General features: G+C 46.2%; 1 protein-coding gene across 7 annotated transcripts; it reads left to right on the forward strand.

The window, feature by feature from the left end:
• The first annotated feature begins 13035 nt into the window (after window positions 1-13035).
• SUSD6 (sushi domain containing 6) lies at window positions 13036-106887 on the forward strand. 7 transcript variants are annotated; one of them, XM_089907876.1, is made up of 7 exons: window positions 13036-13322; window positions 56035-56239; window positions 96123-96320; window positions 97283-97421; window positions 100577-100995; window positions 102243-102401; window positions 102967-106887. In XM_089907876.1, the coding sequence occupies exons 2-7, from the start codon at window positions 56119-56121 to the stop codon at window positions 102990-102992; spliced, it is 1062 nt and encodes a 353-aa protein (XP_089764002.1). In that variant the 5' UTR covers window positions 13036-13322; window positions 56035-56118; the 3' UTR covers window positions 102993-106887. The 7 variants fall into 7 exon arrangements, with proteins under 7 accessions (XP_089764002.1, XP_022425972.1, XP_089764006.1 ...); XM_089907880.1 differs by lacking the exon at window positions 13036-13322 and adding an exon at window positions 13552-13947; XM_089907877.1 differs by lacking the exon at window positions 13036-13322 and adding an exon at window positions 49960-52106.
• Window positions 106888-137615: the final 30728 nt, after the last annotated feature.

The following is a 137615-nucleotide window of genomic DNA, read 5'->3' on the forward strand; positions in this document are numbered from 1 at the left end:
AGCCCTCCACAGCTTCTTGTATGCCCTGCTGGATGTTTATGCAGGAAAAAAAAGCTCCTTTGTATAACAATCAGAAATACAGCAATCACAACAATTGCAGGAAGAGTGTGCTTTATTTTTCAGCACTTTACCAAGAGCTCACCATTTCAGAAAAATCATGCAACGGGCAGCAACAACGCTCAAGGCATTTGAGTCACTAAAACTACATACCTACATCCATCTGTGTTTATAGTTACCAAAGTCAGGGTAATTCTAGGTGCAAGCATTGGATTGATTGATGTTTTTGGGTTTTTTAAGTAAATTTTTTATTAACTAACTACATACTTCAAAGAAGTGAACAAATCATAAGAATATACCTTATGAACTTTTGCAAAACGAGCACTTGTGTAACCAGGACTCAGGTCAGAAACAGAACGTTCTCAGCACCCCGGAAGTCCCCTCATACTCCCTTCTACTCACAATGCCCCCCTAAAGGTAACATCCTGACTTCTAACACCTTACATTCATTTTGCCTATTTATCTTTGAACTTTATGTAAATGGAATCATGTAGTGTATACTTCTTTTGTGTCTGGCTTCTTTCAGTCAAGATCATGTTCGTGAGATTCAGCCACATGTTGTGTGACTTGGAAGTTTCTTCATTCTTGTCACTGCATAGTATTTCATTGTATGAACATACCAAACGTGTTTATGCCTTCTGCTGTAATTGGACTTTCGGGTTGTTCCAGTTTTCGGCTATTGCAAATAACAGTTCTGTTAATATTCTTTTTTTTTTAACATCTTTATTGGAGTATAATTGCTTTACAATGGTGTGTTAGTTTCTGCTTTATAACAAAGTGAATCAGCTATACATATATCCCCATATCTCTTCCCTCTTGCATCTCCCTCCCTCCCACCCTCCCTATCCCACCCCTCTAGCTGGTCACAAAGCACGGAGCTGATCTCCCTGTGCTATGCGGCTGCTTCCCACTAGCTATCTATTTTACATTTGGTAGTGTATATATGCATATGCCACTCTCTCACTTCATCCCAGCTTACCCTTCCCTCCCGTGTCCTCAAGTCCATTCTCTACTAGGTCTGCATCTTTATTCCCATCCTGCCCCAGGTTCTTCATGACCATTGTTTCTTTGTTTTTAGATTCCATATATATGTGTTAGCATACAGTATTTGTTTTTCTCTTTCTGACTTACTTCACTCTGTATGACAGACTCTAGGTCCATCCACCTCACTACAAATAACTCAATTTCGTTTCTTTTTATGGCTGAGTAATATTCCATTTTATATATGTGCCACACCTTCTTTATCCATTCATCTGTCAATGGGCATTTAGGTTGCTTCCATGTCCTGTCTATTGTAAATAGAGCTGCAATGAACATTGTGGTGCATAACTCTCTTTGAATTGTGGTTTTCTCAGGGTATATGCCCAGTAGTGGGACTGCTGGGTCGTATGGTAGTTCTATTATTAGTTTTTTAAGGAACCTCCGTACTGTTCTCCATAGTAGCTGTATCAATTTACATTGCCACCAACAGTGGAAGAGGGTTCCCTTTTCTCCACACCCTCTCCAGCATTTATTGTTTGTAGATTTTTTGACGATGGCCATTCTGACTGGTGTGAGATGATACCTCATTGTAGTTTTGACTTGCATTTCTCTAATGATTAGTGATGTTGAGCATTCTTTCATGTGTTTGTTGGCAATCTGTATATCTTCATTGGAGAGATGTCTATTTAGGTCTTTTGCCCATTCTTGGATTGGGTTGTTTGTTTTTTTGACACTGAGCTGCCTGAGCTGCTTGTATATTTTGGAGATTAATCCTTTGCCAGTTGCTTCGTCGCAAATATTTTCTCCCATTCTGAGGGTTGTCTTTTCGTCTTGTTTATGGTTTCCTTTGCTGTATAAAAGCTTTTAAGTTTCATTAGGTCCCATTTTTAAATTATTATTATTATTATTTTTCTGCGGTACGCGGGCCTCTCACTGTTGTGGCCTCTCCCATTGCGGAGCACAGGCTCCAGATGCGCAGGCTCAGCGGCCATGGCTCACGGGCCCAGCCGCTCCGCAGCATGTGGGATCTTCCCAGACCGGGGCACGAACCCGCGTCCCCTGCATCGGCAGGCGGACTCTCAACCACTGCGCCACCAGGGAAGCCCCTCATTTGTTTATTTTTGTTTTTATTTCCATTACTCTAGGAGGTGGGTCAAAAAGGATCTTGCTGTGATTTATGTCATAGAGTGTTCTTCCTATGTTTTCTTCTGAGAGTTTTATAGTGTCCAGTCTTACATTTAGGTCTTTAATCTATTTTGAGTTTATTTTTGTGCATGGTGTTAGGGAGTGTTCTTATTTCATTCTTTTACATGTAGCTGTCCAGTTTTCCCAGCACCACTTATTGAAGAGGCGATCTTTTCTCCACTGTATATTATTGCTTCCTTTTTCAAAGATATGGTGACCATATGTGCGTCGGTTTATCTCTGGGCTTTCTATCCTGTTCCATTGATCTATCTTTCTGTTTTTGTGCCAGTACCATACTGTCTTGATTACTGTAGCTTTGTAGTATAGTCTGAAGTCAGGCAGCCTGATTCCTCCAGATCTGTTTTTCTTTCTCAGTATTGCTTTGACTATTCAGGGTCTTTTTTGTTTCCATACAAATTGTGAAATTTTTTGTTCTAGTTCGTGAAAAATGCTGTTGATAGTTTGATAGGGATTGCATTGAATCTGTAGATTGCTTTGGGTAGTATAGTCATTTTCACAGTGTTGATTCTTCCAATCCACGAACATGGTATATCTCTCCATCTGTTTGTATCATCTTTAATTTCTTTCATCAGTGTCTTATAATTTTGTGCATACATGTCTTTTGTCTCCTTAGGTAGGTTTATTCCTAGGTATTTTATTCTTTTTGTTGCAATGGTAAATGGGAGTGTTTCCTTAATTTCTCTTTCAGATTTTTCATCATTAGTGTATAAGAATGCAAGAGATTTCTGTGCATTAATTTTGTATCCTGCAACTTTACTGAATTCACGGATTAGCTCTAGTAGTTTTCTAGTAGCATCTTTAGGATTCTCTATGTATAGCATCATGTCATCTGCAAACAGTGACAGTTTTACTTCTTCTTTTCCAATTTGGATTCCTTTTATTTCCTTTTCTTCTCTGATTGCCGTGGCTAAAACTTCCAAAACTATGTTGAATAATAGTGGTGAGAGTGGGCAATCTTGTCTTGTTCCTGATCTTAGTGGAAATGGTTTTAGTTTTTCACCATTGAGAATGATGTTTGCTGTGGGTTTGTCATATATGGCCTTTATTATGTTGAGGTAAGTTCCCTCTATGCCTACTTTCTGGAGAGTTTTTATCATAAATGGGTGTTGAATTTTGTCGAAAGCTTTCTCTGCATCTATTGAGATGATCATATGGTTTTTGTCCTTCAATTTGTTAATATGGTTTATCACATTGATTGATTTGCGTATATTGAAGAATCCTTGCATTCCTGGGATAAACCCCACTTGATCATGGTGTATGATCTTTTTAATGTACTATTGGATTCTGTTTGCTAGTACTTTGTTGAGGATTTTTGCATCTATGTTCATCAGTGATATTGGCCTGTAGTTTTCTTTTTTTGTGACATTTTTGTCTGCTTTTTGGTATCAGGGTGATGGTGGCCTTGTAGAATGAGTTTGGGAGTGTTTCTCCCTCTACTACATTTTGGAAGAGTTTAAGAAGGTTAAGTGTTAGCTCTTCTCTAAATGTTTGATAGAATTTGCCTGTGAAGCTATCTGGTCTTGGGCTTTTGTTTGTTGGGAGATTTTTTTTTAAATTAATTAATTAATTAATTTTTGGCTGCATTGGGTCTTTGTTGCTGCGTGCGGGCTTTCTTTATTTGCAGCAAGCGGGGGCTACTCTTCATTGCGGTGGCTTCTCTTGTTGTAGAGCATGGGCTCTAGACACGCGGGCTTCAGTAGTTGTGGCACGTGGGCTCAGTAGTTGTGGTTTGCGGGCTCTAGAGCACAGGCTCAGTAGTTGTGGCACACGGGCTTAGTTGCTCCGCGGCATGTGGGATATTCCCGGACCAGGGCTCGAACCTGTGTCTCCTGCATTGGCAGGTGGATTCTTAACCACTGCGCCACCAGGGAAGTCCCTGTTGGAAGATTTTTAATCACAGTTTCAATTTCAGTGCTTTTGATTGGTCTGTTTATATTTTCTATTTTTTCCTGGTTCAGTCTCAGAAGGTTTTGCTTTTCTAAGAATTTGTCCATTTCTTCCAGGTTGTCCATTTTACTGGCATAGTTTTGCTTGTAGTAATCTCTCATGACTCTTTGTGTTTCTTCAGTATCAGTTGTTACTTCTCCTTTTTCGTTTCTAATTCTACTGATTTGGGTCTTCTCCCTTTTTTTCCTGATAAGTCTGGCTAATTGTTTATCAATTTCGTTTATCTCCTCAAAGAACCAGCTATTAGTTTTATTGATCTTTGCTATCATTTACTTCATTTCTTTTTCATTTATTTTTGATCTGATCTTTATGATTTCTTTCCTTCTGCTAACTTTGGGATTTTTTTGTTCTTCTTTCTCTTACTGCTTTAGGTGTAGGGCTGGGTTGTTTATTTGAGATGTTTCTTGTTTCTTGAGGTAGGATTGTATTGCTATTAACTTCCCTCTTAGAACTGCTTTTGCTGCATCCCATGAGTTTTGGGTCATTGTGTTTTCATTGTTATTTGTTTCTAGGTATTTTTTGATTTCCTCTTTGATTTCTTCAGTGATCTCTTCGTTATTTAGTAGTGTATTGTTTAGCCTCCATGTGTTTGTATTTTTTATAGATTTTTTCCTGTAATTGATATCTTGTCTCATAGCATTGTGGTAGGAAAAATACTTGATATGATTTCAATTTTCTTAAATTTACCAAGGCTTGATTTGTGACCCAAGATATGATCTACCCTGGAGAATGTTCCATGAGCACTTGAGAAGAAAGTGTATTCTGTTTTTTTGGATGGAATGTGGTATAAATATCAATTAAGCCCATCTTGTTTAATGTATCATTTAAAGCTTGTGTCTCCTTATTTATTTTCATTTTGGATGATCTGTCCATTGGTGAAAGTGGGGTGTTAAAGTCCCCTACTATTATTGTGTTAGTTTCTATTACCAGGGGAAATTAAAAGAAATATTCATAGTACACCTCAGGGGAGGTGATGGAACTGACATACTTTGGGGGCATCAAATCTTTTTCACACACATTCCCTGGTAAATGGAGAATCTCTAGGGTCTGGCTGTCTCTTAGGGGTGCCCCACATATTCTCTGCCCTCATTCACCTACTGGCTTTACTGTTGAGTGTATCTAACCCTAGGCCACCTATGCTGGGTTCACTGTTCCTACATGGCAGCTTCTGCAGGCACACGTGCTGGTAAATGTTTAACAACTTGTTCTGGGAGTGAGGGTTGATTTGTAGGGTTTGCTAATTTCTGTGGTGTAAGTACTTCCACCATGTCTAATTTCAAGGTTTTAATGAGATGTTGTTGAACCTGGAATTGGGAAGAGATTCTAAGTAATATAATATTATACAGTATTTCCACCATACGTACATAATGGATGTAAATAGACTTGAAAGCATAGGTAAAAGCACAATGTAGTACAACTAGGAACTGATAAGTTTGGGTATTTATTACTTTAAAACATAATTTTTTTAGTGTAATGTTAATGCCATTATTTATTTATTTATTTTTATTGAAGCATAGTTGATGTATTACAATAGTATATAAATTTCAGGTGTACAACAAAATGATTCACAATTTTTAAAGATTATACTCTATTTATAGTTATTTAAAATATTGGCTATAATCCCTGTGCTCTACAATATATCCTTGTAGCCTATTTATTTTATACATAGTAGTTTGTATCTCTTAATCCCCTACACCTATATTGCCTCTCTCTCCTTCCCTCTCCCCACTGGTAATCTCTAATTTGTTCTCTATATCTGTGAGTCTGTTTCTTTTTTTGTTATAGTCACTAGTTAGCTTTATTTTTTAGATTCCATATATAAGTGATATCATACAGTATTTGTCTGACTTTTTTCACTAAGCATAATACCCTCCAAGTCTATCCACATTGTTGCAAATGGAAAAATTTCATCCTTTTCTATGGCTGAGAAGGAATCCATTGTATTTATTTATTTATTTATTATTATTATTATTTTTTAACATCTTTATTGGGGTATAATTGCTTTACAATGTATTTAATTGTATTTAAATACCACATCTTCTTAGAGGGTCAAGAGGAACAAACTTCTAGTTATAAAATAAGTATGTCATGGGAATATAATGTATAGCATGGTGACTGTAGTTAATGGTATTGTATTGCATATTTTAAAGTTCTAAGAGAGTAAATCTTAAAAGTTCTCGTCATGAGAAAAAAATTTTTGTAACTTTGTATTTTAGTAAATTTAGTAACTTTGTATGGTGACAAATGGTAATTAGACTTTTTGTGATGATAATTGTGCAGTGTATACAAATATCAAATCATTATGTTGTACACTTGAAACTAATATAAAGTTATATGTCAATTATACCTCAATAAAAAATAAATCCACCTCTAAAAAAAAAGTGCCATATCTTCTTTATACATTCAACTGTTGAGGAATACTTAGGTTGCTTCCATATCTTGGCTGTTGTAAATAATGCTGCTCTGAACATTGGGGTGCATGTATCTTTTTGAATTAGTATTTTCTTTTGTTTTTTTTTTCAGATAAATACCTAAGAGTGGGATTGCTGGGTCATATGGTAATTCTATTTTCAGTTTTTTGAGAAACCTCCATACTGTTTTCCATAATGGCTGCACCAATTTACATTCTCCCAAAGCTAAAATTTATTTCATTTTACATATATAATTTAATTTTTAATAAAGGCCATGTTTAACAACTGGGGCACAAAAATCTTGGGAATTTTACAGTTGGTTCTTGAGAGACAGCATGAGCAGGCTCCAGCACAACACTGCAGGTAACTGGCTCTGGTTTCCCTTTAAAAAAATCACATTTGGGGGACTTCCCTGGCAGTCCAGTGGTTAAGACTCTGTGCTCCCAATGCAGGGAGCACGTGTTCGATCCCTGGTCAGGGAACCAAGATCCCGCACGACCAGGCCAAAAAAACTACCCCCACCAAAAAAAAAAAAAATCACATTTGTTTTTTGCAGTGCAAGTTGCAGTTGCATTCCGTACGAGGTAAGCAGGCCTGGCCCTGCTACTTAACTGTAGCCTTGGCCTTATCTTTAACCTCTCAGTACCTCAGTTTCCTTCCACAAAATGCGGATAACAGTATTAATACTAACTTCACAGGTTACTGCAGGGATTAAATGAGATCATGTAGGTAAAACCATTAGCACGGTGCCTGGCAGACAGTATGGGGTACTTAGTAAATCGGCAGTGGCACCAGAGCTTCACAGCCCTGCCTCTGCCTCCCAGGCCCATCTGAAGGGAGGGGGCCACTCCATCCTCATCCACTTGCTGTCAGCGGTAGCAGAGCCAATCACACCATCTGCCTTCCCACCATTAAATCACTTGAAAATGAATGGTCAGGACAGACTTGAGAAAGAAAGGGAATGGGTGTCAAGTGACCAGGAGCAGCAAGGGCGGAGGGCCACTTGTGTCTGGAAGGACCTCAGGACACCACTGCCTCCAGGGCCTTCCTCCTTCCCTGCTGGCAGCCCCCCAGAGCCACTGCCCAGCCCTCGGGCCAAGGCCAGGGAGAAGAAGCAGGAAATGAGGCTGGCTAGCACCTGTGCAGGCGGCATCTGGGCAGTTCCCGTCTGAAGACACAGCAGGTAGATGCTCTCTTTGCTGCCTTGGCTTATCTTGAGTGTAAAACGGGGCTGATACTTTTACCCTGCTTACCTGGTCTGTGTCAGAGATACAGATATCATCAAAGACTTGTCAGTGCTTCAGAACAACAGGAGGGGTTGGCTCATCCCCTTACACACACCTGCTGACTGGGCAGCCTCAGGTATACTTTTTCCAGGGCTGGGCTCAGGGCTGGGGTGAGCAGGGAATCACAGTTGCCGCTCTGGGAAGCCCCGCTCTGACCTCTGACCTCTGCAAAGCCCCTGGAGATCGGTGGCCAACAGGGACTGGGCCACCAAGCCTGACTCTCACAGGTTCCTGACAGGCTTGGGGAGAGGTGCCACGGTTGACGGACAGCCACTTGAGCTCAGGGTCTTCCTCCCCCGCAGTGGGAACTGCTCTTCAACTCTGCGTGCCCAGCCTTGCCTAGCCCACCCACCTTGGATTCTGACTTGCTGTGGGGAAGGTGGCTTGAATACCTCCACCTCCCCTGGGGTCAGATGGGTTTACTTGTTTACTTTGAAGGCTGCCCAAGGAATCTTTACTCAAAACCAGAAACCCCATGCTAATTCCCGCCTCAGGTTAGGCAAGCCAGAAGTCTGCTGGATGCCTCAACTTCCTTACAGGTAAAACTGGAGGATAATAATGTCTCACTTTATGGGGAGGATGTGTGGATAAAATGAGCTGGTGTGCAAGAAAGTCCTTTCAAAAAGATCAAGAAATACGTAAAGACCATTTGGGTCATTATTTGCTCTTTTTAAAAATTGGGGACAGGAGAAGGCATATGATTTATTTGAAAAAGTGTGACTTTTTTTTTTTTTTAAACTCGGGACATAGTAGTATCTGCCCAACAAATTAACAAATTAGGTCTTCACATTTCTTTTTTCTTATGAGTTCTGGTTATTTTTTTTTTTCTTTTACTATTTATTTATTTATTTAGGCTGCGCCGGGTCTTAGTTGCGGCACGCAGGATCTTCGTTGCAGCACACAGGATCTTTAGTTGCGGCATGCGGACTCCTTAATTGCGGCATGCGGACTCCTCAAACTCTTAGTTGCGACATGCGAGATCTAGTTCCTTGACCAGGTATCAAACCTGGGCCCCCTGCATTGGGAGCGCAAAGTCTTACCCACTGGACCACCAGGGAAGTCCTGAAAAAGTGTAACTTTTGGAACAGACAAGAGTGGATTCTGGTTTTGCAATGCTATGTAGTTTCTGATGTCACAGAAATCTCTCAGAGACTGTTTCCTCACGTGTAAAGTGGTGTTGACAATATTTAACTTGGGGGTGTTGTCAAAATTAGTGGTTACATGTATAAAGTCCCTACCAAGTATCTGGTACACAGTAAGTGCACAATAAATAGTAGCTGTCATTCCTGCTGTTATATGTAATAGTGATAACAACAGAGATACCAAGTACAGCTGACCCTTGAACAACATGGGTTTGCACTGCTTGGGTCCACTTACATGCGGATTTTTTCCAGTAAATATTACAGTACTATATGATCCCCATTGGTTGAACACAGGGATGTCAAACCGTGGATACAGAGGAACTGCATAAAGGTGGATTGACTGTAAATTACAAGTGGATTTCTGACTGCAGAGAGGTTGGTTCCCCTAACCCCACCCTGTTCAAGGGTCAAGGTACAAATTCTGAACCTTTTTTCGCTTTTGCTTTCAGGGAGCCAAGCTCCTCTTTCCTGCCCTCTAACTGGTAGAGGCACAAGCTCCTAGATTCCTGGGAGAGGGAGAAGGAATACTGTGCCCTCTGACTCATTCCATGGGAGTGACCGATTCTTCCTGGTTTGCCCAGGACTGTACTAGTTTTAGCATTGGAAGTCCATGTCCCTGGAACGCCCTTTGCCCCAGGCAAACTGGCATGATTGATCACTCTACTCACCATCAACCTGGGTCTAGCCACCAAGCCATTTTCCAGTACCTAGATTTAGAGTATAAAGATTTGTACTGGAAATCTGGATGGACCTAGGAATATTAGCTTGAAGAGCCATCTTAAGCCCTTTTAGTACAAGGCAGGGGCTATATAAATAAGTGAAAATTAAAAAATTAGCTCTGGCCTTAAAATTTATTATGCTAGGTGTAAGATACAAAAAAATCAATTATGAAGACCACATCTTGTAGGATTCCATATACAAAATGTCCAGTATAAGCCAACCTATGGAAACAGAAAGTAGATTATTGGTTGCCTAGGGCAGGGGTTGGAGTGGGAGGAAGTGGGGAGTGATTGCTAATGAGTATACAGTTTCTTTTGGGGATCATGAAAATGTGCTAAAATTGATTGTGGTAATGGTTGTACAGCTCTGTAAATATACTGAAAACCATTGAGTTGTACATTTCAAATATACAATTATATATTTAAACTGTGAGTAGTATGGTATGTGAATTGTATCTCAGTAAAGCTGTTAAATTTTCAAAAATATTTACAAATTTTAAAACAATTTTTTAAATTAAAAAAATAATCAACTGTTCTCTCTTTAATGGCCTAAAAATATTTAACCTCTGCCAGGGAGTACCATCCCTATTTTGCAGGTGAGATGAGCAAGGCCCACAGGCAGAATGTAACAGGGGCTTTTGCTCAGCTCTATAGAGGAGGCCAGCGGAACCTGGCAGGAGGGGAAGTGGTGGGAGAGGAGAGGCTGGGGAGCCAGCATTTACAAAGGGAGAAAAGAGATTCACCCCTGATCCTGGCAATATAAAGCAGAAGGAAATATGTGCTAAACTGAGGATCATCCAAAATGCCACAGAAGAGCAGAAGGGAAGCTCTAGAAAGGTTGCAAAGGGTGACTGGGGAGGGCATTCCAGGCAGAGGAAACAGTGTGGGCATGGGCTCTGAAGTGTGAAAGTAGGTGGCTTGTTAGAGGCGTGCAGGTGGTGTGGGGAGGCTGGAGCGTGGGATGTGTGGAGGGGTGGAGAGGATCTGGGCCAGACTGTAGGGTGCACAGTCCAAGACATGTTCCAAGTTTGATTTTGTTCTGTGGACACTGGGATGTCCAGGATAAGATTTTTAGATAGTAACAGATTTGCATAGGGTCTCAGAAGCCATTTTACAATGTGAGGTAGAGGGTCTTGCATGAAGTCACCGATCAGTTAGTGGCCAAACTGACTGCAGTGCAAAACTAGGGGCTCCAATGCCTGGCCTAACCCATCTTCCATCATGCCAAGCTGCCTTCTAGGATGATTTGCCCGCTTTTCTTTTCTTCTTCTCTCATCTGTCTTCTCTGACTCCTCCCTAGCCCTTCCTTTGCTTCCAACCCCCTTGTTGCTTTCCTGGCCCTTGGGTCCGCCTGGGGTGTTCCTGCAGCTGACAGCAGGTTGCTGAACTCTGTTGCAGATCCAGGCAGATCTAATGTTTGCTTTCAACCCCCTTAGTGGTCTGGGCAGTGAGGCCCCAGTAGAGGAGGAAATGAGTAGGAAGGGAAGGTGTCCATCAACTGCAGTGAGTCTGGACCTAGGAGATGTTAGAAAACAAAATTCAACCAAGTAAATTTGAAGATCTAATTGTCTTTATTCAATGATTCAGGAATCAGGGAGCATCCCATCTAGCAACTAGAAGGGTGCTCAGAGGAGTTGTACAAAATGGAAGGATTTTATAGGAAGAAGGCTGGGGCAAGGGAGCTATTATTAAAAGAAAAGAAAGGATAATTTTTAGGCCTGAAGGTCTTCTTTTTTTTTGGTGGGGGGGAAGAGAACTGCCAAGGGTTCTATTATGCAGATTGCCTCTTCTTCCTCTGGGGAATGGAGAGGGTCCATGTGACAGATTACTATGTGATAGCACCTCATTGGTGCTGACCAGAAGATTCCAAACTGGTTGATTACATTTATGGTGAAGGTCAAAACTGCAATTAGGTTAGGTATTAAATCTAGGTTTGGTATCACGGGCTTTAGCACAAGTGATGCCATTTTGGGCCTGTGGGTTTTCTCTTTAACAGAACTCAAGGAGGAAAGAAGGCAGAACAAAGACAGGCTTATGGAAGAGGAAGCAGCAGCCATATGTTCTGTGGGGCCCAGAATGGGATGGGTGTGTGTGCATGGTGGTGTCGTCGGGCGGGACTGGGGTCGGCGTGACACCCTGCTTGCTTGCTTTGAGCTACCTCAAAAATTCAACCAAAAATTCAATTCAATTCACAGCACTCTTCCAGAGAACCTGCTAGAACTAGGCTAGGTGAGAGGCCCTGAGAGGGTGTCCAAAGGGCATCAGAAAGGAGAGCCTGCCTTACCCAATCTGCAGCAGAGGCTTAAGTCTCTGGGTCCGAGCGCAGACTCTGGCACTGATTCTCAAGTAGGAACGCCTCAACATTAATTGAGCTCCTCTGAGACAGGCACTGTTCAAGGCCCTGGGCCACAAAGTCAAAACTGTTGTCATTAAGGGGTCACAAGCCCTGTAAACACAGAGGATGTATCTCCTAGGGCCGCAGTGGGATCACTTATAGATGCTGTAGCTATAAAGTCCACAAACTAGCATATGTTGGAAAATAGCCCCAGGAGGCAAGGCTCAGGATGGGAAATAAAGTTAGGCGGTGGCGGGGTTCTAGCCCGGACTCTGCCAGTCCGCACTCTGAACTTCAGCTTTCTGAACCTTGAGATCCGTCGCGTGCTTTTAGTGTGATGAGGAATCCCTTAGGAATGCTTTTTAAGATAGATTCCAGAGTCCAATCGTAGCTTTTTCGAATCAGAATGATGGGACGTGGGACCCTAAATCTGCATTTTTACACCTGCACCCCCGGGACAATTTTGAGGTTGGTAGGCTTTGCAACATAGTTTGAGGAGTACCGCTTAATAGGGAGAAGTACCGCTTAGCGACAGGCCTGGCGACGGATTCCTGAGCTAAGAAGGCAACAGGAATGAAAGCGCCTTGTCGACCGGAGAGCAAACCAATTCTTTGCAAATAATAGTTATCCAAATAATATCCGAATAATCCAAAAAATAATACAATAATAATAGTAAAAGAACTGGAGAGTGCAGCGCAAAGGCATCTCAGTCTGAATCTGTACCACCGCCCGGTCCACTCTAGCAGCGCTGGCGTGACGGTGCCTTTAAGAACACCCCCCGCCCACCCAGTCTCGCCTCCCGCGGGGCGTGCGGGCCGACCGGCGGCGCTTGCGTGCTGCCAGCCGTCGACTGGCGGGGCTTCCCAGCGGGGCGGTCGCGGCAGCGCGACGCCGGCGCTGGTTGTGTGCGCGCCTGGCCCCGCCCCTCGCCCGCCCCTTCCCCTCCCCCTCCGCGGGCCTCCCCCGCCCGCACGGTACAGCTGGGCCGGTGACGCGCGTACTGCTGCCGTTTCCTCTGCTACGGCCGCCGCGTTCCATTCTCCTAAGCCGGCGACATCCTCGTCCCCTGCCTCCCGCCTCCTCCTCCCGCAGCGCCGGCCAGCGCCAGCCAGACAAGGGCACACGGGGTCTCGCCTAGACCCAAGAGAGCTGCGGGCGCGCGCAGGCGGCGGAGCGGATCCCGGCGCTGCGGAAGCTGCGAGCGTCCGCCTCCCGGAGGTCGCCGCGCCGTTCCCCGGGTGAGTTGGCACCGCGACCGGGGGGCGGCGGGGCCGGGCATTGTGTCACTGGCGCCCTCGGCCGGCTGTCAGGGGCGCAGGACCGGCGCACCGCCCGGGAGGGACGTTGGGGAGCCCGGACGGCCGCCCCGCGTCGGCTGCTCTCCGCGCTTCCTGCGCCGGCCCGGCTGTCACCCCGACGTCCGGCGGCGAGCCCGGTGCCGGCTTGGGCGGAAGGGCGGCGGGGGGGAGCTGTGCCGAGGCCGGGAGGAAAACCGGCCGGCCGGCTTGCGGCCGGGAGCTTGGTGGCCGGGATCGGGGCGCTCCGCCCGGGCCTCGCCGGGCGTGCGGGGTCGCGCTCCGGCTCGGAATTCACGGTGGAGACCACATTTTGCAGGTCGCTGGGAGGTAGTCACAGGCTGGCTGTCTTAATTACTGTTAATGTTTTTTTGTCAAGCCAGCTAAAGCTGCGCGTCCTGCGCTGGGGCAGGGTTGGCTTAGCGATGGTGGACTTCCGAGGGCACCTTGGAGCCCGGGTGTGCGAGCACCGGAGCTTTCTGGAGCCCCCGCACCTCGTCTGGTCTTTAATCTCAAAAACTTTTCTTAGTATCCGGGCTGAGACGCACCGAAACCACTTCCTGTTTATGTATGTAGACTTTCTTTTTTCACTTCTGGTTTTTAGAGACAAATACTGGTTGTCGGTCTGACCCTCCCACAGGGTTGTGACTGTGGGGCTGCTAAAGTGGGAAAAGTTACCTGTAAGGAGGTCAGGAGGGGGAGGTGGTTTTGGGGACCGAAAGACCCAGGAGAAAAGAGGCGTCGAGAACAAATCTCCAGCTGGTTCGAGGGAAGTTCAGCAGTGAGGCCTGATGCTGCTGTTCCCATAGAATGTCCCCTCGTGTCAGGCAGCTCGCTGGGCTTTACTGCTCTTGCTAACTGGGCTTGTGTGTGCTCTGTACAGAGGTGCAGTGAAACTACCCAGTTCAATTAAACCGTAGGTATTTTACACCCTTTATAGGTCTGCAGAGGTGACAAGAGTGTCTTTCCATCCTTTACACTGGTTAATTCACTTCTGTTCTTTTCATTGCTCCGATTTAAAAAATATGTATGAATGGGGTGAATGCATACATATTCCTTTTCTGTTTTGGGAATTCCACACCCAAATTGTCACCATGTAGTGAGGCTAGTAGAGGCATGTGCTTGGCATTGAGTTTTGAATTTTCTGGGCTTTCCATTTTTAGCTAGATGCATATTCAACCAGAAATGAAAATTTTCAGAGTTTGGGGCATGGGGAGTACATCTACCTTCCCCTCAGTAGAGGAGATATTTAATAATGAAAAAATAATAGCAATAACAGGGGAAAGTTCTTGAGGACTTACTGTGAACTGAGTTTTGTGCCAAGAGCTTTACTTTCTTGATCTCATTTAATAAACAGCAAACTTTTGTGGTGGATTTTGTCATTATTCTCATTCTTTCAGATGAGAGCAAAGCCAAACAAATAACTTGCCCAAGGTCACAAAGGTATCTCATAGTAGAGCCCTCACCCTGAACTACTAGATTATACTGTTAATTTCTAGTTTGCTTACCATTTGGTAAAATTGAAACTGGAGTCTTTCTAGACTCTGTCCAAAGCACTACTTCCTCAGGCTTTCTCAGATCATGTGTGCATCCTTATTTCTTTCTCCAAGGTACACATTTATGGTATGTTTGCACAACATTCGTGGGTTCATTCATTCTTTTTTTTAATTTAGTACTGACAAGTATTTGTGATACAGAATATATGCTGGGCACTGTGCTAGGTATTGGGGTTACTGCAGTGAATAGGACAGAACCCTGCCATTTCTTACAGAGTTCATGGTTTTTAAGTCAATTTATTTTGGCTTATGTTGTTAATTTTCAGTGGTGTCCATTTGCTGCTTAAGGAAGTCCTGAGCAGTGCGTTAAATAGAGAACAATACTGATACCAGTCATGATAAATAGAACTCCCTGTCCACAGGGTGGTCTTTTGGGTACTGTAGTAGAAATGGCATATGAAACCAAACCATACCTACAGCTAGACGGGGACAGGTCCCTGAGTGCTCAGAGTAGGACCTGCCTCTCCGCCCTGCAGTGTTAAACCCGGAGAGCAAACCCACTGTCAAATGGCAGTTCAACTTATTTACTGAGGCTTGCCTTCTTAAAGTCCAGAATGTGGGCAGATAGAAAGAAGAGGAAGAAAGGTAGAATGAGGTGTTACAGATGCAGGCTGGCAGGTGAAGAGACCTCAGCACTTTGTCTGGTTTCCTGGCAGGTCTCCATTATGTGGTGACTGAACTTGTGCTCTTACATAATGGTGCATCTCCTGGCAGGGGGTTTCCTCCTTGCCGTTCCCAGGACAGCAATTCCTCTAGCTACCCTCCCCCTCGATACACACACATATGCACCGTCCAAAGGGAGAAATGAGAAATTTATCTGGCTTCTTAAAAGTAAGAACTTATTTCAACTTTATTGCTACTCAGCGTTGTTTCACTTCCTCTATGCTTTTACATCCTCCAGAAAAAAACTTGCCTTATGTTTTAAATCTTTCCTAGTACTCTCTTTCCGCATTCTTAGCTCTTCTGATAGCCAGGCAACTACTGGTATCTGTCTGTGGGCTCAGAGAATTACAGTATTTTTTTAAAAGTTAGTGAACCACGTAATCTTCCTTGTTTCTGTACCAAAACAAGTGAACTGGGGAGAATGTCTTTAGCAGAGCCTCTCGCAGGCAGAGAAGGAAGGCCAGAGAGCACATGTGCTTGTCTTCTCCTCTAGTTCCCCATTACTCAGGGACGATTCACCGAGAGGCAGCAGCAGGGATGTGATTTCTGCTTACGGGCCTGAAATGCCTACTTGGAGGCCTGAATGTCTGCAGACCCACTAGGCCCAGTTGTGTAATTGCCATGCATGAAGCGTTTTACTGAGCTCCTAAATTTGACATGCGATCTCCTAGTGAAAGCTGCCGAGCAGGATTCATTTTCCCTCTTTCATCCCCCTAGACAGTAGGGAAGTCTTGTGCAGAGTGCATTCCCTCAAGCAGTAGGAGAAAGATGGGAAGGAACAAGGAGAGGAGGAAGCCCAGTGCCTTTTTTTTTTTTAACTTTGAAAGCAAATATTGCTGTGGTGCAGACTTGAGTGTTGAGGATTAGGACATCTGCTTGTATGATAATAGAGCCTCTTTCCCCTGGTTTCTCCTCAAGATGGCTTCAGTCTAGGGGCCACCCACATATCCCACCGTGGTGAGGCTTCACTTAATGGGAATGGTTTTTTAAAAATTAGTATTTTTAAGTTATGTTGCCGCATTGCAGGAAACTAGAGCGGTGAGAAATGATACCTGTAACGTGGTAGGGCTGTTTCCCCATTGGCGGGAATGAAGGATGCAGCTCAGGGTTGGGGCTGGGGTGTGTGTGTGTGATGAGTATTTGAAGGTGCCAACAGCTGTGGATCTGAGACTAATGACAGTTTCAGGACAGCATGGGGGGTGACCGTCCTTGAGCATCAAGATGTGTTCACTCCTGCCCCGGCTAGGATTCAAGGCAGCAGCTGTTGTTCCCTTAGATGGCTGTAAGTTCCAGTGTATCCGTGTGAAACCTTTATCTGAAACAGTAGAGGTACTGGGGAAAGAGGCACCTCTTACAAGGGTTAGGTTTTAGTGGCGGAGCCTGTCGGGCACCTGTGGATGTTTCCTTTTTCTTGTGCTCACCTGTGTCTGTGATGCTGTCCTTTTTCTTTCCCTTTTAGTTCTTTGGCCTAGAAACCAGCAGGATTCCTCTATTTGCTCTCTCATCCTCTGGTTCTTACCTGAGTGTGGAAGTCTCCACTCTGTTGGTAGGCCTCTCGGTGGTGTCAAGTTGGGTCACTTCAGCTGTGAAAGGCCACCTGTGCTGCTGTCAGGGCTAGGGGACAGTTGAGTCTCCGTGAGAGACTCAGGGAGCAGAAAATGCAGCGACTGTGGTGAGAACTGAACGGGTTTCACAGACTCGTGTTGCCTGTGATGTATTCTCCCTCCCTGGCTCTTATATCTCAAAAAAGGAAAATAGCCACGCTTGAAGCATCTGAAGCCGCGTGCCAAGAATTCATGCAGTACTCCAGAGACAGGATATTATTGAAGCATTTTTCTCAAGCAGAAACAGATGTAGCTCCCTGTTACTGTCGCCAGTGTTGGTGGATCCTTAAAATTACCTGATAGCAGTGTGCCCTTAAATGTATTCTCTCCTCCCACACACACGTACCATTATTATTATTATTATTTTTGGCAGAGCCCCATTGCTTGATTTGGGGACAGGTAGCCTGGGATTCCTGATGATAGTAATAGGTTCTCAGTGGGTTTGCAGATGGCAGAGGTGGTGACTGACAATTATTTACTACTCAGAAGAGGATCTTCTGTGGTGAAAGATTAAATGACTCAGGATTCTTTCCTCCTGTAGTTGGAGATTGGACACAAAACCTCAGAGGACAGACACAAATAGGGGCTTTTCCCCAGCTTCCCCTTTCTTTCTATCCTTTTTTAAGGAGGGGGAAAGTCTGATCTTTCCAAATCCAGCCTCCTGCCAGCAGTGACTTGCCTTCACCCCAGAAGTTTAAGAACAGAACATGAGTTGCCCTGTGTGTAGACTCTCCTTGCTGAAATTTTGGCTAGACTTGGCTTTGGTTTCTGACAAAGCCAGGAAAATGAAACTAACTTCTGGGAATAGGAGAGGAGGAGTGTTTATCCCGTTCTTCCTTCTTTGAGTTCTCAGTTGATCTCAATAAACTAAGTGGATGGAAGTTTAAAAAAGGGAACTTGAAAAAGAGAACAAAGTGGTTTTGCTTATTTTGCATTTTAAGTTGTAGTCAAGGCAAACTGAGGGAAGACTGAGGGGTTTTTTTTGTTTTGTTTTTAATCGTCAGTACGCTGGGACAAGATTACGGAAAGCTTGGAAAATAGAGGGGGGGAACCACTATGATTCTACCAACCTAACAGAAACATCATTTCCATGTATTCTACTTTTTCTTTTAGTTGGTAGTCCTTGTAACATTCAATTTTGTATTTCTTTTTTTTTTTTTCATTTAATGTTATAGCATAAACATTTTCCTATAATAACACATAGCCTTTATAATTATTTTTAGCGGCTTTATAAAATTCCATCAAATAGATCAGCTGTGATTTAAATACCCTCTCTCATACATCTAGATTATTTCTAAGTTTTCTCAAGGAGATATTTTTTTTTGGAGGGGTGATTTTATTTTGTCATATGACATTTTTTAGAAACAGCTTTAAGACGTAATTTATATATCATAAAGGTCATCCATTTAAAGTGTACAAGCAGTGGATTTTAGTATATTTACAGAGTTGTCCAGCGATCACCATAATCCTACCTAATCTAATCTTAGAACATTTTCATCACCCCCAAAAGAAACTCCATTAGTAGTCAGTCCCTATTCCTCTATAATCCTCCTAGCCCAGGGGCACCACTCATCCGCTCTATAGTTTACCTGTTTGGACCTTTCGTTTGAATAGAATCATACAATATGCGGTCTTTAATGATTGGCTTCTTTAACTTAGCATGATGTTGCTGAGGTTTATCCATGTTGCAGCTTACATCGCTACTTCATTCTGCTTTGTTGCTGAATAGCCTGTTGTTTAGATATACTTCTGTGTTTTGTTTATCCATTCATCAGCCGATGATCGTTTGGGTTGTTTGTGCTTTTTGGTTATTATGGATAATGCTGCCACGAACCCATGGGTTTCCTGTAGACATATGTTCTCATTTCTCAGGGAGATATTTTAAAAGCTGCATCCATATTTCTACTTTGGAGTTAACGTTCTACTTGGTTACGTAGTTTGTTTGGGCAAGAACAGTATAGCGAAATCTCTTGATCCTGTGGTGTGGTGTTGAGGGTATTGCCCTGAATTAAGAAAAGGTGCTACATACACATATACATATATATACCTATATATATGTGTGTATATATATATAGGTATATATATGTATATATATACACGTGCGTGTGCATGTATATATGTGTGTGTATATATATATACACACACATATATATGTTGATATATATGTGTGTGTGTATATATATATAGCGTTTAAGAGGGTTGAACTCTCCAGTAGCATTGTTTCCAAATCTTTGGTGCGGAACTTGAAACAGTAGTGAGTTGACAGATGCGTTAGTGCCTAGATTCAGTGCACATGTACTGCTGCTTTAAAAAAGGGGGGGGGCGTGGTTTCAGCATGAAGCCTCAGTTGTAAATTGCATCATTGTGTCTTTTGGAGAGAGTGTTACCATGAACCCCACAGAGCCTTCCTTATCAATGTAATTTATAGTTCTCAGAAGTTTTCCCTTTCCTTATGAAAAATTCCATGCGAGGGTTCTGTGCACCTGCTTGGAGGCTGCTGCTAGACTGGGGAGTGGCATGCTTGCTGAATAGAGAGCCAGCCCGTGAGCGGGGGAGGGAGAGGGGCTGTGAGTGTGGTTTAAACGCAGGCCTGAGAAAGAATGTTCTTTAGAAATGGGTTCTTACTGGTGGACCTTAGTTGCACCCGAGGTTTAAAATATAGATCAGGCCAGACACAAAGAGGAACAGATGGTGCTGCTGGGAGTGTCATTTCCTCTACAGATTAATCTACCCCTGGGTGGTTTTACATCATAGCAGCCTCAGTACTGAAATAGTGCAGTGCCTCCTTTCACTCTTGTTCTAATTGGAATTCCTAGCATTCGTGACCAATAGCTGGTCTTGCTTTTCCTGCTCCTAGATCCCTCCCAGAAGTTCTTGAAATTGTGCATGTGTAGGCCACCTAAGGGTCAGAGAGTCAAGATGGTTCTACCTCAGAAACACATGGGACACAGGGCACATGCCCTTTGTCCAACAAGCCAGACAAAAACTAGGAAGTTGAATCATCTTCCCCTGTACCTGTTTCAGGTTCCTTCACCTGGAGCCAAGTCCAAGGACCAGTTTTTCCAGAAAGTTCCCTCATGTGTGTGTGTAAATGTGTATGAATACAGCCATAACTTCCCTGCCACTGTTCACTGCCAGAAGCTTTAGATTTGGAGTGGCTCTACCTGGTAATACAAATTCTGTTCCCAAGTACTAGGAGTCTCAAAAGGCTGAGTAAGGAGACAGGACTCTTATCTGAAGATTTGAATGCTTGACTGTAGTATCCAGATGTTACCAAAACTTCTTGCACAACAAGCCAAGCATGTGACCAGAGAGAGCTCATGAAATGCTAGAGTTGGGAGGATGGGACTCCGAGGATGGTCTCATTTTACAGCCTCACTTAATAGAATAGAAAAATGGGAAATGGTTGCTCAGAGCTCATTTTCCTGAGTGGTGACAGGGCCAGGGGAGAAGCCAGGGCTGCACATTCCTAGTCTGGTACTTTTTCTATCCCAGTGTGATCAACTTTTCTTCTCTGGGCCTGTTCCAGGAAAGGGGATTGGAGCCCAGAAGGGTATGTGGTTGATATCGTTAGGAACAAACTCCTATCCCTTCTGTGATTGTGGTTTTGAGTCTAATAGTGAAATTACAAAAGGGAATGAGTCTTTAAATTCAGTTCTTAAGAAGGACTGTTCTTAAAATGGGAGTTGGGCTTAGGCTGGGCCTGCTTAACTCTTTTATCTCTGTACTGTGCTTCCTTAAAATTTAGAAAACACCCCTGACTCCAGGCCAATGGGATGTGCTTCCTGAGTCATTTTCCCCTTTGGGTCTTGCTCACCCAGGTGGGACAGTGGCAGGTAGGTGCTGGTGGCAGCCTAGATGTAGTAGGACTGCCCAGTATTTGAGAACGTGCTGTCTAGGACGGCTGATGGCCCCTCCCTCCTAGCAGACTGAAACCCTTCACAACTGTGGTTCTGATATCCTCAGGTTTATTTCATGTGGGTCAGCCTCCCGTCCAAATGCAGTGTGAACACACGTCTCTAACTGTGTCTCTAACCAGCCAGGAAGGAAATAGACTTCTTGGGTTGAGGTGTCATATATGCTAGCTTTCTCCATCCCAGAAAACCAGTGAGCAGTTTGGTGTTCAGTGGGTGTTGTTCTTTCAGTTGGCATGCTCAGAACATTTTTAGAGAATTAACAAATGGTATGTTGGCTGGTGCGCACTTTTATCAATCCTTGATTCTCATCCACTCCCAGGTAGACACTCTGCCATGGGAAGGCCATCTACCGCCTCGTTTCAGTCCTGTGGGAATTTTGCTTGTTACACAGCAGGATGGCAAGAAAAACAGGCTCTGGGTTGCACAAGGTTTCATTGGTCCATCTTATTTTCCCCTTTACATGCACCTTCAAGTTCTCATAATTTGTGAGCTGAAAATCTGGTTGGGCTGTGATGTCAGGCTGGTGGGAGGTGGGTAGAGGGTTGCTGCAGAAACCAAGAGGAAGGAAGGAAGTCAAGTCATTTGTGTGGCCGGTATTCAGTGAATGCCCGTGGTGGTTAAGTGCTAGGTATGCAGTTGTGAACAAGAACAAAATGCACACAGCACTTGCCCTCATGAAGTTAAAAGTCTGGGGGAATACCCACGGCTTATTTAGTTCGACAGTAGCGCTGGAGGAATCTGTTGTGTAAAGCAGGCTTTCAGCTTGGCTGCTCTGAAGGAGTGGCTCTGGCTTTTTCAGGGACATTTGTGCTCCAAACCAGCAACCACCCTGGAAGGGAGGAGGACTTGAAAAATACCCTTGGAGAATTCCTCCTCACCTCTCTAGCAAGAGAGCAAATTGCCTTTCTCTGTAGAGCAAGCTCGGTCTAGGAGTTTGGTGTGAGGATTCCGTTTTTCCAGCTTTACTTAACTAACCAGTTTTTAATGTGGGAATGTTTTCTGACCCTGACGTGTTTTTTTTTGGTTTTTTTTTAGTTTAGAGAGAAAAGCGGGTGTGAATTCAACAGTGAGAAATTGGGAGAAGGGAAATAGGTAGGATCAGTGGTGTGAATTCCTTAGGGAATCTTTCTTTTTCTCCATTTCCTTCAAGCCTCAATTTTAGATATGTTAATTTGTGTCTCTTCCTGATATATCTGGCTTTATAACTTGCTGGAGGCAGTAAAGGACCTAGTACACTACTGGCACAAATAAGGGTCCCAATAAAAGCACATCCCCGTATGTTTTACCTCTGTGGGTAAGCCATCTCCGTGTAGGCTCAGGTTCTAGGCTGAGACTGGAAGTTCCCTGAGGTCAGTGACTGTCTTGTCCACTTCTTTATACTCAGCTGGTTGAGAAGGATTGACCAGGTATAGAGGATAAAAGTAAAAAGGGTGAGAGGGCAAGGTGACCTTGAGTCCATAAGCCTTGATGACAAGGAATGTAAGAGTGGTATTATCGATGAAATTCCAAAAAAGAAACATTTGGAGGGAGGCTTGGTTTGAGTGAAAAACAAATATAAACAAGGTGATAAAAAGCTGTTAACATTTACCAAGTTTACTCTGACTGGTGGCAGGAAAAGAAGACAGCTCGGGAACCATGGAGGTGGGAGGAGGAGAAGCAAAGAGAGGGTATTGGCTGTTGTCCAAAATGTTTTAGCAAGGCCAGTCAAAAACAATCTATAGGAACCCTTAGGAATTTTGATCCGAGACCAGAGAGTCACCCCTTCTAATTTTCAAGTGCAGGTCTTTGTTTCTGGAAAACTCTGTCATTCTTTTAAAAGCCTCAGGAGGCATCAGTCATACCCTAAAGCAAATTTACATGTGTGCATCTACTGGTTTGGCCTTTTTTACATATATATATGTTATCCACTGTGAATCTGGTTGCAGGCAAGGAAGTAGTTAACACAGGATGACTTGTTTCTGTTTGTTCTCCAGAACTGAGCTCTTCTGGGGGCGGTTCTTTTGCTCCTGGAATTACAGAATATAATTGTGTGGGTCATCTCATTTGAAGGTCTGTGAATGCTTTTGAAGGATCACATCTTTGAAAGAAGGGCTGCTCTCTGCAAACGCTGATGGTTTTTCTTGGGATGTGTGTGAGTGACAGTGAATGAACAGATTCCAGAGCCTTTGGTGTTGGTACAACTTTCTGTGGATGGTAACAAGTAGATGTTTGTTAAGCAGTGCATCTGAACTCCTTTATTAATTGAACAAGTATTGGATGCTCTTTCCCATATAATCATCTCCCCACAGGGATTCTTTGCAGCACAGTATAACCAAGGTTTTGAATTGTTCTCCAGTGTTTTGGTTAATCTTTTCCCCTCATAGATGTCAAACCCCTTGAGGAGGGAAGGGGCGGTTTAAGTTTCCTCTTCATTTACTCATGTAGGTTGGGCATTCATATTACTAGCAATAAAGATTTATTTATTTTACAAAGTGCTTTCACATAAGAAATCAGATAATTACTGTGAGGAAGGTTTCAGTCCCTTTTTACAAATGGGAAAGCCAAGGCCTTTGGTAACCAGTGGACATTTAGCATCCACTGTGCTTGTAAATAGGGATGCTGAGTCAGCCAGGGCTGAGGCTGAATCAAACATTGGTATGCTGCTGGGGAATAGGAAAGCTCTTGGAAGTGCAGACTTGATAAATTTTAACTTCTGTGTGGAAAGCAATGTAACAACCCCTTTCCTCCTCCCTACCCCCATCTCAGCATAGGTACTCTAAAGGTCGGTATGTTTTTGTGTACTGATGGGACAGAGATGTGAAAGCGTGTGTAATTAGAAAGGGCAAAATTTCATCTCCTAACTAAGGAAAAAGCATTGCCATATAGTCTGAGAAGGTTTTTGCTTTTATTTTTTGGAGGAGCAGGGAGGCCACAGGGGCAAAACCCTGGTATCTAGAAACCTGTGCAGTTTTCAGGTTATTAGAGGTCCATTTGGGGGTGAGCCAGAGCAGAAATTCTAAGTTCCTTGGGTTCTCAGGGCCCTGTGATGGGGATTTTGAGGGCTCTGCAGTCTGTATCAGCATGGTTGCAGTCTTGTTCTGTCTTTCTGCAGGTGTGTTCTGACTCTAGGCACCAACTGTGGGTCCGGGCCTTCCTGAGATGCCCCCCGCAGCTGTTTCCAGAGGTGGACTGTCTTCGCTTCAGTACTCCTAAGAGCTCCCTGAAGAGTGTCCTTTTTTGCCGACAGGGGGGTCCAGGGTCTCCTGTAGGCCTGGCTTGACCTCCTCTTCCCCATTGTCCTGCCCTTACTTTCAGAGGCAGAAGATGAGCCTGTCTGGGCAGCGAGGAGGTTGGAGGTGAAGGTCCTGCCTCATCCAGGACAGCTTAGATTTGAAAAACATAAAGCAGTGCCAATGTTCCTGGGGCAGGGTGTGCTCGGACAGCCTGTCTGCTTTTTCCATCTGGTTGGGAAAGTGGAGAAGTGAGACTGGCTGTGGGCCAGGCAGAGCTTCCCCCTTTCCTATGGTGAATGAAAATGGACGATTGTTTCGAGGAGTGGGTACTGAGTGGGAGGCAGTGGAGGAGAGCGGGCCTTGGGATCAGCCTCGCCCTGCTTCCCGTCTCAGCTCAGCCACTTCCCAGCTGTATGGCCTTGAGCAGATTTAACCTCTCAGATGCTCAGTTTTATCACTTGTAAAATGGAGATGATAATATTACCACTACCTATCTCTAGAGGGGTAGCTACCAGAATATTAATGATTACCTGGGGTGGGAATTCTGGGGTGATAAAGGGTAACAGGAAACTATAGCTTCTTAAACTTTCTTTTTGTTTCATTTGAATTTTCACTATTGGCATGTATAACTTAAATAATTAAAATTATGTTGAAAAGTAGCCCCTCATGGGATTGTTATGAAAACCAAATAAAGTGGGGTAGTTAAAACACTAGGTTCAGTGTCTGTCAAGTAGAAGATACTCACGGCAGTTTATCTGGGGAAGAAGTGGTATTAATTAGTATTTGACCCTTGCTTTTTGTAGTGTTAGATTTTCTGTCTGGCTTGTGTACTTCGGATAAGTTTCTTTGTTAAGCCCCGGTTCTTGAACTGAAAATGGGGGTTAACATCAGTATCTACTACATAGGGGGGTTTGGAGGAGACGTGGAAAGCAGCTAGCCTGGTACCTGGCCCATAGTAAGTGCTCAGTAAATATTATCTGTTACTGGCTATTATCGTCTCAGTTACCCTGGAAGTGAGGTGGGAGTGACGCCCACTTTAAAGTTACAGAATGTGAGGCCCAGAGTAGTTTAGGACAAGTGTCCTGTCTTAAGGCCAAGGGCTGAGTTAGCAGCAGAAATGGTGATGCTGGTGTGGCCTGTCGGCCCAAGTAGCAAACCAGGGAGGTCTCACCGATGGGCAGACACGAAGCACCGGCCAGGTGCCGGATGTGAAACATGCTGCTGGTCTGGACAGCGGAGATTATTGAGGGTCAGTTTGTCCGAGAAGGGGAGAGGCCAGTTTAGGGCCACATCCTTCCTCTACTTTCTAAGGCAGATGGACCGCATCCGGATTGACAAAAGGGAGGGGCTTGTTTCCTCTTGCTTTTCTTTCACATCCTCCTGGCTTGTCAGGTGGTGGACTCCTGACCACTGCCTTTGTTGTGGGTTCAGTTTTCTCAGCTCCTCCAGTCTGGCCTTCTCTGTTAAACTGCCCTGCTGCTGGAGTCCACGCCGACAGCCTCCCAGCCCTCCTCCTTCTGTCCTGGAAGGCCAGCACAAGGACGCTCAGCTTCTCTGGGGTAGGCCTGTTTCCACACCACTTTGGTACTGCTGGTGGCTTCCTACCTGCTCCTCAGCTAGCTGCCTGTCTGTGCGGCTGAATGGGTGAGTTGAAGCCACACTTGGTGGGAAATCAGTTTTGAGCTTCGCTGTGGGCTCCTGTTCTGTGTATTCACATTTTGAGAGGAAAAAACGTTGAGTGATTTCTGCCCAGCATTGTTTTCAGAGAGTGAGAGATTCTCATCCCCAAGCCCAGTTGTGAGGCCACAGCTGATTATGCCCCAGTTTCTCACCTTCGGTTTGTACTGCATGCTTCTCACCCTTGCCTTCTCAGTTCTCTCTTTACCACCTTTGCCTTGCTCCATCTTCACAAGGGTCATGAAACACCAAAAATTGGTGAACAATACGGGCAATACAGTGTTTAAAGCTTTACCAACCCAGGTTTGCTTAGTGGACTAGAAGAAGGAGTGTGCCTATTTGAATATTTATGTATTTATTTGGCTGCATCGGGCCTTAGTTGTGGCACGCAGGATCTTTGTTGTGGCATGTGAGATCTTTTGTTGCGGCGTGTGGGCTTCTCTCTAGTTGTGCACAGACTCCAGAGTGCGCAGGCTCAGTAGTTGCAGCACGCGGGCTCTCTAGTTGTGGCGTGTGGGCTCCAGAGTGCATGGGCTCAGTAGTTGCAGCAGGCGGGCTTAGTTGCCCCACGGCATGTGGGATCTTAGTTCCCTGACCAGGGATCGAGTCCGGCGTCCCCTGCGTTGGAAGACGGATTGTTAACCACTGGACCACCAGGGAAGCCCCAGGGGTGTGCGTGTTTGTACAGGCTCTTGCACATGATAGTTTCTACCCTGTTGTCATGTGTTTCAAATACACCTTTTTCCATTTGTGTTCAGTGCTGGCTGGTGAACCTTGTAGTCCATTTTTCTTTGGGGTGTATCCTTGCTGTAGGTGTTGGGTTCACATTTTATGCTTAATTCCCCGTCAGGATCTGAAGAATAGGCCTGCTGTTGAGGCACCACAAACCGAGTCATTGCACCTCGAGACAAGTCTGCTCTGACTCCCAGGCTGCTTTCTTTTCCTTATTTATGGTGGCCTGAAGACCTCCATGAAGTGCATCAAAGTGTTTCCTGTTGGCTTGGCAAAAGGAAGGTACTTGGAGGAGCTTAAAGACCTCGTGGAGGGGACCCTCTTACTCTTAGCTAATTGAAAAATAAGACTCTTCAGTGGAGAAGCTGCCCTCCCACCTGGTTTATGAAAGCCCCTCTGAAACACAAGTTGTTCCTGCTGTTTGTCATGTTTCTGTAGTATTTATCGGGTTTTTGAAGACAGACTTGCTTAAATTAATTCTGGTTATAAGGGTGATGCCTGGAAGTTTTGGAGGAGGTACTTACAACAGAGTCAAGCTCCGGGCTTATTTCAAGTCTAATCATGAACTAGCAGTAGCAGCCTTCGGGCCCCAGGGAGGGAGGGGTGGCACACTGCCTTGGAGCTGTCATGGAGGATGCCACCTTTTGGGAACCAAACTGTAGGCAGTTCCTGGCCTGTGCGAAGTTGTGCCTGGGGCTTATCAGAAATGAACCAGATGGTGTTTCTAGCAAAACTGGCAGATGTTCTTGCTGTCAGAAGTGATTTAAAAATTTTACATGTAAATGTGGAATTATGGGAGTTTTCCTTTTGGGGTTTTTAGTTGCATGTGGAAATGCTACCCTTACCTTACAGAGGCCTTTATTTATCTCCTGCTTCTGCCACAAGTGACTCTCAACTCCGTGTCCTCCCATCCCCTCTGGTTACTTTTCTCATTAAATGGGTCATTTGTGGTGGGGAGATAGAATGTGACCGGTCCTCTCTTTAGTGTAATTTGAAGGTTGCTGATGGGACCATGTGCCCAGAATGTGCCTGCTACACAGATAACATGGGGGATTAAAATGTTCCTCATTTGAGTCACTCCTTTGAGTTGAGACCTTTGGATGTAGCAGGTGTGATACCTAGAAAGAGTGACTGTATCAGGGTCACAGAGCCCAGGGAAGAAGGAAGAAGAAAAATCCCGTGGGGAGTGGGACAAGGCAGGAAGTATTGAGTGCACGCTCTGTGCCAGGCCCTGTGCTAGGTGTTGTACCTAGGAGGGCCTGTCTCCACTTCATGGATCGGAAAACCAAGCTCTGAAAAGTTAAGTACTGTAAGTAACTGTGTGCAGCCCGAACCAAGGTTGGGAGGATTCCGAAGCCTGTGTTGTTTTCATGGCAGATAAAATACCTGTGCATTAGGAAGTTGTTGGCGTGGAGGATGAGGTGGTGAGGGAGGCAGAAAACAAATGCCTGGAGAGCAGAGGACAGGGTCAGGTGGGGAGCTGCTGGGGGGCCGCTGGGGAGTGAGTGGTGCTGGGTGCAGGATGCGGAAAGGGGAGGTTGCTTAGCAAAGTGATCTGAAGTGGAAAAAAAGAGGAAAAAAAAAGGCTTACGGTATCACTTTGAGGGGGTGTACCATTGGATGATGGCAGCTCTTCCCTGAAGGAAGTGCCGTGGAGTTTGTTTGGGGTCTGGAGGGCCAGATAGACTCTGTCTTTAGGCCGGTGGCAGTCGGGCCCCACAGTAAGCCTTTTAATCCCTGGTGTTTATAGACTGGCCTGTACTCTACTCAAAAGCAACTCCCATTTCAGTTAGTGAAGGCAGCATTATTCGCCTTTGAAACACCGCATTTATGGATCCCCGTTTGGCCCGGCAGGAGGGGCTGGGTAGCGCCGTGTTATATTTTCCTGATTCCCTGCTGCCTCCGAGGTTGTGCAGGGACAGTTCTGCTCTTTCCCTCTAAGTGACCTCTGGCTGCTCCCTCTCCTGCAGCTGCTCCTTTTCCTCTCGGGGATGAGGTGGGAGTCAGGACTAGGAAATTAGCCCTCTTGTCTCTGTGTTCAGGGTAGCCAGGAATTCCCTAGAACAGGGACTCTGATTTGTTCCCCCGCTCCCTGCCTTAAGGCTGGGGTTGCTCTGTTTATAGCACGGCTAGCCCTTGCTGTAAACCTTCAGTGCAGTTCAGCCTTGATTTACTGACGCCTGCTGGCATGTGTGTGGGGAGTGGTATCCAGAGATGACGGAGATGGGTCTCTGACCCAGTGACTGGGACTAATGAGCAAACAGCTCATGAGGAGCAGGCCAGGTCAGTTCCTTTTCCTTATAGCAGGAAGCATCCATACACTTTAAGGCCTGTCTCACTTAAACGGTTATTGTGAGGGCTGATTGTAGTAATAATGAATTGAGACTGCTTCAGAAATATAAAACTCTAGATTCATGCAAAACTTTCTTAGTACTGCAAGGTGGAGCCATAATAAAAGATAACACGTATTGAGTGCTTTCTGTGTGCCAGGCATTGTTCCAAGTGATTTATATATATTAGTTGGTTTAATCTTCGCAGCGACTTCAGAGGAGGTTGCTTATATTATACCCATTTTACAGTTGTGAGAATTGATGCCAAAAGAGGATAAAAAACACTTTCTGGGATGGCACAGCTGGTATGTAGCAGTAGAAGCAGACAATCTGAAGTCTTGGCTGGACTGTGTGGCCTCTGTGAAGACCCTGAGGAAATCAGAGAATAGAGGGGGTCCCACCTCAAGGGGAGGCAGCAGCCAGGACTTACCCTCAGAGACCAGAAAGGATCAGGGAAAGGTCACTGGTGCCCAAGAAAGCACTAGCATTTCTGTACAACTTAATCAAATTACCAAAACCGTTTCCGAACTTGGAGCCATCTTTCTTGGACAGTAATGCAATTGACATAGATAATTTAAGCCAAAGAGGAAGGACAGAATTGGTGAGCTCCCATATGTGGATGGACACTTACTAACTCTGACTAAAACACGGAGAGGCAAAACCTTAAAGCGAGAGTGCATCTTTATTCAATTTACAAATGAGTGCAAAGACCTAGGCAACAAGCTTTTTTGTGTTGGGACTTCGAAAAATCACACGTTTAAAAAAAAATAACTCTTCCCCGCTCAGCCTTTTGGTGTTGAAGTTTCTATTAAGGATATCTGAATTTGGTCATTAATATGCAATGTTAACTGCATCTTTGGCAGTTACTTTTCAGAGGAATCAATCTCATTTTGGGGGGCAGCTTCTAGCCAGGTTATTTCAGATGTGGAAGATTAGGGGCACATGGCTTCCTCAGATGATGCAGGTCTGTAAAGAGAGCTTTGGGAATTGAAGTCACTGAACTCCTGCTTCCCTCCACTCCATTCTATCAACAGCTTTCTTCACATGCGGTGCCTATGACTGAAAGTGATTATCTGTGTCGTTAGCGGTTCGGGGGAATTAGTCATCAACATCTAATGACCTAGTTCTCAAATCCTGCAGTGGCTTCAGAAGCTTGCTAGAGGGGCTTCCCTGGTGGTGCAGCGGTTTAAGAATCCGCCTGCTAATGCAGGGGACACGGGTTCAAGCCCTGGTCCGGAGAGATTCCCACGTGCCGCAGAGCAACTAAGCCCATGTGCCACAGCTACTGAGCCTGTGCTCTAGAGCCCGTGAGCCACAACTGCTGAAGCCCATGTGCCACAACTACTGAAGCCTGTGCGCCTAGAGCCCGTGCTCTGCAACAAGGGAAGCCATCACAATGAGAAGCCTGCGCACCACAACGAAGAGTAGCCCCCGCTCACCACAAGTAGCGAAAGCCCACGCGTAGCAACGAAGACCCAACGCAGCCAAAAAAATAAATCAATTAAAAAAAAGTTTCCTAGGATACCCCAAAGCAGTGTTTCTCAATGTGCGCTTTAGAATCACCTGATCCACCGTATACCTGAGGAATCCTTCCCTTGTTGGGGCCCTGGAGTTGGTCTGCATGTTAAAAGACTTCCCCCTCTGCTTAGGTTCTGAAGTAGAGCTGGGACGCCAAGTCCAAGCCCACTCGAGAGGGTGTAGAGCTGCAAGCAGCAGTATGAACAATCTTCAAAGCTTCCTGTTTTCTTGTTATAGTGAATGGAAGTTTTGCCTCTTATTCCATAATATATCCAGGATAATTCTAATACTTAAAATGAATTACATTATGTAACATGGAATTGATTTGAACCTCTAGCAAGATTATATGCTTTGGGGTCAGCCTGCTTAGTTTGTAACCTTGCTATCTCTGTGACTTTGGACAAGTTATTTAACCACTGTCCAGAAATGGAGATAGTAGTAGTACCTACCTTTTAAGGTTCTTGTGAAGATTAAATCAGATATTAGATGGAAAATGCTTAGATTCCTGTGCAGTGATTAGACAGTCAGGCTCCAGGTAATAATAACAATGTTGTTATTATTGTTGTTATTTTCATTATCCTGAGGTTTCATGTTACTGGGAGTATGACCAGCCCAGTTACAGAGTAGAGTCCTGCAGGGTAACAAAACATCCCTCTCCCACTGACACAGCCAAGCCACCGGCTTATGAAAGGCCTTTTGCCAACCATAGGAAGCCTAAACCAAGCACTGGGAAAAAGCTTTGTGATAACATATTCTCAGCATCCCAGTTTTAGTCCTCCGAGCCCCTGTGTGAAGGGTGTGGGTGACTGTTCTCAGGCAGTCAGGATATGTCACAGGTGGGAGGGAAGCACTTGTTTAGAAAATGTCGGAGAATCCACCAAGTTGTTTGAACCAATAACTGTTCTTCATTCAGTCTGCACTCTTTTTTTCCTCTTATTCTTGTTTAATGGTTAGGGAAGAGGGCTAAGTTGCACTTTCCCTTTGTAATGATACACATGTCAAATTCATTTCCGCCATCAACTTACTTGTTTTCAAAAAATTTAAGAAACCACAAGTTCTACTTGTTTCTTGAAGAAAGAATAGGAAAAACAGGTCACTTGCAATCATGGAGGGAGAAACTCAGCCGTGACTTTTCCTTCCACAGGTCACCGCCGTTCTCCTGTTTCTGTGCTGCTTTGGTCTAGGATGATCAGGGATGGCGGTGGCTGGCAGGGTGTCAGGGTTCTGAGGAGGGGGCCACCTTTTTGGGAGGCTGGCCTTCCTGTGGCTCAGAGCCTTGCACTGGGCAGCTCTACTTCGGGATGAGCGCTTGGCCGGTCCTCAAGCGTCGTCTCCCCTAGAGAGCAGTTACTGTGGAAGGCCAGCTGCTTGTTCCCATTGATTCTGTGTACTCCGAGTGTTTGGGGCCTGCTTCGCGCTGATTCTGCCGTCCTGATCGTGTGCTCATTTTTCACGTAGCCGGGTGGGGTGGGATCTTGGGCCTTTTTTCTCTGTAGGAACTGGTACTGGCTCTCAAGGTTGATACTTTTCCATCTCTTGCCTCTGCCTTGCTAAATGCCGCTGGGGAGGCTCTGCCTGGGAGGAAAACTCACTGGGTAAGGAGAACACTGCCTCAAGGCTTTTAAAATGTAACGCTTCCTCCCCCTTTTCTCCTCTTCACAGAATGAGAGCTGCCAGTAAAACTTTAGGGCAGGACTATTGAGATGTATTTATTACTGTTGTGATGGACAACGGAATTGTCAGCTCCTCATCGATCTCCTTTACCCCCTTGCAGATGGGAATTACAGGAAATCACAACTAGCATAAAGAACTGTGTGTGGATGGGAAGGATGGAGTGCGTAACCCTCATTCCCAGAAATGGGCAGAATGGTGGAGCCGACTGACCTTAGCATTAGGCGGTCAGTGGGCCAAAGCATGGGCTGAAGGTATGTCACCATCTGGGAACTGAAATCCGAGTCGTCCTGCTCTCTGACTTTGCGTCATCGTGACTCCCCTCTTATGAGCGCCTCCTGTCCAGTCAGTAACCAGCTCCTGCCATTTCTTTCTTCTGTAGGTTTCTGTCACCACCACTCTGGCCCAGACCTTATCATCCTGTCTGGCCTCCCAGGCTACTTTAGTCTCTCTTGCCAGGTTCATGTCCGGTTAACATTGTTCTTATCTCAAGTGAGACTAGGTAAGAGAATGCAGCCCTATGTGTGTGGGAGGTCATATTACCATCCCTTCCCATGGTGGCGGTGCTCCTTGAGGGCGAGGACTGAGTATTCTGGCGCCTCTCACACAGTAGGCCTTTAGTAAATGCCCGTTGAATTGGATTAGGTCATGTTTCCTGCTCGAGAACATTCATTGGCTCCCCGCTACCTACTGATCCAAAGCTGAATTTCTCTGCCTGTTTTTCATAGCTGTACAATCTGGCCTTATTTTAAGTATTCGGTTGAATACTTAATACTTTGTGGAATAACCAGAGTCTGCTATGTGATAGATACCAGGAAAACCGTAAGAATTGTCCCTTGCCCTGAACGATCTCAGATGGATTTTTTTTTCTGTTCTTCCCTGATTCTTGACTTCTTTCCCCACCCCTACCTTCCTAATTTATCATGCGTACTTAAGCCTTCCAGCCCCAGAAGTTCTCTCTTTCTATCTCCGTACTTACTCAGCACTCAAGGCTTTCAGGTCAGATCTCCCTTCCTTCTTTTCACGGCCCTCTTTAATTGTCTTGGTTCAGATCCATTTCTGTATCTTTTTTTCTTTCCATTATTCTGTCCATAACTCTCAAGTAGTTGCTGTTCTTCCTTATTTTCTAAAATTCATACCTCACGATTTAGTGGTTGTGTTTTTTTTTGGCCGCACTGCGCAGCATGTGGGATGATCTTAGTTCCCAGACCAGGGATCGAACCCATGCCCCCTACAGTGCACGTGTGGAGTCTTAACCACTGGGCCACCAGGAAAGTCCCGACTTAGTGTTTTATTGCACCCACAGAGACTACTGAAAGAGATACTCTTGCCTTATTGTGTGCCTTGATTGTTTGCTGTCAGGGTAGGCAGCTTCTCCAGCTCCACTGAAAGTTCCTGGTGGGCCGGGGCCTGTGCTTTTTGTACATTTTGCAAGCTTTATATAGAGGACCGTCAGGAAATGATGATTCACAGAGTGGACAAAGGTGAAAGGTGATCTGACAGTGCTTGGGAGTGGGGTTCCTAGCAGGATTTTGGATGGCCTGGAGCAGAGCATGGGCTGGAGGCTGGAAGACCATCAAGGAATTTTAGGGCTCTGGAAACCCAAGACCTGAGAGAAAATGGAAATGTCAGAAGGAGTCAGGCTTGTCCCCCAGGAGCCGGTCTCACTCTGAGGTTCTCCTGAAAACCCAGTTCACATGGAAATTTTGCTCATCCTAGAAGTCGGCCAGTGTTTCTTGGGGAATTGTAGTGAGGCCAGGTGCACGTGTGACGAATCCTCTCAGAAGCAGGGTGTGAAAGGTACGTGGCCACAGGGAAGCTTGTAGCTTAAGGGAACAGACCATTAGGGGGCAACGGTGATTTATTTGTATTAACGGCATTTGTATTGATTCCTCTGGGAAGTTTAGGGATTTAAATATATTCCGTAAATATGTTTTCTTCTTTGCTTTGTCACTGATGGGGCTTATGGCTTATGTTGCATTTTTCCTTCTAATAATAGACTCTTGCATGAAATTAAAAGCAGTGTCTTCCTCTTCTGACTTGGGCAGAATTTTATAAGTGTAGCACTGACTCCCTGCCCTCCTTCCCCCACCCCCCTTTATTTCTCAGATCCAACTGGGACTGTGAAAACAGGTTGGTAACATTTATGGGCTGGGACCAGTTTCAGCCAGCTAAATTCCCTGTAATCCAGTCTAAATCTGAGGGGCACACCTAAACTTCCTGGAATTCTAGGTAGGAAGTGTGGTTACGGAGGCAAAGCCATTTAATTGTAGCTTGTATGAAAATAAAACCAGCTTGAATACTCTTCTCACAAACTTTCTCTGAAACACTTCTTTAGATCTTTTATTTTTGGCAAATGGGTTTTGGGGTGGCAGCCTCATTACTTGTGATGGAGCGGTATAATAAGCCAGTGGGTGATTTCCCAGAATCCTGAGCCTTTGAAAACTGCTGTTCCTTTTGGGAAGTAAGAAGCGCAGAAGCCAGGCTGCGCGTCTCAGATTTATACCCTCTCCCCATTCTCTCTCCACTAGTAACTACCGTGGCTTCAGTCGGCCTAAAAACATAATGGCTTAAATTTGTTTAAATGTTCGTAGCACTTTGGTAATGAAGTTTAGCCCTTTAGTGATTATGGTGATGATGATAAAAATAGACAGTAGCAGGCAGACTGAGTTGTGAACTGCTTCTTTTAAGGTTCCCAGGAAGAAAATCACTACCTCACTTTACCTGTCAAGGTCTTGGTGTTGAGTAGAGGAGGCAGCACAGTGGAGTGTAGGGAAGTCATCTGCCCAGAGGTTACCCTTTAGACAAGTACTTTGAAGGAAGTTGTGTTTTTCTGTTTGGAATGGGCTGTGTTGCTTCTTCTGAGAAGCCTTTTTACAGTAGTATAATTGTTCCTCTGGAACTCCTAGCAGGGTTCTTTGTCTGCCCTCTCCTGTGTTTACAGCTTCTTTTTCTCCCTAGGGGAGCAGTCGTCTGTTTTAAAAAGTGAAGAGAGAAGACCAGAAGTTCTCTCAAACAGTGAGGTTTGGAAGTCAGAACTGCATTTGCCTTTCAGGAGGGCAGGTTCTAAAGGGGTGTGGTTTGGGCGGAAGTAAAGGAAGTAGTGTCCCCGTTCCCTACCCTTACTGCACACCCCACGCTCTACCCAGAGCTTCCTTGTGGCGGCTGTGAAGGAGTTTGGGGTACAAGGTGCCCATTATAGCCCTTTGTTGTACTGGACCAAACATTGCTTTTCGGCTCCTGAGTAAGTCAGTTTTTCAGGCAGGCTACTTTCTGGCCCTGAATATCCATGTCCAGGGTCCTGGGCTGGTGTTGGCCCTAAAGGCCAGGACGAGCCTATGGTGATAGCACTGGAGTGTAGGGTCAGAAGCAGCATCTGAGGGCGTTTAGGGCAGGCAAGATCTCTGATCATTAGGATGCTTTCATTATACCAGTGCTTCAGGGCCTTGAAGCTGGCGTTTGCCAGGCATCTAGATGAGGTTAGTAAATCAGCTTAACCTCAATGCCCCTTAGCCTCTTTCCACCCAGTTTTTACCAGATTGCTGGTTGTGGACATGCATCTTTGTTTTATAAGAAGAGGAATTCTGCTTTGCAGTTGCATAACTGTGCCTTCTGTTTAGGTTCTGTAGAGGGTTACATTTGAAAAGCTAATGAGTGTTTTCTTCCACTGTGCGCGCACACTGATCCAGAGTGGGCTGGAGGCCGGGGGACCTTTATGGAGCAAATGCTGTTGAAGGTGGATACTGAGGTGACAGTAAGGGCAGCTGGTGTGCCGAAGCTCCAGTGGCCTGGCTCCCTGGCTGATGGCCCATCCCCCAGGGCTAGGTCAACTGAGAGGGCTTCGGCTTCCCTGAAATGACTGCTTCTTACAGCTAGGTTAGTGTGACCAGCCAGAGAGGAGAGGGTGGGTTTCCTGGGGAAGAGGGTGGGAGGGTCTTAATTAAGCCAGTCTGGTTTGGCGGTAACCCAGACTCGCCTCCGTTTCTGTGTTGGCTGATAATTCCCTTCAGCTCTCGGAACAGCCCTTTTTCGTTTCCAAACACACACACACACACACACTCTCTCTCTCTCACACACACACACTCATTCACACACACACACACTCACACACACACACACACTCACACACACACAGTTCTTGGAGACTAATGCTGCTGGACTTCCTAATCTGGCAGAATTACGAATGGGCGGCAGCCGTTCCTTGGGGGCTCAGAATGGACAGAGCACAGTGAACGGTGCTGGGGCTGGCACTCTGAGGGGGCTCAGTGGTTAGACTCTGATTGGGAGATATTTGGGGAACCTTGTTTATTAGTGAGAGTTGGGAGAACTTAGTTTTGGTTCAGCCACTAACAAGCCCTGTGTCCCCAGGGCAAGTCATAATACCGCTCCAGGCGTCAGTTTTTCCCTCTTAACATGGATAGGTTGGACTTCAGGCTGTACTGTGTTCGGATCCCAAGGCAGACCCATGAGTCTGCTCCTGGTAAAGAAGGTGACCAGAGGCAGCAAAGGTGGGTGCAGGAGAACCTTGGATAATGCTAGAGTTGTTTTTGAGGCTCATCCCACTGTGGCAGAGCATTGGGTGACGTTGCTACCCCACCCCCGGGGTGCGCTTTCCGGAGGATGCGTCCACCTGGGTTTGGGCCTGGACCTTGCCCTGCTCCGCGCCATCTTCAGCCGTGGGGCAGGGGCGGGCAGGCCCGTGCAGATGGCTGTCTCTGCCAGCTGCCTGGGGCTGGGCCACCTGCTGCTTATCCCGGCGGGTGGGGTGAGGGGCGAGCAGCAGCCTAATCTCCTCCACCGCACCGACTTCTCAGCAGAGTCCAGCCCCCCTGCCCCCCACATTCTGTCCTCTGTTCCAGCGCTCTGTTGTGCTACCCTTCAGCGTGGTCTTGCTTTGTTCCAGCTGCCCCCACCCCCAGGAGAACCCTTGCTGCGTTTTTGTTTACTCTGTGTGTGTGCTTTGCCCTTTAGCCTGTGCCCGAAGAATCTTTCTGTAAGGTAAGACAGCAGCAGCAGCAAAAACAAAAACACAACTTAAGAAATGAAACTTTGGACCCCTGTTGGTCTCTGTTCAGATGCAAATGATGAATCTCCTCCCATCAGAGTTTGTACCTTTGGGTTCACCTTCCCTTTTTCCATCCCGCCTCCTGGGGAATCTTTGAACAGCAGGGGTGGGCTGAATCACTCTCAGAAAAGCTCTAATTTGGCCTGTGCTTCAAGCCTGGCTTCTTTCTCCCCTTGTGTGGATGTAGGAAAGAGGCAAGGAGAAAGGAACCTGTCCCCATGACTCTTGTGACTCTGGATTTGGAAGTTCTGAACTGGTGTGTGTGTGTGTGTGTGTGTGTGTGCACGCGTGCGCGCGTGTGTGTACATGTGCACAGGGTGTGCAAGGAGGTGGGGTTAGGGTAGAATGTGGACAGAGTCTTGAAAGTCATCTTTACAAGCGAGATGACAAAGCAGAGAATAATAGAAGGGCAGCATACCCTAAACCAGGACTTCTCAAACTTTATTTATTTTTCAGTTTTTTTAAATTTAATTTAATTTAATTTTTTATTTTTTACATCTTTATTGGAGTATAATTGCTTTACAATGGTGTGTTAGTTTCTGCTGTATAACAAAGTGAATCAGTTATACATATACATATGTTCCCATATCTCTTCCCTCTTGCGTCTCCCTCCCTCCCACCCTCCCTATCCCACCCTCCCTATCCCACCCTCCCTATCCCACCCCTATAGGTGGTCACAAAGCACCAAGCTGATCTCCCTGTGCTATGCGGCTGCTTCCCACTAGCTATCTACCTTACGTTTGGGAGTGTATATATGTCCATGCCTCTCTCTCGCTTTGTCAAACTTTAGCATAGGAGTCACCTGGGGAATCTTATTAAAATGCAGATTCTAATTCAGTAGATCAGGGATGAAGGCTGAGATTCAGCATCTCTAATAAGCTCCCAGGTGATGCCGGTGCTACTCTTCAGTGGCCCTAGCCTCCCGCTTCTCCTCCAAACACTGGTGAAAAGATTGACACGGGAAAGGCAGGAGGGAGGCTAGTAAGGACTTTCATGTTTTAAACCTGAGGGCCTGGGCTGGACTTGCAGCCAGTGTTTGCAGAGCCCTTTCTGGGTCGCTCATACCTGAGCTCCAGGCTTCTCTGGACCTCCCCTTGGCCGGGTTCGGTTTCCACAGTAGAAGAACCTCTGTCCTTCAGAGGGTGGATGTGCATACTCACGACTAAGCTGGATCCTTCCCCTTTCTCTTTGGCTCATGATAAGGCCAAAGCTAGCATTTCAGATAGAGCTGGAAGAACGCTCAAGTCATCTTTTCCAACCTCTCTATTTTATAGAGGAGGAAATGGGCCCAGAATAGTTTTGTGACATGTCCAGCCAGTATGAAACAGCTAGTGGCAGAGATGGGGTGAAAACCCAGAAGTCTGAACCCTTAAGCTCCTCTCTCGAGGGCCTGTAAGCCTGTGTTAGGGACAGCGGGAGGATCGGGGGACAGGTGGGTAGGACAAGAGGCTTTCCAGTGGTGTGAGGGAATTTGCAAGACATGCACATCTGCTGGCATCTGCTGCAGCTCAGTGCTCATCCACTCAGGCCAGGGTTCTCACCTGTAGCACGGTTGACATTTGGGGCCAAATTCTTTGTTCTGGGGGCTGTCCTGTGCATTGTGGGATATTTAGTGGCATCCCTCACCTCTACCCTCTAGATGCCAATAGCACCCCCCAAGTTATGACCATCAAAATGCCTCCAAATGTTGCCAGAAACCCTGGGGCTGGGGTGGCGTGTAGAAGTGTCCCCAGTTGAAAACCTCTAGTTCAGGCAGTAAAGTATTTTGGGAAGGAGGGTCCCTCTTGGACACCTATACTGGGTTTTTTTGAGAGTGTGGTGGTCTCAGAGTTACAAAGAAAGCATAAAAAACAGATGGGGCCCCAGCTTTCCCAGGACCTTATAGTTTAGTGGGGAGACCAGACCAACCAGCGCCCAGAACAGATAAATTGCCATTTTAATGGTCCCTCCAGGGTAACGCCCCAGGCTGGACTCTGAAGAATGGGGTGCCAGCTCAGGTGCTTAATGAGGAGGAGACTGTGCTACCCTGGGCTGGATCGCGTAGCTAAGAATCGAGTAACTCTCATTCAGCTCTTGAGTTACTCTTACCTATTTCTCAAGGAGCCTTCTTCCATTCTGAAAAAAACCTTTTATCTGAATCTGTAAAGGCCAGTCAGACACATTAACCAATAGAAGTGTACACTTGAGGAGAGGGAGGCCCCGTCAGGCCTGATGCTGGTGAGGCTAATTCATTCCTTCATGAGATTTACTTTTTATTTTTTGATTTTCTTCCGCTATGGGATGAATCCTCTGATAGACCTTTCTTGTCTTTTCCAGTGTGTTAAGGAATATGACTACATAAGAGCTATAGTCTGTAATGTTCTGAGTACATAGGTATAAAATATGGGTAAAACATGGCTCTGTATGAACCTAAGAGTCTTCATAGGATACTGTACTTGCAAATGTTTATAAGGCCACTGAGCTTCCATCTTGTGCTCAGCACAGGCCTCCGTGAAAAATGTTACTGCAGAACACAAAAAGCATTCGTGATGGGAACTTCATAGTTCTTGTCAACTTTTCCTTAACCAGTGTCAGACTGATTTTTTCCCAGTGCTTTGAACATGATGCTCCATTGCCTCCTGGGGTGTTTTGTTTATAACAATAGACTTGCTGTAATTCTTTGTTCCTCTGAATGCATTGCCTCTCCTCCTAACCCCTCATGGCTGCTTTTAATATGTTCTCTTTAATGCTAATTTTCATCATTTTGATTACAGTGTACCTTGTGTTTTCTTTTTGTGCTGCTTCTTGGGATTTGATGAGCTTCTTGAATCTGTGGGTTTATAGTTTTCATCAAATTTAGAAAAATTTCAGCCATTGTTAAAAAAGAATATTTGTGCCTACCCATATGCCCTCCCCGTGCCCCAATTATATATATGTTAGGCTGCTTGATAGTGTCAGCACTTCTGACTCATGTTCTGTGTATGTCACTTCGGACAGTTTCTATTGCTATGCTTTCAAGTTCATTAATTTTTTTTCTTCTTCAGTGTCTAATCTGTTAATCCCATCCTGTGTATTTTTCATTTTAGATATTTGTATTTTTCCCTCTAGAAGTTCAATTTGAGTCTTCATTTTGTCTTCCATTTCTTTCCTCATCATGCTCACGCCTTCCTTTTTTCTCTTGAACATACAGAGTATATTTGTAATAGAGATTTGAATATCCTTGTCCACTAACTCTGTCATCTGTGTCATTTCCTTGTCCATTTCTATTGTTTGATTCTTCTCCTCATGTGACCATATGTCATGGTTATAATTTCCTGCCTCTTTGCATGCCTGTTAATTTTTTTTAAAATAAATTTATTTATTTTTGGCTGCATTGGGTTTCTTGCTGTGCGCGGGCTTTCTCTAGTTGCGGCAAGCGGGGGCTACTTTGTTGCGGTGCGCGGGCTTCTCATTGTGGTGGCTTCTCATTGCGGAGCACGGGCTCTAGGCACACGGGCTTCAGTAGTTGTGGCATGTGGGCTTCAGTAGTTGTGGCTCGCGGGCTCTAGAGCGCAGGCTCAGTAGTTGTGACGCATGGGCTTAGTTGCTCCGCGGCATGTGGTATCTTCCCAGACCCGGGCTCGAACCTGTGTCCCCTGCATTGGCAGGCGGATTCTCAACCACTGTGCCACTAGGGAAGCCCTGCCTGTTAATTTTTGCTTTGAAGCTAGACATAGTTGGCGCAGACATAGTTGTGTGTTGGTGGGTGCTGGAACTTTTTGCATTCCTTTAAAAACTCTTCAGCTTTGTTTTCAGAAGCAATTCAGTTCGTACTTACAATTGGTTTGATCCTTTCAAGGCTTACTTTTCAGTTTAGTAGGGTGGGTCCAGAACAGCCTTTAGTCTAGGGCTAGGATGGTCCCACTGCTGCGGCCAAACCCTTCTGAAGATTCCTTCCAGTGCCCTGTGGGTTAGGAGATTTTTTTCCACCTTGGCCCGTGGGAACATGTAAATTTCTGGCTCTGTGTGAGTGCCGGGGGTTAGGCTGCCTATTTCTTTCCTTTGGTTCTTTCCTCAGCCTTGCTAGTTACCTCAAACACCTGCGCAGATCAGTATACTCAGGCTCTGCAGATCTCTGCACTTTTTTCTCTTTGCAGCTCCCTCCTTTCAGTTACTTTGCCCTGCGCATTCTAGCCACCTTGGCATCCCCAAATTCCCAACTCTGTCTCTTCAACTCATTGAAATTGTTGAACACTTTCAGGTTTTTTCTCCCTCCTCTGTGACCTGAAGACTCCTTTAGGGGATTGGCTGGGGCACTAGTAGGACTCACTGCATTTCTTCCCCTTTTTTCAAGGGTCACTGCCCTGTGCTGCCTACTGTTGAATGTCTGCTACCCCACTTTCATATATAAGGGAACAAGAGGCTCACAGCAGGTAAAACAGTACACCTAGCACCCCTAAGAAGCAAGAGGCAGAATCAGGATTTGAACTCCCTTTTGTATGACACTAAAACTCACATTGTGATTGACTCTGTAATTAACCGTTTCATTTCCCTCTTCTGGCTCCAGCTTACTTCCCTGTTTTGTCCTTGATACTTTGGCTGTGTATCTCCAATGTGTTTTCACTTTTTACCTCATTATAGTTATTTGTGTATGTATCTTATCTGCCCCAGTAGACTGTGAACTCTTTAATGGTATGAGCTTTCCCCCATCTTTGTACCTTTCGGGTGAATCTAGGGTAAGTAGGTGCTCATTGTATGTGTTGAACAAAGTCAGTAAGCTTCTTAAGAAACGTGTGTTGGGAATGAGGGAGATATCAGATTCCCTTATTAAGTTATGCTGTTTCTTTTCTTTTTTATTTTTTAACATCTTTATTGGAGTATAATTGCTTTACAGTGTTGTGTTAGTTTCTGCTGTATAACAAAGTGAATCAGCTATATGCATATATATATATCCCCATATCCCCTCCCTCTTGCATCTCCCTCCCACCCTCCTTATCCCACCCCTCTAGGTGGACACAAAGCACCGAGCTGATCTCCCTGTGCTATGCGGCTGCTTCCCACTAGCTATCTATTTTACATTCGGTAGTGTATATATGTCAGTGCCACTCTCTCACTTCATCCCAGCTTACCCTTCCCCCTCCCTGTGTCCTCAAGTCCATTCTCTGCATCTGTGTCTTTATTCCTGTCCTGCCCCTAGGTTCTTCAGAGCCATTTTTTTCTAGATTCCATATATATATGTGTTACGGTATTTGTTTTTTTCTTTCTGACTTACTTCACTCTGTATGACAGACTCTGGGTCCATCCACCTCACTACAAATAACTCAGTTTCGTTTCTTTTTATGGCTGACTAATATTCCATTGTATATATGTACCACATCTTCTTTATCCATTCATCTGTCGCTGGACACTTTGGTTGCTTCCATGTCCTGGCCATTGTAAATAGTGCTGCAATGAACATTGTGGTACATGACTCTTTTTGAATTATGGTTTTCTCAGGGTATATGCCCAATAGTGGGATTGCTGGGTTGTATGGTAGTTCTATTTTTAGTTTTTTAGGGAACCTCCGTACTGTTCTCCATAGTGGCTGCATCAATTTACATTGCCACCAACAGTGGAAGAGGGTTCCCTTCTCTCCACACCCTCTCCAGCATTTATTGTTTGTAGATTTTTTGACGATGGCCATTCTGACTGGTGCAAGGTGATACCTCATTGTAGTTTTGATTTGCATTTCTCTAATGATTAATGATGTTGAGCATTCTTTTATGTGTTTGTTGGCAATGTGTATATCTTCTTTGGACAAATGTCTATTTAGCTCTTCTGCCCATTTTTTGATTGGGTTGGTTGTTTTTTTGATATTGAGCTGCCTGAACTGCTTGTATATTTTGGAGATTAATCCCTTGTCAGTTGCAAATATTTTCTCCCATTCTGAGGGTTGTCTTTTGGTCTTGTTTATGGTTTCCTTTGCTGTGCAAAAGCTTTTAAGTTTCATTAGTTCCCATTTGTTTATTTTTGTTTTTATTTCCATTTCTCTAGGAGGTGGGTTAAAAAGGATCTTGCTGTGGTTTATGTCACAGGGCATTCTTCCTGTTTTCGTCTAAGAGTTTTATAGTGTCTGGCCTTACCTTTAGGTCTTTAATCTGTTTTGCGTTTATTTTTGTGTATGGTGCTAGGAAGTGTTCTAATTTCATTCTTTTACATGTAGCTGTCCAGTTTTCCCATCACCCCTTATTTAAGAGGCTGTCTTTTCTCCACTGTATACTCTTGCCTCCTTTATCAAAGATAAGATGACCGTATGTGCGTGGGTTTATCTCTGGGCTTTCTATCCTGTTCCATTGATCTATATTTCTGTTTTTGTGCTAGTACCATACTGTCTTGATTACTGTAGGTTTGTAGTATAGTCTGCTGTTTCTTTCTTATCTGCTGTGTTTATCACAATCTCTTAACGTCTTCTAAGATGATACCTGGACTTTATGAAGTTCTTCATTTGATACCTCTGCCTGAACTTTGACTAATTTGAGATAACTTTTGAGTCTGTATTTGGAGATTTAAGGGAATATTCCTTCTTGTGAGTTAACCAGATTCCTTTCTTCTCCGGTCCTGACTTAGAACCCCACGTGGAGAGAACTGGAGGTATGGTTGGAGCTAGACTAGAGCATGCAGGCATTGGTGGAGGGGCTCTGTACAATGAGAGGGTCACGTAAGGGTAGAGGTGGTGCTGGGGCGTGGCACTAATCAAAGGGGAAGGAACAGTAGGCAAGTTCCTGCTTCTCATTTTTGCTTGGGGCCTTTCAGTCCAACCTTGACAACTTACAGGAAGTTTGGGTAATTTGTGAGGAGGAGGACGGGAAGAGTCATGGTTTGGTTATAAATTAGGAGGCTTCTTGGAACTTATACAAGATGGAGAACAATTTGGAGCCAGAAGGCAGTGTCTTGTTTGTTCTAAATGTGTACCTCACTGGGGCTGTTAAGCTTCAGTAGATGGAGGTGAAGAACATGCTTCTGGAATCCTGAACCTTAGGGGAAAATACTCGGCTGACATTTGAGTAGAAAGGAGGGAAATGGCAGAAATCGAGACCATATTTATGGAGCACCTTAAGGCCTGAGAGACACTAAGTCCACTTCTCTGGCCCTGCCATTAGGTTGACTGTTTCTTCTCACTCATGAATCCTACAGAAGAGGTAGTAGTTTTGGAAAAGGGGTGATGGGGTGGAGAGTCTTTTGTCGTTGTTGAACATTAAGGAAGCAGGCAGGTCTTAAATATTCATCCCCAGCGTCTCCACAGCTTTGGCAACCATAGTGTGTGTGTCTGGGTGCTCATTCGGAGGGACTCTCGATTGGGTTTGGGGGGAGGGTGTCTCGGAGCTATCTGGGCAGTTCCAGAAGCTTTAACTGAAATCCTTGGGTTAACTGAGAAAGTACAACTCATAATATATTTGGAGCCAGAAGCCATCATCCAGTGTTTCTTCTCCCTTCTTTTCCAGTTCCACCCACCCCCAATTGTTTTGCCCTTATTGTGTCTGCTTTCTCACTTTGAATTCATGTTAAAGTCAACATGATCTGCCCTCACCACTCTAATAAATGTGCTCTTGAGGAGGTCACTAGTGATATCCTAGTGGCCAGGTCCAGTGGGTAGTTTTTAGTTTTTATTTACTGGACCTTTGCTGCACCTGCCACTGTGCCCCCTCACATCCTCCTTGAATCACTCTGTCCCTACCTTGACAGCTGTGATGCACAGGCTTCTGGTTTCCTTGTGCTTTTTGGAGTGTCTTTCATGGTCTCTCCTTCCTTGATAGGCCTCTTTAAAAAGTTAGTGTTCTCCCCAGGATTCTGGCTTGACTCTCTCCTCACTCATCTCTCTCACCTAGGTGAGCTCATAGTCTATTTTGCATGGTTTCAGCCATCACTTTCAGGCCAGTCACTCCAGGGCAGTACCCGAAGTTCGGAGCACTTTGCAGACTTTCATACTCATTTCTAACTTGCCTGCTAGACTTTTCTACCTGGATATCCTTCAAGTACCTACAATTCAACCCACCCAAAAATAACCTGAACTACATTCATCATATTCTTCACCAAAACCTGCTTGTCTACCTGTGTTCTTTCCCTCCTGTGGTAGCTTCTACCGTTCACACAGTCACAAGCCAAAAACCTAAGTGTCATCCTTTATTGTTCTTACTCATCCCATCCTATTAGTTTCTGGCATCTTCTACAGCCTTTGGCACATTATGGACACGGAATGAATAAAAGAAAACGCTTATTAATTTCATCTGAAGTTAACTACAGTCTAGCACTTCGGTTTTGATAAATCCAAACATCTCTGATTACTCGTAACTTTCGGGGAAGGGCATTTGATTTTTGACCACATTCAAATTATATTAAGGAGAAGGCACTTTTTTGTTTAAAACAGGAATACTTTGTGGGGGGATTAGTTATTATTAGAAATGGGTGGATTAGCCACATGCTGTCTTTTCGGGCTCCCTAAGGAGCTGCTCACAGTTAAAGATAAGGTGGATGAAGTCGGATTGTGCTGGCCCAGGAGGGTGCTGTCCTTCATGAACATGGGAGTAGAGGCAGCAGTTGTGGGTGAACTTGCCATGTGCTGTGGCTTTCATGTGAGTCATAGATAGACTTTTCCCTTGGGGAGGGTAACACGCCCCCTTCAAGCTCATTGATGGATTTCCTTAATTGTATTCTGGTGTTTCTAACACAAACATTGAGGATGTGTCAGTAACTGTCATGCTTCTCCAAGTTGATCTCCCTTCCTTTCCATCTAACCCCCCCCCTCCAAAAAAAAAATAGAAAAGAAAATAAAGAGAACAAAAAAGAAAAGGAGAAAGTGACTTAAAGAATCATAGGATTTTGGAGCCAGAGAATTTCTTCAAGTAGTGGCCATCTAGCTCGGCCCTTCCGTTTCCAGATGATGACGGCAGCAATGATAGGTGGTGACATAACTATGACACCACTTTTGATGACTTACTGAGTGCCAGACAGTATACTAAGTGCTTTATATATACTTCCCATATGATACTTACAATAGCCCTGTGAGGTAGCTGTTATTAGTGCTGTTTTATAGATAAGGAAACTGAGGTCCAGAAAGACTGGAGAACTGTATTGGGGCTAAGAGGATGCTGAAGCAGCTGTTGTGCAGAGAGATGAAGCGTCTTGCTTTTTCAAGGTCAGGTTTTCCACTTAGAGGCAGAACATTAGTAGAATCCAAATCCCCTGACCTTGAACTCAGTAAGCCTATATTTTTGTTCTCACCTGAGAATTCATTCTCTGTGGTCATTTCTGTCTCGTCTCTCGCTCAGCCCCTTTTAATAACAGTGAAATTGAATGAAGTAGAGGAAAAAGTAGAGTTGGGGTTTCTGGTGAGTTTTTACAGTTTATTTTTAAATAGGCAGCATTCCCAGACTGACTGGGTGGGAATGTAGCAGAAGGCCTGAGAACCAGGAAGTGACACAGACCTGTTTATACCCTTCCACTTGGGAGCCTTTGGAAAGCGATCCACAGAGACAGTAAAAAGTAAACACAACTGCTTCAACCAGTTCTCTTGGGTTTGCTATTTTTGACCTGGAGGAGGTGTTTCCTACACAGCTATGAGTACATACTTTGAAAACCAAAATCTAGCACTGAAACATCCCCTTGAGTGAAGGTATATAGATAGATATTTATTTCCTGTTACCAGACAGCAGCATTCAGTGACTCCTGGCAGATAAAATTATCACTTTATTTTTCCTCTCTCCCTCTGCCATCCTTTTTTTTTTTTTTTTTTTTTTTTTCTTTTCCCCTCTCTCTCTCTATAATTAGCACTGTGCATGCAAAACTGCCCCGGGGGCTTCCCTGGTGGCGCAGTGATTGAGAGTCCGCCTGCCGATGCAGGGGACACGGGTTCGTGCCCCGGTCTGGGAAGATCCCACATGCCGCGGAGCGGCTGGGCCCGTGAGCCATGGCCGCTGGGCCTCTGCGTCTGTGGAGCCTGTACTCTGCAACGGGAGAGGCCACAACAGTGAGAGGCCCGCGTACCGCAAAAACAAAAAAACTGCCCCGGGAGCGCACTAAATCTGTGTGTGAACTTCAAGGTCCAGCTCAAAGCTTTCTCTGTCACCTCCCCCTACTCCCAACCAGAAGCCTTTGTTCTTATCTCCTCTGTGTTCTCATAGCACTTTTTAAAATTAAAAAACAAAACAAAAACACAAACCCTTGTAACAGTTTCACAGTGTTATGTAGATAAACATGTAATTCCTCTCACATAGATTGAGAATTCCTTGAGAGTAAGAACTATGCTCCACTTCATCTCTGTGATCACCCAAGTCTTGCACTGAAGACAGCCAGTAAATATTTGCTGAATTGCAGTAGAGTCACTGCAAACACTGAGCCCTAAGAAATCAGATTTAGCAAATCAGCTTCCCAGACTTTATTTGCCAAGTGGGTATTGAAGCCTGCTCCACTCAGCTCTGATAGGAACCAAGAAGAGGGGTGTGATGACACATAGATGTATCTCTGGGGTCTAGGAACCAATTACAGCCACTTCTGCCAAACATCTGTTTTGCTACCTGGCAAAACTTCAGGATTTATATACCCTTTTCCCCTCCTGTTTTATATCTGCTGCTACTTTGCCATCTTGTATTTCCTATACAAATGATGGGTTTGGGGTTTATCTTTTTTTCCCCTTCCTGAACAAATAAATGTTGAGCACTTTGGGGCACAGAAAGAGGCGGAGTTGGTGCTCTGCAGGAATTTACTACCTGCAGTAAATGTAGCATGCAACAGTTAAGTAACTGTGAGTGGGCCTTGGGGGAGAATAGGATTGGTTCTCCCAGTCTTCCAGGCAGTGATGCTATGGGTTCAGAAGAGCCTTCCATGCTTGTGGGCTCAATTGAAGAGTTTTCCCAGAGGAGATGCAAATAAGCTTGACCTTGTATTTGGAAAAAAGAACAGGGAGTCCTTTGCAGTAGGAAAGCAAGAGGAGGAAAGACTTCTAGGCCCCTTTGATTCCATCTATCTGTAAAATAGGCATAATGGCACCTATATAATGAGGTAATGAGTGTGTGTGTGTGTGTATATCTCAGACATGTAAGCTCTGTGCCCTTATCCTCTCCTGTAGCATATTCAGGCTAGAAAACCTCCTTGGTCCCTCTAGACACAAATATCACTTCAGTATAGTCACATACATGATTATTTAATTTTGGGGGAGGGAATGTTAAGTTCCTTAAAAAAATATATTTTCAGAACTTCATGGGAGAGACCTTTGGAGGTTCATTTGTTTAACCTCTTGGCTCTTCTTTCATCTAAACTAACTGTGTTTCGAGCCTAGTCTGGGGGCATGTGTTTTCAGCCCAGCTGAAACAGTACCCTTCAGGGGTCTAGTGGGGGCTCAGTAACATCCTGTTAGAGCAGGAAGGGGCCTTCAACAGCACTGATTTGAGGGCCCAGTGTTCCAGACACTGTCCTGATCCTTCACGTTGATCCCATTTCCACTTCACGACAGCCCAATAAGGTGGGTGTTATTTATCCAGTTTGTAGATGGGAACTGAAAATAACTTGCCCTAGGCCACCTAACTAATAATATCCAAGCAGACCAGAGATTCTGGCACAGCCTACCAGAATCTTTCCACGGATCCAGGCTCTCTGAGAGAGAAGTACTTGAATTGTTTCGTTTTACTGATGAGGAAACAGAGGCATCAGGAGGCGAACTGATTGGTTCTAGTCTAGCCCATCAGTCTAGAGAAGAAGTGGTTTCCTGCCTTCACTGTTGGAAATTTATGGCCTGAGCCAAGTGCCTGTGAGCAGGCACTCTGCCTTTTCTCTCCTTTTTTCTGTCCTGTCTTGAGCCTGTCTTGTTTTGTTCTCTTGTGTCCTTCTCTCTTGCATTTTCTCTTTCTCTCTGGGCCCCTACAGCTCTGCAGTGATGTGTGTGTGTGTGTGTGTGTGTGTGTGTGTGTGTGTGTGTGTGTAGGCTGGGGTTTTTTGATCAGATGTTTGTTATTTTTGGAAAGCACTTTAGGAACACTGTGTACGGATGGCCTATACAAATGTGCTGATGGATTGATTAAGCTCTAAATGGAAAAGTTGGAGTCTCCTGAGTTTGCTGCAGTGCAGAGGGAGATAGATTCTAGGATAGGTCTGGGGAGATGCAGGGGGAAAGGACTGCTCTGCGGAAAAAAGAGGGTGGATTTAACATTTCTTCCTTCTAGTCAGAACTTTTGTTGACTTATGTTTTCAGGAGAAATACTTCTGGGCTTCTCCTTTTCCCTAGAAGATATTCCAGATTCCTTAGAACTCAGAGGGCATTTGGGGATCATCCAGACCTACCCTGTGAGGACCAGGAAGAATGATTGACTTGCCTGAGGCCAATCCGCTGTTGGTTGGTGGAGCTGGGACTTAAGGGCTGTCTCCTGCACTCAGATCCATGCTGCAGTCATCCTGCTGCTAGGTTCTAGAAAAGAGATGCTGGAGACTATTGAGGAGAAGGTTTAGTGTGTCTGCTGGTGTCCCTGCTGTCTGAAGCCTGAGCAGTAGCGTAGGGGAAAAGTGGGACAACAAGAGGCTGTAGTGAGCAGTTCTGGGGAGTGAGACAAGAATACAAGGAATATTAAAGCAATTCAAAAAAGCCTCAAACACCTACCCTACCCTGGCTTCAGTGGTTTCTGAGAAAAGCTGAGGGTTATTTTTGTGATTTGTAGGAGGTAAATTTTTTTTTTTTTTTTTTTAGGAATTTTATTTATTTACTTATTTATTTAATTTGGTTGCACCAGGTCTTAGTTGCGGCAGGCTCCTTAGTTGTGGCTCATGGGCTCCTTAGTTGCCGCGTGCATGTGAGATCTAGTTCCCTGACCAGGGATCAAGCCCAGGTGCCCTGCATTGGGAGCGTGGAGTCTTAACCACTGTGCCACCAGGGAAGTCCCTGTAGGAGGCAAATTTTAACAAGAGTTTGATGTTTGTGTCCTTTGGGCTTTGGAGCTGGAGATGAAAAGGAAATGGATAAAGGAACTTATGGCTGTCAAGGATCTCAAAGCCCGCTAGACAACTTCGTGCCTATTGAAGTACTCAGCTGCTGGTGGCACAAAAGAAAGGGGAAGATACAGAGGTTGGGAAGATTGGAAGGAGCCATTTATCCCCAGGGAGGAAAAAAGTAAACTGAAGACATCTAGAAGTAATACAGTTTTGTCATTTTGTGGGGGAGGAGTGGGAGGCACTAAGATCTGATACACATTTAGATAGCTTTTGCTGCTGTGGCCCAGCCATTTCAGGGCGAGTGGGAGTGAAGGGGGGGACACTGCAGGCAGAAAGGGAGAGGTAAGGGAGGGCCTCCCAGCACGTTATTCCCTTCTCTTATCACACCCTCTGGGGCACTTTGGATCCCAGAGTTAGCACTTCTTATGTTTACAGTCTAAAATGTAATGGTTAAGTTCTGTTCCAACTTCATGAACTGTTCTTTGTCTCCCCCCATCACATGGTAGTATTAATCAAAGGAACGGACTCTTATTCTAGATTCTCCCACCACCACCATCCCCCTTCCAGACTAGTCTGAGGCAAGAAAAGGATTTATGTTGGTTGTACCTGTCCAATTCCCTCTTGTAACTAATGGAGAGATGGCCACGGTATAGGAAATAATCTGTCCTGAGGATTACATGTAAACGGAGGCTGAGCTCACAGAGATGTAGAGAAACTCACCTAGCCCCTGGGCGCCAAGCATGGCTGAGTCAGGACCCTTTGCCTTCACAGAGGAGCGCTCAGTGGAGTGTGACAGGACTGCGCCTCGGCAGGACTGTGACATTCTCCACCCGCAGGGATAGGCCCCAGGGCAACCCGGACGCATGAGCTGCGGAGATCGGGGCCCTGCCCTGCGTGTCTAGGGGACTGGGCGCCCTGGCTGTTCCATGGCTCCCCACTCCCAGCCCCTCCCCCAGCTGCTGCTGCCTCCCTAAGCTGTGAGCCATTTTTCAAGGTGACTCTAAGGATACATTTCACCTTAGGCAGGCTTTTTGGTTAATCTGGAAGCATCTGTGGCAACAACAAGTAAGCAAATTGTGTGAACTTTGAGCTCGTGTTACAGGTTCTCCTCAGCACCAGAAGCCTGCCATGCTTATCATCATCTTTTTTATGAGCGGTTCCTCAGATCACCCTCTGCTGTCTTGGCTTATAGGCTAAGACTGAAAATAGGAGGACCTGAGTCTTCTTACTAGTTTACAGAGCAAGCAGTCTTTTATATTTTGTCCCTTTTAAACCTCACTATATAGCCTGGTGAGATATTCACTGGTGAGATATTCAAAGCAAGCAACACCTCCATTTTACAGATGAGGAAACAGAGGGAGAGATGTGGGACGGTTCTTCTCCAAGTTCAGAGCTGTGGCTTAAGGGCAGTGTCCTTCCTCTTGGAGGGTCACTCTGGACAGGAGACGAGTGTTCGTGACATCACATTCAGCAGAGCAGCCACTCAGCTTTTGATGTTTTGGGTTCACAGAGGTGGGGAAAGGCCAGACCCTGACCTTACGGGGCTGGCAGTCTAGCTCATGGGGGTCTCCCCTTGCCACAGGCTGTTGAGGCGGCAGCGTTGGTCCCAAGAAGGAAAGTCAGAAGGGTGAACGCAGACTTCCCATGACACTGCCCCACCCCGTGTTTTGGAAAAGCTGGAGGAAGAGATAGGTTATACAAAGAGAAGCGTGGATGCTCTGGAGAATTCTGTGATTGAGAGAGACCTTTGAGCTGTTTTTAGGTGTGAAAACGGAAGCCAGAGAAGAGTGGTATGAAGTACGTTCATGATGTGGAGCAGCCATCACCACCATCCGTCCCCAGAACTCTTTTCATCCGGCAAAACGGAAACTCTGTACGCATTTAAACACTAACTCCCCCTTCCCCCCTCCCCTTAGCCCCTGACATCCACCATTTTACTTTATCTCTAAATTATAATTTTTTTAAATCGGGGGAAGTGGTCACTAACACACCAGCGGAATACTGAAGCGAAATGAATTCTTTTTTTTTCTTTTAACTACGTTTTCGTCTATGTGTTTCTCTAAGGGTAATAATGAATACTTAGTCTTAATTTGTTCTAAGTGTTCTTCTTTTCACTTGGTCTAAAGTCATGATTCAAGGGCAGGCTTTATTTTGTTTTTTAAAATTCTGTGTTCTAAGTGGATTCTTTCTGAAAATGATTAGATGTCGTGTGACCCTTTCTTCATAGTAGCTGGGTTTTCCCGTTTGGGGTGATATCCTGGGGCTGTGGGGATTCACTTTTCTCTGTATTATTGTATTATTTCTGAAGCACTAACCCTTGGCTCAGCCTAGCATAAACATTCCTTGACTCTCCTCTGTTCATCTTTTCTCTTCTCTTTGCAGAGCCCCTTTTTCCATCACCCCATTTGTTTTGCACTTGATCAGGTCTTAGGCTTCATGGTGGAATCGGTCCCTTGGCCCAGGTAACTGCTTAAACAGTAAGGGAGGAACCAGCTGTTTCTAGAAAACAAAACGGAACATGGGCTCATTTGTGTGCATCTTCTCCCCAGTCCCATACTGGCTCCTCCCCCACAGTGTTCGTGAGTTTGGCAGACATTTGCTGCCTGCCTGTCAGGTGCCAGGCCCTGTGCTGGCTTATGAAGGTTCCAAGTTGAGTAATTCACAGTCCCTGCCTTCAAGGAACTTTGAGCCTAGTGAGGTGAGACAGATAAACAGATACAATAACTTGATAGAGGTACAGTCAGAGTAGCGTGCTCAGGGCACTTTGGGAGTAAGGAGGGGGTTAGTTCTACTGGAGGTGGGCGTGACATGTCAGAAGAGTTCCTCCAGGAGATGACGCTTGTGCTGAGCCCTGAAACTGACTGTATTCCTGGCAGAGAGAGCAATCAGGTTTATTGGAGTGTCAGTCAGTTTGTTGAGGGAGGAGACAGGTGGCTTACAGGAATGCCTTGCTACATTAATTTTATTCTGTATTTTATCTGTCTGAACAGGTAATGCATACACAAAGTACAACACTCAAGAAGATGAAAAGGGGATACATACAGTGAAAAATGAGCTTCCTTCTCTGTTAACCACTAGATTCCCTCGCTGACAGCACTTGGTAGCTACCAGTTTCTTGTGCATCAATTCCAGAGAGAGACTTCCAGTGCATACAGGGGTGTGTGTGTGTATGTGTGTGTGTCCTCTAAAAATACATGCATACACACACATACTAATTTTGGAAGTCATTGCATATTAGTACAGACTGAGCTGCCCAGTTCTTCTTAAACCACTGCGTGGTATTCTGTTATGTGGGTGTATGGCAACTTATTTAACTAGTAACCCTTCAGTCTTGTGCCAGTGAAAATAATGCACTGGATATCCTGCGTATATATCATTGCACACGTGATTTCTCGGGACAGATGATAGAAGTAGAATTGATAGGTCAGAGAATGTGTGCATCGTGGGGACAGATATGGTCACACAGTTCTCCAAAGAGCTCTGTATTCATTATAAAATACGAAATGTAAGATTCTTTACCACTTGGAAAGCCCCCCACCACGCCAGTCCTCTAAAATCCTTGCCAGAGTGATCTTCCTAAATGAATTTGGTGTTGTAACTTCCCTGTTTATAATCCTCGTAAGCTTCACGTGGTCTTCAGGATAAAGTTTAAACTTAGCCCAGCCCCTGCCTCTAGCATCTGCCGGGAGTGCTGGGTTCCATTGCTCTGAGCCACTTGGACTTGGTGTCTCCGTTTCCTTTTCCAGTAGACACATCCTTCAGCAATCTGTTTAGCATCCCCTCCTGTGGGTAATCTTTCCTCATTCCTCCAGGCGGGCACGGAACACTACGCGTCACCCTGATCCAGCCTCATCCATTCACCGCAGAAGTATTTGTTGTGCACGTGCTGTGATGTGGCACGGGCAGGTGTCATCCTTGATGATCCATTGGTTCTTGCCTTGAGGGGGATGGTGACTGCCTGGTAGGGTTACCTGCTGTGGCTGCATGTACAAGGGCAGCACCAAGGGCCCATTGCTAACTGGCTGGTGGCCCTGGGCGTATCCTTTAACTTTTTGGACCTTGGTTTTGGCATCTGTCAAAAGAGGAGGTGAAGCCTGATGACCTCCAAGGTCCTCGACGCTCAGATCTTATTAATAATTATGATAGCAACAGCCGCTGGTGTTTACTGAGGACTTGCTAAGTGCCAGGCACTGTGCTGAGCACTTTGATGCTACTCCTTACATCAACCCTGTGAAGATGATGGTATGGTTACTGTCTCCATTTTACAGATGAGAAAACTGAGGCTAAGAGAGTAATTTGGCCACAAGGTCATAATAAAGGAAATAGATTTGAATTCTGGCATTCTGACTCTACCGTTGTTAGCCACAAAACTGTTTACACATTCCACACATTTACACATGGTTTTGTGTACTGTTTTGGGTCAGTCACAGACTCCACCCCTAGACCTCTCCATGAACTGGTTCCCTGTTCTACAGCCATAAAGGCTCAAGTTGGAATCTGGGTAAAAGCTGGGGACAGAGGACTGCTACAGTCCCAGCTATTTGGGGGTAGTGGATAAAGACCCGGTGGCTAGCTCTGTTCTTGAGCCCCTGGCTCATTCTCATTGAAGACCCTCATAGCTGCTTTTCCTTTGGACTGAGACAATTCATACTGCTGTTTGAAGTAACTCTCTTCAGAAGGGGTGCATAGGCTTGAGTCAAGGCTTCATACATGGATTAAAGTCAGGCCTGGGTGTTATCCCTCAGGGGCATCCTTTATTAGGGTTGTAGATGGCAGGCTTCTTTATCTATTTACATAAAGCCTTGTTGGAGAAGGAGGTGTATATGGAATTTAAGAAGGAAGTGTAACCTTATTATTTGGAATACCTCTTATAAACTAGGATAAATGAAATCCCATGGGTTAACTAAAATATAATAGGCCTATATCATAATGTATCATCAACCCTTCTGCTTCCCTGAAGGCAAGTAGAAAAAAATCCTGAAAAGTCTTAATCCCTGATTTTATTATTATTTTTTTAAGATACTGGTTCCTATTCTTCTTACGTCTTCGTCTGAGCTAGAGTGGATGGTGGGGCTAATTAAGAGTTACAGCCCGTTCTCCGCTCAATCATTGTCAAGTGTAGCCAACAAATGTGGGCTCTGGGGTCACAGGTGTGTTGGGTGAGCCTTGATTAATTAGTCCATTTTTGAGATTCGTGGCTGTGGAGTCAGAGCCAGGTCCTCAGGGGCTCATCCAGCCAAGCCCCGGGCCCTTGGCTCCCGCTGCTGCATTCCTTCTCTCTGGGCGGTGTATTTTTCCCTTTGAGACATGTGTTCTCTATTTTTTTTTTCTTTTCTTTTCTTTTTTCTTTTCGGTTAGTTGAACTTGCTCTGAGTCCGGTGGCAAAGGCAAAGCCAGACTCTGGTGTAGCAGCTCTGAGTCAACAGCCATCTATCTCTCTCCTCCTCTTTGCTCGAGCCTCCAAGGCAGGCAGCAGGGCAGAGCCACAGCAGTTTCTGAAAGCTCTGCGGAGCCTGACAGATCTCCAGGTGAGCCGGCGCTTGTCTCCTTGTCCCGTCGCAAGGATCCGGCGCCCGGATGCTGACGCCAATGGCAGCTTGCTTCGGGCCTTGGCATTTCCCCAGGGAGGAGTTGGAAAGCCGCTTATGTGCTTGTCTCTTCTCCTGGCAGTAGGGATTCAGTTGCTAGAATTCTTTCAACTTTGTATGTGATTATGGCTTCCTTACCGTAAAGTGCCTATTGTAACTAACTTATGGCTAAAGTTTTCACTTATGTCCTTGCTTTTGGTTTGTTTTTTATAGGTGAATCTACCCAGGGCTGACTTCAGTGTTCTTACTTCCGGCTTTTAAATTTTTTCGTTTTAAAATAACTTGGACGGATGAAAGATGTGCCATGGCAGGATAGCACCAAAGAGCACCTCATTGTTTGCCGTGGCCTCCGTGGGACATGGAGTGTTCCTTCTGCTGGTGATTCTTAGCACCCTCCTTGGAGACGGACTTGCCTCAGGTGAGCCCCAGCCTGCCTCCTGTGTGTGGGAGGGAGAAGACTCAGTACCATTGTTTCTCCTGAAGGCTGGGAGAAGGGATGCTCTGTGGCGCCGTTAGCAGGGGAGCAGAGAGTGGGGGCTTCTGTTCTGTTGGTACAGCAGGGAGCCAGTTGAGGGCGTGGGACTGGTGGCTGAGGTGCCTAGTGAGCCAGTGGGGGGTGGGGGTGTAGGAGCCTGCGGGGATGACGTGACCACTCCCCTCCCCCGGCTGTAGTCACGGGTGGGACGGAGGTGTAGGATTCAGGGTGCAACGTGCAGGTACGGGTGCCGGCTTTGGAATGCACTGCGTGTTTTCAGAGCCCAGTCCTGCTACTTGCTGGCTCTGTGACCGAGAGCGAGTCTCTACTTCTGTAAGCCTCAGTTCCCTCACCTGTGCTAGATGGCAGAGTTGAGTAATTGTGACAGACCATGTGGCCCCCAAAGCCTAAAATATGTACGCTTTAAAATGCTTGACCCTTTATAGCAGAGGTTTGCCACCTTACCCCCAGCCCAGAACAGACGGTGCTCAGTAAGAATGCCTATGAATGGAGTGGCTATCAGAGTAGGAAGAGGAAGGAAGGACTGACTGGGCAGAGCTAGGATGGACCTCAGAGGCTGTGCACTGGCCCAGGGCCTTAGGGCAGCTCACGGCAGTGCCTGGACCAGAACCTCGCCTAGTGCCTGGTGCGCTACCACCACCATCCTCTTCCAGGGCTCTGCTGGGGAAGCGGTCCTGGTATGTTACATGGCAGTATGAGGGCAGAGCATCTGCCTTCAGTGTCTGATGCCTTCAGCCTCTTTAGCTCCGTTAAGCCATCCCCTGTACACCGCCACTCTCTCTTTTATGGGCTTCCCCCCTTCCTCCTCCCATTCCCCACCCCATTTTCCAGCTACCCACACCTTCCCAACTTTCCATTCAAGGTCTGAAATCAATTATCAGGGATCGATGCTTCCAGACTGGCTGAATAAAGGGATTATTATTTTCCAGTATGGAAAAATATATCTGTAGTGTGGGCTCAGACCAGGATGGGAAAGTTGGCTCTGTTGTTTTCTTTCCCTCCCCCATCTGCAAAGAATCCTTCCTCCCCTGCCACCCCACTCCCTCTGCCCAGTCTTTTTTACTCTCCATAAAACAAACGTACTGGCACAGAGCAGGGTGCAGGCAGGGGAAGGGGTTTCATCATTACTTCGATCCAGTGCACCAAGTTACGATGTTTTTCCCTCTCTCTGGAGTGGCTTCTGGGGGAAGGAGGTACCCACACCTTGGCCTGAGACCCAGAGCACACCTGCACGGCTGTGCCTGCCCTGAGCAGCGTGCCAAGCAAGCTTGCCAAGAAACCAAGGCTCTCAGATACTCTGAAGTCGAGGAAAGGCAATTCCGGTCAGGCAAGGTCTCCTCTTCCTTTTCCTGCATTTCTTACCTGCTCCTGTAGCTTCCCCTGAATACCCATTCCAGAGGCCTTTTTAAATGAGGCGCTCGTTACCCAGTGAGCTCTAGTAGATATGCTCGTGTGTCCCGGCACATTCGCGACGGTGAGAATCCCACGGGACAGAGGTCAGTGGGCACCCTCGGTGAGGCGCTGGCCTGCACAGTCTCTGGTCATAAGTCCCACAGGCGCCTCTAGTCTTGGCCATAATTGCTCAGGTTTAGAAAAAAGAATCACGTATGAAGAGGCACTTGAGAGTTCTGGGGTAAAGTTCTGGGAAAAGTTACCTATGTCATGTTCAAAGTTCAGTTTTCCATCCTGGTTCCTCTTACCTGCAGCTGGAGATTTGGAGTTATAACAGAGAAGTGGTTACGGAGGGCATCGGGTTCAGCTTGCCCCTTGGTCATGCCTGTAGCAGAGATGGAGAGAGTTACTGATAAAGTTCCCTTTTTCAGGGTGGCAAAAGGAAGCGTATCTTATTCTTCACACCTGGTCACAGCCTGCAGGGGAAGACCAGATTTAAAAATAAGATCTGTGCTCACGCTACCCAGCTTGCTTTTCTCGGACTAGGGAGGAATTAGGATCCCAACTGTGTAGCAGCCTCCCCCAGATCTCTCTCCTTAAGAGATCTTAAGGTCACAGATCTCTTTACCTGTGACCTGAAGAAAGTTGCTGTGTGTGTGGCCTTAGGTAAATCACTTGACCTCTTTGTGTGCCCTGTAAAACAGAAACAAGATACTTAAGGATGTTAGATTGGTGTTGTGTAATAAAAATGATTGGAAGGCCCTTGACATATAAAAATGCTTAGCGTAATTCCTAAATAACAACAGCAGCAGAGACGGTGTTTGACCTCCTGTGGAGTCACGTTGGGCAAGAGACTTCCTGTGGATGACGTCCGACGCTGTCTTTAAAAAACGAGACTGGAGATGCAGAGTCACTTTTTGGGTTGGGGATGAGGGGTTGGGAGGAGGTGTCAAACTTGACCAGTTGAGGAAGGATTGATTACTTCCGGAATCCCTTTTGCCTTCCATGTTTGCATAGTTTGATGGTCTCAACCTAGCTCATGTAAAAAGCTTTTAATTTCCATTCTCTCCCTGTTCTGAGCATATTTATTGAAAAAAACTTAGTATTTTACTTGTTTCTGATTTTTTTTTTCCTTGAAGATGTTGCCACACACTCAGCGGCCACGTTAAACATCACACAGGCACCTAAGCGGGGAAGGCGGCCATTTGCATTTCCGTGTGGCAGAGGGAGAAAGCCAGGCACTTAGTGCTCACTGAAGATGGAACATGTGGAGAGCTAGGCTCTCAGGGGATGATACGGCTTCGGCCGTTAGCACTGCTGTGGCAGAGAGAGATGTTGGCAGGTGGCCTGGCTCACCTCACGGTCTCTGAAGGGACCTGGAGTCAGAGGTAACATACACTGAACTGGGAAAAGAGAACAGGTAGGGAAACGATGCCTGTGGAGCATCACTTGCGTGTCGGGCTCTGTGTCATCACGTGTGAAGTTCTCAGAGTGCCTGTGAGCTAGATGGTCATGTAACTGTTTGACAAGTGAGAAAACGAGGCAGAGTGAAGTTAGGTAACTTGGTCAGAGACACTCAGTCGTAGGTGGGGAAGCGGGCTTGGATTTGCGTGCAGTATGTCTGACTGTGTTGCCCATGCTCTGCTGAGAACTGTACTACCTGTGCTGAGTGGCAGGCTTCTCTGAGACCTGTTTCTTGTGTTGCTCTGTTGGAGCACTCAGATCACCCTTCAGAGGGTAACTTTGACAGAGGAAGAGAGGCACCATCTGTTTTCTTCCCTGGATATAGGATGCAGGAGTCATCTCTGGGTTACCATGTTTACCTCTGTGGTTGTTTCTGTTCTTATCTACAGTGGCCCTTGGTGGTTTGGGTCCCAGTTTAGGCACAAGGTTTGCCAAGGCAGTTCTATTCTTGGAAAGGAACAATAGGGACCACAGCAAATTGTTTGCTAAATGCGGCTGTGGTTCCCAAAACATCCGCAGAGCATCTTCCTGTCAGCTGCTGGTGTCGTGATGCAATCTCCCCATGGTGTAATTACCTGTGACTATAAAAAGACTGGGGATTGTGGTAGGAGGCTGGATGGGTCATTACAGAGCTTGCTGAACCCTGGCGTCATGAAAAGACATTGAGAAATTATCCTCTGCAGGCTGATTGTTGTGCCATGTTTAGACCATTGCCAACGCATGGTACGAGCTTTGCACTGTAACTTTCGAACAAAAGAAGACAGGAGTCCACCAGACCGAACACCTCAGTGGCTCTCATCTGGGTGAAAGCCCTCATTAGACACAGATTCCACCTACCAAACAGAGGTGCCCCACTACCCTATCCTTAACTGCAAGCTTAGAGGTTATCCTTACCTGCCCAACTCTTTCCACAAAAGGGGGTCACAGGTGCTTAAAAAAAAACAAAAGGGCTTCCCTGGTGGCGCAGTGGTTGAGAGTCCGCCTGCTGATGCAGGGGACACGGGTTCGTGCCGATCCCACGTGCTGTGGAGCGGCTGGGCCCGTGAGCCATGGCCGCTGAGCCTGCGCGTCTGGAGCCTGTGCTCCGCAACGGGAGAGGCCACAACAGTGAGAGGCCAGCGTACCGCAAAAAAAAAAAAAAAAAAAACCCAACTAGGGTTAGTGCTCAGAGTCTTTAATTATTCTAGGTATGTTTTCAGATGAATTCTTTGACCACCTCTTACCCACTGGAGGTTCCTTTCTTCTGCGTCACCCCAGCAGCATGAGCCTGCGAGGATGTGAGCAGCCCTCCCATCCCAGGTGGCTGGTACTGGTGTAGCTGGCTGCCTGGACTGGGGCCAGATCAGGAGTGACCTTGGCCCGCCTCGTGTTTAGCTCTGGGGCCCGGAGGGACAGCAGTGTTTAGAGACAACTTTGCCATGGTGTGGTGTGACTGAGGGGGGCGCTGGCCGCTGGTTTCTCCCAGCCCTGTTCACCCAGTGCACCTTCAGCCAACCTGAAGCGTGAACTCTGAATTCACTGGAAGATGAGGGTGAACGCTGCCTCTACGCCTCCCTGCCTGTATTACCTTGGATAATCTTCCAGACATTATTGTCGATGTTCCCTAGAACAGGGAAGACACTAGATACTCTTACTTATTAATACACTGTTGTGAGGATTAAATAAGATAGTATATATAAAGCACTTAGGACATTGACTGGCATACAAAGAAGTAATTCCTAGGTTTGAAGACCAGATGCTAGCACCAGTTGATACCAGTCTACACTTATGACACCAAAGCTGATTAGCTCGGGTTGGAAGGAGCTCCTTGTTTCTTCCGTGTGTCTTGGATTCTCTTGGATTCAGTTCAGCACATCCTGAGCAGAGTTAGACACGTACTGCACGAGTCCTTCATAGTTCACAGGTTCCTAATTCTCAAATGCCACATGTTGGCATCTCACGCATGAAGCCAAGCAGAGAAGAGGGGCCGTGGCCCTTTGCGCTGTTTGTGCTGAGGGGTCAGCTAGGACATCTCACAGCCAGCCCTTCCCTTCCGTGAGGCTGTCTTGTTGGCATCTCAGAGCTGGGATTCCTCAAAGCTGCTATTTGTTAGGAACTTTCAGAGTTTTTTTGAAATCTTAAAAATCTGAGAATGCCAAGGGTCTCTTCTTTTAAAGAGGTATTTCATTTCATCAGCACAGTGATGTATGATGGAAGGATTACATTTTAAAGAATTCCTAAACACATCCGTGAGAATACAACATTAGAATTAAAAATTAAGAGCTCTCTTCTCGTCTCTCCATTTTGGTAGTCCTTTTGCCTCCTCCTGCTTAGCTATATTGGACAGCATTTCTTCTTGTAAGAAGCCTTTTCCTTCCTAGATTCACTTGCTTCCCCAGAGACAAGGTTTTCCCCTTGCTTAACTTCTTTAACTTGTTAGCTTTGCCAGTAGCCAAATCTTTTAAAAGTACAACTGTTTAATCATTCAGAATTCTGGGAAGTCGTGCAGGGAACACAAACAGATCCTCATCAAGGTTTATTCTTTGCAAAGCGTTTTTTCTTTTCAAATTCACAAAAGTATTTTAGGTGTTTCGACCAAGGAGGGGAAATGTGTTTCAGGAAGTTATGGCCAAGTACTCCCTCAGGATTATAAAATAATTCTGCTCTAGCCTTTGTTATTCTGAGTAACTAGTGACACTTTATGAAATACAATGGGCCCGACGATCAGTTCTTCACGTGCAGTGGACACATGTCTCCCTGGGAGAGGGCGGGACCTGTGTGTCTATTGTCACTGGCTGGAGTACTGACAGCTCAGCCTTGTTGACTCTGGCAATGGTGGGAGGCACAAGAGAATGTCGCTGGGATTGTCACACACCAGACAAGGACTGAGTGGGCGTGGGGAGTCACCTGCCAGTATTTGCCGAGCACTGATCTCGGCACAGCAAGGTACGGGGGCCGACAGGAGAGAAGCCTTGGATGTTTCTGCTTCCCGGTTGGTCTCATTACTTTGGAGGCCAGATTGCAGAGGACCCAGTGGTGTCTTGAGTCAGTGCAGCCCCACTCGGGCTCCTGAAAACCATGCACGGTCGCCCCGAATTGCTAATTAATGGTCCAGGAAGTTAGGTGGTGACATCAGTAGGTTGTGTGGCCCTCTGCTTTCTACCTGTCACACAGTAGACCCCGTCAGTCTCTGATCTTTGAGTCTTCTGTACACGAGCCACTTGATCTTAGTTCGTGTTCTTTGTTCTTGGTTTTGTAAGTGTTTGCATATAAGCTCGTTGAGGGCAGAGACAAAGTCCTTTGTACTTTGTTATAACCAGGCCAGTGATCATCCCAGAGGGGGTCACTCCTGGCAGGATTGTGCAGGATCATGGCCTGTCCTGTGCGTGAGGATAAGCAGGACGAGTCCACGGCCCTGCGAGCAGCAGCAGCCTGATCTGGGGTTCCCCGTGAGATTCTGTCCACAACCTTCTTGGGAGTGGAGGAGGATGTGAAAGTGTCTTCATGCCTCAGGGGATGCAGGTGGTGGGGCTCTTCTGAGAGGAAGGGAGTGGGACTGGGCCGGCTGCCCAGAAGAGTTTATCACAGAGTGCGCTGACTTTCAGCCCGAGTGAGGATCTTTGAACCCAGCGTGGGTCCCTTTAGGTGATGAAGAGGGAGGAAAGGAAGGCTTTCATTACCTACGGGGAATGAAGTCATGTGGAAGAATGCATGTGAGAACTGTGCTGGCTCTAAAAATATACTGGCATTGGAGGGGGGGGAAAGGCAGCTTGCATGGGTGTGGCTTCCCTTCCCCACCCACAGCTCCCTCTACCTCTGTCCCTAAAGTCAAGGCTAAGGGGACTCCTTATTCCCCTTCCCTGAACATTAGCACAGTCAAGCCTATCCTCACGCTGTTCTTTGAGTGGCTAGATTCCTGTGGCTGGAATCCCAGCCTCCCCTCCCTCCTGTACTTCACTTCATCCTTTAAGATCAAATTCAAAGTTACCTCCTCTGAGACACCACCCATCCCCTTACCACTAGAATTAATAGGGTCTGCAGGAAGGAGAGTAGGCTATGTGTGTATTTGCTGAATGGAATTCTCAGGAGCTCTTTGGTCTCAAGTCCTTTCTCTTGGGAGGATGTCAGAGAGTTTTTCCTATGAACGGGATTCCAACTCCTAGAATCTTAACTGTCTTTGATTATTTGAAGGGATTGGGCAGCTTGTTAAGACTTCAGCTTTGGGGAACCTGAACTCTTAGTTCTGCAGATCATGACACACAAGCCCTATATGGACTTGTTCCAAACCCTAATGACCAGGGTTGCCCTGGGACAGATGGGGTTTGGTGTTTCCATAAGCGGCATCAGCTCGTTTAGCAAATGTGTGTTGATATAAGGCGGGCAGGGAGGACAGCAGGAGATGGGTAATGCCGTGAAGGGCTTCCTGGGGCCAAGTACTGGACTGGCTCTTGTTGGAAGTTATCACACCTAGTTGGTCCTCACAGTCAGCCTGTGAGAGGTGGGCGGTTGCAGCCAGGAACAGTACTTTGTACCAGGAGGGATGCAGACGGGATGGTTCAGACTCTGATTTATCCACAGTTATTTGCTGAGCGCCTGCTGAGTGCTGCGACTGTGCCAGCTCCAGCCTGTGAGATACTTGCTGTGATCAGGGAAGTCATTGCTGCACTGGGATACACATGGGCGGGGCTCCTGATTCAGATAGGGGTGGTCGTAGAAGGCCTCTCTGAGGGAGAGGAGTGTACACCGAGACCTGGAGGCGAGTAGGGGGACAAGATGGCATAGTAAGGTTAAGAATGCAGTCTCGGGGCTTCCCTGGTGGCGCAGTGGTTGAGAGTCCGCCTGCCGATGCAGGGGACACGGGTTCGTGCCCCGGTCCGGGAAGATCCCACATGCCGCGGGGTGGCTGGGCCCGTGAGCCATGGCCGCTGAGCCTGCGCGTCCGGAGCCTGTGCTCCGCAACGGGAGAGGCCACAGCAGTGAGAGGCCCGCGTACCGCAAAAAAAAAAAAAAAAAAAAGAATGCAGTCTCTTGGGCCAAGCAGGCTGGTTTGAATCCTAATTCTGCCACTAACATGTTGTCTAATTTTGAGCAAGTTTCTCAGTGTCCCTCAGTTTTCATAGGTGTGAGATTGGGATAACATACTTACTGTATAGGGTTGTGGTGTTACCGTCATTATGTTACTCTGTGTCACCTCAGCCAGCATGTTGGGGGCAGTCTGGAGGGAGGAGAGGGAGAGAGTTAGCTTCGTGTCTGCTGTGCTCACCTTGGCTCTTCCTTCCTTTGGAACTTGCATTGTCACTTCTGTTGAAACTTTGGAAGTCCAATATGCTCTGTTCTCTAAACTGGTTTTCCTCTTACCCTGCTGGATAAATGAGTGGTCTCTTCTACTTTGGTGGAGTATGTTTTTAATTTATTAATTTATTTATTTTCGGCTGCATTGGGTCTTTGTTTCTGCACGCGGGCTTTCTCTAGTTCCAGCGAGCGGGGGCTACTCCTCCATACGGTGCACGGGCTCTAGGCACGCGGGCTTCAGTAGTTGTGGCTCACGGGCTCTCGAGTGCAGGCTCAGTAGTTGTGGTGCACGGGCTTAGTTGCTCTGCCGCATGTGGGATCTTCCGGGTCCGGGGCTCAAAGCTGTGTCCCCTGCATTGGCGGGCAGATTCTTAACCACTGCGCCACCAGGGATGTCCCTGGTGGAGTATGTTTGGAAGCTGGGGTTTCATAAAAGAAAAATGAAGTCTGTCCTTAGCCTCAGAGTTCAGAGATGGGGCTGAACATCACCAGAAGCACAGTTTGGGGGGGAAGCTCCCAGGGGGTAAGATGCTGGTGGAGGCAGGTAGGTGCCCTTCCTAGCTGGCTGTCAGAGCTGTGGAGGGGTAGGGGGCGTGGAGGAGGAAGAAGCTTGATGTGAAAGATCAAAGGGTTAAAGAAAAAAGCAAACACCAGTTAATGGATTAAGGGTTCAATGAGTCTAAACAGGGAAATAAGGAGGGCTGGCAGAAGGTGTTGATTTTGGTACAAGTTGTGGAGAAGATGGGGTTGAGAAGAATGGGCTCCTGTTTGCCTGTGGGAACAGGAAGTGACTGGCTCAGTGAGGCTGCCCCTCCAGGGCGTCACTCAGGATAGGCCCTTCATCCTCTTACCTCAGCCCAGCCAACCCGTGGGGGGCGTGCCTGACAAGGATGGCTTATTGCAGCCAGTCTGATGCACTGCACAGGGTCCCCATGTAGACCTCTGCGTCAGGAATTCCATGGGGAAGTTCCTAATGCTCAGGAAGGGAGGAGAGAGGAGCAGCTGGCCACAGGCATGCGCGTGTATCCAGGACCCCTCAGCTGGAGTCAGGCCGCAGTGACTGGAGCTGTCGCGGTGAGGACTGTCTGTGATTTGATGTGTTCAGGGTGCAGAGAACCGCTGTGCCTTCCGGCAGAGATGTGTCTCCAGTTTGGCCACGTGGCATGTGGGGATCTTAGTTCCTCCACCAGAGATCAGAACTGTGTCCCCTGCAGGGGAAGCATGGAGTCTTAACCACTGCACCGCCAGGGAAGTCCCAGTGTCTCGAGTTTCTTGAGAGAGGCTTTCAGCAGAGGAACCCGTTCTCCACGCTGTTGTTCTTAGCTTTGCAGTCCGTCTCAGTAACAATTTGTCAGGCACTTGAGAAACTTTGCAGTCGGTCTCAGTAACAGAAATTCTGTTACCAGTAATGGCAGACCCTGGCCCTGCAGGAATAATTAAGAGTGTGAACGATAGGATTAGGTGAGATAATATATGTAAAAGTTCTGGGAAAATAATAAAAGTCTATTCCAATGGAAAGGATTATTATAGTGCTCTTTTTTTTTTTTTAAAGAGAGTATCTCTTTTCTGAATTGCTCAAAGCACTTGGTTAATACTAACCAGTTAATCCTTCATCCATCCCTGGGCAGGAGGCTGGCATTTGATAGCCCCCTTTGTGCAGGAGATCAAACTAAAGTTTCCAACAGAGCCCCAAATCTTGAGTCTGAAGCCCAAATCTATGGAGTCTAAAGCTTGGACCTCCAGATGTGAGAATGCCTCACTCCTGAGAATAGAGAAGGTGAGAGGAGAAATGGAGGGATCTTTTAAAAAGTCTTTTTTTTCACAGACATGGTCATGTCAGACAAAGTTGTTGTAGTCAGGAATTTTAGAGGCCTAGAAATCTGACGTCCATTTTCCCCTGGGAAGCCCCGGAGTCCCTACTAGGAATGAGGGCCTGGTATAAGCTAGAGAAGCAGAAGGCTAATTACGGCAGGTTTGGACACGGGTCCTGTTCTATTTCGGCTGTGGTTGGCGATACCTGAGGCACCAGATTCTGCACCACGGTACCTGCTCCCTGGCACACACCAGCGGAAACCCACTCACCACCCCGACGTGACCCAGTGTGTCAGGGCACCCACAGCAGGTGCCCGTTGTATTCTGCAGGTCCCATGGTAAAGCCCCACGGAGGCAGGATCAGGCAACTCCCTGAGTGTCTGACCCAGGCCAGTTTTCCTGCAGAACAAGTACTGCAGCCTCCGTGGGGCAGGATGGCATCTGGGCAGATCAGAGTCATGTCAACTCTCCAGTCAGGAAGAGGCCTGGGCCCTTTGGTCCACCGTCGTCCCTTCTGAAGTCTGGTCTCAGCAGTGTAGAGCTGGCGAAGGGAGGTTCCGTTTTGTTCACATTACTAGGTCAGGCCCTTCAGGGTCCTCGAGACCTTTCTCCCCAAGTCTGTGCTTTCCAGCCTCTGGTCACAGCTTCAAGGACAGGTTGGGTACTTTCTTGTACAAGGCCTTGAACCTTGGAAACGGGGGAAGAGGATGCTGGGTTGGGAAGCTCCTCCTGCCTCCAGTGGCAGCTCCGTGGGCTCTTGGGCTTGAGGTTCAGGTCGTTCAGCTGTGCCAGTTAAGTCACCTACTTGTGAGAGAAGCAACAGGCTGAAGCATGTACGTTATAAGCACCATTAGGTGGCAAATTTGAGTGTGCGTTAGAATCCCCTGGAGGGCCCAGATTGCTGGGCCCTACCGCCACCTCCAGTTTGCGTCAGTATTTCTACTGAGTTCTTACAGGCTACTGCTGATGGTCTGGGGACCACACTTTGAGAATCACCAGTTTACAATGGGGCTGAACAAGCCCACTTAACCCTTCCAGAGCAAATTTGATAAGGTGGAGACAGAGGGCTGGAGAGGTCGTGAACCTCTGGGGAGAGAGGAAGTTCAGAAATAGGATGCTGCAGGTGGACCAGCCTAACTTGAAAACTGAGAAAAGGTTAAATGATTAAGGGAGATGCTGGCAGGCCTCTTGTTACCTTCACCAGTCTGGTTCTGGTCCTTGCTGACTATCCAGCAGAGAGGGAGGGACCAGGCCTGGTGAAGCCCTGGAGGCATCACCTTGGGCATCTCCTCCCTCCACTTCTTATTCTGCCCTCTTAGGCAGCGGTGAGCTCCAAAAGTCTGCATTTTAGAAAGTCTTGCCCCAGCTTGGGATCTGTGGTATGAAGAGCAGGGCCCTGAGCTGGGGTCCTGGGCCTCAGCCCCTGTACTGCCTCGAATGAGCAGTAACTGAAGGCCCCTCACTTTGCTCAGCGGTGAGGTAAGGGTTGGACCAGCGCTCCAGGGCCCTTTGAGCTTAGATACTGCATATTCTTTAATGCCTTCTCTGACGGCTTCCTCTGCAGGGTCAGGAACTTCTGCTTGCTTGTTACTTGTTTTTTATTTTTATTTTTTATTATTTTTTTTTTTTTGTGGTACGCGGGCCTCTCAACTGTTGTGGCCTCTCCCGTCGTGGAGCACAGGCTCTGGACGCACAGGCTCAGCGGCCATGGCTCACGGGCCCAGCCGCTCCACGGCATGTGGGATCTTCCCGGACCGGGGCACGAACCCGTGTCCCCTGCATCGGCAGGCGGACTCTCAACCACTGCACCACCAGGGAAGCCCTTTTTTTTAGTTTTTAATGTGTGTGAAAACTCCCATTGACACGCAGTACTGAACCAGAATCCCATCTGGAAAGTGAAACTAGAGAAGTTTGGAAATTGGAGTAACTTTTCTTTTTAGAGAGCCTCTGGGCTCTACAGTTATGCTGCTTCCATAAAACTGTCCACAGAGGAATGACTTAGCATCCTTGTTGGGTGCTGATCCCTTTACTCCAGATCATCACACTTGTCGACCGCAGTGTTTCCCAGGCTGTCTGATCAGTTCTCATTTCCAGGTGCTCCTACCTTCCCCACTGCCTGGCACAGTGCTCATGGTAGGCCTGTGAAAATATGTGCTGGTGGATGGAATAGAGGGATGTGTATCCATGTGCCTCTTTTCCTTTCCTTTGATTCCTCCCTGCTTAACTTGGTGTGATAGTCCTTTCGCCCTCCTCTCTTCTTCCTCTGTGCTCGTTTTAACTACCCTGTGCTCTGACAGAGCTAGCGTTGATGTTCGTACGTTGTGTGCGTAGGGGTTGGGGTGTCCCTGGGGAGATCACAAAGGCCCTACATACGCCATCTGTGTGAGGGGCGCATCCGGAGCTCCCCGGTCTTCTTCTTCCCTTCTCTCTTTTGCCCACTTGGTCTGGGGTAGCTGTGAGTTACAGAATGTTTTTGCCATCCTAGGGGAGTTTGCTGTTCTTCAGATTGAATTTGACCCGGTTTACAGCCTTTATTTCCTGCTGTTTGTATTGGCAGACTAAAGGACTCCTGGCCTGGAGAAAATTAGCACATCCTGCCTCAGAACCATTGTCTGACCCTGTCCCTCCAGCCTCTTTCTGAAGGGGCAAATGAAAGATTTCCCAGCCTTGGCTAATTGTCACTTAGCCCCTCTGATCCTGCGTGGGTGGCTTTCAGGCAGCTCAAACTGAGTAGCCTGAGGTCTGCTTTGAAACAGGGAAAAGACTGAGGTTGATTTAATTCATTTTAAGTGAAATCACCAGCCTTTTGATGATTCCATTAATTTCCTCCCTTTTGAATACCCTCATGTTAGCAGTAATTGGAAATCCTGACTCTGTTTCTCATTTCCCCCCACTCCCCTGCCTTAATCTGAGGCAGCTGGATACTGCACGCTGCTTTTTCATTTACTGGAAGAGCAGTTTGAGGATGATTTTAACGACCGGCTTTGACAGTACTTCCAGAAGCTGAGACTGGCGCTGTTCTTCAGTTTACACCCACTTGGGGGCCTAAGGCTCCCCTTGCTCCTATAAAACTCTCCTTAGTTTTTGGTGTGCAGGTGGGAAGGGGTCACTGTGAGAATGCTCTCTTGTCCCAAGTTCTGTATGCAGGCTTTTCATCACTCAACATTTACAGACCTCCTGGGTGTGCCAGGCACGGTCTAGTTACTGAGTGTTTCCCTGCCCCTCCTCCCTGCCCTGGTGGAAGCACAGAGGCTGAGTAGCTGAGGTTCCAGCAGGCAGACCGTGGGAATTGCCTCTAAGGCTTTCCTCTGTGTGTTTTTATGGTAGGAATGCCTGTTTCAGTGTTTTTCCTTTCTCGGCTCTAAAGAGGAATAAATAATATGAACCACCTCCTGAGATCAGAGAAATAATGGGTAGCAATAGCTGTAACAGCTTACTACTGTTGGCAGTTGACAGAATGTAAAGCACCTTCTTGTATATCATGTCATACTGGTGTCTTCACAGTAACTTATCACAGCCAGTAAAGGGTAAAGCTGGATTTGAACCCAGGTCCTCCCTTTGCAAATGAAATAAATACTTTTTGTACTACATTGTGTGTGTGTGTGTGTGTGTGTGTGTGTGTGTGTGTTTCACACTGACTTTCCCATGCCATTGTCTTTAGGATTATTTCAGCCACTGAAGTGTTAAGAAGCTATTATGTATGCACTGGGCCCTCTGCCAGAAACTGAGGTCCTCATAGTCTAATTGGGGAGAAAGATAAGACAGAATACATCTTGAGTGGTTCAGGTACTGAGTGCTATTAGAAAGAAGAGAATTAACCCTGACGTCATCCAGGAAGGCTTCCAGAGAGCTGAGACTTAACGCTGGGCCTGGTGGGAAGGCAGGATCCAAACCAAGGGAGGGAGAGCTGGAAAGGGGAGTTTGGTATTTGGCCACCTAGGGCTCTGGGATACAGAAAAGGTGGTGAGATTTGAGTCCTTCATCAGACTTAGAGAACTAACATCCTCTGGGGTGATGCTTTTCCAACTTTACTGTGCTTTTAAAATCAGATTCGCATACCCCATGCCCACAAAGAACCATTCAGTCAGTCTGGAGTGCAACCCAGCAATATGCATTCTTTAAAAGTTTTAAAATAATATCAGTCTCCCAGCTCTTCAGTTGTCTTTCCTGAACAGAAGAAAGCAAGGGTGCAGGTTTCATTTGTTCCCTTCCAGAGGCAGAAGCTATTTAACACACCGTTGCACGTCGTGAGGGTGGCCTCTACCCTCTGAGACACGCTGTATTCCAAGGAAATGCCCTCCATGTTGCAGGAAGCATTAGGGGCTGGGGATCTGGGCTTCGACACCATAGAGAGCCCACTCCTGAGGACTAAGTGTTTAGGATAAACTAAGGAGGAAAGGGAGGAGTGGTATTAAATGATGTAAGTGAAGTTGACTCTGACAGTGGCTGGGTCAGTCTGGCTGCTGTCTTGAATTGAAGGCAGGTGGTGGGGCCATTGAGGCTGAGGACCTTCAAAACAGTACATGCTCAGTTACTGCATGTGCCTCTGACTCTTAGGAAAAGCATTTTTACAGATGCTGTTTGGTATCTTAGCTTTCAGATGAGTTTTGGGGGTGGGAGCAGTCAAGGGTCAGTCAATGCGTAGGTGGAGGAAACTTCTTTGGGGTTGAGGGTCATATACTTTGAGAGCCCTGAATGAGGTAATCCATTGTCTTCCATAGGAGTTGGCAGTCTTGGTGAATCTTAAGATTTCTGTCTGTATTTGGGGACCAAATGGGACCTAGGGTGGTTGTGAAGAATCAGAAAACTTACCAAGTTACTAAATACCCTGTTAAGAAGTGACATGCCTGGGCTTCCCTGGTGGCGCAGTGGTTGAGAGTCCGCCTGCCGATGCAGGGGACGCGGGTTCGTGCCCTGGTCCGGGAGGATACCACGTGCCGCGGAGCGGCTGGGCCCGTGAGCCATGGCTGCTGGGCCTGCGCGTCTGGAGCCTGTGCTCCGCAGCGAGAGAGGCTGCAGCGGTGAGAGGCCCGTGTACCGCAAAAAAAAAAAAAAAAAAAAAAAGAGAAGTGACGTGCCTGAGTTTTGGGGTGTTGTGAAATACCTATAGTAAATGTGCAATATGTTTCAGGTAGTAACCACTTTAAATCTATTATCCCATTCTTAGTTTTTCAATGAAAATTTTCAGACATTAAAAAAATACAGAGACTAACATACCTGGGTACTTACCACCCAGATTTAATATTTTGCCATGTTTGCTTCAGATCTTTTTTCTCCAGAGATACAGCCAGAATGCTAAATCAATGTGTATCCTTCCAACCATGCCTCTGTTTTTACATACTTATACATGTATTTACACGCATTTTTTTTTTAAGGGCCCTCAGTCTGTGGAGGTTGAGTTTTAGTGGGGTGTGTGGTTTTTTTTTGTATTTTTTATATGACGTGTACAAGTTTTACATACTTATACATGCATCCCTAAGCGATATAGGATATCATTTTATTTATTTATTTATTTTTACATCTTTATTGGAGTATAATTGCTTTACGATGGTGTGTTATTTTCTGCTTTATAACAAAGTGAATCAGTTATACATATACATATGTTCCCATATCTCTTCCCTCTTGCGTCTCCCTCCCTCCCACCCTCCCTATCCCACCCCTCTAGGTGGTCACAGAGCACCCAGCTGATCTCCCTGTGCTATGCGGCTGCTTCCCACTAGCTATCTATTTTACGTTTGGTAGTGTAAATATGTCCATGCCTCTCTCTCACTTTGTCACAGCTTACCCTTCCCCCTCCCCATATCCTCAAGTCCATTCTCTAGTAGGTCTGTGTCTTTATTCCTGTCCTACCCCTAGATTCTTCATGACATTTTTTTTTTCTTAAATTCCATATATATGTGTTAGCATACGGCATTTGTCTTTCTCTTTCTGACTTACTTCATTCACTCTGTATGACAGACTCTAGGTCCATCCACCTCATTACAAATAGCTCAATTTCGTTTCTTTTTATAGCTGAGTAATATTCCATTGTGTATATGTGCCACATCTTCTTTATCCATTCATCCGATGATGGACACTTAGGTTGTTTCCATCTCCTGACTATTGTATCGTTTTATGTTTTAAAATGCATGTTATCTTCTATAGCCTCCTGTTTTCGTTCAACATTGTTTTTGAAATTTAGCCACGTTGATACATTTGTTTTACCTACAGTATAGCATTATTCCATTGTGTTAATATGCCAGAATATTTGTAACCATTCTCTCATTAATGGACATACAGGTGACTTCAGTTTTTCATCGTTAGGAACGTACTGCAAGGAACACCCTTGTACATGTGTACTAAATATGTATACAAGATTTCTCTGGCATATACATGTAGCAGTGGAGTTGCTGGATTATTAGAAGTGTACAACTTCAGCTTTCTATATGTTGCCAAGTAGCTCTCCAGAGTAGTTGTATGAGTTTTCACCACTAGTGATACATACGAAAATTCTTAGTTCTCCACATGCTTTGCAACAGCTGGTATTGTTAGATGTTAATTTCTGCCAATCTGATGGATATAAAATGGAATCTCTCCGTGGCTTGAATTTTGTATTTTCCTTGACTGTCTTCTCCCAGTTTGCAGATTATTTTAACTTTCTCTATGGCAGTGGTTCTCAAGGGTCGTTGGGGTCTTTTCAGGAGGCTGACAAGGTTGAAACTATTTTCATATTAATACTAAGATGCTATTTGCCTTTTTGCACTCATTCTTTCAGAGGTGTGTCATGGAGTTCCAGAGGCTACATGACATGTGTTGACACAATCACTCTGATGTTTATTATTGTTTTTATTTACTTTTAAAATTTTATTTATTTATTTGTTTGTTTATGGCTGCGTTGGGTCTTCGTTGCTGCGCGCGGGCTTTTTCTAGTTGTGGTGACTGGGGGCTACTCTTCGTTGTGGTGCATGGGCTTCTTATTGCAGTGGTTTCTCTTGCTGTGGAGCACGGGCTTTAGTAGTTGTGGCACGCGGGCTCAGTAGTTGTGGCTCGCGGCCTCTAGAGCGCAGGCTCAGTAGTTGTGGCGCGCAGGCTTAGTTGCTCTGCGGCATGTGTGATCTTCCCGGACCCGGGCTCGAACCTGTGTCCCCTGCATTGGCAGGTGGATTCTTAATCACTGCACCGCCAGGGAAGCCCTATTATTATTTTTAAATGAATTTATAAATAGTAAAAATCAGGTTTATTTTCAACTGTGGTATGTATTGATAGCTGTAACACACAGACAACTTTGGGGGTCCTCAGTAATTTTCGATAGTATAAGGGGGGCTTGCGAACAAGGGGTCTGAGAACCACTGCTACTTTATTCATATTTTTTTTTCTTCCTGGAATGTTTTCTTTTTTGAAATTAATTTTTATTGGAGTATAGTTGATTTACAACGTTGTGTTAGTTTCAGATGTACAGCAAAGTGAATCAGTTATACATACACACATACCCACTCTTTTTTAGATTCTATTCCCATATAGGTCATTACAGAGTATTGAGTAGAGTTCCCTGTGCTATACGGTAGGTCCTTATTAGTTACCTATTTTATATATAGTAGTGTGTATATGTGAAATGTTTCCTTTGACTTGCTTAAGAAATTCTGTCCAAATTTCATGAAGATGGGCTCATATTTTCTTCTAGAAGTTTAGGAATGTACTCTTGTGGGTGCTATCTGCCATTTCCCAGGCCCGTCAGCTGCTTAATTTTACACCTTCTCAAAACATTTGTATAGCCTGAATAGAACGTTTTCCACATCTACCTTTATAGTAGAATTCTTTTTGGCGGGGGGTGGGGGGGGGTTTGTGGGGGGCGTGGGAAGGGATGGAAGGGCAGGCAGGGATTTAGTCACTTTTTCCAGACCCCTTTGTTCAAGATAGTCGCCAAGCATTTTGCAGAATCCAGCAGTCTCTCCTTGAGATGCTGTACATGCTCATTTTGGATCCTTGTGTTCATCATTAGTTCATTGCCAACTTGCTGTCCAGAGGACCAGAGTTCACTAGTGACAGGGATTCTGGAAGCGCGTCCCCTCTCTAAAGCCCCGGACATTTGAGTTCCTGTCAGAGAAGCACTAGCTTTCTTCTTCCTGGTTGTGTCTGGGCTGGGCTGGGGGCGGTGAGGGCAGTGGGTGGGCAGGCAGCCACCAGGTTAACTACAGTGAGGGGTATAGTGGTGGCCCCTCCAAGAAAAAAATAACACTACTGACATCCCAGGCCTCATCACCTCTCACCAGACTCTTACTGATTCCTCTGTTTGCAGTGTATTCCCCACCTCCCTCCCCTCAAATCTGTCTTCCACCTTGCTGCCAGAATAACTTAAAATCTCAGACGTAGCATGATACTTCTCCCCTTAAAACAAACGAAAACAAATTCAGGTCTTGCTCTAAGGCTGCTCTTAAGGTCTGTACTCCCTAGCAGCGTAACCCTCACCTGTGCTTTCTCTCTAGCCACTTCCCTAGCCTGTGCCCCGTCCTGGAACATCACCAGGCATTTTATCATTCCCATAACACACCATCGAATGTGCCCCCAGTGCCTCACTTATGCCGTTCCCTCCATCTCACATGTTGCTCCCCATCTGAGAGCTTGTTTGACTCTCAGTCCCCACAAAACGCAAATATAAATTCTGAGAAGATGATCCCTTTTCATCTTTGTCTCCCCACTAACTCAGTGTTTCCGATTAAAATGAAGGCTTGGAGTTAGTTTCTTTTAGTCTTTGTTTCACTTGTGGCTTCGTTAGGGGACAGCTGCTACATCTCCATCCCTTCCCCACAAGTTCCTTCCCTGTAAATTCTGTTTACCTTGTTGACTCCTGTTGTTATTTTGCATCCCAGTTCTTTAGTAGGAGGAGGGGATTTCTTTTTTGTGGTTAAGGAGCTGATGTAGACATCCTAATAGATCTTCTTCCGGCATATCTTGCCTGCAGGAAGGGAATGTGCTGAACAGCCGAATGAAAGCGCCTAGTCCCTCGCTTTCCCTACCAACAGTTTAGTTACTGCGTATTTTGAAAAATAATAAATTGACGTTTTTTTTAAATTGACTGGCATATCGTAAAAGCGATGCGTGAGTTGTACGTATGCATTAACGCTGCCAGCGGAAAGGCCCTGCTCGGGGAAGGGATTCTAGATGTTGCTGTTTTTCCCACTCAGCCCCACCCAGCCTCCTGCCTCCCCTTCAGCGGCTTAAAAAATAAAATTTCACAAACCCTCGAAACCTGTTAGAGATGCAGATTAGGTAGATTAACTTTTAGTTTCTGAAAGAGCTTTGTAGCAGGAATCCACGTGGGTACGGAGAAAGGGGGCCCCTGCTGGAAAGACTGCAGGCCTGCGTGCCTGCTGTTAAGAGGTTGGGGTGGGTACCTGAGAAGGATTCAAGTCCAAGACTGTAAGCTTGCAGGAGCCTTCTTCACACCGTTATGGTGTCTGAAAGAGTTGACTTTCTTTGGCAGCTTGTTTATGGCCCTTCCGTTGGTTCTTGAGAACGGTCACTAGGTAGGTTGGGAAAGTAGGACAGCAGAAGGGGAAGAGTTGTTCCTTGGCTCGTGTTGCTGATGAGGGCAAAGCTGGGATTTGACGTGTTGCACACTGCCTTCTGGTCCATGTAAACAGTCCAGGTGGACGTGAACTCTCAAGTTCAGGGAGAAGGGGCTTATGCCAAAGAAGTGAGGTCTGAACACACAAATGCTGGTTACTAGGTATGGAAACATTAGGTCTTTATATGGATATGGACCTGAGAGGTTTCCTTGGTGGGTGATGCTTTTCTTTCTTCTTATGTGAAGAGTACTGCTAATGTTGCTGTACTGTTTGACTGGTAGTAGTTATAAAGATGAAATATGAGGAGAAGTTAGTTAAGCCTTGAAGATCAAGCGCAATGATAGGAATTTTCTCCTTCTATCCCAGTTTGCTCATGCCCCCTCCCCTGAAACGCAGACACTCTGCAATATGTGAGAAAACAATCCTAATAATCAAACCTAATGTATGAATTACAAGATCCACACCCCCATTAAAAAAAAAAGTGTGTTTTTTTTAAAAATTTTTATTTTATTTATTTTTGGCTGTGGTGGGTCTTCATTGCCGTGCGCGGGCTTTCTCTAGTAGCGGCGAACGGGGGCTTCTCTTCGTTGCGGTGTGTGGGCTTCTCATTGCGGTGGCTTCTCTTATTGCGGTGGCTTCTCTTGTTGCGGAGCATGGGCTCTAGGCGCGCGGGCTTCAGTAGTTGTGGCACTCGGGCCGAGTAGTTGTGGCGCACAGGCTTAGTTGCTCCGCGGCATGCGGGAGCTTCCCGGACCAGGGCTCGAATCCGTGTCCCCCGCATTGGCAGGCCGATTCTTAACCACTGCGCCACCAGGGAAGTCCAAGAGTGTGGTTACTGCAAAAGGATTTTACCATCCACCAGAGGAGTCACTGTGCAGTTGTTTTGCATTATACGGCTTGCGGGATCTTAGTTCCCCCACCAGGAACTGAACCTGAGCCCTGGCAGTGAAAGCACCGAGTCCTAACCACTGGAACACCAGAGAATTCCCTGTGCAGTTGTTTTTAAGTAGAAGTGTTCCTGGTGTATGTGAAATACTGCATTAGCACCCAACTTCATAGGGTCACGTCTGTTGTTTAAGGTGTGTAAGAGGAAGAGAAGATTGTGGAGCTCCCAGTGGCACCTTGGACAGTGTGAAATGAGGTGTTAGGTTGGGCCTCCAACTCTGAAAACTGCTGTGTTCTACATCTGGCCATAAGGATTTGCCTCCTCCTTCCCCGTGTGGCTTGTCTCCCCTGTTCCCGCACAGCAGGCTTCTTTGCCAAGGACGAGGAGCCTGGATGTCAAATCCTTTCTCTCTGCCCTGGCAAGGGAAGCTGTTCTATTTGTTTTCCAAGAAGCCTTCTGCACTTGGGGAATTTTTTCTTTTCTCTTATGGGAAGTTGCTTCATCATTTCCCCAAAATATACTGCACCTCTTGTTTAAACAGGGTGCCCTTGAAGAGCTTTGGAGCCTGAAGCGGGGCGGGGGCGTTGTGAAATCCTTTGTTTGACGCTTTGATGCAATCTGGAATGCTGGCTGTCTGCAGGCAGAAGTCTCCGAGTCTGCCAGGACTGGGTCCAGGAGTGGGGTGTGGGGAGGAGAGATTCCCTGAGAAGCAAGAGCTGGGGACTTTTTAAGCATTTAATCAGTCCACGTTGTAAGAGGTATCAGCCCTTCTGGACACAAGCTCCATCAGGTATTTGTTCAGTGCCTTCAATGTGCCCAGGCTGGTGAAGGTGGGTTCTCTGTTCTTTTGAGCTGCTCACGGTACCCTGGAGAGGTAAGACCGACTCCCACGTAGCAATGGCGAACAAAATGGCATGTAACTGTGGGCTAGGTTGTGTAGTCTTGGGCACTTTAGTTCAGAGAAAGGAAATTGCTGTAGAAGAAAGCACTAAGACCAGGCCTTGCACTATGGGAGGGGTTTGAGTTGATGGAGGGAAAGGAAGGATATTGAGAGGAGGGGAAGAAGGAGCTGAGAAGAGCCAGAAGGCCCATCTGAGGCCGTGAGTGTGGGTGAATAAGGCCAGTATGGGTAGCCTAGTGGGACTTGACGTTGGAGAAATGGGACAGACCGAATTGTGGAGAGCCTGGCGTATCCAGGAGAAACACAGACTTATATAGAAAGAAATTGGCAGACTTTCAAAGATTCTGAGAAGAGAGCATCATTAGGAAAAATGTGGTTTGGGGGACTACTAGCTCATCAGGGTGAGTTAGAATATGCCTCCAGCTGGGCAGTAGGAGAACCCCAGCTCCATCCACAGTTCTTGGAAGGAAGTTGTACTTGGGTCCTAGGAGGGAGGGGTGCTGGTAGAAGGCTTCTGTCTTGAGTGAGCACGGTCCCACAGTGCCTGTGGCCTCTGGCCTCCTGCAGCTCTCCCTGGCAGGGCACAGCAACTCAGGCCATGAGGTTAGCGCTGGCTGAGTAGGACCAGCCATTAGGTGCCAGCTCGAGTTGAGCTTTGACCAGGCCCGCCGTGGAGGTGTGATGTGCCCCGGTGGGCCCAGTGGAGCCAGGCACAAGGTGCAGTGAGTTCCATCCCTCCAGCTGGTCATTTTAGGATGTGATTGACCAGGGATGATTGCTCAGATCCAGGTGACACAAGTCACCTCATGCCTAATCAGGAGTGAAAGAGTGCTGTTTCCAAAATCCTTGCCAGTGCTGAGTACTATTACCGTCCCCTGTGCCTTGCACCCCCTTAACAACTTTAAATAAGGAATTTGAGTAACTTTGGATTATAAATAACATCAAAGAGTATCAGTCAGAAAGTGCTCTTTTTAAAAAAAAAATTATTTTATTTATTTATTTTTGGCTGCGCTGGGTCTTCATTGCTGTGCGTGGACCTTCTCTAGTTGCGGCGAGCGGGGGCTACTCTTCGTTGCGGTGCGCGGACTTCTCATTGCGGTGGCTTCTCTTGTTGCGGAGCACAGGCTCTAGGCACGCGGGCTCCGGTAGTTGTGGCACACGGGCTCAGTAGTTGTGGCTCACGGGCTCTAGAGCGCAGGCTCAGTAGTTGTGGCGCGCGGGCTTAGTTGCTCTGCGGCATCTTCCCGGACCAGGGCTCGAACCTGTGTCCCCTGCATTGGTGGGCGGATTCTTAACCACTGCGCCACCAGGGAAGCCCAGAAAGTGCTCTTCTTAATAGACTGTCTAGTAGCTGCTCTTTGAGGAAAATGGAAATTGAGAAAATAAATTTTTGCTGACAGAGTTTGTATCGGTGGGGACAAACAAGCATAAACACGTTTTGCATATCACAAGATCTATTAATTTCCAGTAGAAAGAGGGAAAAGTAAATGATTGCCAAGGGAGGTACTGCCCAGTTCGCCTAAGTCAGAAAAGGAATCACAGTTTCCGTACCAGCTGCTGGGCCTGGGCCTGGGCCTGGGCCTGGCCTGCCACTCCCAGCTGACCCACCCCAGGCTCCCCAGCACGGACGCACAGCATGGCCAGGGCTGATGTCAAGTTTGCAGCCCTGGGAAGTGAGCATTTCCTCTTTGGGGATCATCCCAGCCTGTCACCAGGCCAGGGTGTAGGCCAGGCAGAGGCTCAGCTGCCAGCCTTGGCTCTCTCCACGGAGGGCTTTGGGGCCCTGGTGCAGGGGAGGTGCCGGGGCTTAGCCTAGAGCCTTGAAACTTCAGCTTTTACCTCGTGTAAAAAGACCAGTCTTTTCTTCCCCTTTTTGTGAAAACTAAGGCCCTAGATACTCTGTTTGGATTGCTGGTTAGATAAACTGCTAAAACCATTCTGAGTAATCACTTTGTTACAGTTGAGTAACAGGGTGGTCCCTAAAGCGAGGTTTGACTTTAGTGGCCCGGCCCACATTTGCAGAAGGCCCAGCTGTCTTTGCGTTTGTTTTTCTCTGTCCCTCTGAGAGGTGAGGCTAGCTGGGAAAATTGAGGGGATTGTTGGGGAGAAAGGAGGAGGCCCAGAGTTCAGAATCAGTTGCTCTGCAACTTCTGTGCTGTCTTGGGGTGTATGGTTTCATTTGGTTTTGTACAAGGGCTGCGAGTACAAATGGCCTAGCCCCAAAGGACTGCCCACCCATTTGTGTGGAGTCTTTGAAGCACATGGATTCTGTCTCCCATAGGCCAAGTTGCTCCCGGCAGTGGGGAAGGAACTATTGTTCTGCTAACGTTATTTCACTGCAAGGTCTGGCTGGAGGCATCTGGGATCCCTGATTGCGCGTGTGACAAGACCTTTTCCATCAACAAGGCAAAGAGGCTGGGGAAACCCAGGATGAGCTGTCATCCTGAGTAACAGGCCTGTGGCAGGTGCTGACTAGCTTGACTTCCCTTGGTGCTGTGCAAACCTCTGCACCCTGGCTGCAGTCCTGGCTTCTTTGTGAAGTGCAGGTGTGTGTGTTGCTGAGCGCCCGTGATCCTTGGACACATTCCTCATTTGTATCTGGGCCTACCTAAGAATGTATTTTCTTCAGGTTCACCAGAATGATTCCGGGCTTTTGGGGCTGGGGGAGCGAGGGGCGAGGGGTCCACATTGGATGCCTCGTGAGGTAGTTCTGAAGCAGTGCTGAGCAGTCAGCTTTTAAACATTTGTCTTAGGAACAACCTGTACTTTGGCGCATTGTAAATCGACACCCCACTCACCTTTGGGTAATGAGTCTGGACGTGCAGCAGCTGAGAGGGAACCTCTGGGTGGTGGGTCTGCGGTGTGGCTGCCTGCCGGTCTGCAGCACACTCTGAGCAGCCTCGCTAACTCCACCTGTGCGGCCGTGTACGCTGTAGCAGTAACTTGAATTTTTGGACATTTATGCTCTAAGGGTGGTTGAAAATGGGAAAATGACATCACTGATGGTAGTTAGAAGAAGGGTGGGACTTCTAAAGTTGATATAATAGAGGAAAAGATTCTGAAACTCAGTGAGCATGCCAGAAGTAGGGAATCATTAGTGTCAGTTGAACGCTTGCTGACTCTTAAGTCAACAGCCCTGCTCAGTTATGAAGAGGAAAAAAACACAGTTAAAGAATAGTGTAAAAAAATGCCCAAATTATGTTGTCCAAGAGTGTAAAAGGCAGAGTATTTTACCATCTTGTTTGGCTTTCTGAGAACACAACTTCCTTATAATACGTAAAGCTATTATTTAACTTTGGTGGGGGTGTCTTTTCAGGGAAATGGGGGGGGGGACTATCTAAAACCAGGTTCTGCAGTGACCAAGAATTGTGCAAAAACAAAACCCTTTTTTAAATTAAAAAAAAAAAAAAATATATATATATATTTAATTTATTTTGGCTGCACTGGGTCTTAGTTGTGGCACGCAGAATCTTTAGTTGAGGCATGCATGCGGGATCTAGTTTCCCGACCAGGGATTGAACCCAGGCCCCCTGCATTGGGAGTGTGGAGTCTTAGCCACTGGACCACCAGGGAAGTCCCACAAAACCCTTTCTGTAAATGTGCAGGGCCCTTCTGGGACTGAGTGTCCTTTGGAACACAGTCCATATTGATCTACTCTCTTGATGCATCAAGGCCTTTCCCCTTGCATTGTACTCATTTATATGCTAGTTTCTGTCATCTTTTTTTCTATTTAGATACTTTTAACCTATGATTTTTAAGCTGTCAGATGGGCTTTATTTATTTAAAAGGATAGGCTGCTCAAACATTGCTAGCCTTCTCTAACTGGGAAAGCCCCACGTTTGGGGAGGTAAGAGAAAACCAACCACCAAAAATAAACCAGCTCCTAGACTGTGAACTTTTTTATATTTTCCGGTCTCAGTCCCTGACTTTGTGGGTATAGAGTTTTATTATGTGTGTGCTTTAAACAACTACGTTTTTAAGAAACAATAACCGACCTCCCACACCAGGGTGCCAGTATAATGGAAAGAGACAAATCCCTTTAATTGTAGTAGTGCTGCGGGCTTCTCCCATGCCTGGCTGGCCACGGCATGGAGTTGATAAGCATACAGTGTCTTTCATACTTGCCATTACAACATGTTAATTACGAGAATTCAGCTGTGGCACCAGCTGGGGATGTCTGGCTTTGTGGAAGATTGCAATTAGATGCTTTATTTTCTATTTTCTTTTTCCCCTTTCAACTTTGGTGGAATGCCTTTGAGTAGGGGCTTTTAGTCTCAGCAGTATAAATACTTTAATGTGCCTAATTATGTAATCGTACACTTACACTCCTCTGTGTACACACACATCATTTTATGGATTTTTATCCCCCTTTCCAGTACATGGAACATCCAGCCCGCTTTTTGATTGGTATGGTGGAGTCAGACTCCTCTGTGCATTGGGCAGGAAGAAGGGGAGGGCCAGAGGCAGTTAGGGGTTTTCCTCTGATTATGATCTGTCCCTCTGCTCCCTCTCGCCTTGACCCTCTCACTGATGAGTCCTTTATCTCTCAAATAATTAACATCTCAGTAGTTTCCTAGCAAAGTCAAGGTAATTTAAATGAAATTGGACTTTATAATACTGTATCTTTCCATTAATTTGCAAGTGCAGTCTTTCAAAGTGTGTAGTGTTACTTTTCCCAGTCCTCTGCTCCAGGCAGGCGTAGGGCAGGAGCCTGGACACGAGAGTTCATGCGTGCAGGCACAATGGAACCCATTGATTTCCGGCATTCAGCTTGTGCAGAGAGGTCCTGTGACCCCAGCTGTTAGACCACGACCTGGGAGCAGCTGCTTTCTGAGCTCCAGTCCTTCAGGGATAGGCCATCTGCTGCCATGCGAGAGAACCCTGGGAAAGAAATTGACCGCAAGATGTCTTTGTACTCCTTTTCTCCACTCTAGTCCCTCCAGTTTTTTCTGGCCCCCTTCACCTCGGCAAACTTAAGAAGCATGATGCATCTGCACTGGGAAACTCACGTGGTTTCCCCTTCTGTTCTTCTCCTGTGCCTACTCCACCGCACCAGCACGGCCAGCTCCACTGAAAAATAGTTGCCAGGGTAGGCAGGGAGACGGAGACGGCTGGCTTCTTCAGCTGGATTAGTACCGTAGAGCAGGCTTTCTTTTTATTAGTAGTAACATGACTTTGCATTTTGGGACTGGAAAGGTCCTTAAAATCTCATTTTATGGAAGAGGAACCCAAGACTTTTTCATTCCTTAGCTATGTAGTCAGGGCCCTCCCTGTTCTGGTGCCAGCCTGATTTTCTCAATTTCCAGCCATCTCCTGCTAAACCTGCTGCTTTCCACAGAGACACACACACACACACACACACACACACACACACACACACACACACACACACACACACACACACACACACACACTCTTCTTGCTCCTCTGCCTTTGCTGCTCATGCCCTTATCTTCCCCCTTGCGTGTTCTTCCCCCTTCCTTTAGCCCAGTCACAATCCTATAGTCACAGTCTTTTATCCCATGGTCACAATCCTGTTTCCCCCTAGAATTGGAGTTCTGTTATCATTTCTTTCTTCCTTTCTCATCTCTTCCTCATTGGATTAATCTTTCTTTAGAACCTCTTATTGTAGCCCATAGTGATTTCTAACATGTGTCTATTGTGATTATTTATTAGACAGTAAGCTCCCAGAGGGTAGGACCTATATGTTTGCCATCTTCCCAACCCTCCTTCTCCCATTGCCGGCTACAGTGCTTTGGTGCTTAGTAAAAACTTGTTGAAAAGGGCTTCCCTGGTGGCGCAGTAGTTGAGAGTCCGCCTGCTGATGCAGGGGACGCGGGTTCGTGCCCCGGTCCGGGAAGATCCCACATGCTGCGGAGCGGCTGGGCCCGTGAGCCATGGCCGCTGAGCCTGCGCGTCCAGAGCCTGTGCTCCACAACGGGAGAGGCCACAACAGTGAGAGGCCCGCATACTGCAAAAAAAACCAAAAAAAACAACTTGTTGAAAGAATGAATGGATACATGTAATCCCTACGTGAACTCTGGGGGATAAACAGCGTAGATGTTACTATTATTATAAGGTACTTGGGGCTCCTCATCTATCTCCCCAAAGAGTCTGAAGTCTCCTCAGGGACAGAACTGTGTATTATTTGCTCTTGAATTTCTAGCACCAACCTGGCACATTGGTAGGTGCTCATAGATATTTATTTGTTACGTTGAGGAAGGCATTCCTATTAGGAGAGTGAAATGCAGAGAGAATAAGAATCAATGCTTGCAAATGTTTTTTACCTCTCTTCTGGGTGAAAGGCATTCTTTGGAATACAAAAGATTATCTACTGAGGCACAGAATGGGTGAGGCTGCAGCAGGCAACGTCTTCTGACCAGGAATCTCGATTGGTCAGTCAAAAGTGGCTTGCCAGGGTCAGGGGTCCAAAGACTGAGAGAGGCCAGGGGGGAGGTAACAGGAGCGTGGGCCTCAGTGTGACAAATAAAAGCATGGTTGAGACTCTGTCTCCAAAGCTTCCGTAATCTCTTTTGGGGTCGCTCTGTTTAACGATCAAGGAGTCTTGACAATATGTCAGAGTCAGGCTAATAAATACTCAGGCTAAAATCAAAGGGGAGGCCAGTCCCAGGTGTGTGAGAAAGCACCCTGGGGGCCAGGCACCCTGCTTTGGACCTGACAGCGGGTTTGAGTGGATTCACAGGAGGTGAGAGGCTCCTGTCTTCCTTGCTGCCTGGGGGGAGGAAAGGGATCTGCTAGGAGTACCCTGGCTCCATCTGGTCCAGAAATTTAGAAAGATCCACAAGTTGAAAGTAGGGAAGAACAAACAAACCTCTGGGCGGATTTGACTCCTCACCGCCTTTGGTCAGCTAATGATAGCGCAGGCTGATAAGTTCCCCTTCTAGGAGGTGCAGAGGAAACCAAGAAGGCCTGACAAGCTCCTTTTCCTGTGCTGGTTATGTGAGACAGGGTGGTTTAAACAGATGAAGTGTTTAAAGAAGAGAATCCCATCCCCCACAGGACGGAGAAGACTCTCCAGATGAGTGGACTTTGTAACTTTTGACTGTATCTTCCCATGGTCCATTTGTCACAGTGTTCCTTATACTTGTTGGTTCAGAGGTGATAAAGACAAGACCCCTAGCCCTAGCTTCATTCCCCATGCCACCCACCCGCCTCCAAAAGAACAGCTTTTCCCTTTTATATTTCCTTTAGTCTTGTGGTAGGGTCAGCCTGACACAAGCCCCTACAGAATATACAGGGCTCACTTCGTGGCCTGCCTTAGACTCGTAGTCTGTTATTTGCACCTTGTCTGTCACAGGGAGACCCAGTCACATCTGTTTTTTCAGGAAAGATTATTCAGGCCTTTACCCCTCAATTACTGGTGAGTGTTTTTCAAAGAAGTGTGGTGCTTGCTGGTTTGAGGCCATCCCCCTAGCTGATTTCTGCCACCTCAGCTGATTTTTGCCGCCGTCCGTGGGTAGAGTTTATTGATTGTTTCCTTTCATTCTTTGCAGTTGTGTGGGCCTCGGTAAGTAGCAGTGGCTTGTTGAGCACCCAGCATAAGCAAGACGCTGCCTGACTCACTGCTTGGAGATACACGGCAGAGGAGGCTGTTTATTTTGGGCTTTGGCAGAGCTGCCCCAGGGATCCTGTGTATTCTGGGCAGCTGGCAGAAGGGCAGCCCTCTATCTACTCTAGCTCGCGTCCCTGTTCTGCATTTAGTGGCAAGCTTCCTTTCATGTATCCCTCTTGGAAGGCTTGTGTTCCCAGCTGAAAATGCCCCCATACCCTCTCCCACTTGCAGCTTTGGGATCTGTACTCCTTAAAGAGCTCCATTGTTTGTAATGCTCAGAGCTTAGTGAAGGACACTGTCTTGCCTTCCCCCCACCACTTCTCTGGAAAAATGGGGCCCCACTTGAGATACGAGCTGAGTCCTCTGGGCACAGGCAAACTCACCAGTCCACATTCTTCTCCAAACAGGAATTACTATAACATTTGTCAGATGGACCCCACCCCCATGCTATACTTTTGTAGGTCTTGGGGTAAGTTTTTCTGGTGGCATCTGTAGACAGGGAGCTTCCCTATAATGGGGGGAAAGGCAAGCCAGAGTCTGAATCCAGACTCTACTGCTGGGTGGCTGTGTACCCTCAGGCCACTACTAAATTGTTCAGAGCCTCACTTTCCTTCCTCATAGGATGGGAGAATTAATTAGGATGGCAACTTTAAAGTGCCTGGTGTAGCGCCTGGTGATAAATGTTAATTCTCTTAGTCACTTCCACCCTGTTGGGCAACAGAGATCTCTAAATTTATTTTAAATTTAAATTGGTGTTTCTTGAAGGCCTACTGTGTGTGTGCCTGGCACCAGACTTGGCATGAAGCATTTCCATTAGATGGCAGAATTGGAAATGAAACCACAACTCTGAGCTTTGTACCCAAGAGTCCAACTCTGTTGTAAACTCCAAGCCCGACCCCTAAGTTAATTATCACTCGCTCATCAGTTATCCTTCTGAGGTTGGACAGTGCCTTAAGCAGCTGACTGGGGCCTTCCTCCAGAGGACCAGCCTACCTCCTCCTGGAGGCGAGGAATTCTGAGGGCGAGAGCCGACTCATGTGCAGCTTCCTTAGGTGATAGGATGAAGGCGATGAGACCAGGAAGTAGCAACTGCTGATGAGGAAAAAAATAAACATCTGTTTTCTCTTAACCCTTTAACTACCACTCTCAAGGGAACACAGTGTCATTTGTTAATGCCTGTGGAATGGCCTGGCTCCCTAGCTCTGCCTGTGTCCCAACATCCTGGGGGCGGGGGCGGCAGACAATTGTGGGCGCTGCTCTGTAGGTCACTGCATTGGGTGGGGGGCTTTAGATGCTGTACAGCCCAGGCCTGGAGCAGCAGGAGAAGGCGAGTGGTCCTCCTGCCTGCCCGTTTTATAGCAGTCACACAGTTTAGGGGTGGGGTAGGGCGTGCAGTCCCAGCTGACAGCATGTCCCCCAAGTCCCTGAGCTGTGAGAACAAGAGGGGGTGAAGGGGTAACAGGCCATAGGGAGGCCATTTGTCAGCCAAGAGCAGCCCAGTCTCTGCTGAGAAGTGGGGAAGGGGCTGGCCTATTACTGAGCTGGAGGAGGAGGTAGCAAAGCAAGCCCCTCCAAAGTATTCATGCTTCTCTGCTCTCTGCCTGTCCTCTCTCCAGATATCCAGGAATTTCTGAAGCAGTCCTTTTTCTTTTCTTTGCCAGAGTCTTTGCCCTGCCCCATTCCAAAAACCAGAGGTGGGAATTGAGTTTACAATGTGAAAATAAATGTAAAGAATTTATCAGTGCCTACTGTGTGCCAGGCATGATGCAAGACAGTTTCAGGTACACAGTTTCATCTGTCCCCTAAACACTTTACGGAGGTGGGTATTGGCTGTCAAGGAGTAAGGCTCAGAAGAGCTCAGGCAGTTGACAGGGTTGCAGGGCAGGCCCCTAGGTCAAACCCAGATTCATCCATCAGGCCGTGCTCTGACTCTTTGTGGCCCTGATCCTGGTTGGCTGGGAGAATATTTTCACTGCTTAGATGCCAACTTAGAGAACATGAGATGTACTATGCAGAGGGAATCTCTTTGCTGTAAAACCGTGCAGCTCAGATTGGGACTTGAACCCATGTGCCAGGACTCGAACCCAGCCTAAACCGAGATTGGGACTCGAACTCACCGTCTTTTAACTGAGATCACACACCTGGTTTCAGGACTTAACGAAGCTCAGGTTCTTGATGTCTTGTTGCAGAAAGAATTCAGTGAGAGACAAAGTGATGGGTAAGAAGTGGATTTATTTAGAGAGAAACACACTCCACAGACAGAGAGTGGGCCATCTCAGAAGGCGAGAGGCTCTGGAAATATGGGGTGGTTAGTTTTTATGGGTGGGGTAATTTCATAGGCTAATGAGTGGGAGGATTATTCCAACTATTTCTGGGGGAAGGGGCGGGGATTTCCAGGAATTGGGCCGCCGCCCACTTTTTGACCTATTATGGTTGGCCTCAGGACTGTCATGGCGCTAGTGGGTGTTACCATTTAGCTAATGCATTACAATGAGCATATAATGAGGCTCAAGGTCCACTGGAAGTGGAATCTTCCGGCATCGTGGATATGGTTAGTTCTAACCAGTTTTGTCTTGTCCTGTGGCTGTGTCATTCTTTTAAAGGTTGTGCCCTGCCCCCTTCCCTCCTGTTTCAGCTGTTACCTGCTCCTGACTTATCTCAAATCGGAAACCATGTGACCCTTTGCATTTACAAACAAGGTAGTGCCTTGAAATGTGGGCAAAATTTTCCAAGTCAAGTCAGTTTTCTACTAAGCGTCTACTCTCTGCCAGATTCTGTGGCGAGTTCTGGGAGTACAAGAATCAGAACAGGAAGGAGAACAAATGCTTGCCCTACAGCTTGGGTAGGTGGGTGGGTTAATGGAGAGGTGGGGGGAGGACTGACCTGTGAGAAAATAATTGCAGAGACAGCAATACAGTGATGTTTATAGAGAGGTGTGAAGATGTTAGGGGAAAACAGAGGAGGAGTAATAAAGCTGCTGTTTATTGAACACTTAGAGTGTGACAGGCCCTTTACCGGGTACGTTACCTGCATGATTGTGATGAATCTGCACAGCGTACCTGTGAGGTGCATACCTTTAGTGTCCCCATCTTACAAATGAGGGGACTGGCGCGTAGGAAGATCTGCCTGAGCCCACGTGGTGGGAAGCTGTCAGAGCGGTACACACCCCGGGTGCTCTCGCTGTAGGCGCAGGCTGGTAATCTCTACCCTGTGCTGCTGAGTTCTCTTTGGGACAGTGTCCTGGAGCAGGCGACCTTGGAACTGAGTCTTGAAAGATGGGCTGGGTTTCAGTTGACCCCGTTGTAGTTTCAGGTCAGGGTTTCCAGGGAGAGGATTAGCACTTCTTCTTTCAGAATGACTAGGGACTTTGATGGCTACTTCCAGGTGACAAGAGTTTTTATGTTTGGGGCAGGGTTCAATAAAGAAAATGTTCTTCCTTCTTGTGGGCTCTGACCTGCTGGCTGGCATGTCCCCTCTCCTGTGAGGTCGGGGGAGTGAGGGACTCAGGCCTAAGACAAGAGGGACAGGCTCTGAAGCCGGACCCACTTGTGAGCTGCCAGGCCCCCGGAGCAGGGCTTGGGCTGGGCCCCTCTCAGGCAGGTGGTGCTAGGGGCCTGCGAGGAGCTGTGGGGACAGCCTAAGCCGTGGTGGCTTCTGCCACTGAGCCTCCACCCCAGCTCCAGGGCCACACCCTGGGAAGGGCTTGAGCACCCCGCAGCTGGCCCTCCTCCCGGCATGTGGAAAGTTCTCATGAGAAAAGGGATCCTGGCAGGACAATGGGCTTCCTGTCTGACTGCTAGGAAGGTTTGTCTTAGAGGAGAGGAAGGTTGCAAATGGCATGAGAAATCCTCTCTTCCCTCTCGCTGCAGCCTGTTTTAGACTTTTGACTATTTGAGTGGGGTCAGGAAGGCAGAAAGCCAGGGAAAGCCATGGACAGAAGCAGCCCTTGGTTCTCTCTTGAGTTAACTGACCTCCGCCTGCCTGGTTCTCTGACCTCACCACGTGCCCAGGGTAGGAATCTGCCCTGATGCTGGATGCAGGAGCCTCTGCACAGACAGGATGGTTTTCCTGGAGCCTCTCACACCCTGTGCTCAGTTCAAAACTGCGGTGGCTGTAGGACTTTTATGAACGAATCTCGGGAGGTGGTGAGGCTGGCCGTCCACCCAGCTTACACAGTTTTGCCAGTGGCAGACTCGCAGGCCATCTGGTTCAGTGCCTGTGTGTACTGAAACTGAGTCCCAGAGAGACCAGTGTCCACGGGCAGCACCCAGATTTGTCTTTGTCACTGGGCTCCTCTCTCTGTGGCTCCCTTTCCAAGATGTGGGTGTGGGAGGAGAAGCTGGGCTCAGCACCCTTGCTGCTGCCCAGGGAGTGCCGTGGAGTGGGCCCCACCCCTCCTGGCTTCAAATCCTGACTCTGCCTCTTACCTGCTGGGTGACCTTGAGCAAGTTTCTTAACCTCTCTCACTCAGTTTGCTTACCTGTATAATGTTACAATAATGTTTCTTACAGGGTTTCTGTGAAGTTTAAGCGAGGTAAACACGTAAAGTGCTTAGACTGGTACTTGGCATATAGTCGATGGTCAGTGACTAGGAGCTGTAATTACTGAGATTTCTAAAGGAGCCCTCAGAAGGAACCTTTAGACTGTAGTCAGATGTGATACCCCGTCCCCCCTTGCATTTGTCTGGAATGCCCAGTACCAACTTTCTGGGGAGGCTTTCTTGAGGAGAATCATCTCCCCTTTGAACTAGCAAGCTCACACCTTTCACAGAGTAGCTAGATGTTCCAAAGGCCCTAGGCCTAGTCCATCGGGGGATGAACCGCAGAATGGAGCCTGGTGTCCTGCCCTCCTCTGCAGGCCCACCTTGGCTTCGTGGTCAGACCTGCAGCTCAGGAGCCAGAGCGCCTGTTGAGTCATCTAGAGATGTGTGGCTTGGAGCATTGTTCTTATCTATGAAATGGAGAAAATATAGTACCTGCTTTGTGTAAAGAGAGAGTTCAGAAGAGTGCCTGGCACATGTAATAATGCTGTTTGCAATCATTATTATTTTCCTTGTCTTACGTGCAAAAAGAAATCTGCACGTTTGAAATCTGCACTTTTTCTTTTCTTTTTTTTTGCTGTTTTTGCCTTGCTTTTTCTCTGGCTCTCTCTGTTCCTAGCAGACCATTGAGGGCTAGAAGTAGAAATTGGACCTTCATATATCAAGAAAGGGCTTTGAGAGCAAGCACATAGACAGTGCTCTAAACAACAACCTGAAGGGACCCTCAGTGCTCCATGGTGTCTTCATGGAGGCTGTTAGCCTCCTGTCTCACACTCTGTTGTGTGGTCTGAACCCTCCCCACTGTTCTCAGATCCCTAGCATCTTTGCCGTCCTGTACAATGGCCACGAGCCCCAGGTGGCTATTGAGAACTTGAAATGCGATTAGTGTGGCTTGAGATGTGCTGTAAGTGTTGACTTATTATGAAAAGAATATAAAATATCGCATTAATAAATTTTTATATTGATTATGCGTTGAGCGATCAAAAATGTATTTTGCATATATTGGTTAAATAAAATATATTATTAAAATGAATTTCACGAGTTGTACATTTTTAATGTGGCTACTAAGAAAATTTTAAATCACCTGTGTGGCCGCATCATATTTCTGTTGGACAGTATTGTGCTAGGTGTGTGCTTTCCATCCATTCCTTCCTCCCCTTTCTCCCGTTTCTCTTTGCCTGGGCTCTCACCTTCCTCTGGCCGCCAGCGGTTCTCAGATGAACAGAAAAGATGTCCCTACCCAGAAGGTCACCCCAGGCCAACAGAAGAGCTCACCTTTGAACACTTCCTTCTTTCCTTTGCATCAGAGTTGGCTGTGCGTGTGTCCGTGTCCTGTAGACTGTAAACTTCCTGAGGGCATGGTCCTGTCTCCTTTACTTCTGTGGCCCTGCTAGAGCGTCTTGTGAGGAGAGGCTCGCTCTTAGCTGTTTGATGGAGTTACAGCCACACAGGGACACGTCTGATAATGCCTCAGCCGTGTCCCTGATGGCCACAGCTGCCGTGTTGGTGTGGTGGGTTTGGGGGAACCACTTCCTTCTCCCCTGAATTCCCAGGGAAGCTTTTCTCTGGCCATCCTCTGAACACCTTCACTGAGCACCTATTTCTCTGTGCTCAGTTGTGCTCTCAATGCCAGTGCACACTGGTTTTGGTGTAAAACGACATTATTTCAAACCTGCAAGTGAACACTGACACAGTTTCTTAAGCCCTCAGGCGCTGTGTGTGGGAGTATAGTGTTTTCTTGATAAGTGACATCAGATGGACACCTCTTAGGTTGAGTCTTTTTAACTGCGCTAGGTGTTTACATGTCTGCTTCCCCTCCTCAAGCTGATCTTCACACTCCCTACGCCCCACACCTCGTTTTAAAGGGGCTCAAGTATTTGTTCAGTTTGTTAAACTGAACACTTTGACCCCAGGGCCATTCCTGGAGCTTGTTTTGATTCCCTTGCTATGGAATCTTATAAGACTTTGTTTTGTCTTTAATTTGTCTCTTCTTCCTAAAAGTCTGGTCCCCAAAATGGGTCCCCAAAATGGCAAAAGCAAAACACAGTTAGAAGTGCTGACTGGGGGTTCTTGTTGGTTTCTGCTAATGGTTTTAGGCTGCGGGGACTCTGGGGTAGAAGTATCAGCCAGATTGCCATGCGTCTCCTCTGTCTGCACCCTCACCAGCTGGTCACATGGTCTCCTGCTCAATGACTGCTGTGCTCCAGGCACTCTGCGGGGCCCCCTGGAGAATTACCTCGCTGCTTCCTGTGCTCACTGGAGGCCTAAGTGGGTGTAAGAGATAACAGAAAGCGGAGAAGGAGGCTAAGGAGAGCTAATTGATTTTTTTCTGTAAAATTTCCATCTTCTGGCTTTTCTCCCTCTCTTTTTGAAATTACGCAGCTTTGCCAAATCAGATGAGTTCATTGTCTTCTTGGGGCTAGGAACAGAGCTTGAAACTCCCCCTGCGGACCTGGGGTTGTCCTAGAGCACGCCTGATTAAGTCAGCCTCTTGCCCAGAACAGGGGCTTCCGGAAGCCACTGAATGATTTATTTGCTCTTCCTGATGTTCTTCCCGTTCCTGTGAACCCCAGGCGTCACTGAGAGGGTCTCTCCAGCACCTGCTCTTTGCCACGGCTCTCCCGCTCTGCTCTTTGATTGGGCAAGGGGGCCATATTTTTTTCCTTATGTTCTTGGCATCTTAAAACAGTCTTGCCTTTTTCTGACTTTTCCTTCTAAGGCCTCCTTATTTCTTCCTCGGACCTGGGGCAGTCCCTTTGTGACGCTGAACCTAACGTACTGTAGTTTGTTTCACTTTGTATGATCCTCATAGACAAACATAAAAGAACTTCTGTCCAGTTTATTTCACCATGCAAGGGTTGCTCTACAGCTGACCTACTCTAAAAGCTCTCTCAGCTTCTGTCCATCTTATATCAAATTCAGCTCCTCTTGTAATTCTGCCCATTGAATATAGTATAAACACCTCCTGTTGCAGCCAAGGCCCCTCTACAAGATGGTTTCATCACAATATTATTATTACTACTACTACTGTTATCATTATATTTTATTTATTTATTCATTCGGCCAAATTTTCTTATGCAACCAAGCTAACCTAGGCTACTTGCTGCTCTCTGGGCTTAATCTACACTGTCCTACTTTGGTGCATTAGCTTCAAACCACCACCTCCTTTCCTGCTGAAATCAAGCCCCGTTGGAAATGCCACTTCCTCCACGAGCTGTTCCCAGCCGTTCCCCACACAACGTTGGTCTCTCCTGCTCTGAGTTCCCTCTCTTGTGACACTAATCCCTTTCTTTGATGTGTATTAGAATAAATCTGTGTGGAGTATCTTTGGAGAGAGGCACTGAGTTGACTAGGAAAGGAGAAGGGCTTACTTTCCACATTCACCCTCTTACTTTTTGGATTTTGTACCATGTATATGTTTCCTAAGATTTTTTTTTCTATGAAGGTATTATCTGCATAACAAAGGACCCAGTCTATAAAACGTTAGAAGAAGATATTGGAGAGTATGTTTAGGAAAATGTCCTTAGCCAAGACGCAAAACCCAGAAGCCGTGAAGAAAACAACTTTTAAAATATATGTGTTGGGACTTCCCTGGTGACGCAGTGGTTAAGACTCCAAGCTCCCAGTGCAGGGGGCCCGGGTTTGATCCCTGGTCAGGGAACTAGATCCCACATACATGCCGCAACTAAGAGTTCGCATGCCACAACTAAGGAGCCAGCGAGCTGCAACTAAGGAGCCCACCTACCGCAACTAAGACCTGCTGCAACCAACCTAATTAATTAATTTAAAAATATATGTGTGGACTTACTTGTCATACCCCTATTTGGCTACAAGTACCTGAAGTGCTTATCTTTCTATCCTTTTTCAGAGCATAGCACAATGATCCCTACCCAGTAATCGGTAAATATTAGTTGAATTGAAATAGGATTGTAAGTCGCCTCTCTGTAGACCTCATTTTTTGCACGTAAAAAATGGGTGCCAGGTGATGTCCAGGGCCCCTGTCAGAGATTCCGTGAAGATGTGGGCTTTATGGGCAAAAGTACCCAGCAGAGCGGGAATGGTTTTAGAATGAGCAGCCCTTCCCCTGGGACTGTCTTCCCCAGCACACTGGACCTGTAAGTGGGTCCTGCCTGTTTTCGGGAGGTGCCCCCCGGGTGCTCATCATTAATTACCCTGAGGAAATGAACCAATTAGACACAACCCAAGGAGAGCCGGGAGAATCTGTGGCAGGCTTGTTGCCCTGAACAAAAGAGGGTACGTGTAAAGGGTAAAGCAGTTTGCTGAGGTTCCTTTGGAAATCCAGCTGGCCAGCTCTTTGAACTACTTGGCCAGAGTTTAGAGAGGCACCAGAAGGAATGTGATGCCTGTGTCTCCCTCCTGTTCAAGACCTTGGGTGAGGTGGGTGGTGTGGGAAGAGTCTAGAGGAGGAGGTGTGTGCTTAGAGGGGACTGAGGGGGCTTACTTGGGCTCATCTGCCGGTTTCAGAGAGGCTGCCTAGACGTCTCTGGATCCCTGTGGACCTACCCTAGGGTTTTAACAGCTTTAAATATGGAGTCTTTTCTCCTAGTCTCAGTGATGAGCCGCCCAAGGGCAGGGAGCCACCATCTCTTTTTCGACTTAGTATCCACCCCACAGCCTGGCTGGCAGTCATCGTGCTTAATAGCAGGTTGAAGGGAAGTGGTATTTGGTGAGAGAGTGGTGGGTGGTCCCGTGAAGGGAGAGCACCTTTTCTCAGACAGTCAGAGACTCCAGGTCTGTTAGAGGAAGTGAAGAAGAGAAACCCAGCAGTTCTTATTCTCATACTGATGTCCTTGTGGTAGTCACGATGGGGACAGGGTATTTGTCAGCAAAATCAAATGTCCTTTAGAGACTTTCATCTTTCCTGCCTTGGTAGGTAAGGCTTGTGGTAAGTTGAAGTTTGTCGGTGCCTGGCCACCTGCCAGCATGTCTTCTCCCCCAGCCCAGCCTTCTTAACAGTGATCCCATAGTGCCCCCCCTGTCCCCTCCTGTTTTTGCTAGGCATACCCCATGATCCGTTGCCTGGGGACTTCAGTTCTGTAGTGTCTGTCCAGGCTCAGAAGGGGAGGCTGCCTTCTCCCTGGGCTGCTCAGGCCTTCCGGCTCCTCTGATGTATTACTGCAACTTACCTATACACCAGCGTTCCCACCACACTTAGGTACCACTTGCCATTTCCCTAACTGATCTGTTCATAGGGGAGGCAAGCTTGACATATATGCACTCCTTAAAGGCCCGCTCACTCATAGGGTGGAAGCAGTGTCTGCTGGTGGGAAGAGCACAGGTTTTACAATCGGAAGCCCTGGCTCTGCTCCCAGGTCTGCCTGACTTGGCTAAAAGTCATTTAACTTTTGTGGGCCAGTGTCCTCATCTTCAAAGGGAGAAATGATAACTACCTCACGGAGCTGTCAGAGGAATAAATTAGATAGGAGGTCAATGAAGGTGCTTTTAAAGCTAAACAGTCCTACCTGAATGAAAAATAATGGGCGTTACCGTGGGATAGAGACGAGTGATGCCAGTGACCGCTCTAGTCAGGGAATGGGTGGTGCATGGGGGCCTGGGAAGCCTCCCAGGAAATGCATCAGAAATCCCCTCTGATGCCAAGAAGTCACATTTTTATCATGCGAAGGAATCCTTTCTGGTACTGATGTTGGAAACAAGGCTAATGTTTCCCCTGTGCAGGTTACCAGTGTTTTATCACCTGTCACTCTGATTCGTTGTGTATTTCAGTAAGTTTTATTAAAACCACATTATGCAAATGTATTATTTCATTCTTTTTTCTTGGCTGAGTAATATTCCATTGTACATATGTACCATGGATGGCCCTGGAGATTATCATACTAAGTGAAGTAAGTCAGGGAAAGAGAAAGACAAATATATATATCACTTTTATGTGGAATCTAAAAAAAAAAAAAAAAAAAGATACAAATGAACTTACCTACAAAACAGAAACAGACTCACAGACTTAGAGAATGAACTTATGGTTACCAGGGGGGAAGGGTGGCAGGGGGAGGGATAGACTGAGAGTTAAAAAAAGAATACACAATTTGTAATCATAAAAGAATAAAATGCTGAAAAAAACCCCACATGCGCTAGATCTCTGTACGTTCAGCTTTGTCAAAGTCTACTGTTCAGTGATGGATGCAGTTGTCCTAAGGCGCAGTGCTGGGGAGGGAGGGCGAGGGGAAGTGCTGCAAGCAGCCAAGCTTCCCCTGTTGCCAGGGCGCCTCCCTCTGTCATTGGCAACCTGAACTTGCAGAGTTTGGCCAGCTGCCTTTCCAAGGGGCTGGCTCTTTGCTCCTGGTGTGTTTCCTGCTGAAGCCCTCAGAGCTGCCCCTCTTTGTCGCTGACGGCAGTCTCGCTGGAAAACCTCACCACTGTACCTCTGCTCTCTCTGTCTTTGCAGTGTGTTCCCTGCCCCCGGAGCCAGAGAATGGTGGCTACATCTGCCACCCCCGGCCCTGTAGAGACCCCCTGAACTCGGGCAGCGTCATCGAGTACCTGTGTGCTGAAGGCTACATGTTGAAGGGTGATTACAAATACCTGACGTGTAAGAATGGCGAGTGGAAGCCAGCCATGGAGATCAGCTGTCATCTCAACGAGGGTCAGTTTGGCAGATGAGTGAGGGGTGCTGCTGGGCTTCTGCTTTCTTCTAACTCCCAGGAAGTTGTGCCCGCTCCCTCTGGAGCACCCTGTGCTGTGGGGCAGCATGGCCCTTCTGACGCCCTGCAGCCTCCTTTCCTTTGGGATTTCATGTCTCTGTGAAAGGCATTTGGATTGCTGGTGCGTGTCCCAGTGCATTTCAGCCGAGCTGCTGAGGCATCTGCTGTGCTATGTAAAGTCCCTTTGATGCACCGGATCTCTTGTTTGCCTAGCCCAGTGCCGGTGACCTCTGACTGTGTTCTGCTAACCCATGAGCACGGTGCGAGTACCTTCTGTAGTGTCTCTTTTATATTATTTTTCCTTGAATGGATGTGGACTGTTTTGTCACGGAGCTGCAGTCCAGCTGGCCAGAAGACCTATCCCCCTCCGCCTCCTCCTGTCATGCATGACAGGAAATCCAGCTGCCTGCGGGAGAGTGTGTCATGCAGCCATCTTTGTGCTTTCACTTGAACTTCAAGACCGTGACACCCCAGAGAAGGGTGGGGACAGGCCTGAGGTTTACAACTAAAGCTGCAGGATCTTAGAACAGATTGTTATTACCGCCCTGTTCTTATAAATTTTCCTGCCACATGGGTGGGACTTCAGATGGTGGAATGATGTGTGCATTTGGATGGTTCATGTCTTCCAGCCTGCTCTTAAGGACAGGATCAGATGGGGTTTATAAAGGTAAGACCTCTAGGGAAGGGAAGTGAAGGGAATTTTAGATTCAGGAACAGAATAGGGAAATGTCCCCTTTCCCTGATGTAAAAGCCACTCTGCACCGTTACTCCAAAAGTGGCCCTGGCCATACGTAGCATGTCTCAGCGTGGCACTGTGCAGGGGGCCCTTGACAAGGTCAGCCGTGGGGCTCACGTTCCGTGTGTCAGGGTACAAAACACGTCTGACGATGGCTTGTTCCCGTAGACAAAGACGCCCACACGTCGCTCGGGGTCCCCACGCTGTCCATCGTGGCTTCCACTGCCAGCTCCGTGGCGCTCATTCTCCTCCTGGTGGTGCTGTTTGTGCTGCTGCAGCCAAAGCTGAAGTCTTTCCATCACAGCAGGTGAGCCAGGGGCAGCGGGCGGCGTGCGTCACGGTGGAGGCTGGCCTTTGGCTGGCAGAGGGGTGCTGGAGGGCCTGCTGGCCTCTGCTGGTCTGTGTGCACCCGGGGAAAGGGGAGGGCCCTGCCGTGTGTTAAGCTTCCAGATGTGCCTGGCACTGTGCTTTTGCTTTGCATGCATTGTCTTCATCCTCACAGGGTCGCTGCAGGTTAGGAAGCTGAGGCTCAGAGCGGCTAAGTCCTTCGCTCAGGGTCCTCCCTCTAGGTGATGACAGAGGTGAGATTTAAACCCCAGTCTGTCCAACTCGAGTGGCATGTTATTTCCCCTACATCAGTGGTTCCCAAAGTGTGGTCCCAGCAGAATCAGCATCACCTGGGAGCTTGTTAGGAATGCAGATTTTCAGACCCCACCCCAGACCAACAGAATGAGAAACTCTGTGTTTCTCAGGCCCTCCAAGCGTTTCTGATGCAGGCCCATGGTTGTGAGCCACTGCCCTGTCTCCCTGTTCCCCTCTCCTGGATGCACATAGAGGCACCTGTGGGAAACTAAAAACAAACGCCAGCACCTGGGCCTCCATCCCCAGACGTTCTGATTTCTTTAGTTTGGGATGGGTGCCTGGCATTAGTGTTTTAAAAAGCTCCCCAGGTGGTTCTGACGTGCAGCTAGGATTGGCAAGCACTGCACTATACCATACTAGAAACCGAGGAAGTGGTTTTCTTGCCTACCTTTGTCACTTTCCTTATTCCAGGTGAGTGCACCAGCCACAAATCATCCCAGACTGGATAGGTGAGGTTGGGGTGGGGATGGCCAATGGTGGGGACCTGGCCCCCAGTGGGTCCCTCATGGTGGACTCTCCCAGGCTGGCATGGCCCCCTTACCTGCTTGGGTTGCCCTGGCCCTTCCTCGTTCCCTCTGAAGAAAACAGTTTATGTCCCTCCACAGCCCTTCCTCAGTGACGGTTGTCAGGCACAGGCACGAAGGAGCAGACTAAACGGCATTAAATAAAATGCTCCTGGTTTGGAATGCACAGACAAGGACCAGTTTAATATCTGTGTACTGTGTGTGTGATTCTTCTTTCTTCTTGTTATTTTGTTTTGTTTGGGGCAGGGGGTAGCAGCTATTTTTAAAGGTAGTTAAACAATTAGTAGACTAGAGAAGATTTGGAAGGGACTGTTTATTTGAAAGAATTGGCTACTGCCACGTAAAGTCAACTCGAGCTGTTCCTCATTTCTTCCAAATTAGGGATCATTTTCCCCTGGCAGTTAACTAGTCAGTGTGTTCAAAGTTAACTGATTTTGCCTAAGAGGCAGGGAGATTTGGGTTTCATTATAGACCCTGTTTAAATTTTGTACATCTATTACTTTTTAAACAAAAAAAAAATGTTATTTTGAATAACGAAAGTTAAGCGCCTGCCAGAATGCACTCTGCTTTCGGATGCCACCCTGCCATCAAAGTTTCCCTTCTTTCCAGAAACGTCTGAGCACTTTTATGAGTGCCACTTCTGTCATCCTCACTGTGTGTGTGCCATTTGAACTGGGTAGTACAGATTTTTATCTGCAAGTACAGGTGAGGAAATTGAGAACAAATAAAACAGTCCAGCAATGATAATATGGTCCAACCATAGACCTTACGTGTCTCCTGGTGTGACACACAGAAGAGGACATGACATCACGGACAGTGCTATGGCGTGTAGTGTTCTAGGCCGAGATTGGCCTGTTCTAGATTAAAAGAGATGCAAGAGACAGGACAACTAAGTGCAATGCATGATCCATAATTGGATTGTGGATGAAAACAAACAAGACAGCAGCTGAAGCAGATATACTTTTGGGTAGTTGGGAACATTTGTATTACAGTATTATACCAGTGTTATTTCCAGGATGTAAATATTGTTGTAGTTAACATAGGAAAAGAGGCTCTTGGGAGGTGTGTGCTAACTACTATCTTAATTAGTAAGAAGTAACTTCTTTTCAGAATGGTTCAGGAATTCCCTGGCGGTCTAATGGTTAGGACTCTGCCCTTCCACTGCCGGGGGCCTGGGTTCAATCTGTGGCCTGGGGACTAAGATCCTGCAAGCCTCACAGTGGCAAAAAAAAAAAGCGCATGTATAAAAGTAATCCAGAAAAGAAGTATTTGCATGGATAAATCTCCCAAACGTAATGTTACAATGTTGAGTTAAATACAAAGCCAGACACACACACACACACACACACACACACACTCATTTATTGTCTTTCCCATTCATATAAAGATCAAAAATATGCAGAAATAACTGGTGTTGAAGGATTCATGTTCAGGCAGTAAAATTACTAAAATAAAAGTCAAAGGAACGATTTTCATGAGAGTCAGGATCGTGGTTACTTTTGGTGGTGAGGCGATAGGAATGGACACGGCGGGGGTGGGGTAGGCGGTGCCAGCAGTGTTCTGTTTCTTGACCCAGCTAGGGCTTGTACGCCATGTTACCTCTGGAATAAGTCAGCTGTACATTTTTCGCTGTTTGTCTAATATTTGTGTTATAATTCACATTTTTTTAAGTTTACGAAGTTAAAGGAAATTAAATAAAAGGCAAGCAAAGTGGCTGAGTCAAAAGAATAAAATTCTTCAGTTTTTGAGTCCAGTGTCCCATTTCAAGACCACGGTGCTTCTTTTCCTCCTCCTCTTTTTAAAAGGAGCTTGATGGAGATGTCATTTACATACCATACAGTATACCCGCGTGAAGTGCGCAGGCAGGGGTATATTCACGGGTATTTGTAGCCATCATTCTCCCACTTTCCTGTCTTAGCTGTGCTGAGTGAATGGCTTTATTTCTGGGTCTCTAGCTTCCTCGTTTTTGCACAGGACCAGAGGGCTAGGTGCCTGTGTACCCAGAGGTTAAGAACACAGTCTGTGGAAGCAGGTGGAATGGATTCACATCCTAGCTTCCTCCCTTACCAGCTGTGCGACTGGGTAGGTTACTTAACTACTCTGAGCCTCATCTGCATTCTTGGTGAATCTACCTGAAAGGACTCAGGTGAGGACTCAGTGGGGCAAAGTGTGCAAAGCCCTTAGTGCCGTGCCGGGTACCATAGTAAGTGGTCAGAAATGGCTGGTGGTGTTGATATTGTGATATTTACCTGTGCGTGTATTCTGATTCTTCCTTTGTCCTTCCCTACGGATGCAGGCGTGACCAGGGGGTGTCCGGGGACCAGGTGTCCATCATGGTGGATGGGGTCCAGGTCGCGCTGCCGTCGTACGAGGAGGCTGTGTACGGCAGCTCCGGTCGCTGTGTGCCGCCCGCTGACCCCAGAGTGCACATTGTGCTGTCAGAAGGGTCTGGGCCCAGCGGGAGGAGCGGGCCGAGGGAGCCGCAGCTGCAGGACCAGGGGGCCTGCTCCTCCGCAGGTGGAGAGGAGGAGGCCCCAGGCCAGCCTGGACTGTGTGAAGCCCGGGGCTCTCGGGGCTCGGAGACTGTGATGGTGCATCAGGCAGCCCCCTCTTCCTGGGTGGCCGGCTCAGGGAACAGCCGAGTGGCACACAAAGAAGCCCCAGATTCAGAGAACAGTGACATGCAAAGCCTCACGTCGGAGGACTACACAGATGGTAGGTGCTCTGTGCTGACCGTAAGTTGTTATCTGCTCAGGGTCCTTGCTAGGAGTGAGGAAGGAAGGCGAACCTTTCTGATGACTGGTGTATCTGGCGGCAAAGAAAGATAATACCTGGGGGATTATCCTACAAAATAGAATTTTACCCTCGGAGCCCCAGGTAGGCCTTTGGGCTCTGTATAGGGCGGCTTTTCACTGTTGTCTGTGAATTTTAATAGGTTTGGGGTCTCCGAAACTATTCATGGCCTCAGGGATATGCTAAATCAAAGGGTAGACAGCCAGTTGGAGGTGGAGTGGGGCCTGTCCTCTTGTCATAATTTTTATGTTCCTGAAAGAACAGGAATAACAAGGAGGTGTGGGGTCTTATGACAGAGGAAACTGGAGCCTGCCTCTCCCAGAGCATTCCAGCTGCTTCATTTTAAATAGGAGCATGCCAGGTCCCGTGCTAGTTGGTTTTCTTGCACTGTGTCAGTCAAACCTCACAGTGATCCTGAGAAGTGGGTATTATTACCAGCCCCATTTTACAGATAGGGATACTGAGGCTCAAAGAGGTTAAGTCACTTGCCCATTGGTAGGTGGCTGAGCTGGGATTTGAAGCCGATGGATCTGCTCCCAAACTTGTGTTATATAGCCCCATGGTGCCGTGCTGCCTCCCAGGTCACTCCAGGTCCTTTGTGGCAAACCAGCCAGAGAACAAAATTGCCCCCTCCTGACACCTCTGCCTTTACGGGAGCCTGGAGAGTCGAACATTGGGATTGACTCTGTCACTTTAAAAAACATCTTTACGTAAAATCCCACTGTGGTTCAGGATGCAGACCGAATCTAGATGTTTCCCTTTAGAAAGTGAGGACTTCTATACTTACCAACCAACCCCCCCCCCCCCCGTAAAAGAGCCTTAGAGAAAACTCTCTGTTTCCTGGGAGTCCTGGGCACAGTTAATGTGTATGGTTTAGAATATCTGAAAGCAAAGAAGTTGGAAATTCTTAAGTGCAGATCAGGTGTAGGGTTTCCTGATTGTCAGCAGCATGCCTCCTTTTTTCTTGGTGGGATATAGAGCTAGGAAGGGGCCATTAAATAGGTGGCCGGGGTTTAAAGGTGGAAGCCAGTGACCCCATGGGCAGCCAGCTTTACATATTGTGTGTCTGCACGTATTGACACAAGCCTCAGCCCTTACCCCCTTCCTAAGGAGCCAAGGTGGTGCCAGCTCTTCTCCCTTCTCCTCCTTGCTCCCTTGCTTTGTTCCAGGTATTGAACAAGCGTTTTTCAGAGCCCATCCTGTGCCAGGTGCTGGATTAGGTTTCAGGTGTGATGGAAAGAACTGTGAAACATGCTCTCTGCCCACATGGATTGTCAGTCAGTTGGGAAGATGGAGCCTATACTTGAGAAAAAATGGAACCAAGAATGGTAGGGTCCATGTCAGAATGAGGAGTGCAAAAAAACAAGACACATAGGTTATCGAGTTGGTTGCAGGCTAAGCCTGAGCTGTCTGGGGCTGACAGTACTGAAGGAAGCCAGGCCCTAACTTGAGGTGTCAGTCTAAGCCCGGTGACAGATGAGTCAACCAAGACCCAGAGACGGGGAGTGATTTACTCAGTATCACACAGCTGGAGGATGGCTTGAAGGAGGAGGTGAGACTTAACCAGGGCTCAGGAGCCTCATAGGGCGAGAATAAGGATAGAAAGAGAAGCAACTAAACCAGCATAGTTAAAGCAGAGAAGAGGGTTCAAGGTGGTAGGACCAGAAGGGGTTTGAGTACCCGACTGAATGTTCCGATTTTGTCACACAGGCAGAGGGAGAGAGACATGAGCAAGGAAGGCGTAGAAAAGGGTGAGGGATTTAGGCTACCTAGAAGCCTGTGAACAGGGCATTTTATTTCTTTAAACATAGGATCCCTGCGACGGGGTCAGGTGTGCTGCAGAGTCACTCACACGGGCTAACCACTGTGCTCTCCGTCCTCCTCTGCCCGCAGATATCCCACTGTTGAAAGAAGCATGAGGGCTGCCGCTGGCTTCTCTCCTCTCTGCCCTCCCTCCCTCTCCCTGTGGGTTTGAGCACCGCGTACTCCAGCTGCCCTGCCCGGATACCTGAGCTGCCACCTGTGTATCTGTGTATCTCTGTATCTCTGAGGGCCTGCAGGCCCACCTTGGCTGGAAACTCAAGGAAGATTCTCACCATCTGCCTGCTGGACAGCTGGAGGAGCTGGCTTTTTGCCTGGCCCAGCCTTCCCGTCTGTGTCGGGGACATCGTTGAATGTGCTGGATTGAGCCCTTCCTTCCCCGAGCCCTTTGGGTCCGCTCCAGCGAGCGAGCGCTTGGGCGGCAGCCCCCATGGGCCCGAGAGCGCTGCGTTTACTTGTGCCTTCCTCCCGCCCGTCCAGTGTCCCTGTCACGCGGGCTTGTTGCTGTCCTGCAAGCCTTGGTGGCGGCACTCTGCCACACAGGGGGCCGGGCCTGGGTCTGGCCTGTTTCCTTTGGGGGCTGGCACCGCTGCCCTTAGCGGGAGCAGATCCGAGAGTGGCTCGAATTGGGGCAAGCGTGTGGCTCCCTTGGCCTACCCTTGGTTGATGCTCAGCGCATTGCTTGGCTGAGCAGGGAGGCTGTGTAAAGTCATGCCAGAGCTGTCCCAGCGCCCAGCTCTGTAGCTCAGAGGTGCCAGCACCTGGCCCTGTCGAGTTTCCAAGAAGCGTCCAGAAGATCCCAAGGGAGGGGAGGACGGTGGCTGATAATGATCCATCGTCTTCCGCATATGCAAGTTCTCACTTCCTACTTCCAGCATCTGGCCTTCCTGGCCTCGGTCTTTTCTCTTTCCCTGGAGCGTAGCGGGGAGCTGCATGTGGCCTCCTGGGTTTGATCCTGCGCAGCTCCGGCTTCCTTGCCGGCCGAGGCCTGAGGTGAATCATCCACGGGTCGGGAGTGTCGCTGAGATGCCAGGGGATGCCCATCTGGTCGCTGGCAGTTGGGGCCAGTTGCCCTGTTCTGGGTTCATGGTGAGGGAAGGGGGCCTGAGAGGCGCCGGCGGACCGTGTCCCCAGGCAGCTGCAGGCAGCTCCGCCCCGGTCCTGAGGGTCCTCCTCACCACAGTCACGTGCCTTAGTAACTGTGCCCAGGAAGCATCCTGCTGCTTGCCTCGCTGCTGCTTTTCCTCGTTCCACCCTCCCCTGCCGCCCCTCCACTCGTCACAGCTGGCAAACGACTCCCTGGTCTTCCCGGCACCGGGAGGGCCCAAGACACAGTCGGCACACACACACACACCCCCGCCCCCCGCCCCAGCTTGTTGGTGGAGATGGTTTGGAAGCAGCCTGGCTCCGGGGCCCTGCTGGGGCCGCTCCCTCGGCCGAGGGTCCCACACTGACAGGGCTGCTGCCTCTTCAGGAGATGTGGCACTACGGAGCGCGTGTTACTGTTTTGTTTCTGAAGCACCGCGCCTCCGCTCCTTCCCCCAGCCTCTGTCTGGGGTGGTGAAAATAGTAGAGCCCGATGTGTTTTCAGTTCCTGACCTAACAGGGTAGCTCCGGGGGGGCTGCGGGTGGCCTCCAAGAGGAGAAGAACGAATGGCCCGCCCTCAGCCTCCCGCCTCCACTCTCACACGCGCACTTTACTCCGGGCTCTGCCGGGGGGCTCGCCACCCCTGTAGTCTTCCCTCGGCTCAGGTGAGGGCAGCGCCTGCGTGCGTCGGGCTCCTCCCCGCAGGAGTCCTCTCGTGCTGTGTGCCCTCAGCCCTGGCCCGAGAGCTGGAGGGAGGGAGACGGAACGGAGCAGGGCTGTCCTTGGCCTCAGAAGAGGCCGTTTTTGGAGACATGCCTGCTGGCACGGGGCCCATCTGGAGGGCAGGGTCCCCGGCCCCGCTGCTTCACCCTGCACAGGTTCTGTTCCACCCACCGGCTGCCCTTGTCTTCCTGCAAAAGAGAGCAGGGACCAGTGGGGACCAGGGGGAGGCATCCAAAGTCTCATTGCTGAGCCTGCAGCTTCTGTTGCCCAATCTTCCAACACCTGAATTCTAGTCTAGGATCTTTCCTTAAATGGAAGCTCTTACCTTTTTCTATCCAGTTACTCTGGGTTTCTCACCCAAGAGATTGCACTTTTTGTTTGCGGTATATTCAGCCACAGAGGTGACCGGCTTGGCCCGCCTGCCCTCTGAACCCTTCTTCCACTTGGCCCGCCCGCCCTGGGGATCACAAGGCCAGACTCGCCACCCGGTAGGGAAGAGAAAAAAGTCAGGAACCTCCCTGCCACGTCCCCCATGTCACTGGCTTTGCTGGGGCCTCCTGGAGTCCCCCGGCCTGTGGGTGCAGAGCCAGCCTCATTGCTGCTGACACCCATGACGGCTTACCGCAGTGAGTTTTCTGCTCCCACATCAGCCATGCGCTGCTGTTTCTAGAGCTTCTGGCCTTTGTCCCTTGCGAAGGATCAGGGCCCCCCACAGCTGCCTTGGAGTGGGGCCTGGCTGAGAGACAGGGTGGTGCTGGGGGCTGCCAGAGGGGCCTGGAGCAGGTGGGGAAAACTGCCCATGGTCTGGCTTCCCGGGCTCCCCTCCAGGGGAGTCCAGCAGAGTACCGCCCAGGAGAACGGTTGGCACCAAAGGACTTTTAAAAAGGGGTGTTTTGTTTTGTTTGTTTGTTTTGCATACATGAGCTGACTCAGTGCAGGTTTTATATCCTGGCAACTTGCAGTCACATTCCAGTGACTTTCAAGGACCGGTATGTGGTGAAAATTACTTAAACTTTCCATCCCTTTCAATGCCTTAGTTCAGCACGTAGGCTCTATCTTTTGCCATTTTTGAGTTTTGTGTGCTATGCTCCCACTTCACTGGGTGTGAACCGTGAAATGGGCCGAGTCCTGGCCACTTTGTGAGTTCTTTTGGTTTTATAAGGTATTTCAGTGTACATCCTGCTAACACTCCATTTGCAAACAGAACTCATGTTGTCATCCCCATTCTTCCTGCCCTCCTCCTCTCCCCTTCCCCCAGCTTTAAAGCTCCGTGGAGAAGCTGGATGGCAAGACGGACAAAGGTACACTTTTCCGGCTAAGTTAGTGGTGGCCCAGGAATCCTAGCACTCGGCCTTTCCCCTCCCCATCCCAGAAGAGCTCAAACCACTTGCTTTCTACATAACAATGTCACTTCCATTCCCAGGGAACATCTTGATGTAGAGAATGGAAAATGCTGCAAATATTTCTAGATCCTTGCCTGTTCCCCTCCTCCCCCCCGCCCCCCACCTTGAGAATAACGGGCCCAGGAGGGAAGGGACACGGGCTTGACAGCTTAATTCCAGATGTGCTTTGCTGAGGCTAGAGGCTGGGAGCGTTTCTCGTGGAGCCTGCTAGGGCTCCTGGCTCTCAGCATCGGGCCTGTCGTTACTGGTGTCCAGTGAGGGACTCCGAGAGGATTTTGTTTGACAGATGGGTGCACCGAGTGGTAGAGTAGCCAGTTCCCCGGAGAGGGAAAGGCAGGCTCAGCTTTCCTGGGAAGCGACTCCTCTTAACCGCCAGTTGAAAATCTGGTAGAATTTTGAATGAGAACCCCAAGGCTGAACCCTCTGCTAGGAGCTGGGGAAGATGCAGGGGCAAAGCACTCAGATCGCCAAGCAGGGAGGAGAGAGGGACGAGGAGGGTTGCCTGGCAGCCCACCACACCCTGCCCAGGCTTCTCATCACACCACTATGGAATCTCTGCAATGGTTTCACATGACACACGCATCATTGACTGTGCAGGATGTCAAGTCAGTTTGGGTTTGCTTTATTTTATTTTATATATATATTTTTTGGTATCCTGTACATTGCAGTGGGTGTGAAGATAGTATTTTAATATTTGTACAAAGTTTAATTTAATTTTAATTGTTCTATGTATATAACTGCATTTCTAAATAATAATAATTAAAAAAAAGTTCTTATGAAGGCAGTTGTGAGAGATGTGATCCTTCCAGAAAGTTTTTGCAGCAGCCCTCCCATGGGCAGGAGCTCGTGAAGGGATGAAGCGCTAGCTCTGGGGAGAGAGGTACCTGGTAAGAGGAGACAGGATGAAGGTACGGGGAAGGGAGACCACAAACGTAAGTGGAAATACATCACTTCTCTTGGTTTTTTAGTGCTCTTAGTGTGCCCCCCACTGTGCTCAAGCTGGGATTCGGCAGTGAGCAACACCGTGAGTCTGGGGCCTGCGTGGGACTCCTAACGTATCAGGGAAGCAGACAGTCACAGCACTGTGCAGTGATGGCTGTGGTCGCCGAAGTTACGTCGGGGGACAGTCAGAAACACCCTTTGGATGAGATGCCACGTGAGCTGAGATGCGAAGGGCCCGAAGAGTGAGGCTGCGGAGCAGGGCATGATGTGTGTGTGGGCGTGAAGGCAGCAGAAAAGCACATTTAGTTTGAGAAACTGAAAGGCGTCTAGGGCCGCCGCAGGCAGGGCTGAGGGCAGAGTGGCTCAGGACGGGCTGAGCGAGGTAAGCAGAGGCCAGTGGTAGGAGGCCCCGGCCAGCCAAGCTGAGAAGTTTCACTTCATCCTAAGGGCAACAAGTGCCTTAATGGTTTTAAGTAATAGAAAGACTTAGTAAGCTCTGGGTTTTTTTTTGTTTGTTTGTTTTTTGGGGAAGCTATCTCCGTCTCTTAAGAAGAATGAATTTAGGGGGATATAACATAAGTACCTGGAGACCATGTAAGAGGTTGTTGGTCTTGTGGGAAATAAGGCAGTTTGAGGAGCTAGGTAAACAGCAACACCATTCTCTGAGATGGGGAAATGGAAGGCACAGTTTGGGGAGGGGAAATGATGGAGATCTAGAGATGAAAGGGCAGAGGACATAGAGGTGAAGAGGTCATCATTGCCAGGTAGGAGAGGCCGACAGTACTCGAGCAGTTGCAACAGGTAGTAAAGTCAAGGGTGTGAGTAGAGAGATGTACAGGGTACTTTGGCATTGAAAACCAGGCCACCCTTAAATTTGCCCTTGGGGTAATGGTCAGGATGTGTTTCTCTAACAGTGTCAGGTGGGAAAACATTCTAGGGGCATCTGTGCCAAACGCCCAGTCTCAGCCTCAGAGCACCAGTCCTCAGAAGGGTCCGCACAGACGTCACTGACATTAATTGCAAGGAGAGGAAGAGAAGAGTATTGTACCAATAGGAGTAATGGTGATAAAAGCTGATCGTTAAAAAGCACTTACCCTGTACCAGTCAGGCTTCTAAGTACTCCATGTGTATAAACTCATGGAACCCACGCAGCCGCTCTAGAAGGTGGGTACCATCCCTGCCCAGAGCCCCAGACGATATAGAATGAAAGTGAGGCCTAAAGAGGTGAACTAACTTGCCCAAAGCGGAGCCAGGATTTAATTCAAACCCAGATACCCCTGCTGGAGCGATCCCCTCCCTTGGCCCGTTCCTACCCCATCACACTCTTGCCTGCCTCTCCAGGCCCTCACCCCCTTCTTTCTGCCTTTCAGAGTCTCTGTCTCACCAGTGAGCTTCAGGTAGAGGAAAAACACTTAATTTCGGGGCAGGGAAATGGCACACTGTTCACGAGGGTAATAAACTATGCTCATCTCAAAGGATGGGACGTACCCATCACGGTGTCGGGAGGAGGCATTTAAGCTATGCAGAAATGTGATAAGACATAAATTCACAAAGCGGCGGGAGTTGTTCTTCTACAAGAAAAAAACACAGGAAAGATTGCTTGTTTCAGTGAGAGGTAAGTCGTCTCTGTCGTTGGGAAATAGGTGCAGAAACACGTCCCATCAGGTAAGGTATGCTGGGTAGTCTTGTCAAAACGGGGTCAACCACAGGCTTGCGGCCTTTCTCTTGATGACAGATGAGGGGGACAAAGGCAACAGCCCGCAAAACCTGCAGAGCTGCTGGGGGAAGGGCTGTCTTTGAAGTGGTTGCCTCAGGTTGGAAAGTGGATGGGAGGAGAGCAGAAGAATTTTCTGCCCTGCTGCTGAACCCCTGCCTCCCAGTTTGGAAAGTGGAGACCCCTAGACGAGAACAAAAGTAGTAACAGTCTCCAGGGCAGGGCTTTCTCAGACTACTTAAAATATCTTGCAGTACGCCAAAGTAACACATAGGCATTTGAGAAAATTTAGAAAGGACATTACAATCACCCATAATTCCACCTCTTGCTGGCAATGTCGTTCTAATCTCATAAAATTTCGTTGACTTCATTTTTAATGGTCGTATAGTTTTCTGCCGTATTGGTAATTTGGACTTTGAAGTTGCCAAATTTTTTTTTAAATTCTTAGAACCAGTGGTTTGATAGTATTTTAAATTATTTCTCTGGCATAAACTACTGGAAGTGAAACTGCTAGATGAGAAGAAACACACATTTTAGAGTCTTTTGATATATCTCAAATTGCCCACCAAGGAAGTTATTCCAAGTTATGTTGTCATTGGCAGTGTTCATTTTCCTAAACAACCTCACCAGCATGGGGAGTTATCATTTTTAAAAATATGCCAGTTGACAGAAAATGGTACTTTGATTCACACTTGTTTCATTATTCCTGAAGTTGAATTTTAAAATATAATTTGCTTACTCTTGGTAACAAAGACATGTATCGAAAACTGTCCAAGTTTGACGTCCGAGACATCCATGTTTGAGATGAAAAATCAAAACCGCGATTCCTCTTCTAAATTAAATAATGCATTATATATAGAGAGAAAGATAGATGATAGATAGATAAATTCCTGAGGAAAGGAATTAATCTGAACCTGGGCAAGACATGACACGTTCCCAAGACGGGCCCGGGTTGCTGCTCTAAGCTCTGTGGTGGTAGAGGAGCATCACAGGGCTTGGGGACCATCCCGTCCCACACCCAGAGGTGAACAGCTGTTCGGCATTTCAGATTTCCCATGATGCCCTACGGCCCCCAGAAAAGGAAATTTCACAACATAGGAATGTCCTGAGCAGCCCATCTGGGGCAGCTTGAACTGTCCCTGAGCCTGGGGTGGCAGACGATTCCCAACTTGGCAGAAAACTGAGGAGGTTTTGGCAAGTGTGGACTTCCCCACGGCAGAGCTTCCTGTGGGAGCAGGTAGTCCAGCCTCCAACAAAGGCAGCCTGCTTGCAGGTTCAGCCTGCTGGCTGGGGCTGAAAGGAAGGACTTTGGCTCCACACAAACACACCAAGCATGGGAGCTGCTCTGGCTTCTGGGGTGGCCTCTTGAAGCCCTTCAACATCGGCTCCAAAGACTTTTTGAGACTTTGGTGCTGTAGCCTTTCTATGGGATGGCCATTCCCACTCCTGTCCTAATCATTTGTTCATTCATTCATTTGCTAATTCAGTCAACCAAAAAAAAAAAATTTTTTTTTTTTTAGGATTCACTTTACACAAAGTCTGATACTAGATTCCAGGGGCACAGCAGTGAATAAGACTCAGTCTTTGCCCTCTAAGAGTTTGCAGACTAACAGGGGAGAAAAGAGATTAAATAGCTGTCTGAAACTTAAGGCAGAGCTTAAAGAAACCTGATGGCGCACCAGCCAAGTGCCTGGGGAGTGAAGAGGGAAGAGTTCATTTCTTTCGGGACGAGCAGAGAGACTCCCTAGGGAAGGTGCCATTTGCTTTGCATCGTGAAGGATGAATTGTGTTTTAACACTACAGGTAGGGGAGTAAGTCAACAAGGAGCTGTGGAAACAACAAGGTCCTCCTGTATAACACAGGGAACTATATTCAATGTCCCATGATAAACCATAATGGAAAAGAATATGAAAAAAAGAATGTACACATGTATAACTGAATCACTTTGCTGTATAGCAGAAATTAGCATAACATCGTAAATCAACTATAGTTCAATTTTTTTTAATACTAAAACTGAAAACAACAACGACCAAACAAAGAAAAAACCCAAGGAGCTGTGGGGTGGGAAGTATGAAGAAGAGGACTCTCCAGACTGTAGAGGCCTGGGAGTGTAAATTGGTACATTCCCTGTACCAATTTGGTACAGAGAGCAATTTGGCGGCAACCATCAAGTTACAGTGCAGCTCCTCTTCCCTTCTCTTCTGAACAATTCAATTCTAATGCCATTAAGTGGGGGCAGAGTTACATATATCAGAATGGGAAACAGAACGAACACAATGAACCCTGCAGTGTCAGATTGGAATGGTAGGGCTTCATGGTTTCAATCTACATAAATAGATATAGAAATATAGATGTAATGCACGTATGCATGTACACACACACACACACACACACCCCGATATTCCCTAGCTCTTTCCAGAGGGTTTGGGAGCAGTGACACTTCAATAGCGAGCACATCTAGAGTTCAGATCTTGGCATTTAAATACTGTTTTCCACTAAAAGGAACCAGGGCTTCTTGGAGAAATGGCTGTTTCCAGAGCCCAGGCAGGAAGACTACTAGCTGAGCCTGCAATATTTTGTTGTGTTGAGCAAAAAAAGTGCTCAAGAAATGATGGGTACATGTCCAAAGGACTCCCACTTGAAGGGGCTTCTACTGGCCAAATCAGGAGCAATATGAGCATCAAAGTGAAGTGATGATAATATAATAGATTATAATCCATTGAATAAGATAGGAGACCAGGAGTCCATACGGATAAACAGAAGCCTGGTAGACATTACTTCATCTAGGGGGACAAATCAAAATCATGCACTGCCTGATAGAATGCAGTGAGAGAACCCAGCATCACTTCCATAACATGCCCTGAAATGCAACCTAAATCTAATCATGAAAAAGTGAGACAAACCCAAATTGAGTGATATTTTACAAAATAACTGGTCTGTAGTCCTCAAAATGCCAAGGTCGTACAAGTCAAGGAAACACTGAGGAATTGTTCCAGAGAAACGCAAGGCATGATTCTAAATTAGATGCTTTTGCCATGAAAGATGTTACTGGGACAACAGGCAAAACCTGAATGGAGTGTGAGTATTAGATGGTAGTAATGTATCCGTGTTCATTTCTTGTTCTGTTGGTTATATTGAGGTTATGCAGGGGCATGTCCTTGTTCATAGGAAATACATGTTAAAGGGGATCCGACAACATACTCCCCACATGGTTCAGGAAACTTTCTGTAAATTTGTTTCTAAATAAAATTATTTACTTAAAGAATATTACAATACACTCTTTGACCTAGAAATTCTACTTGCAGGAATTTTTCTGAAAGATATCCTCGCATAATACATGGCAAATCAAAAAGTATACAAGCTATTCATTGCAGTTGTCTAATAAAGCCAAAATTTGAAAATAACAAATAATCATCACCATAGGCTGGTTAAATACATATGATACATCTGGACATAAAATGAATACAGGAAAAAAAAAGAGAGAATAAAATAGCTCTGGAATAATCTGCAGGATACACTGTTGTAAAAAAAAAAAAAAACCAAAAAAAGCCAGGTGCAGAAGAGGGTGTTGGAACGCTATCATTTGTGTACAAAAAAGGATTTTTAAAATGTGTCAATGTACATCCTTTTCTGTGCACAGAGGATCATTCCAGATATGGTCAGCATTGGGTGCCTCTGGGGACGGAGCATGACTTGGGAGGAAGGGTCATTTTCTACACCTTTTGTACTTTTGAATTTTGCAGCAAGTGGATATATTACCTGCTCAAAATTAAATTATTTCTTAAAAAAACAAAATGCATGATACCTAGGTACAGAGAAAATATTCACAAAGAACTTTTGCAAATGTATCTGATCTTTTCTCTTGTTACAAATTAGTAATTTGCCTCCTGGGAAGGGACACACAGCTCCCCAAAGAGCTTTGCTTAAGAACAATAAACAGTATTCATTGCCTGTTATTTCCACCTGCCTTCCTGGAGAAAATAAAAATTATGGCTTGGAATCTTTCATGTTATGAACTGAATTGTGTCCACCCCCATGAATGCATATGTTGAAGTCCTAACTCCCAGTACCTTGGAATGTGACTGAAATTGGAGATAGCATCTTTAAAGTGGTAATTAAGTTAAAATGAGGTCATTAGGGTGGGTCCTAATCCAGTATGACTGATGTCCTCATAAGAAATGGGAATTTGGACACACAGATACAGAAGGAACACGATGTGGAGACACAGGGATAGCCACCCACAAGCCAAGGAGAGCCTCCTGGGACAGGTCCTTCCCTCACGGCCCTTGGAAGGAACCAACCCTGCCGACACCTTGATCTCGGACTTCCAGCCTCCAGAACTGAGACAATGAATTTCTGTTGTTTAAGCCACCTGGTCTGTGGTACTTTGTTACAGCAACCCCAGCAAATTAATATAACATTCAATTTCCAAAGGGAGCTCTGACCAAGGCTCTCTCCCACAGTGACGTATCCAGGTGGCAGACAGCGTGGAGGAAGCTAGTGAGGGAAAGAGCTAGAAAGATATGACGGCACCAGCTGGAGCAGGACCTTGACTGCCGTCTTAAGGATTTGGATGTGATTCCCTAGGCAAGTGGGAGCCAAAGAAGGATTTTGAAGAGCAGAAGGACAGGCTCTGAGCATATTAGGAAAGAACTTGGTGGACAATAAATTAGAGTGGAAACCTAACCAGGAGGCCACTGCAGGCATCCTGGTGAGAGAAGGAAGAGCAGCCCTCAGGTGATTAGACCAGAAGGTGGGCTTGAGTTAGTGTGGAAGAAATGAGACCATTGCTCACATATTTGGGAAGATCGTTCAGGTTAAGAGGTCTGAGGTCTCTGTGGTTGACTCTACTGTATGGAAAGGAATAAAAAAACAGGTCAAAAAGACTGTACAGGTCTTTTGAACAACATGGGTCTGAACTGTGCTGGTCCATTTATACATGGATTTCTTTCAATAGTAAATACCGCGGTACTACGTGAGTTGAATCCACAGATGCAGACCCTCGGATGTGGACATTGGACTGTAAAGTTATACTCAGATTTTCCACTACTGGGTGTGGGTACCCCTAACCCCTATGTTGTTCAAGGGTCAACCGTACATCTCTATGGTGGAGGAGAAAAAGAGGAAGAACAGAGAAATGCACAAGGGCTTTGATTGGAAAGAGGGAATGTAGGGAGCTGTGCAAAGGGTCCCGGAGTATATGGGGCTGAGGGACCAGGACCCAGGGAAGGGTCCATCAGACTTGTCCAGGGGGAGAATCAAAGCCTGTTCTAGGGAATTGCTTCTGGGGTGAAAAAAGAAGTGGTTGGCCTCTCATAGGAACATGTAGGGGAACTCGAAGGACCAGAACACAGCCCACCTGGGAGGGCAAAACCCAGGGAAGGGGCTTCCCTGGTGGCTGAGAGTCCGCCTGCCGATTCAGGGGACACGGGTTCGTGCCCCGATCCGGGAAGATCCCACATGCCGTGGAGCAGCTGGGCCCGTGAGCCATGGCCGCTGAGCCTGCGCGTCCAGAGCCTGTGCTCTGCAACGGAGAGGCCACAACTGTGAGAGGCCAGTGTACCGCAAACAAACAAAAAAACAAAACAAAACAAAAAAAAACCCCAGGGAGGTGGGGAGGTGAGGGCAATAATTCGGCTCCTCTGATTTCTCCCCACAGCAGCTCAAACTCGGAGGCTGGGAAGGACAGTTTGCAGGTGAAAGCATCTGACTTCCTCCCTCTGATAGAACAAAAGCCAACTCTTTGGGAAGAACTTAAAAAGTTGATGTCTGTTCCTTGTCTTGGCCTTGGGAGTTCAGCCCACAGTGAGGGAGCCGGGATGGCTCAGCCTGCTGGCGCCATCTAATGTCAGACTAGACACTAGTCCTCTGCCGGTCAGAGAAGGGAGGCTTAGGCCAGGCGGGTGGGATAAACTGGAAAGCTGAGATGCAGCCTGCAGCAGAGTTTTGGGCACCTGTGGCCTCCTGGGGCCGTGGAGAGGGAATGTGACCAGGAGTTCATGGGCAATGACCCTGGGACTCTGCATTAATTTACTAGGGCTGCAGTAACAAATCACCACGAGCCAGATGGCTTAAAGCAACAGAAGTTTATTCTCTCACAGCTCTGGGGGCTAGCAGTCCAAAATCAAGGTGTCAGCAGGGCCTGTCTGCCTCTGAGAGCTCTAGGGGGAGAGCCTTTCCTTGCCTCTCCCTAGCTTCTAGTGGCTGCCAGCAACCTTTGTCGCTTGTTGTTTTACAGATGCGTCCCTCCTATCTCTGCCTCCATCTTCACTGTGTCTGTGTCCAAATTTCCCTCTATTTCTGCCAGTCATCAGATTAGGATCTACCTGATCCAATACGACCTCATTTTAACCTACTGATATCTGCAAAGACCCTATTTCCAAGTGAGGTCACATTCACAGGTATTGGGGGTTAGGACTTGAATGTATCATTCTGGGAAACGCAATTCAACCTACAACAGACTCCTTTCACCCAGCAGATTTTCCCTGAGCGTCTGCAAAGTGCCAGGCCTGCGCTGGGGGCTGGGCTTGTGGAGCTGAACGTGTGGACACTGCTGGGTCCTGGAGGTTTTCGTGTGTGGCTCTTTAATAGTCTTGTCACTGATCTGTGGCCTCCTGGTTCACCCTTGACTCCTCAGCGCCCAGCAGGGCAGGTCCAGAGACTCATTATTTCACTGAAGTAGGAAAGGAAGATGGAGGAAGGGCAGGAGAGAGGAAAGAAGGGCTGCAGGAAGGATGAGGAGGGAGACACACCTGCAGACATTTAATCTGGGACTTAAGTTTGCTCAGCAGAAAGAAGGTGAGCAGGGGAGGGGCCTTCTGGACTGAGCTAAAATTGTGAGCCATGGCCTAGAAGCCTGAAAGAGGCTGTGATGTTGGGGAGCAGGGGGGCGTTTGGTGTGGCTGGAAGGGAGGGTGTGTGTGTGGGGATGTGCTGCCCAGTGGCATGGACCTGGAGACTGCTCTATGGTAAAGGGCTGGGGGGGACATTCTCATGACTTTAAATGCTACCCTGTAGGTGGAGGGGCACCCTAGGAGATTCTAAAGCATGCTTTAGGTGTCATCATTATCAGGGGTAGAGACTGAAGCAGGGAGAGACTCGTGAAAAAGGGGGAGGTCCAGAGGGCCTCCTAGATAAAAAGGGAAATTTCCAATCACAGAACTGCCTCCACTTTCTGACAGCCCCCAGGCCAGAATAAAACCATGTTGCCTTGAAACTTACCTCAAATACTTAACACAAGCTTCCAAAACAAGCCCCTGGTACCATCTTCTTCCTGAGGTGTGCATGGCAGCAAATACCAAGAAACCCCTTCTGTGTGACTTTAGGGACATTCGCTCATAGGCTGGCTCTCGTAGGCTAGCATAGCTAAGTGTCTTTTAATTCCTAGTTTGCTGTTAATAATGAACGAGTGTTTAATTTTATCAAATGCTTTTACTGACAGAAAAGATAAGATGTAACGTGTTTTTCTTTAACCTGTTAATGTAACGCATTATATTGAATAGTGATAGAATCGATTGCTATTAAACCATCCTCATATCCTTGCTAAACCCAACTTGATTATCATAAGAGCATGTAGCCGTGTGTGCCTATTTTAAAATACACTGCCGTTTTAGTTTAATTGGCATCTACTGCCAATTAAAAATTGTCACTCGTGTGCCCGTGTGTCTTAAAATACACCGCAGTTTTTGTTTAATTGGCATCTACTGCCGGTTAGAAATTGTCGCTCGCCATCTGGTTCTGCAAGACTGAAGTCACTAGCCCCTGCCGTCACTGACCCTCAATACACCCTGAAAGGGGTTCGGGGTGGAGATCAGGAATGAGGCCCTCTGTGCTTGGAGAAAAGCTGGCAGAACAGGCCTTCAGATACTTAGATATTTTCAGGAGATTTTATGAGCTCAATTTCTTGCATCTTCTCATATCTAGAAAAGGACTAAAATTGTTAACAGAGGCATCTGCTCCTCGTGACTAGCAGCGACCTTCGGCCGAAATGTGTGCTTTGCTGCACACACCCCCTTCACTAAAATCATATATATACTGACGCTCTCCCCCTCCTCTTCAGAGCAGTTCCTCAGGGCTATCTGAGAGGCTGTCTCCCGGGCTGTAGTCCTTATCTGGCACCAAATAAAACTTAACTCACAACTCTCATGTGTTGTGCTTTTTTTTTCAGTTGACATATATTCGTAAGTGAAAACGGTCTGAAAATTTCTTTTCTTGTCCTTGTTTGCTACCAGAGCTGTACTAACCCCATGGAACAATATTTTATTGACTTCCCTCTTTTGAATTTTCTGAAACTGTAGACTACAGAGTTTATTGGCTCTTAACAGTTGGATAAAACTGACCTATAAAACCATATGTGCAATTTCCTGAATGATTATTGATTTAATTTGATTTTCCATTTCATTGAGATAATTTTGGTGATTTTTTTCTATAAAGTTATCTATTTAAATATATGTTTTCCAAATTTGTTGGCATTTAGTGTTTTAATTTTTAAAAATTTTACTATCTGTCATCATGTACCCTTTATTTATTTTTCTGTTTATTAAATTACTACAAGCATATTGTTTAAAACACAAAGAAGGCAAGTAATAATGGAAAAAGCCATCTGCCTTGCCTCCCCCTCCACACACCCACTTCTGCTCCCCAGAGGCTCGGTATATAACCATTCCTGCTTTTGTACTCCTGGTATTTACACCTCTCCCTCTCTCCCACCCCTCTAAATAGATCACTCATACTGACATTTTTTACTTACCTACTTTATTTTTATTTTTTTTGAATTTTATTTATTTTTTTATACAGCAGGTTCTTATTACTTATCCATTTTATACATATTAGTGTATACATGTCAATCCCAATCTCCCAGTTCACCAAACCATCACTGCCCCCCCCCCCCCGCCACTTTCCCCCACTTGGTGTCCATACGTTTGTTCTCTACATCTGTGTCTCTATTTCTGCCCTGCAAACCGGTTCATCTGTACCATTTTTCTAGGTTCCACATATATGCGTTAATATAAGATATTTGTTTTTCTCTTTCTGACTTACTTCACTCTGTATGACAGTCTCTACATTCATCCACGTCTCTACAAATGACTCAATTTCATTCCTTTTCATGGCTGAGTAATATTCCATTCTATATATGTACCACATCTTCTTTATCCATTCATCTGTCGATGGGCATTTAGGTTGCTTCCATGACCTGGCTATTGTAAATAGTGCTGCAATGAACATTGGGGTGCATGTGTCTTTCTGAATTATGCTATTCTCAGGGTATATGCCCACTAATGGGATTGCTGGGTCATATGGTAATTCTATTTTTAGTTTTTTAAGGAATCTCCATACTGTTCCCCATAGTGGCTGTATCAATTTACATTCCCACCAACAGTGCAAGAGGGTTCCCTTTTCTCCACACCCTCTCCAGCATTTGTTGTTGGTAGATTTTCTGATGATGCCCATTCTAACTGGTGTGAGGTGATACCTCTTTGAGGTTTTGATTTGCATTTCTCTAATAATTAGTGATGTTGAGCAGCTTTTCATGTGCTTCTTAGCCATCTGTATGTCTTCTTTGGAGAAATGTCTGTTTAGGTCTTCTACCCATTTTTCGATTGGGTTGTTTGTTTTTTTAATATTGAGCTGCATGAGCTGTTTATATATTTTGGAGATTAATCCTTTGTCCGTTGATTCATTTGCAAATATTTCCTCCCATTCTGAGGGTTGTCTTTTCGTCTTGTTTGTAGTTTCCTTTGCTGTGCAAAAACTTTTAAGTTTCATTAGGTCCCATTTGTTTATTTTTGGTTTTATTACCATTACTCTAGGAGGTGGATCAAAAAAGATCTTGCTGTGATTTATGTCAAAGAGTGTTCTTCCTATGTTTTCCTCTAAAGGTTTTATAGTGTCTGGTCTTACATTTAGGTCTCTAATCCATTTTGAGTTTATTTTTGTGTATGGTGTTAGGGAGTGTTCTAATTTCATTCTTTTACATGTAGCTGTCCAGTTTTCCCAGCGCCACTTATTGAAGAGAGTGTCTTTTCTCCATTGTATATCCTTGCCTCCTTTGTCATAGATTAGTTGACCATAGGTGTGTGGGTTTACCTCTGGGCTTTCTATCCTGTTCCATTGATCTATATTTCTGTTTTTGTGCCAGTACCATATTGTCTTGATTACTGTAGCTTTGTAGTGTAGTCTGAAGTCAGGGAGTCTGATTCCTCCAGCTCCAGTTTTTTCCCTCAAGACCACTTTTGCTATCCGGTGTCTTTTGTGTCTCCATGCAAATTTTAGGATTTTTTTGTTCTAGTCCCGTAAAAAATGCCATTGGTAATTTGCTAGGGATTGCATTGAATCTGTAGATTGCTTTGGGTAGTATAGTCATTTTCACAATATTGATTCTTCCAATCCAGGAACATTGTATATCTCTCCATCTGTTGATATCGTCTTTAATTTCTTTCATCAGTGTCTTATAGTTTTCTGCATACAGGTCTTTTGTCTCCCTAGGTAGGTTTATTCCTAGGTATTTTATTCTTTTTGTTGCAATGGTAAATGGGAGTGTTTCCTTAGTTTCTCTTTCAGGTTTTTCATCATTAGTGTATAGGAATGCAAGAGATTTCTGTGCATTAATTTTGTATCCTGCAACTTTACCAGATTCATTGATTAGCTCTAGTAGTTTTCTGGTGGCATCTTTAGGATTCTCTATGTATAGTATCATGTCATCTGCAAACAGTGACAGTTTTACTTCTTCTTTTCCAATTTGTATTTCTTTTATTTCTTTTTCTTCTCTGATTGCCATGGCTAGGACTTCCAAAACCATGTTGAATAATAGTGGTGAGGGTGGACATCCTTGTCTTGTTCCTGATCTTAGAGGAAATGCTTTCAGTTTTTCACCATTGAGAATGATGTTTGCTGTGGGTTTGTTGTATATGGCCTTTATTATGTTGAGGTAGGTTCCCTCTATGCCCACTTTCTGGAGAGTTTTTATCATAAATGGGTGTTGAAATTTGTCAAAAGCTTTTTCTGCATCTATTGAGATGATCATATGGTTTTTCTTCTTCAATTTGTTAATATGGTGTATCACATTGATTGATTGGCATATATTGAAGAATCCTTGCATCCCTGGGATAAATCTCGCTTGATCATGGTGTATGATCCTTTTAATGTGTTGTTGGATTCTGTTTGCTAGTATTTTGTTGAGGATTTTTGCATATATATTAATCAGTGATATTGGTCTGTAATTTTCTTTTTTTGTAGTATCTTTGTCTGGTTTTGGTATCAGGGTGATGGTGGCCTCCGAGAATGAGTTTGGGAGTGTTCTTTCCCCTGCAGTGTTTGGAACAGTTTGAGAAGGATGGGTGTTAGCTCTTCTCTAAATGTTTGATAGAATTCACCTGTGAAGCCATCGGGTCCTGGGCTTTTGTTTGCTGGAAGATTTTTAATCACAGTTTCAATTTCATGACTTGTGATTCGTCTGTTCATATTTTCTATTTCTTCCTGGTTCAGTCTTGGAAGTTTATACCTTTCTAAGAATTTGTCCATTTCTTCCAGGTTGTCCATTTTATTGGCATAGAGTTGCTTGTAGTAGTCTCTTAGGATGCTTTGTATTTCTGCAGAGTCTGTTGTAACTTCTCCTTTTTCATTTCTAATTTTGATTTGAGTCCTCTCCCTCTTTTTCTTGATGAGTCTGGTTAAAGTTTTGTTAATTTTGTTTACCTTCTCAAAGAACCAGCTTTTAGTTTTATTGATCTTTGCTATTGTTTTCTTTGTTTCTATTTCATTTATTTGTGCTCTGATATTTATGATTTCTTTCCTTCTGTTAACTTTGTGTTTTGTTTGTTCTTCTCTCTCTAGTTCCTTTAGGTGTAATAAGGTTAGATTGTTTATTTGAGATGTTTGTTGTTTCTTGAGGTAGGATTGTATTGCTATAAACTTCCCTCTTAGAACTGCTTTTGCCTCATCCCATAGATTTTGGATCGTTGTGTTTTCATTGTCATTTGTCTTTAAGTATTTTTTGATTTCCTCTTTGATTCCTTCAGTGATCTCTTGGTTATTTAGTAACGTATTGTTTAGCCTCCATGTGTTTGTGTTTTTTACGTTTTTTTCCCTGTAATTGATTTCTAATCTCATAGCACTGTGGTCAGAAAAGATGCTTGATATGATTTCAGTTTTCTTAAATTTACTGAGGCTTCATTTGTGACCCAAGATGTGATCTATCCTGGAGAGTGTTCCGTGAGCACTTGAGGAGAAATTGTAATCTGCTGTCTTTGGATGGAATGTCCTATAAATATCAATTAAATCTATCTGTTCTATTGTGTCATTTAAAGCTTGTGTTTCCTTATTAATTTTCTGTTTGGATGATCTGTCCATTGCTGTAAGTGAGATGTTAAAATCCCCCACTGGGCTTCCCTGGTGGCGCAGTGGTTGAGAGTCTGCCTGCCGATGCAGGGGACACGGGTTCATGCCCCGGTCCGGGAAGATCTCACATGCCACGGAGCGGCTGGGCCCGTGAGCCATGGCCGCTGAGCCTGCGCGTCCGGAGCCTGTGCTCCACAACAGGAGAGGCCACAACAGTGAGAGGTCTGCGTACCGCAAAAAAAAATAAAAAATAAAAATTAAAAAAAAAAAAAATCCCCCACTATTATTATGTTACTGTCGATTTCCTCTTTTATAGCTGTTAGCAGTTGCCTTATGTATTGAGGTGCTCCTATGTTGGGTACATAAATATTTATAATTGTTATATCTTCTTCTTGGATTGATCCCTTGATCATTATGTAGTGTCCTTCCTTGTCTCTTGTAACATTCTTTATTTTAAAGTCTATTTTATTTGATATGAGTATTGCTACTCCAGCTTTCTTTTGATTTCCATTTAGCATGGAATATCTTTTTCCATCTTCTCACTTTCAGTCTGTATGTGTCCCTAGGTCTGAAGTGGGTCTCTTGTAGACAGCATATATATGGGTCTTGGTTGTGTATCCATTCAGTGAGCCTGAGTCTTTTGCTTGGAGCATTTAATCCATTCACGTTTAAGGTAACTTGTCGATATGTATGTTCCTATTACCATTTTCTTAATTGTTTTGGGTTTGTTTTTGTAGGTCCTTTTCTTCTCTTGTGTTTCCCACTTTGAGAAGTTCCTTTAACATTTGTTGTAGAGCTGGTTTGGTGGTGCTGAATTCTTTTAGCTTTTGCTTGTCTGTATAGCTTTTGATTTCTCCATCGAATCTAAATGAGATCCTTGCCAGGTACAGTAATCTTGGTTGTAGGTTCTTCCCTTTCATCACTTTAAATATGTCATGCCACTCGCTTCTGGCTTGTGGAGTTTCTGCTGAGAAATCGACTGTTAACCTTATGGGAGTTCCCTTGTATGTTATTTGTCGTTTTTCCTTTGCTCCTTTCAATAATTTTTCTTTTCCTTTAATTTTTGCCAATTTGATTACTGTGTGTCTCGGCGTGTTTCTCCTTGGGTTTATCCTGTATGGGACTCTCTGTGCTTTTTACCTTTTAAAAAATGTGGCCACTGGAAAATTTAAAATAATATGTGTGGTTTGCTTTTGTGGCTTTCATTATATTTCTATTGAACAGTGTTGGTTTAGATAATCATTGTCATACTGGAGGCAAAAAATAAGAGAAAAGAAGAGAGGAAGGGAAGGGGAAAGGGAGGAGGGGGTGGGGGAGAGGGAGAGGGAGAAAGGAAGGGAGAAGGAGGGGGAGGGGAGAAGGATTATCAGAAACCTCCTAGGACTGTAAAAGTCTGTAGGCTCCTCCCAAGACCATGGTAGGGTGGTGAGGTTCCAGAAAATGTACTACAGCCTGTTAATGTCTATCAGAAGATTGCTCAAGTGTTTTATCAAGAATGCAAAATTCTTCTGAGAAAGAATAGCTATTTATACCAGACCAGAGAGTTCCATTCCTGCTTAGATTTGGGACAGTTTCTTCCTCAACCCCCAGAGAATATGATTCCATGGGTCTAAGGAGGGCCCAGAAATTGCATTGTTAAGCAGACCCACCAATGGGGTGATTGGTGTTTCTCTGAGTTTGAGAGCTGTTGACTTAGAAGGTGGTTGTATAGACTTGGTGACCCCACTGGAAGGGCTAAAGGTGCCACGAGAGGGCCTTGAAATGGGCCTTTGAGAAAAGCCCTGTGCTTCGTAGAGTGTCACCTGAAGGGAAATGGGAGAGAGGCTTCAGGGTGAGACCAGGTCTCAGTCTCTCTGGGGGTGGGGTAACTCCCAACACTCACCCTTTTAAATCTAGCCCCCTGTGCTCATGGGTTGAGTTCGGTGGCTCAGGCCCGTGCTCTTCCGATCTTACTGTTCATCTAGCTTTTAAACAAACTTTGGAAAGCTATGTACTTTTCCCCACATTTTTTTTTTTTTTTTTTTTTTGCGGTATGCGGGCCTCTCACTGCTGTGGCCTCTCCCGTTGCGGAGCACAGGCTCCGGACGCGCAGGCTCAGCGGCCATGGCTCATGGGCCCAGCCGCTCCGCGGCATGTGGGATCTTCCCGGACCGGGGCACGAACCCGTGTCCCCTGCATCGGCAGGCGGACTCTCAACCACTGCGCCACCAGGGAAGCCCTTCCCCACATTTTTAAGTAGACATCTAAAATCTTTCATCATCTAGTTAAATAGTTGCAAAGGATGTAATTTCAGGTGTAATTTCAGTATTGACATTTCACAAAGAAACCATTAGATCACTTTTTAATAAATCCATTGGGAGCTGCATATCATTGCAATTTGATACTCATCATGGTCCATTTTAATACACAGGAACCAGCTCTGCTAATGAGACAAAAATTTATATCATTCCTTCTCTTCTTGAGCTCACCTCCATTCCACTGCCCCCATAGAATTTTACCCCAATGTAATGTGTTTTTATATCTGAAAGTATTTTTAAGCACCGCTTCATATTTCTATGCATCAAAATTAAGTGTATAAATTGAAATTTTAAAAAATTTTATTACCTGTGATCAAAACAACATAAAATATTACAAACACATTACAAGTTTTGATAGTTATTCCATTTCAAAAGTAATTTTACTGGAAATACATCTCTTAATGGGGTGGATAGGGCTATTTTTTCCATATAACCTTGGATGAATAATATTAATTGCAAGAAAGAGACATCTATACATTTAAGTGCTGAAGAACATTCTCTATACAGACAAGTTGATGGGAATGGGTGGAGTTTTGTTGCCGTAATCCCACTCAGTTTGTGAAATTCCGAGTCATACATAAAAAACCTTTTTATGAATGATCAAAAACGATGCTTAATGAGGTGTCAGCTGGCAACCTGGTTATGTCCCCCTCCGATTATTCTGAAAGCAAAGGATTGGAAACCATTTGACTCACGAGGGATTTGTAATCCTGTTATTAGACACATCGTTTTTTTGATACCTACCCAATAGTATTTCTAATGATCCCTTCGTTTGATGCCTCGGAGGTGCTCCTCTCTCACTGGACAAAAGAAAGTTAACCTCCCACTCATCCGGAATCTTTGTCTAGTGGGAAAGGGGCTAGTGGAAAGGAGATGCCTGAAACAACGGGAAAGTTCACAATCAGATCAACTTGGGAAAGAGTTCACATCAAATTGGAGGATTGTCACAGACTTTATGTTTGTGTCCCCCAAAGTTCATATGCTGCGATCCTAACCCTCAAAGAGGTGGTATTTGGAGGTGGGGCTTTGGGGAGATAATTAGGTAACGGGATCAGTGACATTGTAAAGGAGACCCCAGTGAGCTTCCTCATGCCTTCATCCACGTGAAGACACAGTGGGAAGACGGCCGTCTACGAACCAGGATGTGGGCCCCCATCAGACACCTAACCTGCTGGCACCTTGATCTTGGACTTCCCAGCCTCCAGAACTGTGAAAAATAAATATTTGTGGTTTACAAGCCACTCAGACTATAGTACTCTGTTATAGCAGCCCACACTGACTATGACAAGGATCTTGAATGGCAGGTGGACCTCTTAAAATGGAATTTAGTGCCCAGATATCCCTTGGGAAGTCTCGGTGTGTCCCCCAGGGGTTCACATAGCCCAGACATTCTGTGCCATAGCTGCTGCAGCTGAGAACTCGACGTAAACATAACCTCGACCCACCGGCAAGGAGGTGACAGCTGCTCCCTGGTATGTTTTGTGGCCCATCACACCCAGAGCTGCCTTTCAGTTCAGCTGGTTTCCCTTCCATGGGAAAATGGCTTCTTAGCCTCATCCTCTCCTTTATGTGTCATATTCCTTCCTTAAACTTCTCTGGGTAAGTCCTTAAATTTTTCTTCAGCACATATCCAATATTTATTGCTTTGTCATGGTAGTAAAACTTTGAGACCTCTGAGATAAACAGCTTGAGTTAAAATATTTACTTGTTGGGCTTCCCTGGTGGCGCAGTGGTTGAGAGTCCGCCTGCCGATGCAGGGGACACGGGTTCGTGCCCCGGTCCGGGATGATCCCACATGCCGCGGAGTGGCTGGGCCCGTGAGCCATGGATGCTGAGCCTGCGCGTCCGGAGCCTGTGCTCCGCAACGGGAGAGGCCACAACAGTGAGAGGCCCGCGTACCGCAAAAAAAATAAAAATAAAAAAATAAAAAAATTTACTTGTTGTGCAACCTTTGGAAGTTACTTTCAATAAGCCTCGTCCTTCTCCTACGAAAACTTGTTTTGTTTTGAGGTTTAAGTGATTTAACGTACACGAGATTCTGAGCACAAAATGCTTTGAGACTCAGAAGAGAAACCACTGAGCAGGTCTCAGGCTCTGTTGTTCCATCACGTTAACTCTGCTCCTCCCTGGCCCCGTTTTCCTGGGGAAGGTTGGGTCAGGGAGGCAGAGAGGCAGTGTGCTGAGTTAGGGCTCTGGGCAGTCAGTGTCAGAGCCTCAGAAAGGAAGGGGGGCATCCACAGTGTCTGAGACCCTCAGCCTGAACTCAGTTTCACCTTCATCCTCTGCTTGCAGAGGCACATCGCTGCACTCTGTCCACCCTCTAATCCATAATGAAGGTGACCTTGGCCGTAGAAAGAGTTTAGACCGACTTGGGTTTGAATCTCCGGCTGTCACTAATAGTTATTGAACTTGGGAAATAGACCCCTTGGGACATAGCTCCTCTCCCATAAAACAGGCTCAGCAATACGCATCTTAGGGTTAACGTGAAGGTCAAAGGAGATAAGTCAATGAAAACCCTGGCGCAGTGCTGGGCATATAGTAGGCCCCCAATTATTCCTGAATGCTACCAGGTACAGTAGGTAATTATTACGGTATCTTCCTAGTTAGACGTAGTGAGGAAAACAGGCATGACTCAGGCAGACACGGTGGTTTCACACACCCTCACCCGAGCAGAGCCTGGTGTAGGAAGACAGATAAGCCACTTTGGCTTGCTCTGGTGGAAGGGTGGTGGGTGGTTGTGAGTTAGATCCAGGGCACACTGGGCCATTTTGAAGTTGAGCTGCTTGTTTGTTCAGCATTGGAGGTGTCAGTCTGGTTTACAGCACCCCTCTGAAACTTCATCCTCATCTATGATGTGGGCTCTCTGATGGCCATGCTTGTACCATGGGACATCATTTCCTCTGATTGGACCGGACACACATCTCGCCCAAACTGGGCTTATCAGATTTTCCTCTCCAGGGAACTTGGAATTGGGACAAAGAGCTTCCACTCTCGTGCTGGGATCTGCTTGTGGACGGAGGAGATATAAAACCTGGGTGATATGATGTGGCCATCTTCTGCCATATGCATTGAGAGATAGGGAAAGCCAGGCTGCAGGGAGAGAGGAACTGAAGTAAAAACAAAAACAGAAAACAGACAGGAGAAAAGAGACTATATTCCTGAGTTCTTGACAGTTCCCACTTCCTGTTTCCAGACTACTTCTCTGACCTGGGCACATTCTTGCCCTCGGGTTTCATGAGACACTTTCTGAGTCCTCAGTGATGAACCTATCTTTTGCTGCTTGCACTGGATAATGTTGCATGTTAAGCTATTTCATGCTCAAGTTACAGAAGTCAACTTGAGCTAGCTGAAACAAAAAGAGGAAATTAGTGCAAGGTGCTGGGACATCTCATGAAATTCAGGAGGTTTAAATCAGTTTCAGAAGGTGCCAGCATCAGGGCAGCTCTGGGTATGTCAGCCACAGACTGGGAAGCCGACTTCTTTCCGGCACGCTGCCATTAAGATGCCTCAGTGTGGGGTGTTTCAGCTCAAAACTCCAAATTCCAGGGGTGGAGAGAACCTCATTGATCTGTGATGTGCATGTTAGTGATGCCTGTGGAGTAGCTCCAGGCAGCAGCAATATAACTGCTGAGAGAATTTACTATGAGGACAGGACGTGCTGCTCCCCAAGAACAAGGAGTGGGCACTGACCAGCCAGTGCAAGTGACATCCTGTGAAAGCTGGTTCCTACAATTTACGGCTCAAGGGGAATCGTTCTTCTCACTGAGTGGGCTGCGAAGGTTTATAAAACAGTGTCTCTGACATCAAAGAATTTATAATCTGCCCACAAATAATAATACTCCAAGGCAGCCTGTGATAGCTGCTAGAGATGTACAAAGATGAAGTGCCACAGGAGTTTCGAGACAGGCAAGATGTCTTTGAGCTGTTGGGACTACAGCCCAGACTCCAGGCCATGTCAAGGTTGGCAAATGACTTACTGAATGAAACACTAAAAATACACTTAACGTGCCTTATGGTAACAGCCAGGAACATGTATTTACAAATAAATGTTAAATGCAATAAAACAAGAATGTGTTTTTGATGGACTAATCCAGAGTATGTGAGCCAGGTTGACATATGCAAATGTATAAGGTGAAAAGTAGACACACACCAGCTGGACCAGGGTCTTGTCTGAATTTGAAGGCAAATTAGTCCTATCCCTATACTTTTGGCCCCAGCCCAGACTGTAAGTTTCTAGTCCGCTAGTCTCCCCAAACCCTCGTCCCCATAGTGTTCATGCTTGGGATCTTACAGGCTGATGGCCTTTTCTCCATTGGCCACTGGAAAGCTCCTTCCAAGACAAACACATTCTTAATCTGCTCACAAAATACTCCCTCCATGTCTTTGCCTCAACAAAAACCTGAGTGGTTTTTTAAATTTTCCTAGCCATATATATGGGGATTCCTTTCAACTTGATCTTAGAAACTGCTCTGACCCATATCTGTCTCCCATGCTTCAGACCTATGGGTCCTGCTGCCTGATGGAATCTCCTCCCTGGACGTTGCAACTCAACTAACGTGAGTGAGCGCGCGGGCATTACCCCTTCTTCCTGTATCTTCTACAGCACCCACTCTACAGCCTGGAAGTGAAATTTGATTCTTATCGCCCTTACTCTCCATGGCAAATCGATCACCAAGTTGTTATAATTTGCCTCCTCAATATCACTCCCATTTGTCCCCTTCCTTTACCAGTGCCCCATCAATCCCATGATTGACTTAATGCGCAACTCTTTGCTGTGCCTCACCATCTGTGTTATCTACTGCTATGTGACCAGCTACCCCAAAACTTAATAGTTTGAAACCACAAATATATATTATCTCCCATAGTTTCTGAGGATTACGAATCTGGGAGAGGCTTAGCTGAGTGATTCTGAGGGTCATTTCTGAGGCTGCAGTCAAGCTGTCAGCTAGGGCTGCAGTCGTCTCAAGGCTGTCGGGGTGGAGGAGCTGCTTCCAGGCTCACTTACGTGGCTATTGGCTGGGGGCTTCAGTCAGACTCTCCATAGGTTGCCTGAGGGTCACAATGTGGCAGCTGCCTTCCCCACAAGGGTGTGTGTGTGTGTGTGTGTGTGTGTGCGTGTGTGTGTGTGAGAGAGAGGGAGGGAGGGAGGGAGGGAGGAGTTCTAGATGGAAGCCATAGTCTTTTTAAAAAGATAATTAAGTTTTTATTTCTTTTTTTTAATTGAAGCATAGCTGATTTACAATATTGTGTTAGTTTCAGGTATACAGCAAAGTGATTCAGTAATGTATATATATTTTTCAGATTATTTTCTGTTACGTATAGTTTATTACAAGATAGTGAATATTGTTCCCTGTGTTATACGGTAAATCTTTGGGGTGTTTTTAATTTCTAATTAATGATTTTTTTCTTTTTTTTTTCCAGCTTTTTGAGGTATAGTTGACCTATAGCACCGAATAAGTTTAAGGTGTGCAGCATAATGATTTGACTTACATACATCATGAAATGATTATCATAGTAAGTTTAGTGAATATCCACCATCTCATACAGATACAAAATTAAAGAAATCTATAAAAAGCCATAGTCTTTATTTATTTATTTATTTTAAAGCCATCGTCTTTTAAAACTGAATTTCCAACATTTTCACTTCTGCTATATTCTATTGGTCACATACACCAAACCTGATACATGTGGGAGGCTATGTGTGGATATCAAGATGTGAGGATCCTTGGGGGTTATCTTGGGAGTTGGCTAACACAACATCCTTTTACCCTTTTTGTTGGGTAAAACAATCTCTTGCTTTTCCTTTGGGGAACCACCCCTCCCCCACTGGTAAGCTATAGTTTGAGTGGAGCTGCCCCACCACCATTTCTGGTGGGTGTCCCCATTTGCAGTATGGATCCTGCTTAGCTAAAGTCCATATCAGCATATTTTACTATGGATTGAATGTTTGCATCCCTCTAAGATTCATATGTTGAAACCCTATCCTCCAACATGATGGTATTTGGAGGTGAAGACTTGGAGTTGTAATTAGGGTTAGATTAGGTCATGAGAGTGGGGCCCTCATGATGGGATTAGTGTCCTAATAAAAACAAGACGAGACACAGGGTCTCTCTTTCTCTGTGCTCACACCAAGGAAGGCCCTATGAGGACATAGCAGGAAGAGGGCTCTCACTGAGAACCTGACCATGCTGGCACCCTGTTCTTTGACTTCCAGCCTCCAGAACTGTGAGAAATGAATATTTGTTGTTTAAGCCACCCAATCTGTGGTCTTCTCTTATAGCAGCCCGAACAGACTAAGACCCAGTCACTCTGGCCTTAGTGATAGGGTCAGGGATGAGCAGATGACCCAACTGAAAGGCAGTGAGACATTAGGAAATGTTTGCTAGAGCTTCTGGAAGGATCTGAGTTGCTTCACTGGGAGATCCTGGAAGAGATGCTCTCTCTTCCTCTGACTTTGGAGGTGTGAGGTTGTGAGGCTAGGGCTGCTGGCATCTTGCTAACACAAAACAAACCTGCCTGGGAATGAAATTGATATTCAGAGGAAGTCGAGCAAAGAGATGGATGCCAGAGCTCTGCTTGGGCTCTGGATAAAACCAAGCCTACAGCTGGGCCTATCTGTAAATTGCTCCGTTATACTCGCCAATAAATAAACTCATTTTTTTAGATGGTTGTACCAGGAATTCCGTTCCTTGTCATATAAAAAGTCTTGATTTTGGCAACTGTCCCCCTTCCAGCCCTCCCCCTCTAAAACATAAATCTAATCATATTTTCTTCTTGCATAAAAACTTGCAACACCTACTCAGTGTCCTCTGGATGAAGTCCCAGCTCATTAACATGGTAGATGAGATCCACCACTATCCTCTCTGTCTCCACCTCCAGCCGCTTTCTTTGCTTCCATTTTATACAATACTCAACTATTTATACCATGTGCCCTGCTGTTCTGAACAGGGTCTGGGAGCACATGAGCCTTAATCAGGATTTAGGGTGGTGGAAACCATCAGAGAAGATTAGAGTCAGCCTCCTCAAGATCACCTGGAAGCCCCAAACCTCAACCCAGAAGCTGCACTAGTTCGTATGTGCTAATGCTGGAGGTGCTGGGCCTTTCCTGGTCACTGGCTTTCCACCAGGATCCAAGTTTCTGCTGCTCTGGTTCCTAATAATATCTCACTGTGGATGCAACAAGATCTCCACAGAGATCAACAGGATGGACTAATTGCTTCACCAGCAGGATATCTGACCCCAGTTCTCCTTAGGCCAAGGCCATTTGAATTAATACTCAATATCCAAGCTCTTAAATCAGAAGACTGCTTATTTGAGATACGGTGATCAGGAAGAAGCTTCCCATTCCCTTCCACAACCCTTTATCTGGGAGTAAGCCATTTCTTCTGGACTAAACTTGGCCCACTTCTGGGTACTCTGATTTATCAAACAGATAAATGTCAGGTATTCTTCACCAGATTGGTCCTGTGTGCCTTGACTCTAATTATTGTACTAGGGAAGGAATCATTGCCAGGACTGGGGCTGATCAGGGGGAGGGCGTCTCTTTCTGGAGGTATGTGTGAGACAGGCTGGGCCCTGGGACACTTGGCTGCAGTCCTTGCACCTGGACAGACGTCTCCTCAAGCAACAAAATACAGAGAAACTATAAGGGACTAAAAAGAACCGTATGCATGGGCAGCTGGGGCAAATTACGGACAACAAGATGCAAAAAGCCCAAAAAGCCCAACTGCCACTTCTGAAGAGCCGGGAGCAAAAGCAGGGTACTGCGCATGCCCCCTGCACACACCACCACCAGAGGGAGGGGCAGACCACCTAGGCCACGCCTCCGGCCCGACCCCTGGACCCGCCCCTACCCTCAGCCCATATAAGGAACCAGCTCGCCCCCCCCCCCCCATCAGGGAACGAGCGAGCGAGGGAACCTTTTACTTGTTCTCACTCCCTCCTGCTGCAGCTGGGGCCCCAATAAAGCCTTGCCTGAATTTCTTATCTGGCCTCATATCAATTTCTATTGATTAAGGAGGCCAAGAACCCTAGTTGGTAACATGTGTACCCCACCACAATGGCTCTGTTAGGAATCGGTATATGGAGAATTGGTATTCTGAGGCTTCCTTTTTCTTCTTCTTCTACTTCTTTTCTTTTTCTGAGGGATTAAACAACAAATATTTATTTTTTTCACAGTTCTAGAGGCTGGTGCCAGCGTGGTCAGGTTCTGGTGAGAGCACTCCTCCTGGCTTGCTAATGGGGATTTCTTGCTGTGTCCTCACATGGTGGAGAGGGAGCTCTGGTGTCCATTCCTCTCTTATAAATGTACCAGGCCTATTGGATCACAGCTCTGCCCTTATGATGAGGCTTCCCTCTGGATATCAGAGATGGAAAAAGCCTGGTAGTTGGTCAGTCCCCAGTTGCTAACAGCTTGTGGGGTGGAGTAGATGTACAGGACAACCAGCACTGAGGGGTACCTCTGAATGGTTTCGCTTTGGAATGTTTGTCTTTTATATTTACCTGCAAAGGATTTGAGGTCATGAAAAAGAAACTTCCGTGTACTTTAAGTCCCAGTCTTGGTTCCCTTTGTTATAGCAGTTTAACCTCCCCTGTGATTTTTGTCCCTTCTGACTCGAGAGATAGGGCTGCCTGGATCACTCATTAGAGTGGAAATGTGTGGAGGGTGCCAGGCACGGGATCAAATACTTTACATGCATTATCTCACCTAATTCTCATGATAACCCTATGAATTAACTACGATTATTGACCTATTTCTCACATGCGGAAACTGAGGCTTAGAAAGGTCCAGCACCATACTGAAAGTCATGGATTCTCTCCTTCACAAATATGATTGGAGTGCCTGTGATATGCCAGGCCCTATTTTAGTCTCTGGAGCTTCCCATACTAAGTGTTGAGCCTGAAATTCCAACACACGTCTTATTCCAGCTCTGCATGTCTAGCTGATGGGCTCAGCTACTTCCCCTGTGGATGTCACCTGTAACGCAGCCTAGATGCTTCGGTCCTTGCTAGTAAGGGTTGATGCTGAATCCTTTTACACCTTCTAGCCCGCATCTTTGTAACACAGAGACAAAAACATAGCTAAAGTTACTTGCCCATGATGCAAAATTTGCTCTCCTGACTTAAAAAATGCTATAAGGTTTTGACTTCCCCTTTGAGTAAGTCATTTAACTTTCGAAAGAAAATCCTTTAGATCCACAGAGTTAGAAAAGGCACACGGGGTTGAATCAAGGTCCCACCATTTCCAGCTGTGTGACTTTGTGCTTTGGTTTTAACATATCAAAAAAAGAAAAGAGGATATGAACTGACATTGGAGAGTTGTATAAAGGTTGGATTGGCTAATAAATCCAAAGCCCCAAGCACTATGCCTGGCATACAACGAAGGAAAAATGATCACTTGAGAAAAGGAGAGAAAACATGGGATGGCTGCTGAGATAACAGGAAAGGCAGGAGTAAACCAAAAAATGCGGGTCTGGTTAGTGGTTGCAACTATAGTTGGAAACCACCCGATTAAGGTGCCAGTTAAATATTCAGATTCCTAAGCCTCCAATTCCTGAATCAGGCTCTCTGGGAAAATGGCACGGGGAATCTGCATTGGAAATACTGTAGTGCCTAAATGATTCTTTTCAAGAACCACTGAGTTAGAGGATAATTGAGAGTAGAGGTAAAAGTGGGCCAGAAACAGCAACTAAAGCTAGAATTTAAATTGGGTGTTAATTCATAGCACAAACTGATATCGAATAACCACACTGCTATGGACCTATAAAGAATTTCTAATTTTTGTCAATAAATTCTGAATTAGTGGGAATTACTATCTCTGCCTTAAAAAATATTCTCAGGAGGTTTTCAAAAAAATTTTTTTAATTTTTATTTTTTTGGCTGTGCTGGGTCTTCGTTGCTGTGCGTGGGCTTTCTCTAGTTGCAGTGAGCAGGGGCCCCTCTTCGTTGCGGTGCACAGGCTTCTCATTGCGGTGGCTTCTCTTGTTGTGGAGCACGGGCTCTAGGCGCGAGGGCTTCAGCAGTTGCAGCACCCGGGCTCAGTAGTTGCAGCACGCAGGCCCTAGAGTGCGTGGGCTTCAGTAGTTGTGGCGTGTGGGCTTAGTTCCTCAGCAGCATGTGGGATCTTCCCGGACCAGGGATCGAACCCACGTCCCCTGAATTGGCAGTCGGATTCTTAACCACCGCGCCACCAGGGAAGTCCTTCTCAGGAGCTCTTATGCTAACCTTTGCTCTCTAAAGATACTGCCCTATTTCTCCTTCAGTTCAATCCCTATGCAGAGATGCTCTGCCTATTCTAATTTCTACCTCACTCTAAACTTCTCTGGCCTTGGTGGTGAGAACTCTGCAAATTCAGAAGTGTTTCCTGTTTCTGGGATTTCTGGGGCCACCGTACTGCACAGAAAGGTATCCCATGAAGGTCATGCTGCAGCTTTTGTGATCAGGGCTGTGGCAGGAAAATCTGTAAGTGGGATGTTCTGGGCAGAACAGAGCATTAGATTCTCTAAGCCCCAGTTTCCTCATTTAAACAATGTTATAACACCTACATGGAAGGGCTGGCCTGAGGATTGACTGAGATAATGGGAGTAATGTCCTTATCACCATGCCTGGACCATAATAGTGGCTCAGGAAATGGCAGCTGTCAATATTAAAAGGGATGGTAAAGAGAATATGCTTAGGTGCCCTGAACTTAATCTTGATGTTAGAATGGTTTGTGTCCCAGTCAGGGCTCCAGCCACAACCTGAGTGACATATGAGTATTTGGAGCAGGGAAGATGGTTTTTATAGAGAACAAAAAAGTGAGTTCCTGAACCTAGGTCAGTATTAGAGAATACTCCTGGCTGAGTATTAGAATCACCTGCAGTCCTTACTAACAAGCTGGGACTCCTCCCCAGGCCAATTAATGCAGAATTTTCTGCCAGGAGGACTCAGGCAGCAGAAAGCTTCAAACACGTCCCAGGTGATTTTAATATACAGCTGGTGCTAAGAAAGACTCATCTAGGGACTCATATTAAAGTAATGGGTTCACAGGTATTTTAATTACTGTGCACTATATTGAACAACAACAACCAAAGCAGGATGTAGCAATAGAAAGAAGTCAGATGCGTATGTAGGGGTGAATCTGAGTCAAAAATCGAACATTTGAAAAAAACATAAATTTCCAAGAGAAATTATTTAAGGATACTTATTCTTTAAAAAAATTGTTAGTATTATTATCTAGAAGCAAGGAAGTCAACACTTCTAGTGTTGGGAGTTTTGGATAGGAATTTTTAAGCATCTGGTGATATTTAGGACATTTTTGGAAAAACGGAATTGTTGGTCAGAATGAATATTTTTTCCTTAGGCATATAGTTGTATCATATTAAGTGGAAAACAGATAAAAATTTGAATATACACTTTTGATCATAAATATATTAAAGAAACATGGGAAAATGCCCATGATTAAGTTTTATGAATAAAACCCCTCATGATACCATTTCTATATATGAGGATGATTCGTATTTTGAAAATACAGTTGTGCTTATAGAAAAACACTAAAGGGAAATTATAAAAAAACCTAAGTAGTTATCCCTTAGGGTTGGAAATAAGAATGACCTTTTAAATTCTCATATCTATATTTTAAAAAATGATGAGGCATTACTTTTGAATTGGAAAAAAAATTAAACAGTCAGAAAAAAAATCACACACACACGAAAGAAATACAGCAAAATATAAGCAGAGGTTGATTTGATGAGATGAGATTGTGAGCATTTCCTTCTTTCGATTATTCTTCCTGTTGAACATTTTTGTGACAATGAGTATCTATTTTTTTTATAATTGGAACAAAAGAAACTCTATTGAAAAATAAAGATCAAATCCTGTCTCCTTGTTTATGAGTTTACTTTCTGACAAAGGGAGTTGCGTGAAGCATTTACAGAGCTGCTTGAAGTTTAGGAATCACTTAGCTCAGGGGTATGCAAACTTTTTCCGAAAAGGGCCAGGTAGTAATTATTCTAGGTTTTTTGGTCTATATGGTCTCTGTCGAAAGTATTCAGCCCTGCTTTTGTGGCAGGACAACAGATATAGATACTAAGCAAATGAACAGGAGTGGCTGTGTTCCAAAAACACTTTATTGATGGATACTGACCTTTGAATTTTATATAATTTTCATGTGTCATGAAATATTCTTCTTCTTTGGATTCCCCGCCCCCCATTATTAAAAATGTAAAATCATCCTCAGGCCATACAAAAACAGTTGAGAGGCTGGATTAGGCCCAAAGGCCATACTTTGCTGACTCCTGAGTTAGATAAAAATCAGGGATGTGATGAAGGAAACTTCCCACAGTTACGCTGAAAGTCTCCCAAAGAGATGGCTTTGATAAACTCTGTTTATTTTAATCTGTAATTTCTTTGCATCTTTTTTCCTTTACTAAAGATTTGCTACTCACTTGGATGTCTTAGGAAAAAGATGCCAAGTCATTCTGTTGAAACATTAATATAGGAACAGGAACACCTGAAAGAAATGCTAATGCAAACCCAGGTCTACAAATACTGTCTTTTCTGTGCTAGGCATTCCTGGAGACAAAAACATGAATAACACATATCTTTATTATAAGTCAATGATGAAGGAATTATAGGGGTGTACACAGAATATCGTAGGATCACATAGAAGGGAGAGTAATTCTGCTCATGGAAGATGACCTTGTGTTTATTGGAGAAGTTGGTAAGAAAATCTGGTAGGGAGACAGGCAGTTTTCACTGAAAAAACGAACACTGCAGAAGACAAGTTGTTTAAAATAGAGTAGATTAAGTCACTAGGAACTACTAATGAACAATTTGTGGAAGTCACAAACTTTTTAACAGTAAATAAATCAAGAGACTTTATTAAAAAATTAATCCTGAAGAAAATCAGAACACCTCGGGCTGAAAGCAGCTACTTTTTTTTTGGTGTACAGCACCATCGTTCTTCTTTTTCACCGCAGAAAATATTTTCCAGATTACTTTCTCTTATTGCAGCGAAACTAATGTTTAGTGAGTGAAATCACAAGATGTTGCTTCCATATTCAACACAGAATGTAGAAAATAATTGGGAGGCTGATTTTCTTTTAATTATGCAGAAAGCAAACAAATGCAATTAAATAAGTACAGGTTTGGAACAATTTGTGCATGATAAAATGCCTATGTTTATCAGGCTAGCAGCTAAAAGTAAGTGTTTTAATTTAACAAATACATATTTTCTTTTAAATCCATCCTTAATTGGCCACACCATAACTAACTTCACAATTTTGGTCTGTACTCGCAGAGGCGCTTTTTAAAAATAAACATACAGGGCTTCCCTGGTGGCGCAGTGGTTGAAAGTCCACCTGCCGATGCAGGGGACACGGGTTCGTGCCCCGGCCTGGGAAGATCCCACATGCCGCGGAGAGCTAGGCCCGTGAGCCATGGCCGCTGAGCCTGCGCGTCCGGAGCCTGTGCTCTGCAACGGGAGAGCCCACAACAGGGAGAGGCCCACATACCGCAAAAAAAAAATAAATAAATAAAATAAAATGAACATACAAACGTATGAATGGATGAGTTCATGCCATACAAACTGTCCAAGTTCTAATCCAGAGTTCCCAAGGGCCCTGGAGGTCAGAGTAAGGGCTGGTAGCTCTGCTCTTTCTTGAACTACTTTATTTCTGTGTAACTCTAGTTGCAAGCAGCAACCCTAGATTCTGGGCATCTCTCAAAAATGGGGTTAAATTAAAGAAAAGTAATTTTTTCACCATCATTCTCTTTATTGCCTAAGTTTCTAAGCCTGCCAACCTTACTGGGAAAATGCAAAGTTAAGAATGTGAAGGGCTACCGTTTCACACTTACTCTGAAAACACACTTTCTGTTTCTGAAGAATGGTAGACTTTTATGTGTTACATTACAGAAACCGGAACAGGAGTTAACCAAATACCGTTTGGATTTAAAAGTAGCTTGAAACACCTTCTTAGCCAGCACAGTCCTAGAGTGTGGAAAAGCAGAGGTCTGCATTCTGGCCTCAATTTCAGGTGGCCTTCTAGCCACAGTCCCAATTTCAGTATTTCATGACCCCCAAACCTTCCATTTAAACAATACCGCAGCTCCTTAGACTTCTTACTATAACTAACCCGTAAGTCCGTGATATGGTTAAAATATTCACTTGAGCATCAGGGAGCGCCCTCCAAAGTGCAACCGTAAACTGCAAGCAGCAAGGGGTCAGAGATGGCCAGATA

The sequence above is a fragment of the Delphinapterus leucas genome, chromosome 2, assembly GCF_059928025.1.
Source record: "Delphinapterus leucas isolate spDelLeu-1000000601 "Yukka" chromosome 2, BTC_Dleu_Yukka2, whole genome shotgun sequence".
NCBI classification, from domain to species: Eukaryota; Metazoa; Chordata; class Mammalia; order Artiodactyla; family Monodontidae; genus Delphinapterus; species Delphinapterus leucas.

Excerpts from the sequence above, each read along its gene's own strand:
- SUSD6 (XM_089907876.1), top strand. The coding sequence starts at position 56,119 with ATGTGCCATGGCAGGATAGCACCAAAGAGCACCTCATTGTTTGCCGTG. Across the intron at positions 96,321-97,282 it reads CAGCTGTCATCTCAACGAGG|ACAAAGACGCCCACACGTCG; the intron begins GTCAGTTTGGCA and ends TTGTTCCCGTAG. Across the intron at positions 102,402-102,966 it reads AAAAAATGGAACCAAGAATG|ATATCCCACTGTTGAAAGAA; the intron begins GTAGGGTCCATG and ends CTCTGCCCGCAG.